The sequence below is a fragment of the Lotus japonicus genome, chromosome 5, assembly GCF_012489685.1.
Source record: "Lotus japonicus ecotype B-129 chromosome 5, LjGifu_v1.2".
NCBI classification, from domain to species: Eukaryota; Viridiplantae; Streptophyta; class Magnoliopsida; order Fabales; family Fabaceae; genus Lotus; species Lotus japonicus.
In genome coordinates this window covers 47,760,981-47,904,245 of record NC_080045.1, presented here as the reverse complement: position 1 = coordinate 47,904,245, position 143,265 = coordinate 47,760,981, and the positions used below count along the sequence as shown (strand labels likewise).

At 36.3% G+C, this 143,265-nt stretch overlaps 10 protein-coding genes and 2 long non-coding RNA genes across 13 annotated transcripts; 6 read left to right on the top strand and 6 right to left on the bottom strand.

The window, feature by feature from the left end:
- The first annotated feature begins 10,088 nt into the window (after window positions 1-10,088).
- LOC130721494 (COP1-interacting protein 7) lies at window positions 10,089-18,447 on the top strand. The gene is made up of 14 exons (XM_057572295.1): window positions 10,089-10,216; window positions 10,336-10,457; window positions 11,098-11,277; window positions 11,606-11,726; window positions 11,806-11,845; window positions 11,978-12,030; window positions 12,119-12,174; window positions 12,824-12,976; window positions 13,111-13,307; window positions 13,467-15,016; window positions 15,216-16,163; window positions 17,449-17,854; window positions 17,953-18,018; window positions 18,142-18,447. The coding sequence occupies exons 2-14, from the start codon at window positions 10,399-10,401 to the stop codon at window positions 18,210-18,212; spliced, it is 3,900 nt and encodes a 1,299-aa protein (XP_057428278.1). The 5' UTR covers window positions 10,089-10,216; window positions 10,336-10,398; the 3' UTR covers window positions 18,213-18,447.
- Window positions 18,448-19,046: 599 nt separating this feature from the next.
- Window positions 19,047-21,669, bottom strand: LOC130721555 (putative protein phosphatase 2C-like protein 44). Its single transcript, XM_057572357.1, has 5 exons — window positions 21,217-21,669; window positions 20,662-20,946; window positions 20,212-20,470; window positions 19,478-19,587; window positions 19,047-19,272 (listed from the first exon to the last, which is right to left on the bottom strand). The coding sequence occupies exons 1-5, from the start codon at window positions 21,247-21,249 to the stop codon at window positions 19,135-19,137; spliced, it is 825 nt and encodes a 274-aa protein (XP_057428340.1). The 5' UTR covers window positions 21,250-21,669; the 3' UTR covers window positions 19,047-19,134.
- A 3,806-nt stretch (window positions 21,670-25,475) lies between these two features.
- Window positions 25,476-27,245, bottom strand: LOC130720978 (probable 60S ribosomal protein L14). The gene is made up of 5 exons (XM_057571692.1): window positions 27,112-27,245; window positions 26,441-26,542; window positions 26,217-26,346; window positions 25,864-25,976; window positions 25,476-25,771 (listed from the first exon to the last, which is right to left on the bottom strand). The coding sequence occupies exons 1-5, from the start codon at window positions 27,112-27,114 to the stop codon at window positions 25,718-25,720; spliced, it is 402 nt and encodes a 133-aa protein (XP_057427675.1). The 5' UTR covers window positions 27,115-27,245; the 3' UTR covers window positions 25,476-25,717.
- A 4,639-nt stretch (window positions 27,246-31,884) lies between these two features.
- Window positions 31,885-37,283, bottom strand: LOC130716660 (uncharacterized). The gene is made up of 5 exons (XR_009012114.1): window positions 36,937-37,283; window positions 35,539-36,851; window positions 32,718-32,873; window positions 32,510-32,634; window positions 31,885-32,240 (listed from the first exon to the last, which is right to left on the bottom strand). It is a non-coding gene; the product is annotated as an uncharacterized LOC130716660 (long non-coding RNA).
- A 2,620-nt stretch (window positions 37,284-39,903) lies between these two features.
- Window positions 39,904-49,260, top strand: LOC130716913 (glycolipid transfer protein 1-like). The gene is made up of 7 exons (XM_057566952.1): window positions 39,904-40,064; window positions 40,570-40,699; window positions 41,242-41,297; window positions 41,591-41,721; window positions 42,375-42,510; window positions 48,261-48,392; window positions 48,944-49,260. The coding sequence occupies exons 2-7, from the start codon at window positions 40,582-40,584 to the stop codon at window positions 48,977-48,979; spliced, it is 609 nt and encodes a 202-aa protein (XP_057422935.1). The 5' UTR covers window positions 39,904-40,064; window positions 40,570-40,581; the 3' UTR covers window positions 48,980-49,260.
- A 7,475-nt stretch (window positions 49,261-56,735) lies between these two features.
- On the top strand, window positions 56,736-59,725 carry LOC130718438 (CRIB domain-containing protein RIC10). Its single transcript, XM_057569028.1, has 5 exons — window positions 56,736-57,020; window positions 57,299-57,433; window positions 58,213-58,316; window positions 58,457-58,529; window positions 59,036-59,725. The coding sequence occupies exons 2-5, from the start codon at window positions 57,361-57,363 to the stop codon at window positions 59,440-59,442; spliced, it is 657 nt and encodes a 218-aa protein (XP_057425011.1). The 5' UTR covers window positions 56,736-57,020; window positions 57,299-57,360; the 3' UTR covers window positions 59,443-59,725.
- A 1,147-nt stretch (window positions 59,726-60,872) lies between these two features.
- On the bottom strand, window positions 60,873-64,450 carry LOC130720335 (kinesin-like protein KIN-10A). The gene is made up of 5 exons (XM_057570963.1): window positions 63,638-64,450; window positions 62,826-62,981; window positions 62,638-62,745; window positions 62,443-62,553; window positions 60,873-62,331 (listed from the first exon to the last, which is right to left on the bottom strand). The coding sequence occupies exons 1-5, from the start codon at window positions 64,304-64,306 to the stop codon at window positions 61,066-61,068; spliced, it is 2,310 nt and encodes a 769-aa protein (XP_057426946.1). The 5' UTR covers window positions 64,307-64,450; the 3' UTR covers window positions 60,873-61,065.
- A 10,099-nt stretch (window positions 64,451-74,549) lies between these two features.
- LOC130720208 (plastid-lipid-associated protein 6, chloroplastic) lies at window positions 74,550-77,158 on the bottom strand. Its single transcript, XM_057570830.1, has 4 exons — window positions 76,725-77,158; window positions 75,749-75,988; window positions 75,111-75,237; window positions 74,550-74,957 (listed from the first exon to the last, which is right to left on the bottom strand). The coding sequence occupies exons 1-4, from the start codon at window positions 77,004-77,006 to the stop codon at window positions 74,743-74,745; spliced, it is 864 nt and encodes a 287-aa protein (XP_057426813.1). The 5' UTR covers window positions 77,007-77,158; the 3' UTR covers window positions 74,550-74,742.
- Window positions 77,159-84,495: 7,337 nt separating this feature from the next.
- LOC130718092 (uncharacterized) lies at window positions 84,496-85,475 on the top strand. Its single transcript, XR_009012521.1, has 2 exons — window positions 84,496-84,959; window positions 85,137-85,475. It is a non-coding gene; the product is annotated as an uncharacterized LOC130718092 (long non-coding RNA).
- A 13,007-nt stretch (window positions 85,476-98,482) lies between these two features.
- On the top strand, window positions 98,483-101,741 carry LOC130719674 (long-chain-alcohol oxidase FAO1-like). The gene is made up of 3 exons (XM_057570285.1): window positions 98,483-98,743; window positions 99,499-99,771; window positions 99,891-101,741. Exons 1-3 carry the CDS (start codon window positions 98,483-98,485, stop codon window positions 101,634-101,636), a joined length of 2,280 nt encoding a protein of 759 aa, XP_057426268.1. The 3' UTR covers window positions 101,637-101,741.
- A 202-nt stretch (window positions 101,742-101,943) lies between these two features.
- On the bottom strand, window positions 101,944-111,563 carry LOC130716831 (phosphate transporter PHO1). 2 transcript variants are annotated; one of them, XM_057566839.1, is made up of 15 exons: window positions 111,191-111,563; window positions 109,359-109,439; window positions 108,958-109,198; window positions 107,121-107,448; window positions 106,631-106,679; window positions 105,579-105,650; window positions 105,333-105,462; window positions 104,501-104,621; window positions 103,813-104,062; window positions 103,552-103,656; window positions 103,413-103,457; window positions 103,149-103,301; window positions 102,731-103,009; window positions 102,516-102,652; window positions 101,944-102,255 (listed from the first exon to the last, which is right to left on the bottom strand). In XM_057566839.1, exons 1-15 carry the CDS (start codon window positions 111,419-111,421, stop codon window positions 102,165-102,167), a joined length of 2,313 nt encoding a protein of 770 aa, XP_057422822.1. In that variant the 5' UTR covers window positions 111,422-111,563; the 3' UTR covers window positions 101,944-102,164. The 2 variants fall into 2 exon arrangements, with proteins under 2 accessions (XP_057422822.1, XP_057422823.1); XM_057566840.1 differs by having other exon boundaries at window positions 107,121-107,439.
- A 13,578-nt stretch (window positions 111,564-125,141) lies between these two features.
- On the top strand, window positions 125,142-125,642 carry LOC130719673 (uncharacterized). The gene has a single exon (XM_057570284.1). The coding sequence runs from the start codon at window positions 125,142-125,144 to the stop codon at window positions 125,640-125,642; it is 501 nt and encodes a 166-aa protein (XP_057426267.1).
- Window positions 125,643-143,265: the final 17,623 nt, after the last annotated feature.

The following is a 143,265-nucleotide window of genomic DNA, read 5'->3' as shown; positions in this document are numbered from 1 at the left end:
GATTAGTCTTTCCTCTTGTTCTGCTGTCAAACTACTGCCAATCTTTAGAAGCTTGTCCTTGACTTGCACCTGCTTGGTTTCTTCCAGAGGTTGTGGGCGAAAATCATCAGCATCGTCTCTTGGGTCCAAGCTAAATCCTTCTTGTGGGAAGATTTCTGTAATTCGATGGCTCTCCTTGGCCGCCTTTCGCCCATAGAGCGCCACGCTTCTCAAATAGCACTCCCTTGCTGCATTCTGGTCTACACGCAATATCCCGACCTTCCCGTTGCAGGCGGGATATTTAACAGTTAAATGAGCAGTTGAGATGACCGCGCAGACCTTGTTGAGGGTGTCTCGCCCCAAGAGTACATTGTAATTGGCTCTACACTTTACTTGAAATTTCTTGACAAACTCTCCTTCTCCAAAGGCAGTCGGAATTTCGACGTATCCCCGCACACTGACACGGTCCCCTGTGAATCCCACCAAAGTTCCCTTGTATGGTTTCAAATCTGATTCCTTTAGTCCCAAGCGATCAAAGGCGTCTCCATAGATAATATCCGCCGAAGATCCCTGGTCTAAGAATACTTTCTTTGTCACATAATTGTTAACCCTGATTGTCACCACAATTGGATCGTTGTCATGAGGAATTACATGCGCGAAATCCTGAGGGGTAAATATAATAGGGGAATGATTCACCCAACACTCGCCTTCGTACGACTCCTGTACTGAGTGTACTGCCGCCACGTAGCGTTTTCTAGCCTTACTTGAAATTGCACCCCCGCCAAATCCTCCAGCAATAGATGAGCATTCCCCAACAGGATCGCCCAACTCTTCAACTATCTCTTTACCTTTGCCTTTGTCCCCATGAGTGATCTTAGCTACCTCCGGCGTTGCTGTGTCTTTAACAAAGTTTGCCAAATGGCCAGCTTTAATCAAACGATCAATTTCCCGCCTTAAATTCCAACAATTATCTGTCGTATGCCCCAACGCCCTGTGGTACTCGCACCACCTATTGGTGTCCACGTTAGCTAGCGGCCGCCGTGGTGGTGGAGGATACTGCACAACGTTGGTCTGCCCAACTGCCCTTAAAATGGTACTTAAGGGTGCATTCAACTTAGTAAGTGGGACTGGCGTTGGCGAAGCACCAGGCTGACCAGCTGTGGCAGCAGTGGGACCTTGTGAATTTCTGTGCCATGTATTTTGAAAACCAGGTTTAGAGTTTTGGTATGGTCCCGGTCTTGGTACACGGGGGGTTTGCGCTACCCTGGTTTCCTTCCCCGCCTTGGATTTTTCCTGTGAAACACCGCCAGTCTGAGACTGTTTGCGTCCTTCCTCTCTTTCTTGTTTCTTCTGATCATCTTGCTCGATTAATATGAACTCTTGAACACGAGCGCGAAGATCCATCATATCCTTTGCCGGTCGCCTTGTTAAGTCTCTATTCAAATCTCCCGCCCGAAGGCCATTTTTGAATGACGCCAAACAGACATCTGGATTTTCATCCTCCAACTGCACCGCCATCTTGCTGAAGCGTGCCATGTAGGTTTTTAATTTCTCACCTGGTTGCTGATGTATGCTGATAAGATCAAACATTGTTGCCTTTGTGGTTTTATTGGCGGAGAATTGAGTCAGAAATTTCGTGGACAGATCAGTGAAATTATCAATGGAGAAGGGCGGTTGTCGAATGAACCACTGCATCGCCATGCCTTTGAACGTGGAGGGCAATAATCGACATTTTACCGCATCCGTCGCCCCGCCGATCACCATTTTGGTATTGAAATATCTAAGGTGCTCCATAGGATCAGATTCGCCCGAGAAGGCGTCTAATGTCATGGTTTGCAGGTGCTTTGGAATGTCCACCCTAGTTATGGCTGGAACAAAAGGTTGAAATTCAACTACATCCTCCGCCTCCAGCCGTTGTTCTTGCTTAAAATCCTGCCGCTGAGTAAGATACTCAACTTGGGCTTGCAACTGCTCGTTTTGGGACTGCACCTTCTGCAAGGTATCTAACATTTGTTGCAAAGCCGCAGGCGTGATACCTGTCACTGCCTCTTGCGCTCTCCGTGGAGTAGTGGTTTTAAGATCTTCCAAGTTTACATATTCAGGCGGCGTTGAACGCCGCCGAACACCTGGATCTGATTTAGCGATCAGATCTGAAGGTCTTCCCGGAGCTGCATGCACCAATGACGCTGGCGACGGCGCCACTGAGTGGACCCCCTCCGAGGAAGCTTCCTGCTCTTGCTCGTCCAGTACGGGACGGTTGTTGTTTCGTCCGCCGCCGCGACCGCCGTGTCGACCACCACCGCGCCGGCGATGATCGCGTCGACCCCCGCCGCATGAACGAGTCTCCATGGCTCGCAATTCCTCCTTTTGTCACCGGAAGAGCTAAGTCAGAGCCACAGACGGCGCCAATGTTCTGTACTAGGGCAAGCTTACGTAAAAGAGTGACAGAAAGTAAACCCTAGCAGAGCACTAAAATAGCAAAACTACCATAAAAGGAATATTCTCATTAATGCTGAAAAAGTTGGTTTCGTACAAGTGGATGACCTCCCCTTTTATAGAGGGGGTGGTCATGATATGGACCTTTCCTATATTTGGGCCTGACAATCAGGGCCCAAATCCCTGTACATATAAGACAAATCCAAAGGAGTCTTCCAGCTGGCTTGTGGGTCCATCATCTAAGGGGGGCAATGAAGCTCGTTGTGTCGCACTTCCCGCCATGGCTATCTTCAATCATTTATTGTTCATTTTGGGCGGGACATAATCTTCTTTATGTCCCGCCCAGTCCACTCACTGTCGCAGAAGATCCGTTAAATTTAACTTTTAAAGTTTCAAGTTCAGACTCAAAACTGACGCCCAACTCAGGATCAATGGCAGGGTTTGAACAATCCCAATTCAATTTCCTCCAATGGCCATGTACCGCAGATAATGGGACATAAGTTAACTCTGAAAGCTCACAGGCACACGGTAGTCCATGGGTTCTTCTAATCGCACAACCGCAATATAAACCATCAACACGAGGCCTACCGATTTGTCTCCTCTCTTGATCAATCATGTGCAATGCTGCTCTAGAAACAAAGCCTCGCAAATCCTGATAAAACACATCATTGAAAGTATGCTCGGTGACAAAAATGCTGAGCTGGTAGGATTCTTTAATCTTGTCATGTTGCATGATAAGAAGCTTGTTGACAGCAGTCCAACTTGTAACCAAGTCACCTTTGCTATCTGAAAGAAGCTTCTTCAACTTTGAATGCGCACCTTCAACTCTATCAATTACATAACATAACAATTAGCACATCAATTCACCAAAAAACAAAGATTATTGATGAAGGAAGCTATAATTAGTAACTACCTGTTTGTTGTTGTGCACCCCATATGCATGCAGGTATCAATCTCGAACTTCACAAATTTATGTCTCAACGGCAACCAATTGGTTTCAAGGTATGGCCATAAGTTACATGCATTCACCTGCATCCCTGCAACCGCGTAATTGTAGTCAGCCTCACTTTTAGCATGCATCAACTGATTCCAGATATCAGTAATAAATTCACGGGTTTCTATCGATTGAACAAGTGTCTTCAACTTCCCGGTCACGCTCTTTGAAACGTGAAATTGACACAACAAATGGCGAGCTGCGGGGAACACGTCTTCAAGGACTTTCATTAAAACAGTGTCCTTGTCAGTGACAATTACCTTAGGAAGATTTTCTTCCTTCACGATCAACCCTTTCAACCTATTTAATGCCCATAACACCTCATCTGTGCGCTCGTTCGCCATGTAAGCAAAGGCAATAGAGTATGTCAAATTAGTTGATGTCACCTCAACCATTTCAAGTAAAGGAATTCTGTACCTGTTGTTCTTGTATGTACTATCCATAAGCACCACAGTAGGAAATTCATTAAAAAGATGAATAGAATCAGGGTGAGCAAAGAAGAATGATTTAATCACATTAGAACAACCACCCTCAACCCTAGACCAATATGCGTATTTGTGACCTTCTAACAAATTCATCAAGTGTTGAATCTCTGAGAAAGGTCCCCTCTGAGTCCTATTGTAGGCTTGCTTCTCATTGTAGATTTGTTTGATTCGAGTCAGGTTGTTGGGGTTTTTTTTTCCCTTAGTGCAATCAACATGTCGCTTGGCTTAACCCTTTTCTCAATCATACTTCCCACCATGGCCTTTTCATCAGGATTTAGACGACCAACAAAAGAGTGACCTTGTAATGTTTCAGTTGTATCATGGTTGTGAATCCCAGAATGAACTATCACCTTCCATCGCCCATCAACCTTACTAGGCCTTGCTCTTAGCCTGAAAGGGCAATCAGACTTTTTCGTTCCAGTTTGACTGCGTTTTAATACTTCAGCCGCTGGTCTATACTTCCCACCACGTTCACATCCCAATGTTATCAAAGGCTTCCTTTTTGCAGATCCGTAGTCAGACCTAATCACAATAACAACATAACCATTCTCTTTACCTACACCGCGAGCCCAATCAATAAGATCAGCGGGGGATGCAAAAGCCTGCACATACAAAATTTATAAATCATTATCTCATCACGTAAACGTAACCATGTAAGATAAACAATTTTAATACTTACTTGATCAGTAGTAAAAGCCTTTGTGAGATCCACCCTAACAACAATTGTGCCATCATGTTCATTATTAACCTCAGCAGTTCCAGCTGCCATAATGCTCCTAATAGACAACAAACTTCACCAAGTCAAACACTAAAACCAGAAACTGCAACAAAAATCGTAATTTAAACTACAGTAACTTCCGCTATCTTTAATAGCGGAAGTTACAGCTACCTTGATAGCGGACGTTACAGCTATTTTAGTAGCGGTAACTACCGCTATCTTAATAGCGGTAGTTACCGCTACTAAGATAGCGGTAGTTACCGCAACTAAAATTGTAACACCCCGATTTCGGTGGCGTCACTTTAGTAACCAAAATAAACTTAATGCGGAAAAACGTGAATATTTTTTTTTCCGATAATAACTAAGACAAGACTGAATTAAATAAAACCCAACAATAACAAAAAATCAGAACTAATATACAATATATAAACAGCCCCTGCTGTAGTAGCAACCTCGTCACGAGTAAACCTCCAGTGACGGTAATAGAAGAGTAGCGCCCGTAGGCAATATATACAAACCAAATGAAAAGGGTGAAGTGCCCGCAACACCATCCCTCAAAACTGAGAATCAGCTGACCCAATGGCCTGAAAATAAGACCTCCTAAGTCCAACCAACTCTCTGTGATTCCCGTAAGGAAACCACACAAAAAGCTATAGGCGGATCTACCCTGTCCCCTAAGTAACAAATGAAGCAAGACTGTCAGAGCTAAAACTCTACTCCTACACTAATCCTAACTCGAGGAGCTCATTCCAACACTCAAAACTATGTGCTAGCATGATCGTCGTCTGAATCAGAATCCAGAACGACCAAGTCTACTAACCCTATCCGTCCTCCCCTCGCAACCGCAGTGCGCTCCGATGCTGGACTCACGGGCTTAGGGCCCGAACCCTGATCATCGATGATCGCAACGGAGGGTGCACTAGACCCTGCCGAAGGCACTCCCACTGGAATCTCCTCTGAGGGATCCTCCTCCTCTGAAGATGACGGTGGCGGCGGTGCTCCTCCGAATCCTGGTTCGCAGTGAACGCCCGGTGGCAAGTTGAAGCTGATAGAGCATCGCCTCAACACTCCTGACCTCAAGAGTCCTCCACTGTCCACGTGGTCCTCCATGATGCGCCCCGAATACGTCGCTCGGTGGCTCGCGGGGTCAACCACCCACGACCCGGGGTCGTCCTGATCTATCATCTCGTACCTAATCCCCCCCCGAAGGGTGGACCATGGTGAACCAGTCCGCAATATTCATCTGACAAAAGGCGTTGTCCGCCAAAACACACACAGAAGACGCGAGGGTCAACTCTAAAGAACTATGTAGATAATAAACCCAATAGGTACAAATAATAAATAGCCACTTAGGCTTATAACTAGAGATGTCATTCCTAGGGTTGCATGTTCCATATCGAATGTAAATGACAACAATAACAAATAGCATGTTCCAAATAGGATTGACAAATAACAATCACACTCGACAACTAAATTAGTATGTATGTTGCATGATATGCAATGCAGGTTAACCCAGTCAACCAATATGCATTCCGGAACGGATGGACATCATCGGATCAGCCCTTCACCAGCCACGGTGGTGCCATTTCGGCCCGTGATGCCTCTTACTCCAACATCATCATGTAGTCAGATCAGCATAAAACCCGAAGGCCTGCCATTTCGGTCTGCTACTAAGAGTCACCTAGCAGCGCTCTTACGCGGAAATCCTGGTCTTATAACCAATTTTGGAATCCGCCGTGGTCCGGTATATCGCCGTGTTTAAACCACTTAATGAGTGCATGCAATGCAGTGATTAGCCAAACAACGTCTCCGACCTCACTCGACACGTCGCCACGTGTTCTAGCTACATTAATGTCTCTAAAAGCTTACCCTAAGGTAAAGTCGATTCTGCGACAAAATACAATAATCATAAAACGAGTGCAACCACTCACGATGACTCTTCGGGTCATCAATACTCTCACGAAGTCTCTCGCTTCAGTGAAGTTTCATGCTCTCACAAGGTCTCACGCCTCAGTGGAGTTCCATGCTTTCCACAAGGTCTCACGCCTCAGTGGAGTATCCCGCATTCACAAGGTCTCACGCCTCAGTGAAGCTCCTCGGCTCATCCCTTGGATGGCTAACAAATTGCTCAACGAGCGAAGAAGTACCAACATACTCAGAACTTACCAAACTCCTCAACACTTGGATCCGACGACACTCCTCGCTTTTCCAAAACCATGATTTGACTTCCAATGCCTTCCTTCGAGGTTATTATCATTACTTAAAGATTTTGAGGTTATTTAAGGTCTTATGAATTTTCTTTATAAAATAGATTCCATTTTGTCTTATCGCAAGTCTTATACATTCGCAGGGTCTCCCAATCCCAAGTCGCTTCCAGAGGATGTCTCGATCCACTAAACAAAATTAAGGCCCGAACCTCGTTCGTCCTATCAAACTTTCTCAAAACTCTCAAAATAAAATCGGCATGACCTGCCCGCTATTCTCACCATTCAGAATCTCAGATTCCAGTACAGAGCATATTTAAATCATCACAATCAACAACATGTCATATATCAATAAATCGCATCATAAACACTTAGCACTTAGCATATAAAGCATGCACCACACATCCTAGATTACCCACATAGCACATAGCATGCAAGACAATCTCAAAAACATTCAGTAGATGAACCATCTACATTGTCAGCCGAAGCCTCAGAAAACATTTTCCAATCACACACAATCCAGTGCATAAACAGTAAACAATGTCGAAACATCGACCCTAAGCATTAACTAGAGATTCAGTGAGAAGCCCTCACCTGAAGGTTCTCCAGTATGATCGTCAAGCGCTTCCTCGCACTCAAAGTGTTGTTCCTCAGAGAAATCCTCAAAAGCACCTTTACAATGAAACCACAGAATACTATCAGAATCTATCGGAAACTAAGCTATCGATACTTACTAAGGTTACTCGAAGTAATCTATACTCTAAGGTACGATAAACTAGCGCGAAAGGACAAGTTTTCGGAAAAGGAAATTTCCTCCTCCCCCCTAAGTAGGTTCGGCCACTTTGGTTAATTGTGGGGTTCGATTTTTCTTCGATCAAACTTGGTTCCTATGCTATCATAAGCCGTAACTAAGGGTATTCTGAACTCGGAAAAATTATCGGATCAAAAACTGTCGCAGGGGTATTTTGGTCATGATTTTTAACTTAGGATTTTCAAAACTGAAATCCCAAAAATAAAATTTTGCAGGGACGTCACCAACGACGTTTATGACAACTAATCCTACTAGCACTAAGCTAAGGCGATAGTTTTCAGCCTAAAGGTTGAAGCTTTACACAAAAAACTCCAAAAATGGGTATTTTAGGTTCAAATTGATTCCGGCGGAATTCCGGCGACATAACGGAAAATCTAATCCGGTAGAAGTGATCTTGGGCACATATAGAAGAGGTTTAGAATCAGAAATGAAAGATTCAGGATAGTTTTGCAAAAACCCATAAACTATCCACTCAGAAAACTCTACAGAAAAGCTATGGAAAAAGCGATCAGAGGTAAGGATTAGCGACTATACCTCGAAACCTTGAAGCAGCAACTGATTAATCAACGATCAAGCAAGGATTGAACAAAATCTCTTCTCCTCCTCTCCTTAGCAAACTCGCGGCCTCCTTGGGAAGAAATGGGTAAGATATTTGTTTTTTTTTTCTCATTTCTTGGCTATATATAGAAAATGGTAATTCGCGGGAAAATGAAAGTTTCGCGAATCTGATTTTTCCGGCATCATTCTCCATGAATTCTAAGATAGGTTTTGGCAAAGGAATTCCTAAGCTAAGAAGATGTCTCCTTGTATTTTTGGCAACTAATGCATAGTCGGTATAAAACTATTTTACCCGATAAGTTGCTTTTTGCATCGAATGTCGGAATAGAAAACTTCCTTCGGAAGAAAGATTGAAATCATCAAGAGAAATGGGTGTACGCGTGTAGAATATTCATTTGAAGCTCTGAATAGATAAAGTCCCCATAGTCGGGTGATTCTAGGGTTTTGAAATACCAGGGATTCGGTTTCGGTAAACTTCCGATGATTGGAATCGGACGTTCGTAGATCCTAGAGTTTCGGCTCGAAACGATTGTGATATATGGAAAAAGAGAAGTTCTAACATTTCTCTGAAGATTTTTGGAATTAACTGCCATCGTGCCTAAAAGTGAAAATTAGCTATATACTAGGGTTTCTGACCTAGGTTTAAGCGTAAAACGTTCGTGCTATAACTTTTATCGATCATAATGCAATCCTTGAACTTTTCCTGAACTTTCTCCTTCATAAATATATTTCATTTAATAAACTTTCGTTCAGGTTTCCCTTCACATTACATCAACCCTAATCGTGAATAAGAAGTTTATTCACTTAGCATGAACTTAAAAACTCGGGCCTTACAAAAATAGCGGTAGCAATTAAACGTCCGCATTTTAAGCTGCGGAACGAACCAGAACCCACATATTCAACCCTGATTTACGCGAAAAACCCGTAAAAATCCCAAAATCTCACCTATTTTGAGCTTCTAATATTCTCTTGATCTCACCCACTTATCTTCTACACTAATTTGGAGCTTCAAAGTGTGTGATATATTGATTGGGAAGATGAAATAGGGATGGGGGAAGGTGAGAGTGGAAGAGGAAGAAGGAAGAAGGTGAGATAGTGAGAGTATTTTTTTTTTACTGTTTTGTATGTTTTCTATTTGGGGGGTATTTTTGGAATTATAAAAAAAGGGGATGGTGTGAATAGTAAAGAGGGGTAATAGTCTCTGCCCAAAATCTAAATGGAATTCAAATTTTTTGGTACGTTTTTTTTTTCAAGTCAAAGAAAACGTTTCTGGGTCCCTCATAATACATGCCACTACTGCAGAACTTGATAACTAATTAATCATTAAGCAGCTGATAAATAAACTGAGATCCAAACACACAAACAACTCAAATTATGATTGTATCCCAAAGAACTTCTTCTAGGATACATGAACCAAAAGCGATTTTAATCCATTCCATTTATCTTCGAGAATTCAAGAATGAATGAATTTAACTGTATAATGTGTAGTGTAATGATTAGCTCACTTCATCTTTTAATCATGATAAAATTTGATCGTAGCCCATGAAATAAAGCACATATTGTGGTCAGTTTATTAGTGCTAGCACACACAACGGATAAAATGTGAAGAATGATTACACATATTGTTGACGGTTAATACCCTGGAATCATCTAACAATGAAATAAATGATTACACGGTCAAACAGCTAACCAACTTGCCACTTACCAAAACCAAACAGAGCGTTATGGAGACAAAAAACAACCAACCCTCTCTGGGAATATGAAGAATAAAAAAAGGCACAAAGACAGCATCGTAATTTCACAGACAACCTTGAACCCCCAATAAGAGATCTATCTCGCTGACACTGTCACTGTCCAACTTCGGCGCCTCGATAGATAATGTCGTTTCTCAACGAAATCCCCATTATACCCTCAACCATTTCCCTTAATTCCACTCCATTGAAAAAAACCAAACAATCTTTGGATCCTTTTTCTCTGTCACACACTTCACCTCTCTCCCCTTCCCAATGTCCCTCTGCAACTTTTTGTTCTGTGAGTCGTCAAGTTGAAGCCTCGTTTTTTTTTTACATTGAAAAGCTTGTCTTTTTTCATCTTTTTCCAGTGATTGAATTTTTTGACACCCTTTTGTGAATGTTCATCTGATTTTCTAGAGAGAACCCTGTTGGTTGATTATTGAGTATCAAGTTGCTATCTTTGCTATTTCGTGATAAACTATGAACTCCTCAACAAGGTTGGATTCAGCTGTGTTTCAGCTCACACCCACTAGAACAAGGTAGGAGTTGAATCCCATTCATCAATGAGTTGAATGTTTTGTTGGGTTTCTTTGACTTTTTGCCATTTGGGATTAAAGTTTGAGCTATACTGTGGTGTATTTTTCTTCTGTGCTTCAGTTATTACTTGGTGTATTTGCACCTGAAGTGCATGATTTCATTTAAGGATGCTACTTGCTTTCTTTTATTAGACTGGCAAGTGGGTTGGTTTAGTTCAGTTTTGTTCTGATTCTGAAGTTTGATGATTTAATGGGAACCATCATGAAACCTTGTGTTTTTGCAACATGGGTTTTTATCTGCCAGTTTAATCATGAATCCTGTGGCTGATTTTGGAGCTTTCACCTGTTTAAATTTGGTGGAGGGTTTCTATAAGTGATAAAGTTTGAACTTTTAAGGTTATTTCAGTGCTGTTGGACCCCCGTTTGGGTAGGTGCTTATTGGAGCTTAACTACTAGAAAATGCACCGAATGAGCTCCAATAAGTGCTCTTTTGTTTGCATCCAAATGGGTACTTAGGCATTGCTTTTTTTTATTTGTATGTCACTAATTGGTCCATGTGAAAGGTCATTTAGCAGTTACATATATTTGAAGCCTGAGTTGTGGTTTTGATACTTCACTGCCCCTTTGCACTTCTGTAAATCAGGTTTGACTTGGTTATAACTGTGAAAGGAAAGAAGGAGAAACTTGCCTCAGGCTTGCTCAACCCATTTCTGTCCCACTTGAAGGCTGCTCAGGATCAAATGGACAAGGGTGGTTATTCAATTGTTCTTGAGCCTGAGGGTGTCAATGATGCCTCATGGTTTACAAAAGGAATTGTTGAAAGGTTTGACTTTTTATGTTTTGGTTTGTTGTTGTGTTTAGCATAGCTTCTTAAGCTTTCAATTGGTGTTGTTGCATCCAGTACTCAGCATGGATATGGAATGCCATTTATAAAATCCCTCTTTTCATTGTCGTTGTCTGTAATCTCTGTCAAATCTCTTTTGTTTTACTCTTTCCAGAGCTAAAGGATATAAAATGAAACATAATTTGTTGACTTAATGACTTTAACTGGATGGTTTGAGACAAAAAATTTCCCCTCTTATTATTGTTAGGTGATATTTTATTTTCAAAAATACTTTAGCCTGCTGCACTAATTTTACCTTATTATGTAGGTTTGTTCGTTTTGTGAGCACTCCTGAGATATTGGAACGTGTGTATACTTTAGAATCAGAAATCTTACAAATTGAAGAGGCTATTGCAATTCAAGGAAACAATTCTTTAGGGATTAGCACTGTAAGAAAAAGGCCTAGCATTATTATATGATTATTGACTGCTCTTAAAGGATTGTTTCAGTAATCATGTATTTCTACAGGTGGAAGAAAACCAAGTAAAGCATGTGGAAAGCACTGAAGGTACTTTCTAAAGAACAATTCTATTACACATTATCATTGTGTACAAATAACTTCTTTTGAATGAATATGGGCATAAAGCTCTGCTAAGATTTATAATTTTTTATGACTAACAAAACTTGCTCCTTTGTACAGGCAGAAAGAATCACCAGGATACTAATGAGGAGAAAGCAATTGTACTTTACAAGGTTAGCAGCTCCTTAATACTTAATTCAATACACTATTCATATAATTAATATTTTTATTTTCTTACTAATCTGTTTGACTATATGCCAGCCTGATGCACAGCCACTTGAAGCAAATGGAAGCACCACATCAGAAGGAAATTCAAAGTAAGTTCCATGTCTCCTCCCCTTATCTATGAATGAACATCATTCAGAGTAGAAAATTTTAACTTCTACTTACAGGCCATGTCTAAATGATAAAATACATTGACTGATCATTCCTCACCTTGCATGTCTAGAATATGCATTTAGCAAATAAAGCAAAGGTCTTAAAACCTGGATGGTTGCCTTTGTAATTACTTCAAAATTTCAATTAAAAATTCTGATAAACTTGCTTCCGATTTGGACACCATTTTTTACCTATCCCAGAGAATGAGAGAACTTCCCTGTCAAACAAGCTTTCCTGTTACTGGATATGTATTGACTATTGATGATAATCGGATACCCACCACTCTAATAAAAGCATCATGTTGGAAGGGCTATGGCATTTTTTTATTAAGGAGGATTGAACAAGTATGCAAGCGGAGATGGTTATTTAATGCACCAAGCTTTTTGGGACAAGTTTTTCTACATTGTATTAAATAAATTCTTAATTAAACCTCTGTTGGACTGTACTACTTGTTCCCCCCAATTGTACATAAACATGATAAATAAGCTGCTCATTTCATAATTAGTTATTAGTTTAAGCTTCTTTGCACAATGTGTAACAGCTTGTCAAAATATGTTTTATGTTCACTTCTGCTACATGTTTTTTTAGAGTTCATCTTCTGAAGGTCCTAGAGACGCGTAAATCAGTACTGCAGAAAGAGCAAGGCATGGCATTTGCACGTGCTGTTGCTGCTGGTTTTGACATTGACTACATACCAGCTTTGATGTCATTTGCTGAATGCTTTGGGGCATCTCGCTTGATGTAAGAGAACTTTCTTTCATTGAGCATTTTGACCTTAAATATTGATCGGTGAAATCTTAGAGTGCGTCACCCATTGACATGTAACACCCTTATGAGTTATGGACAATCTTGCTGATGCTTATGTCATTCATCAGGGATGCATCCACAAAATTTAGGGATCTTTGGAAAAGAAAACATGAAACGGGACAATGGCTTGAAATTGATACTGCTGAAATGATGTCCAATCGCTCAGACTTCATTGCATTAAATGGATCTGGCATTATACTTCCCAATATGGCCGCTACTTCCCACACTGAATTGGACTCAGAGAACAATATGAAAGCAAGTTCAGGTACCTGACAATTCCAGAACATTGTGACTTGTGAATTTATTGTCTGTTCACAACCTAATGTGCATTTATTATAATTTGGTATTCTTTTTAATATGCGCATAAACTGTCTTCTTTCTTACTTGGAAATATGTCTTGAGATTCTTGTTTACACATTTCCAGATGTGCCTCCAATGGACCGCCAACCATTTGTCGGCCAACAAGATAATGTTCAAGGTCAGTTTCCACATCATATGTTCCCTCCTTGGCCTGTTCATTCTCCCCCAGGTGCTGTACCAGTCTTTCAGCCATATCCAGTGCAAGGAATACCCTACTATCCCACATATCCAGGAAACAGCCCATTTATGCAGCCAAATTTTCCTCCTATGGAAGACCCAAGACTAATTGCTGGTCAAAATATGGGGCTCAGAAGGCATTCCATGGATAGTGGACACAGCAATGCTGAATCAAGGTTGCAGGATGAAGTGGATATGGAGAGAGGAGGTTCACAGACAGGAGATCGACGGAAGAAGGGTAGCCGATCAGGTAGACAGAAATCTGGCAAGGTGGTCATTCGGAATATCAATTACATAACGAAGACAGAGAACTCTTCTGGAAGTGGATCAGATTCATATTCTGCCTCAGAAATTGACGAAGATGAAGATAATCAGGAATCTGTGAAGGCATCAAAAAGAAGGGGACCCAGAAAAGAATCTTCGAAGAAGTTGAATTCATCTTGCGAGGAAGAAGCTTACCATGGGAAGGATGCAGATGGAGGAGCCTGGCAAGCATTTCAAACTTGTTTACTCAGAGATGTTGATGAAAACAGACATGCCATTGACCAAGACCAATTTAACACGGAAAAGGTAGATGGAACCAGAAGAAAAAAGCATGTTGTCGATGATCCTTTGGTTTTTAATGAGCGGGAAATGCATCAAGTTCAAGGCAGTCGTACTATCGATATGCATAGCATTAGCAATGGACTGATCCGCATGCCGAAGACATCCGATGATAATTTATTATTATCTGTAAGGGAAGGGCAGTCTGGTGGCGGTTGGTCTGCAGATAATGCACAATCTTTAGAAGTGAATGCAAAAGTTGGTGGTTATAAGAGGGCTGCCGGTGATGATTTCATCATTCCCAAACAAGAAAGTCAGTCTGGCAATTCACATCCTTTCTCAGATATAGAATCTACCAGTGGACTAGGTTATTCGAACAATAGTTTGCAAAGGAAGTTGTTTCATGAGATGAATGACGATTCCTACATTTTGGAGTATAGATCAGTCCATGTCAACGATGCTGGAAATATTGAGAGAAATGCTATTGACATAGACTCTGAGTTCCCAATGGTGCATCAGAAGGAAGAAAAACCTTCTAATGACATAAACAGTATCAATTATCAGCCAGATGTATTAAGCATGATGCCTGAACGAGGAGCTGAAAGCGGATCAATGAGTTATGACCCTGCTTTAGACTATGAAATGCAGGCGCAGGGTACTGGTGCTTTACAAAGTAAGAACAACGAGTTATCAGCTGACACTAAACCAGGATCTAAGAGGTTAGATAAGGAGCCAAAATCAAAACCTACTCCAAGTAGTTCTGATAAAAGAAAGACCACCGGACCAGTAAGGAGAGGGAAGAATTCTAAACCTAGTCCTTTGGATGAAGCACGGGCACGTGCTGAGAGATTACGGAACTACAAAGCTGATCTTCAGAAAATTAAGAAAGAGAAGGTACTCACATATATTCCCACAACTCCCTCCCACTTTCATTTCATACAATTATCTTAAATTGGTTTTGAATCATGGAGTCGATATCATTGACCTTAACTTAGTTTCATTTACATTGAGATTAAGTGCAAATTCTTGTCTTCAAGGTTATTCATCTGTTACTCAACACTGTTTATTTGCTTGTATTTATAATAATAACTAGGAAGAGGAAGACATAAAACGCCTAGAAGCTCTAAAGATGGAGAGGCAAAGGAGGATTGCTGCCAGGAATAGCTCAAGCACTACACAGTCGCCAGTCTCATCACAGCTAAACAAGAAACAATTTCCGTCAAAGCTTTCACCAAGCTCTTATAAAGGATCAAAATTTAGTGATTCACAGCCAGGACCATCCTCACCGCTTCAAAGATTCCCCACCAGAACTACTTCTGTTGGATCGAGTGATTCTTTAAAGGGCTCAAAAACCAGCAGACTCAATACCAGAAGAAGTGACTTGGACGAAAACAAATTAACCCGATCAGTGTCTTCTTTGCCTGAATCTAAGCCAGAGAAGGGTGATAACTCAACTGATACTAAGGCATCAATGGCACGGATTAGAAGATTGTCAGAACCCAAAGTGAGTACAACTCGTCAGACTTCCTCAGCTAAACCGACAATATCAAAGATTAAAGCAACTGATGTACCTGAGAGAAAAAAGATTTCTGCTATTGTGAGTCATGATAAAAGCAAGACAGCAGCCTTCCCAGAACTGAAAACCAGAACACCTAAAGCAAGTGACATTGTCCAAAACGTATCGTCAGTCAAAGAGAAGATTGAGAAGATGGATGATAACAAATCTTCTGTGAACTCAGAAGGCACTCTGCTCAAGACAAATGAAATGGGATTTTCATCCAATAATGATGGAGATGACAATCCTGTAGTTGAGAAGACTGTTGTGATGCTTGAGTTTGAGAAACCTTATGACCCTGCTATTCATAAGTCAGCAGAAAAAACTGAGATTCCGAAGGTACATTGTGATAATGGTAAATTTACAGAGAAAACTGACTCAGCATCCTATTATGTTGTTACTGCTCCCGATTCACCACCAAGCATGAATGTAATAGATAAAGAAACCTTGGAAAGCCAATCACACCTGCAACCCATATCTTCTGAGGTATGCATTCACAACTTACAGTAGCTTTGATGACATTTAATGACTTCTTAGCTCGTGCGCTTATCAAAATCTTTTTAGAGTATGTATGAGAACAAATATTCTGCTACCTGACATCCATAAATTACAGTATATATGGGTGCCACAATTGCCTTAGCCAGCCTAATGTTTTCATTGTTATTATATGTGACACTTTAAAACTATACAGGGTTAGATGTATGCAACCTTACTCGCACCAAGGTTCATCATGCAGTCCTACCGTTAACTTTCTACCATTTTATTTCTACATATTATATGTGGAAGATAAGTCTGTTCAATTCCCTGATAATTGAAAAGTTGCCAACATTTTGATTTATAAATTTCAGCAATGATGTGCTGAACCTTTAACCAATGTTAGCAAAATCTATAGCAAAATCGCAAAATCCTAAGATTTTGCGATTTTGCAGCACTGTTCCGATTCAAAACGCATGCAAAATATTTTTTTGGTGGAATCTCGTAGAATCTTAGATTTTAATCGTAAAATTGTAAAATCCTATTGAATCTTACGATTCTAGTATTTTTTTAATTTTTGAAGCTGATTCCTAAAATTGGGGAAACTAGAGAGTTTTTTTACTTTGTGGAAAAAACAACCCACCACCCAGCATTTAGGGGATTTCGAAATTGAAGCTCTAATTGGTTGTAGTTGCCAAATTTGAATGGTTAATTGACAAGAATTAATAACTGATTGTATATTTCGAAAAATCAACCTATGTGACCCAACCTTCATGCCTCTAATTGCCTATTTAATTCACTCATAGTAGAGTTAATTGAATCACGCATTCATGCTCTGTTTTCTGTAGTCTCTATCTAGGTCTCTTCCTCTTATGTTTTCTCTTCATTCTTCAACATCTTTGTTTTCCTTCATTCTTCAACGTCTCTGTTTCATCTTTTAATTTCATGTTCTAGTACTCTTATGATTTTGGATTGAGATTATGACTTGTATGGATGTTAATCTGATGAATTTTTATTCCAATTTTTGTTAAATGATGTGACTTACAAGATATCAATGCTATTTTTTTGTTTTTCTATTTATGGTAGAATCTTACGATTCAATTTACGATTATACGATTTTGAACCCCCTCTCCGATTCTACGTAGAATCTAGTTTTTCACAACATTGCCTTTAACTGTACAGACAAGATTTTGATTTTGATTTTAGATGTTCTTGTATTGTTTATACAAAATTTCCATGGGTTTGATAACTTATTAATGCACCAGCTGATTTGGAGTGTAATATCTTCCAAAATCAGGTCAAAATGGATAATACTGAAAATGAACTTTCAAAAGCATCCAATATTTGTACTGTTGAGGAGACATATCATGCCCCTTATGCTCGAGTTTCTTCTATGGAAGATCCTAGTACAAGAAACAGTGAGTATGGTAGAGCTGCCCCTGCAGGTTTAGAGACTGCAGCAGTTGATGTTGAGACTGTTAAAGCACATGTGTCCGACATTAGGAACTCAACACTTGAGAAGATTCCTGAAGCAGTTGAGAAGCCTCAGGTGAAGGAATCACCGAAAGGGTTCAGACGACTGTTGAAGTTTGGAAAAAAGAGTCATGGCTCGGCTACTGCTGGACACAACACCGAGTCAGATAATGTTAGCATCGATGGTTCTGAGGCAGATGAGATTGGAGTTAATGGTTCCAGTAACGAAGGTAATGTGCTCCTCATGGGCTTCAGCATATTAATTATTAATTATTAATTTAGTATCGTCAGAACACTGTCTGAAACATATTTTCGATCTCATCTTCAGTTCATACCTTGAAGAATTTGATCTCTCAAGATGAAATTCCTACTGCCAGCTCAACTCAACAAAAGTGTAAGCACTCTATGCATGCTCAATTTACTTTAACTGAACATTGAGTCAATTTTCATTTATCCCTACCCTCTTTGCTACATTATCATCTAGATTCCTATTCTGAATATGGACATGGTTATGCAGCTTCTCGCTCTTTCTCCTTGTTATCGCCATTTCGAAGCAAGAATAGTGAGAAAAAGATTATGATGGCTTGATAGAGTGGATGCTGTTATTGGTAAGGTTGATGCAGTGACAAGTTTGGGCACTTTATTTGATTCTTCTCATTCTCCCCTGGTGTCATGAGTTATTGTCAAGTTGGAAAAGATAATTGAGCAATGTATTGCTATGTAATTGGTCTTTTTGTATATTCTGTTTTCTTGTTGATCTGCCCAAGTGTTAAAGGATGATGGTTCAATTATTATATCCGATAAGATTTGAGCTTTGTTTTAATCTGACAATAAGTAGTTGTAAAACATAATTCCTCTCCCCCCCCCCCTCCCCACAATCTGATTGACTTAACACTTGTATGCTTTCATATCTTTAACAAACTTAATGAACTGAATTTTTTATGGGATTGGATCAGATTCCAGATTTTACTTTTGCAAATCAATACAATTCAATCAAAACTGAACATGTGTGAATATCAATAACTTCACTTATAAATATTGCATATTATTCATATTTACATATTTTTTTAAATGTATTATCCAATTTGGTTTATTTAATAAAAGTATATTTGAACAAAGAGTTTCAAGTAATCATTTGAATAAAAGTATATCTAAGTGAAAAATACTTTTACTAGTATTAATTATGTCATGATTTATGAATTACATATTTGATACTTTAAATTATCTTCCATAGTATTTTAAGACTTGGATACTATCTACCCATCATTGAAAATTAAAAAGTTAATCTAAAGATTAAATTGAGTTGGATTTGAATTTAGAAATAATTTGATTGGATGATAATATAAGAAAATTGAAGAGATTTGATTGTTAGTTTTCTTCAAAAACAATCCAATTCAATCTGTGAAATTTTTTGGATGAAGCTGGATCATGAAATCTCTGCAGATAGCTAGATTATGATCGGCAGTAATGTAATAAAGGGTCAATGCTGTAAGTAGCTTTGGTATACATTTTAGTCAAAACGAATGATTAAGCATGAAATGTTGCTTCTGCTCATTCTAATTAAAGCTTCCTTTGCTAAACAATCAGCTGCTTCTTGTGGATCCTCTATGTGACTGATCAGATTCACAGCCTCTTGGTTCTTCATTACCTGCCCAAATATGGAGATTCATTTGCTATTAGTTTTTTTATTAGAAATGACTATGGTTGAGCACTCCTTAAGCAAAAAATCTCACTAATAAGAAGCAAAACGATATTTACTTTTGTTTATATATATCTACATGTTTGAGAGGGTGATGACAACAAAAAGACAGGGTTTGTGAATATAACATGCAATAGTTTATATTACAGCTTACCTCCCATATGCCACTGCTTGCTAATATTAAAAACTCAGTATCTGAATCAATGCTTTCACCTCTGATAACAAGCTCTGGGCCTCTAAAATGCCTTGTATATGCTGTATTACCTGATTCACATACTAGTATGAGTTAAGTGAATAAAATTTATGAGCCCATTTATATGAACAGATTATGGGGTAACATGTTCATGAGTTAAGTGAAACAACTGGGGTAACATATTCTGATTTCTTTTCTTTATCAGTTAATAACATTCTCTAGTTAACATCATTTGAATAGGAATTTTTTTGGGTTCTTAGTTGGGTTTACAAACATGCTTGGTGAAGTTTTGGTGTGTTTGGGTAAAAGCTTATTTAAACGCTTATTGTCATAGACTCATAAGCGCTTTTCACTTAAGTGCTTATTCATAAGCTAATTTAAAAAAACTTATTGAAATAAGCTGAAGCTAAGTTATAGATAAGCATAAGCTCTTATTTATAAGCTAATTTGAATAGCTTGTGAAAATAAGCTGAAAACAACTTATAGATAGCCATAAGTTATTTGCATAAGCTCTCGCAAACACTTGCATAAGCGCTTATGCTATAAGATAAACTCAAATAAGTTCTTCCAAATTGGGCAAGTGCTAAGAAGTAAGAACTTCAACTTTGTGGTTTCAAAATCATTCCCATTAGCATTGCCTTACAAACTGAACATCTCATTCTAGTGATTCTACATAAATCTTTAGCATTAAATACCTGCAAAGAGCCTGCGAGACCAATGTGTTTTGGCTGATTGGTTGTATGTGCTGGTTGTCTCATAAGCTATGCCATCTCTACACACTACAGTTCTGTAATCTCCCATGGTGGCTATCACAAGTTTTTCTCCATTGATTACCATAGCAGATGCTGAACCCATTCTGGATGTCTCTTCTGATTTCTGTTCCTGTTTGATCTTTGCCCTTACACCCAGGTAAGCTCTCTTCAGAGTTTCTTTACCTTTTCTCCTTATATGAGCCTAACATATTAAATAGAACATTAGAAAGACAGAGATGCTAAAAAATACAAGAGACTAAAGGAAAATTCATGAATAAAGCAGCTCAATTTCAACCTCTCTTTGACAACACATTAAGCAAAATTAACAGTCACTTGAATTGATGCAGTATAAAAATTTAATTGGAGCGAATAAATGAATAACTCATCAACAACCTCTTGAAGCTTCTTGCCAAATAAATGGGATTGCATGTACTTGGTAACCCTGTCTCCAATCAGTGCATCAAATATTCCAAAATACCACAGTTCTGTGTGATCAATTTGCTCTCTTTGGACCACCACTGAATCAAGGTCTGAGTCATCAGAGCCATCTCTGATCACATGATGCTGCACCACACGATAACCATGTGTTACCGGCGTCATCCATGAAGGCTTCTTTGCTGGCAATAGCTTTCTCTTCCTGCCTGCAAGTCGTAGCAGAATCCGTTTTAGCCGGAAAACCTGTTCAAGTTCATCCATAGATTAGCTCTTGCTTTAAATCACCAATTCTTGCTAGGATATATAACATTTATACAGATGAAGGGAAAACAAAATAAAAATATTGAAAAGGATCAAGACAATTTTTTTGTCTTGAAGTTACTTTGTTTTGGCAATTAGTCTATCATGCAGAAAGCAAAACTATAACAGAACTCACATTCATTAATCTGTTTCTCATGGATTCATAGAACAATCTCAATGTAACAGGGAAATGGAAAAACAATACTGGCTTACCTTGAGCTTGAGACGAAGATATCTGAATCCCATGTTTTTCTCTATTGTTTGATCAGACTTTCAAGGGGAAAAATCTTATACTTGCAGGATGTGATGACAAGAAAAGATAGCAAATCAAGTTTTTTAGATAGAAAATAAGAAGGGCCTCATTCTTTTGGCTTGTGTCAATATATACTCAATATTGGTGTTGAGTAACAAATGGATTGGCCTTTTTTTCTCTTCTTTGGCACTGACCACAAAGTGATCCCTATGTGTTGGGAAACCGTGCTCAATACTCACATGGAGAAAGATTGTCCAAAAGAAAAACCTAGACCCAAAGATACTGCCTCTAGAGCATAGTGAAACTATAGCTTTTTGGTTCAGGAATTCTGAAGCTGCTCAATTGAGAAAACTAATTAGCTTTAATTGTCAATTAAAGACTTTGACTAACAATTAAAGGTTTATTAAATCTACTCTTTGGGAGCATGTAACTGACCACTTAGAGACGCTCTTTATTTTGCCTTTATTCTTAAATTGGTAACTGTAGTATCAACTATCAGTAAATGACATAGTTGACTTGCTTCTTAAAGACAATAGAGCATTCATTATTGTGATTTATATTGAACATAGTTGTTCCAAACAATACAAAACGTTCAACAAGGAGAAGAAGAATAATATCAATAAATATTTGAGAACGGCAATGGAGGAGAAAACTTTCATGGAGAAATGACACATGGCACATAGATATTCAATGATTCATGGTCGTTTGGTTGCTTGTGAAGGTGCTTCAAATTCAAAGTCTTATATGTGACGGATCTGATTTACATTATTTAAATCTAAATATGAGTTCGATGTCATCACAACTATTTACTACTTCTTAAGCATGATTATTTTTTGGTTTCAGGGGGAAGAGCTTAAGCGTAATTAATTGTTTGCATATTTCATACCAATAGGCCGTTTTATTTGAGACAACTTGATTATTTAAATGGGTACAACAAAAGCTACTAGTACTAGTACCAACAAGGTTGGTTAAGTGGTAAGTAAACTTCATTCTTGTAAGGATGAAAGTATAAGTTCGAATTTTAAAATATACATTTGTTAGAATGATTGTGAGTGTATATAAATTAAATATTATAAGTAAAGTGAATTAATTTAGGATAGTTTTTAATGTTCTTTTTTTTTTATTTCAATACATGACTATTTGTAGTTCAAAAAAATACATGACTATTTCAGCCGAAATAAATTTTGAGCATAAGCTTATTCTATTTTTACAAAAAAAATAATTTAAATCGGAATAGAAAATCCCATGATTTTGGTTTAGATGAGTGCGTTTGTTTCAGCTTTTTTTAAGAAAAAATCAATTGTTAAATTTTTAAGATCTTTGTTTCATTTTTTTAAAAAAATATTATATTTAAAAAAACTAAGTACAAGTTATTTTAAAAAAAATTACTTTTTTTTTACAGGAGGAAAAGAGAAAAAATTACTTTGATTAGCTTATTAGAAAAATCTATTATAATAGATGAAAAAGAAGATATTGTGATTTTTATGAGGGTAGACAAACATGAATCAGATTATGGTTTCTTAAACTCTCTAAACAATAATCTCTTCTTTGTTCCCGAGGGTTAGCTCAAGTGGTAAGAGTTAGGGGACATAAGGGTTGGGGAGGGGAAGGTCCAGGGTTCGAATCCTGGAAAAGAAATTTAAAGGGATTTTGTAACTTACTAACAACTAACCATTAACATTTGCCTATTAAAAAAAATAATATCTTCTTTTTAGATAGTTTTTTTTGGTATGTGGATTGGCTGGGGACGGGCAAGCTATGTGATCGCGTGCCCTTTGTTCATATCTCGGACACACAACTATCAGTGGCGAATCTATGGCACGGAGGGACATGGAGTTTTGAGGGTCTTAATACTGTTTTACCTCCTGATATTATTGATGAAATTACTGCTATTCCAATGCCACACAACAGCCCTCATATAGACTCTTTACGTTGGAAGCATAGCTCGGATGGACATTACTCACAATCTCTTTGGAGTAAATTTCGTCATGTTCTTCCCTCCCCTATAGTGACAACAGATTTCAATACCTGGTTTACCAACTTGCTAGCTCATCGTAACAGCATCCTTGGAGTGACGATTATGTGGTGGGCGTGGCGCTGGCGCAATTCCAAAATCTTCGAGCCACAAGCTCCCAGCTTGAATCAAATTATGCGCCGCGTTCTCAGGGATGAAATCTTGTGGCGGAAATCATGGCAGCAACCATTGCATGACACTGCAACCTCTGATCATGTGATGGTGAGCCACACGCAGCCAACACCATGCATCTCCGTCGACGGTAGCTGGAACCCACAATTTGGACGGATGGGGTGTGTAGCTGTAGTTTGAGATGGACATGGCAGATGGGTTGCTGGAATCTCTCAGAGCTTTCATCAGGGAGGGCCATTTCTTGCAGAGATCTTAGCGTTGGAACTAGGCCTTTTGCACACGAAAGACAGCAGAGATCTTAGCGTTGGAATTAGTTAGTTTTCCTCTCTTGTTAATTTTCCTCTTATAACAAAAAAAATAGTTTTTTTTGAAATAGTTTTTTTTTTGAAATGTTCTTTTTGGATAGTTTTTTTGAAAGGCTTTTTAGATAGTTAAAACCATTGTTTTTTAATTTAAAACAAACTCAACTCTCTAGATGTTTTAAATTCTTCTATGACTTTAATGGAAAATGCATGAATCTTTAATGGAAAATGCATAAATATTTAAGGGTTTTGACTCAATTTATTTTAATAAAATGGAGAGTGCCCTTTACGAAAACGGCTATTTGACTAGGGGCTATAAATGCAATCTTCAGATTTTATTCTTTTTGACAGTGCAATCTTCAGAAAAATTGATTCCATCATATTTGTCAAAGTTCTCAAACCAATGACCATATTTTACATTGATCGAACAAAAACAAAAGTAATTGAAGTTCATATATATTCAAGCTATTCAATTTTGACAAAAAAAAAAAGCTATTCAATCACCATAAATAATATCCTAAAAAAAACAGGACTGATTATGAAAAAAATTGGCCGATTCAATGAAAAATAAGAAAGTTTTCTAGTTCTCAAAAGTCAAAACACCCTACTTTTGTTTATTGTTTTGAACTATCTTTTTAAACGGTGCATTCAACTTATGAAAATGAATAAGTTCAGCAGATTTGCCAAAGAATTATCACGTTTTAAACTCTTAGAAAAGAAAAATAGACTAGAAAAGGTAGTCATACCTAGGAGAAAATTACAATTAAACGTGGTTTCTATCATGGTCCTAGACCACCATGGTCCCTAGTAGTAATACCTAACCTAGGAGAAAATTACAAATAAACATGGTTTTTATTATGGTCCTTAACCACCATGGTCCCTAGTGGTTCAAGACTGCGCCACAATGTAAGAAAAAATTAAGACAACTTTTCAAGATCTAAAAAAATACCAAAATACCTTCCAAACTGACTCCTTCATGATCTCATCTGAAAACCACCGCACCATGCGGCCATTACCAGAGTCACAGGCTTAAAATTAAAACAAAAAACACTAGAATTCATAATTTGAAGAGCAAAACTAAAATGAAAGAAACCCTAGCACACAAGTAGAGATTGGCCAGGAGAGTATGTATTGAATTATACTAGTAGCATTACTAGAACAAGAATCCACTGAAATAGGGGAAGATTCAGCATCCAACCTAGACGAGAAGAGCTACCCAACACAAGTAGTGAAACAAGTGGGGGCGATAATGAATTACAACAGCTAGGGGGGAGAAATAGTGGATGAAGCAAGGGAAGGTTCAGACTGTTTGACAGCACAATGGAGAACCAAATATAGAAGAAGTAATGGAATGGGCATGTTGTGGATGCGAAGTACAGGGTCAGAAAAGGTCTCAGCACCTAAGCTAATTAGCATTAGGGGTATGGTGAAAATGCTTAAATAAAATTCATATATTTTTCACAGGTACTTCTATCCTCATTTAATTTATAAATATCAATGGCTTAGTTGTGCCTTGGCGTCTAGGACTAATTGCAAAGTTCTCCACACAACACTAAATTAGGATGGGCAGACCAATCACAAGCTAAACCTAAGCTAAAGGCACACATGTTAAAGAGCAACTTGCATATAAGCAACCTAATAGAGGCACTAGACCAATTTGAAAGCTGAGCAAACTCATAGAACATCAAATAACAAGAGTCTATCATCCAAATTATATTACGTTAGGAATGAAGTTATCAATTGAAACAATCACACAGTAACTCAGAAGATAGACCCCAATAATCAAGCAAGTTATCAATTGAGAGAATTACTTTTATCTCAAGAACCAACACTCACAAATCTGCATGCAAACGCAAAAATGGGAGAACTGAGTACTGACACAAACCCCCTACATAATCTGAAGATGAAACATTCAAGTATCTCAAATGATAAAGAAAAGCTCGTAACAAACAAGGAGTGCTAGGTGGAAGATAATTCATTACAAAATTTGAACACTATAACAGAAAATATTGCCTAAGCTGCGGTCTTTTTCAGCTTTGCAAGCTCTGTCCTAACAGCACCGGCCCTCTGCACAAATCAAAACAATTAAAACTAATTAAATCATTTTCCCCACATTCAACAGGGGGCCAAGAACTATAATCAGATGAGAAAAAGATTACCTTGATCTTTGCCAACATGATCTTGAACCTATCAAAATCATTGAGGGAAGCCCTTCTCTTCCTGACAATGAGTTTCCTACCCCAGGAGCTTTTCTCCCACTTGTTCTTAACATCTATCCATCAACAAGCAAACAAAACTAATCATTACATCTAACAAATTGATTGGTGAAGTTACTTATTTCATCTTGTCACTCAGTTGATTGCATGGCTAAATACATCAAATTGTGTATCAGTCAAGAGTAAGAACTTAAATTTCAATTTTCTCTCTTTGAACTTATTCAACTAAATACTAATATACATGAGGAACTATTAAACATGATTAAGAATAACATAAGAAATCAAAATCACAATACCTGCAGCTTCCATGGCAGCAATCAGATCCTTCTTCTTGGGAACCCTTTTGATGTCAATCTTGATGTCAGTGAGGGAAAGCCTCTTGAGATTCATTTGAGACCTCTCCATGTCAGGGGCATCAATAAGAGCCTGCAAAAACCAAAACAGCAACCATTCCATAAAAAACCAAACAAATGGGCACCCATAAACCTAGAAAAAGTTGCAAACTTTGAAAATGGGTTACCCTGTTCTGGTCAATGATATCCACAATCACGACAAGCCTGCCATAATCCTTGCCATAGTTGACGAGAGCCACCCTCCCTACCTCAACGAACCTCTTGAACGGCTGAAAATAGAGCTCAATTACATCAGAATGCAACAGAGAAAGATAACAACAACAACAAGCATAGAAAACACAGAATGAAGAAAACACGATTCACCATTTTCAGCTATGGAGTGCAGAGATGCAGAGAAGGTGAGTGTAGCTAAAAATTAGGGTTTTGTCAAAACTCAATCTTCATTTTTAACCATGAATATTACAAATACTAGATGAACAGTGTGTAATTTTCGAAGGAATCAAACATCTCAAGCATAGAAAATACAGAATGAAGAAAACACGATTCCCAATTTTTTCAGCTATGGTGAGTGTAGTTAACAATTAGGGTTTTGTACAGATCAAAACTCAATCTTCATTGTTAACTATCAATATTACAATTACTACATGAACAGTGTGAAATTTTTGAAGGAATCAAGCATCTAAATCGATCAAAACACAATCAAACAGCATAATCAGATTTGAATCGAAGGGTGATTTTTTCAAATAGGAATCAGAATAGTGACTAGAAATGCATAGAAAAATGGGTTTATGCAGAAATTGAAGATGAAGCGATGAGCAAAATGGGATGAGAGACGCACCATTGTGGATTCTGAATGAGAGACTCAAGCAGCGGCTGAGGGAAGCAGAGGGAGAGCAAGGAAGAAATACCTGGTTGCCTTGTGTTGAAGGAGGGGTTTTTAGGGTTTCGTATGGGCTTGGACGATGGGCTTTGTCTTTGTTTCTATCGGTTTTGGTTTGGCCCAACAAAATAAAACACCTTTTTTGTTAATTTTTTGTTAAGTAAATAAAACACCTCCAAAAAAAAATGTCACGAATTGTCAACCAAGTATACACACGTCCCCAAGCGTTAGCTCAAGTGTTAAGAGTTATGAGACATAAGGATTTGGTGAGATGAAGGGCGAAGGGTCCATGAGTTAAACTTGAGAAGAGACTAATTTACACATTACTAACGATTAGCATTTGCCTAAAAAAACGAAGTATGCATACACATTCCATTGTTTGGTATCTTACCCCTTAATTTATTGACAGTGGAGCGATGAATTAGTCTAACCACTACTGGCTCATATCTTAGTTAACATTTGAAAATATAGTACATCACATTGTTAGTAACTTACATTAAAAATTAATATCTTTTATATAGGCTTAATTGAAATTTTGCTCCCTGATCTATGACCCTTGTGTGATTTGATTATTTTAGGTTTAAAATAAGCGATTTTGGTCTCCTCTCATTTGTGAAAATTGAGTCTCTCTGTTGAGTTGTCATCCAATTTCTAACGGAGTTGCTTATGTGGATTTAATTAATAATGTGATTCTAACAAATTTGCTATTAGGACGACAAGTCATTAAAAAACTAAAAGAATTTTTTTTTGTTTCATTTGCAAGATATGTTCAATGAATTAGATAAGCAAAGTAGAAAGGAGCTTCTGAATGCAAGAGGTGTGTTGGCTTACTTACGTAGTCTTAAAACTACTGATCCCGACATGTATTGGAGGCACATTCCTAATGAAAATGGTAGGCTTGCACATTTATTTTGGGCAGATGGGCATAGACAGAGGGATTATATATTATTTGGAGACGTCATAGCTTTTGTTGCAACTTATAAAAGGAACAAATATTGTTGTCCATTGGTGGTCTTCTGTGGCGTCAACCATCACAACATAACAATTATATTTGGTGCTGCCATAGTTTCTAATGAGAAGGAAGAATCATGCGTGTGGGTGCTTAATCAGTTTCTAGATGCAATGAAAGGTAAAATGTCATTGTCTTTGTGATCACTGATGGTGACAAAGCTATGAAGAATGCTATTAGAATAGTTTTTCCTAAGGCTCAACATAGGTTGTGTGGGTGGCATTTGATACAAAATGCAACTAGAAATGTTTCCAACCCTACGGTTTTGTTTAATAATTGCATGCTGGGTGACCATGAAATTGCAGAATTTGAGACACTGTGAGAGAAGATGGTTTCTGAGTGTCATGTTCAAGATAAGGAGTGGGTCAAAGAAACTTATGAGAAAAGGAAGATGTGGGCAGGCACACATGCGTGGGCTATTCTTTGCTGGTTTTAAGACAACTTCATGTGCTGAAGGCTTACATGTGCAAGTTGGAGATATGTGAATTTCAGGAATAATTTAAGGGATTTCTTAGAAAACTTTACCTGATGTTGCATCTACTTTAGATTCAAGGAGATTGAAGATGACCTCAAATCCATAAATGGCAAACAAATCTTGCTCAATTCATTAAGAAGACTTGAGAGCTCAGCATCAAAGATCTACATGAGGCATATATTTTTCATGTTTCACAAATTACTTGAAAGGGTGTCAACATTTAAGGTGCTGATGAAAGATTTTTTTTACCACTCTACGTTTGAATCTCTCAAGACTCAATTGTAGTATAGTAAAGGGTTTTGTCGTATCCACAAGGAGGTGTAATATTTATGCCGTTCAATAGCTAACAAACTCAAATGATGGTTAACAGAGATATTAGAGGTTTGTTTAAGAACATGAAAATATAAAGAAAGCAGATAAAGTAGTTGGATTCACCAAGGTAGATAGTTTTGCTGGGATTAGAGTTTCGTTGTTTGACCTCTATGTATTCTATTGATTCACATACAAATATTTTTCTATGCAATTGATTCCTCCCACAATTTCTTATCTTACTACCCAGTCCCCCGGTGTAAAAGATTATCAACTCCCTATATTAACTTTCAATCCCTTGATCGATTAACAATAGTGAGTAGCATTAAGCATAGATGTTTGAATAGACTAATGATCTAATCCTATCCCTAGACCTTAGAATCATTAGATGATTTTACCTAATTCAGATTTAAATAGTTAGTTCCCACCATCCTATTAAATCTAAATTCATGTTCTAGGTGATCAATCCAAAACAAGCATGAAGCATAAGGTAAAAATCATTGAATCATGGAAAAGAAACATATGGTTAACTCTAGTTCAGACTCAAGATCATGTGAGTTCCCTACACAAGTTTGAATCAATCAAAATACCCAAGGGGATCAACCTAAGATATAGCTTGAAGCATAAGAGAAAATCATTGATTCTTTAACATAGAAACATGAAATTTGCATGAAAGAAAATCAAATAGATTACATGAACATCAAAACAACTAGTTCCAATCCCAACAAATGAGAAATTAGCTATCCATTTCCATGGATAGCTTTACAATCATAAAAGAGAAGAAGAACAATGAAAGACCGAATCCATGACGGTTCCCCGGCGATGAAATCAGCTCCAAAGCCTTCTCCCAAGTCTCCTATACCTCCCTTGATGCTCTCCTTCGAGTTCTATCTTTCCCTAAGTGGTGGGTTTTAGTTCTGGTCCAAGAAGTTTCGTTTCTGATGGGATTTTGGCCTTTTTATATAAAATTCTGACACAGGGCGCTCAGCTCTTTTTCCCGCGTGCTGAGCTGAATTTGTTTACCTTCACTGATGGGTTTTGTCTCCAAACCGCCTCAGACCAGCTGAGCACTCTTAAAATCAGCTCAGCTCTTTTAAGTCAGAATCATTCCACCATAAATCAGCTGAGCACCTTTTGGAATAAGCTGAGCTCTTTTGGCACAAAATCTTCAAAATCCTTGGTTTCTTGCATTTGTTCCTTAAATCATCATTCCTACAACAAAAGTTGAGATTGGAATTAAATTTTAAACACTTTCTAGCTAGAATTCACTAATCTATAAATTCTTAGCAAAGGAGAGTAACATTGATAGAAATTTTCCATAAATCACATAGATAAGTGCCTTAATAACAATGGAAAACTACGTAAAATTGGCACTTATCAGGTGCGTGGGTTTAAGATGACAACAACTTGCTACATTTATTTTGTGTTCATGTATCTTAGGAGAAAAAAGGAATGACATGTCACCTTTTGCCCGTCTACTGAGGAAGTTAGATGCTCATGCCTAAGGATGGAGTCTGTAGGTATCCCATGTTGAAATAGATATGTCTGAAATTCCAGGAAGCTTGGTTTTGGGTAGATGGACCAAAAATATTAAGGATCTTGTTTCGAACCATGGTTAACCTCATGGTTAGGATTCAATGACAGTTTGTAGACTTGCGACCTTGAGTGTAAGTTGGAGACAAATGATGAAATTAGTATGTAGGAATGAAAAAGATTATGAAGAGACCAACACTATTGTGCTAGACTAGAAAAAAAAACTTGAAGAAAGAGGAGCAATTTAGGTTTGTAAAGGTGTTTGTGTGGAGGAAGACCAAGAGCGACATCTTCAAAATCCACTTGTTGTGAGAAGTAAAGGGTGTGAAGGCAAAAATTATTAAAATGGAAAAAAAAAACAGAAATGAAGTCTTCGCTGTAGTATTTGTGGCGTGCAGGGGCACAATCGCAAAACATGTACCAACCGCACACAACAGAACAATTTGACGCAACACATTGATGTTGGACTAAGTCAAGTGTTTATGGAAGATGACAACACAAAGCATGAATGATAAGGTAAAAGGCAGTGTTATTGGTTGTGAAATTAAGTGTAATTATGGCCTTTGTCATGATCTATGTTGATATACACTTTTGTGTTGATACAGGTTGCAGTGAGAACAAATGGGGGGTAGTATTGAAACACAAAACTGGACTTGGTCACTATGGAGTGTTCACCCTAATGACTAATTAATGTATTACTAGATGTTTTTAATTTAATGGTAGTTTAACCCTTAATTGCAATGTAGTTTATGACCATTGTATTTGTGATTGTCTTTGTAATATTTGAACCTATCAGTTATGTTTGGAGTTTTATGCAATATGACATTAAATCTAATGTCTGAAACTATTAGTGGAACACAAGAAAGTTTTGCATCTTCAACTTGCATAATTACTAGTGTGTTACTGAAATACAATAATGCAGTGTCAAACTAATGAACCTGAATCTTGGAAGAGCTGGGCTCTCTATGGGAAGCCACTAGAATTGGTTATAGATGTGTTCCCCATATTTTCTCTGCATTCCTCTCTGTATTTATGTGTTGGGGTTGTTTGAAGGCGACTTTAGTCCACTGAACCCTATTATTGCTTTAATGGCTTTGGGGTTGTTACTGTATGTTTTTTAGTATTGACGTTTCTTCCTTCATTCTTTGTTAGTGGCTGTTTCATTGATATTTATTTTTGTTTTTCTTCTTCTTTGTATTTGGGCATAGCGCTCGTTGTGCTATTTTGAATACAACTATTACAATTATTTGTCTTACCCAAAAATAAAACGAACATGAATCCCAATAGCTAAATATCTAAATCCATGTGCATTAATAGAGCTATTGGAAGAGAATGTTTTGCATAAATGAGCATTGTGTGAATGAATATAATGTTTTGCTAAATTCATATGCATTAAAAAGGGGAATAAAGAAGTCATGACACAATATTCAACTAGAAATACAAATAGTCAACCCCAAACAACCTTAACATAAATGACTTAAAGGCATGTGCAGTACGCGGTCTCTGTACACAACACCTACTAAAGTGAGATAAACACATCGTCTTACAAACATAATAAATACGGTCAGTTTGTTTAGAATTCCATCATAGACCTTATAAAAAAAAAACATTCAAAAGTCAAATTGCATCATTCATTCATTGCATGCCAATTGTACGCAAGTGCCAAAAGGCTTCAGACTTTTCCTCCATTTCTCCCCTCTCCTCATTGTAGGCTCCTGTTATTAAAGTGAGCATTGTGTGCATCCTCATGTCCTTCTTTATCTGCGTAAATTAAAGAGATGGCACATTGAGCACATTGTCTTGAGGATAACATATGACACAATTGATTATGAGTGATGTGTGTTGGTTTATGTATATTATAGCTATACAACATCATACATATTCTTGTGAAAACCATCCTCATGCATAAGTAAATCCAGCACCCACACCTCAGAGTCCTCACTAGAGAACGAGAAAAAAATAGTACTAATTGTAAAAATAAATTGCATATGAGCTATGTTATGTGAGTGTCAAGCATGAGTTTCACTCACCTTGTTCCACAATTAGGAATACTCATTGTCTCAACTATGGGCCGTGTTTTGAATTGTTCAACATTCTTAGACAACAATATGAGATAGGTTGCATCGGTCAACACCATATCTGATATTGTAGCACACTAAGAAAAAAAGAAAATGTTATAAAGCAAGACACATTAGTTGATACAATCTAATTGCAACTACAAAGAATGAGTCTATGTACCATAATGATGATGATTTCAGTCTTTTTTATAATATCCTCAGTATGCTCAAGGTAAGAGTCTAGCGGTACACCGCTTTATCAGTAAGTGAAATAACCATGAGAAACAAATGACCACGCTCATCACGTATTGGAACAAACACCTAGTGATAAATATTCCTGAAAATGTTTATGAGTTAGGGATAAGTATGAAATACAAATCAGGGATAAGATAAGTATAAACAGTGACGGATCCATGATTTTTAGGTCGTGGGGGCAAATAATACAAATAATATATTTTTTGGTCCCTCACTTATATACTTGAATCTAAAATGGTTCCTAATAATTTTTATTTCTTCCCCAACAAATTTTGTTTGATTTAAAATAGTGCACCTGATGTCATAATGTTTGTTTGACATTTTTATTTATTAATAACCGGTCTATATAAGCGCAAACGTGGACTTTTTACATCAAATTTAGTCCTTGATAAATTTCTTTCAGCAAATTTAGTCCTTCTCTCTTTCATAATCATCTTAAAATTCAGAAATTCATCACAAATCCCCCTTCAACCTTTTCCTTCTCCTTTTCCCACTCTCAACCAACAAAACTCCACACCCAACACCACCAAATCCCGCACCCAACAAAAAAACTGAGTGTTAAAAATTAAGGAGTTTTGAGTAGGAGAGAAAATTCTTTTTCTATAATAGAAAGAATAGTAAAGTTGGATAAATGTGTTCCAATCTATTATCTTTTGGATATTTGACTTGTTGAAAAAGTAAAGAAGTACAAAGAAGTGAGAGAAAACTTTGTTCAAGACTTCAAGAACGTGGGGTCAAATGCAAGAAGTACAAAGAAGTCAGATAAAAAAGTTGAAGAGATTTAATTTTTAGTGGCATTGGAAGTAAAATAGTGCAGCTATGAGGGCATTTAGTTTTTGGTGGGGGCAATTAAATATTTTATATTAAAATAGAGGGGTATTGGGAAGGATTTTGCTCAAGGACGTGGGGTCAAATGCCCCACACACTTAACACGTGGGTCAGTCACTGAGTATAAAGTACAAATTAAACAATTTATGAGTTCAGAATAAGTAAGAAGTACAAATTCCAGGTATTCATATGGTGACTGTCGCAACCGGGGTTGCGGCGGGACGACGCATTAAAACTAATCATGTATCAGAAGAGTCGCCACTAATGTTTTTAGGGAGAACATTAGAGAACCCAAATAATGAATGAAAACCAAATTTAGATTCGGGAGTCGGTTACGTATAGGGAATGTTAGCGCCCTACAACGTCCGTTCAAAACGGTTACCTATGGTCAATTATGCAAGATTTCTTAGCTTTCTAAATCATTTATTTTACCATTAAAAATGTCTTGTATTTTATTTTAAAGAAAAATAGTTACAAGTTGCTAGTGTAATGAGAAGATTATTCTACAAAGAAGAACAAAATTTAGATCTTTGTTTGGAGTGCCTGGTGGGAGTGACCTCGGGCCTACGCATTCTCTATTAACAGAGAAATCAAGGCTGTGTAATTCTTGGTAGAAAAACATGAGTTGGTTGTGATATTTTTTAGTTTTCTAAAAGATTAATCCTTTTTGAGAAAAGATTATTATTTTTTTTAAATTTTATTTGCAAAGAGGGTTTAACCTTAACATTTCATTATGAATTCTTGACATCATTGAAGAAAACATATTTTGGGATTTTTCTTAAGGAAATAATTAATTCGGAAATACAAAAAGCAAATACAGCCCCTAAGTATTCACATTTAAAAAGTTAATAGCAATCTGATCCATATATGGTACCAAAAGCCATGATTCAAACAAAATGAATCCATCAGATATAAGAAAATAATAATGCAATGCAGGGCTTAACTAAAAAAACGGTAGGCCCATAAAAGGGACTCAGGAAGGACAAGAAACAAAAAGAAAGAGAAGGAATTAGGAACAAAACAAAAAAACCCTGTAACAACAATCAGATAAGTTTAATATAAAAATTAAAAGAAAGGAAACATAAAAAGAAACAAACTCTACTTTCATTCCCAACCAGTTCATTTTCTTTCTCTTTCTGCGTTCTCTCTTTCTCGCTCAGGTTCTGTCTGTTTCTTTCTCTCTTTCTTTTCTTCTAGCCTCTGAAACCCTAGCGCCTCCGACCTCCTCTCAGTGTGCGGCTTTGACAGCCAGCATCAGAATGGACGATACCACAACACCCGTGGCTGCAGTCGTGGCGGGGGCTCGTCGGGATCGTGGGGAGCAGCCACAACGCCAAAAAAACGTTGCCTTTCGATGACGGTCTGATGGGGGCGACTCGGATCTACAGGGGAGGGACCACCATGCTTGAGTTTGTTACATGTTAAAGGCGATTCCGGCAGAGGCAGAGGAGATTCGGTGAGAAAGAGAGGGGTCAGAGTAGTAACACAACCACGACACCGAAACCGCCACCTTTCAACGATGTTCCGACGAGGGTTAGTGTGAGTGGCCCGAAAACACACCGCCACGATACTAAGCCACCATTCCGGCGGTGACCCAGTGAGGGCGTGGAGGATATGACCTCCACTCTTTCTGTGTATTTTGTGAATGTTACCCTGTTGTTATTTTCTTGTTGATTTAAATATTTAGTCTTTCCTTCTTTCAGTATTGGGTTTCCATGGGATATTCAAGAGATTCTAAGTTCTTCTCTGTACATGTGATTAATTCCATTTTTTTTTCCTTTTTTATTATTCTAGAATGGAAAAGGACAATAGATAAGAAATGAAAAGGAAAGAGTGCCAAAGAAACGACAAATGAGTTCCATAGTTATTCAGGTTTCATGAGAGAACATTGCATAGTATAGGGATGAGAAAAGAAATACCTCTAAGAAGGTCACAAGAAAATGAAACTAGCAAGACTCTGTTTTGTTCCCTTTTTCCAGACAAAGCTCAGTTTTCTTTTATGATTTTTGGTGTATTCAATTCTAGGTAGCTGGAGAAAAAGTTATGACTTTATATTTATAGGAGGACCACCTACCCCAAAAGGGAAGGTTCCATGGTCTCCATTTCTGACCTTATTTTTCCTATCCTCTTTCAAGTCTTTTTTTTGTTGAAAATGGGCTCAAAACCCACTAATGAAGCACACCTCTTCTTCTTTTTTTAAAGCTTTCGCAAAGCCTTTCTTTTATTGTTGTTACATGGTCAAATAATAACCCACGTGATCATCAACACTAAAGGTTTCATCTTAATTTTATATCCCTAATTAAGCTATTAACATCCTTCTTAATTCAAAAGATTAAGCCCGGACAAAAAGGGGTATCCACAGTAACATCCAAACTTTGGCATAGTTGTTTTTGAGTTCATTTATTTTTAATCCATGGAACACATCAGCCTGGAGAGATGATGGTGTAAAACGGTAATACAAATCAGCTACATTCAACGATAAGATAGGTTACGAAAAGGAAATCTAACATAGGGATAAGGGTTACATACAATGAAACTTGGAGGTAAAGACCATACTGTCAGAGTGCTAGCATCTCATTGAAGTTAAGTTGTCTTCATTTTCATCAACGTAATGATCTAGACAGTATTAACGTTAGTGTTCACCCAAGTTGTAAACTACTCTTAACAAGTAGAGTATAACATCCACACAAAATTTGTACTACCTCTTTGGATACTTGGTATTCGGGGCAAAGACATTTGAAATCTTTTATGATCACATTTGAAATCTTAATAAAGTTTTCTTTTTTAAATGTGTTATAGAGCCATTGATTACTACTCACTTGTTATCCATGTGTGGATTGTACACATATGCAGCTAGTTTCAGTTCAGACTTCAGTAGTAACATTTTTTTAGTTTGATCAAAGAGGTTTTCCACTGCCTATGTATAACAAGATAGAAAAGTTACCATATGTAGGAAAACATGAAATAAAAATTAATTCTTAGATATCCGCACCTCTAGTAGCACCAAACTCGCAAGGACGATTGACTTTTTCGTCGTTGGTGTTTCAGCCATTGTCTCTTTTCCAGTGCTAGTACATGTACGTTTTCCCTTGTAGGAAGAATTTCCAGCTTTTGAAGGAGTATTCCTTGGGTCTACGTCGGGCATCTTTGGAGTGATTTTAATTGTAGCTAGAGTATGGAACAAATTTCTGCCTTCACAAGTGTCGGCCTCACGAAACACACTGACAAGGCACTGTAGTGATAAATAAGATCCTCTAAGTCATTCATGGAACAAAGCACTGATAACAACAAACATTAAGAGTCAACTGACCAACTACCTGAATCCATAGACTTGAGCAACGGTTTAGGATAAATTGCACGAATTTTTTAGCGTGTGATGGGTGCTCTAGTACATATAATCTTTACCAAAGGTGACTATGCTGTTGTTACGTCACTGACAAATTGGAAGTCTACTTGAACTTAGTACCTGGTCCATGCGGAGTAGGCTTTTTCCCACGTGTCGTAAGAATCATGCAAATTGCTAGGACATCTGTTAACCTGATTGTAGCATTCCCCATAAATAGAGTATATCCCAAGCACACGGCCAATGTATACAACGTAACTCCTGCCTTTGGCTTTTCCTTTCCCTTTGCTTTTGTGTTGACGCTACATGATGAACAATGAAAATAAGTTTGTATGGTAGCAGAAAATGTGACATTCACATATGGCCTATAATGGTTTTATAACATGAAAAAGTCATTTAATAGATTAGGTGATTAATAAATATTGACATGACAAGTTGGTGTACCAAATTGAAGCGATGCCAGTTGGAGTGCATAGGGATGTTAAGATACCTTGGATATAGTTGATATTGTAAAGTAAATGAACAGCTGGTTCAGTACGAGGGACCCTCAGTTCAATCCGTATTTAATACATCACAAGTTCCAAGTTTGTAAATCATGGTGCGTATCAAATCTCATCCACTAGTCCCAAATGCATAGACTTGAGCAACGGTTAAGGATAAACTACACGAATTTTATAGTGTGTGATGGGTGCTCTAGTACATACAGTCTTTACCGAAGGTGACTGTGCTGCTGTTACGTTAGCACTTTTCTGTACCTACATTGGGGGTACTCTCACACGAAAGATTTTTGATTGTTAGGCGGAAAATTGTCCAGAAATTGTTTCCAATGAAAGGCTTCTTAGAGGAAAATGGACCATTGTATACCAATTAAAAAAAAGGTTAGCTGCCAACACATGTGAATTACTAGAATGATAATATATTTTACATATTAATTCCACTTACACCTCACCCCACCTCAGCTAGTTATCAAGTAAAGAGATAATGAGTGAAATGCTAGGAAGAAAAAAAAACTTAAAATTATATAGAAATTCACTTAGGTCCAAGAAATAGTCATCTCCTCTTATTCGAGTTATTGAGTCAAAGTGAGCGTAACTCCCCTTATTTAGGTTAACATGAGAGTCAACAACTCAATTTGAGAAAAAAGTCATATATAGCTAACACCTCTAAGTTAGCAGTTCTAAGCAAGCGCTAACTCGTGTCAACAATCAAGGTAGATAAGAGTCGCTCGACTTAATTAAGTCAAAGAAAAAGTCATCTTCTCTTATTATAATCAAAGTAAGTCAAATCCCCTTAATTGATAAGAATCTTGCCTCTCCCGTCACTAAACTTTATAGGGCAACATATAACGTGATAAACTGGAACGTCACCTCCTATTTTTTTACAATTTATCTCTCTTATGTTTCTATCATATCACTAATTTATCTTTCTTCTATTCCTATATTTATCTAAACGTGTAACGTGGAGAGGTGTGATCAAAACATAATTCATTACTTAACATTCACTTATTCATGAGTCACTAATTAAAGCTACCTACCCCTTAATTAGTGATCAATATTTAAGTGATCACGCTTTTTTGAATTCATTATATAAAAAATGTATGGGTAGTAGGTTTAGTGCCTCGGAGACGAAAATACACTAATCCATCATTATTGGAGCCCAATGGGTCCGGGTTTGTCCACTATTCTTATTCATATTCATCACCTGAAAAACATAGACTTGTTCATCTTCATCGTTCTTGGCTACTGGGTGCGTGCGACGCTACCGCTTTTCCTTTAACCGACATTGTCGCCCGCCACGAACACAAATTTCGCAGTTCAGATCGAAGACCTACATACCCTAATATACTGGAATTCATTGTTCGGGTTTCACTACCATCTTTCAAGATCCAAAAAAGCCCATTTACACACTCTCCATCTTGAACACCGTTGATTCCTTTACTGCAGGTGCATTTTCTTCATTGCTCAGATGTATATACTATAAGACTCTCACTGTAGTCACAAATGGAACAACCGAATTTCTGACGGTGGTGACCGGAACTGCCAACAACCGTCACAATACAGCCTTCACTCGCACAAGAAAAATTAACCACCGTCATAGTACAAACTTAAAATTATATTAAAATTCTTTACCCCTAGTAACTACTATATTACAATGTCAAATCAACATTATTTTGCACCCTACTGCGACCCACCTAATGTAGTATACTTAACTTAATCAAATCACTAATTTTAAACGATTAACCAGGAATAGCCGGTCAACAACCCCAAAACCCACTGGTGCAACCCTTCACATTCCCACCATTTCGCTACCGCCATGGTTGAGTTTGTGAACACCGCTTCTTCAACCTATGCTATTTCCTCCATCTTTTTATTCTCATTGAACCTAAATGGCCTCAAGGCTCACACCTTTCCTCTTTCATCTTGGCTCTTGATCTGGTTTTGTGGTTTTCTCTCGATTTAGACATGCGAAATATTAGCAGAGTCTCACTTCTAGGAGATTTTCCCAAGGAGGGTTTCCCACTAATTGAGATTTTATTGAACCTAAGAGGATTCAAACGCTCAACCCATCAGACACTGAGAGTTGAACCTGAAAATCTGTAATTAGTTGTGTTAATCCAAGTTGGCAAGAGACTTTGCCACAAACTTGCATGTCTAGAAATCCATCATACTCAGAGTTGATATTTAAAACTTGTACTAAACTTATCAGAAATATTTTGAGATTCTTGTATAAGTATAACAAACGCTCGACTTTGCCCCTCCCTCTAATTATTATTTTTAATGTAATAGGAGTATTAGATTAGATTAGATAACACCAAATTAAGATCAGTTTCAAAAAATAAAATTAAGATCACTTTTGCACGAGTGCACGTTACTAACTCAGATCGTGAAACCGAGTGAGAGAATGATTTTAAAAAACAGCTAGAATAATTATTTTTATTTATTGTACCTATTGAAATTAAATTTCCAACTCCCACGTCAGCTGGAATCTTATTATTTCCGAGTGGTCTCCATTCATATCCCAAATTGATCAGACCAGGAACAAAACATATACCTTTTCCGACGTTGTTGCCAGTCTCAGATCACCGTGGTCTTCCTCATTCATGTATGTCTTTCTTAATTATAATTCTTTCTCCCTGATCATGGATCCATGTTTATTTTCTTTGCTTCCCCAGAAAACTTCTCAGATTTTTGCAAAATCAGTTTCTGGTCATGCTTCTGAACTATATACAGTTGATGGGTTGCCTCTACTTTTGCATTTACTGGCTTGATTGATTCTCACCACTATTGAAAGAGATCTGATAGTAAAGTTTTGTTTTTTTAAAATTAACTCAGCAGTTTGGATTTTCCTTCATCTGTGTTCTGTGATCTGATCCCTGAACTTTCCCCCTCCAATTATCTAATCCCAGATGTTACTATTGGCTTTCATTTGCATTTGTTTGATGTGTTGCTATTGCTGTTTAAGTTAAATTTGTTTCATTTCTATCCCTTCCTAGAAAAAAAAGGAATATACTTTTATCCTTCAACAGTGATCTCTTGAATGTAGATTTCATCTTTTTTGTTAAACTTATACTTGCATATTTATTGGATTATGGTAATCCTATGTGCAGCAATACTAGAAAATGGAAGGGACCGTTTTCGCTCCTGCGCTGGAAGGAATTAAGCATGTAAAGTCTGAACAAGGAGAAATTCTATCCCAGCCTTTCTTGGATGTGTGCAAGCATATACTTCCTGTTATAGGTACATGCTTTTGACCCCTTGCTTTCATCATGGTATGGAATTTTATATGCATGATCACTTCATTTGCGATGACTGATGAGTGCCCCCTTTATATCCCATTTGTAGTAGAATGTGGAAATTTTCTAGGCTGCTTTTGACATGCCTCTTATAAGGAAATATTTCACTAATAGGAAAAGGAGTAGAAAACAGGAAGATCATGAACCCTTCTGGATCAAAAACACATATACATCTTTGAATACAATGGCCAAAACACAATTATAACTGTCTCATAAATCGTAACACTACTATACCAATAAAAATAAAATACATAACATCAAAATTATTGAAAATTTAATACTAAGTTCTATGTTTCTTAGAATAGACTTTCCAGATAATGAGTCTTTGTTCTGGGCCTGAATCTGAAGCCTTATCATAATTTGGGGATTTAATCCTATTTTCTACTGGTGTTCTATCAGAACCATTTTGATGTGGTTTAATCCACAAATGCACAATAACATTAACACCTTACTGTGGTTAAATGACCTAATGCTTTCTTGTGGCAGATAAGTTTGGAGCTGCTATGGCCCTTGTTAAAGCTGACATAGGTGGTAACATATCGGTATGTTTTTCTCACCTTTTCTTTACCTCATGTGCACTATTTATGGTGTATATTGTGCATATTTAGATGTAATATGTTTTCTTAAGGTGACATACTATGGTTATATGGCTTTACCATTCCTTGAAGTGTAAGTTGGGTTTTGATTCTTTCTCCAAATTCATGTGTGCTTGTATACATATGATTACGCTTCACTTTTCATACAACTTTTGGTACATAATATTTACCTAAACATATATAATATGGGACTCAATACTTCAGATTATGTTCTTACTCAATGTTGATTTTCAAAGCAGAGATTGGAATCTAAATATACCTCCAATTCAACCAGATTCAACTACCTCTACAGTTTGGTACAAGTAGAGGTTGAAACTAAAACTGCCAAGTCATCATCCAGTTGTACCAATGGACTTCTTTGGCTTACAAGGTAAGGAACGCCAAGCAATTACTGTTTAACTTGTAATTGATACCAGTATGGCATTCTCAAATCCGCTACTATGGATAACTTTTCCTTTTATAAGCAATTAATGGACATGTGCTACTGCTTTCCAAATTTTAGGACTCTACTTTGGTCATGTCTTTATAAGAAATTAGACTTTATAAGCTCTACTTTGGGCATGTCTCTCGTCAATGTGAGATCTCAACATCTAGTAACTCTAATTGTGGACCAGGAAAATCCAAACCCAGTTCATTCTTCTAAACAAACAAAAGCCTGCATTGCTGAACTTATTTTCGTCTGTTTTTGTTGAGTCAGTTTTTCAAGGTGATGTGGATTGTGGAGGATTCATATTGTATTTATTATCTTTCAGCTCAATGGTAGATCCTTTCACTAGCTTCAATTATAAAACTTCTTGTTTTCCTTTAATTTTGAGCTTTTGAAGCTATTGCTAGTGCCTAGTTGAGCTAACCTTTATCAAGATGTCAGCAAATATGTTATGATAATTTTAGTAGTAGTTTACTACTGTATTATCTAGTTAGAAACCTCAGAAAAATGCAAATGTTTACTAGTTGCCATTTATATACTTCCTTTCATGTATTTTACTTTACGACACATTTATTTCTGACTTGTAAAATCTTCAGAGCAATGGATTTCTTGGTGGCTTTGTTCCAAAACTTACTTGACCATGAGGATTGGTCAATGTCACAAGCCTGTACAGATGCTTATACCAAGACTCTAAAGAAGTGGCATGGCTGGCTTGCTAGTTCTAGCTTCACTGTAATGTTCTTCTGATGCTTCTCCCCTTCTTATAATCTCTAAATTTCTTGATCGAAACAGAACCTTTTGATTGGAAAATCTGTCTTCATATAGACCTAAGCTGTTTTAGGAAATGCATTTTTGCATCATTATGTTGTTCATTTGCTACAATCTTTGCTCTCTATCCTATGAATATATTGGAGTATAGTGCTGATAGAAATCTGAATGAAGAGGTGGGCTTAGTGGTAAATGCTTCAGTGGGCCAAGAAGAGAACAGGCCCAAGGTTTGGCAAGTCTATAGGAGGAAACGGGGCAAGGCTGCTGAGGTGGCATTGGCTCAACAGAATTAGGTGTTAGTATAAAGTAACCAAGGAAAAGGGAATAAGATTATGCTGGATTGATAATTCTGTTATAGAGAGAGAGTAGCATCTCCCTCGGAGAGAACGCTCTAGAGCTTCTCTGGGTTGTTAGAGTTTTTCTAACAGCACACCTTATCACAATATCTTCTGTAATTGTCCACTTCAATCAATACAATTGCATTTCTATTCCTTCATTTCATCTTCATTACTTGTTAGCTTCCAAATATCCATCAAATTGGTCCGACCTGCCGGATCAACACCGTGGAAGGAGTCTCAACAAGCTGGTAGATGCCACCGAAAATGACCGATCGAATGGAAGCTCTGGAAAACCAGATGGGAAGCGTTACGACGGCGCTGCAAGAGCTCGCTCTCCAACTGCAGCAGCAGAGCTTGACTCTCACTGAACTGAGCAAGCAAATGGGTCGAAAGGAAACGGGTCACGAAGGAGATACCCCGATAGCGGATTCACACCCCGGTGAGTCTCGCTTGGCCGGAAAGAAGGTGAAGTTGCCGGTGTTCGAAGGAGAGGATCCTGTGGCTTGGATCACGAGAGCGGAGATCTACTTCGACGTGCAGAATACGCCGGATGAGATGCGGGTGAAGTTAACGCGATTAAGTATGGAAGGATCGACGATCCATTGGTTCAATCTGTTGATGGAGACTGAGGATAATCTATCCTGGGAGAAGCTGAAACGTGCGTTGATTGCACGCTACGGAGGAAGAAGATTGGAGAACCCTTTCGAAGAGCTATCGACATTACGACAGAAAGGAAGTGTAGACGAATTCGTCGAATCCTTTGAGTTGTTGTCATCGCAGGTAGGGAGGCTACCGGAGGACCAATACCTAGGATACTTCATGAGTGGGCTGAAGCCTGCGATCAGACGCCGAGTGCGCACACTTAATCCAGGAACTCGAATGGAGATGATGCGAATCGCGAAAGACGTGGAAGAGGAACTAAAGGAAGAAGACGAAGACGATGGCAAGAAAATGGTAAAGAGGAGCGGGTTCGATCGCTCGGGTCAAAGCAATTGGGCCGGGTCATCCGCCAATCGGGTTGGGCTTTTTAGTAGGGATGTGACCCGGTTCTCTAAACCAGGCGGGTCAATTCCAAGTCGCTCCATGAGTTCAGTAGGATCGACGACGAATTCAGCCGCGTCTCTGGGTTCCTCAACTCGAAAAGGAGAAAATGATCTCCGTACAGGATCATCGGAGAAGTGGAAAGGGGTCCGCAGCTTCCAGGTGGATGAAATCGCTGAGCGGAGAGCCAAGGGCTTGTGCTTCAAGTGTGGGGGAAAGTATCATCCTACCCTGCACAAGTGCCCCGAGAGATCCCTGCGTGTTCTAATCCTTGGAGACGGGGAAACCGTTGATGAAGAAGGTGAGATTGTGATGTTGGAGGGAGAACCGGAAGTGAGTGAAGAGGACGAGGCAGTGGTTGAGTACAAATTAATGGGGGTTCTGGGTCGTATGGAGGAGCATCATACGATGAAGATTGAAGGGCAGGTTGACAATGTGAACTTACTGGTGCTTATTGACAGTGGAGCTAGCCACAACTTCATCTCCCCAGCAGTCACCAATGCTCTGGGTTTGGTTATCACCCCTATAGCTTCCCGACACATCAGGTTAGGGGATGGACACAGGGTGGTTACACAGGGAGTGTGTAAGGGAATTAAGGCCAGGCTGGGGAAGATTGAGGTGGTGATTGATGCCTTGGTGTTGGAACTAGGAGGTTTGGACATGGTATTGGGGGTGTCCTGGCTGAGCACACTTGGAAAAGTGGTAATGGACTGGAAACTACTCACTATGCAATTTGTCCATGGAAATCAGGTAGTCAAGTTGCAAGGGCTAGGAGGAAAAGGGAGTAATCACAGTTTTCTACACTCATTCCTCATGGACAAGCAGTACAGAGGTGGTATGGAGTGGTGGTGGTCTCATCTGAATTCCGCAGAAGTCACCAATACTGAGGTAGAAACACCAAGAGAGCTTATGGAGACACTGGAAGAGTTTCAAGAGGTATTTAGGAGCAAGATTCAACTGCCACCAGAGAGGTCTAAGGTGCATCAGATAAAGCTTTTCCCTGAGCATGAGACCATCAATGTGAGGCCTTATAGGTATCCTCACCATCAAAAAGAAGAGATTGAGAGGCAAGTGGCAGAGTTAATGGAGGCAGGAATCATCAGACCTAGCATGAGTGCTTATTCAAGTCCTGTGATCTTGGTAAAGAAGAAAGACAAGAGCTGGAGGATGTGTGTTGACTACAGAGCTTTAAATAAGGCCACCATTCCAGATAAGTATCCAATTCCGATAGTTGATGAGCTGCTGGATGAATTAAATGGAGCTTCAATTTTCTCTAAAATAGACCTGAAATCTGGCTATCATCAAATCAGGGTGCATGAGGATGACATAGAAAAAACTGCATTTAGAACCCATAATGGACATTATGAATACTTAGTGATGCCATTTGGGCTGATGAATGCTCCAGCTACATTTCAAGCGGTAATGAATGATATTTTCAGACCTTACTTACGGAAATTCGTGTTGGTCTTTTTTGATGATATACTAATTTATAGTAAAGACTTACCTGAACACCTCACTCATTTGAAGTTGGTACTATCTGTCTTGTTAGCTAATTGTTTTGTGGCTAATCAGACCAAATGCAAATTTGGATGTGCTTCAATTGATTATTTGGGTCATATCATCTCGGGAGCTGGCGTGGCAGTAGATCCAGAGAAAGTAAAATGCATTATGGATTGGCCTGTGCCCAAGAATGTTAAGGGAGTGAGGGGATTCTTGGGGCTGACCGGATACTATAGGAAATTCATCAAAGATTATGGGAAAATGGCTAATCCTCTCACTGAGTTGACTAAGAAGGACAGTTTTTCTTGGGGACCAGAGGCAGATAGGGCTTTTCTTCAATTAAAGAGGGTAATGACATCTCCTCCTGTCTTGATACTACCCAATTTCACTCTTCCCTTTGAAGTAGAGTGTGATGCTGCAGGGAGAGGGATTGGAGCTGTCTTAATGCAACAAAGACAACCTCTAGCTTTCTTTAGTAAAGCTTTATCAGCTGGAAACTTGGCTAAGTCAGTGTATGAAAAAGAATTAATGGCCTTGGTTTTAAGCATTCAACATTGGAGGCACTACCTATTGGGGAAAGAGTTCATAGTCTATACTGATCACAAAAGCCTTAAGCATTTCCTGCAGCAGAAAGTTTCTTCACCAGACCAACAGTGTTGGTTAGCAAAATTACTGGGTTACCAATTTCAAGTCAAATACAAACCCGGCTTGGAAAATAAGGCTGCTGATGCCTTGTCCAGGCGCTATGATGAGGTGGAGCTGCATTCTATGATCTCATTTCCTCTCTGGAATGACCGAAAGAGACTCTTGGAGGAGATTACCCAAGATCCCTACATCCAGGACTTGCAATCTGCAGTACAGAAAGATCCTGCAAGCAAACCTGGATTTGCAGTACAACATGGAGTTTTACTATATCATGGAAGGCTAGTCTTATCTCCTACCTCTCCTTCCATCCCATGGCTACTTGAGGAGTTTCATGGCTCACCTTCTGGGGGTCACTCTGGCTTCCTGAGGACCTATAGACGCTTGGCAACAACATTGTATTGGGTAGGAATGCAAAAGAGGGTCAGAGACTATGTCAGAGCTTGTGATGTTTGTCAAAGACACAAATACAGCGCCTTAAGCCCTGGAGGCTTGTTACAACCTCTTCCAATCCCTAATGCTGTGTGGGAAGACTTGTCTCTTGACTTCATTACAGGTCTACCCAAATCCAAGGGCTTTGAAGCAGTACTGGTGGTTGTGGACAGGCTGTCAAAATACAGTCATTTTATTCTGCTCAAGCATCCCTATACAGCCAAGTCTATTGCAGAAGTGTTTGTAAGAGAGGTGGTGCGCCTCCATGGGATTCCTAATTCAGTCATAAGTGATAGGGATCCTATTTTTGTTAGCCATTTCTGGTCTGAACTCTTTAAGCTGCAGGGGACCAAACTGAAAATGAGCTCGGCTTACCATCCGAAAACTGATGGACAAACAGAGGTCATAAACAGGTGTTTGGAAAGCTACCTGAGGTGTTTTGCTTCTGATCATCCCAAGTCTTGGTCACATTGGATTTCCTGGGCAGAATTTTGGTACAATACTACTTTTCATAGCTCAATTGGACAGACACCCTTTGAGGTAGTCTATGGAAGACAAGCACCCCCTATTGTCAAGTTCTTATCCAATGAGACTAAGGTAGCCGCTGTGGCCCTAGAGCTAAGTGAAAGAGATGAAGCCCTGCGACAGCTAAGGGGTCATTTACAGAAGGCTCAAGAACAAATGGCTATTTATGCAAATAAGAAGCGGAGGGATTTGTCCTTTGCAGTAGGAGAGTGAGTATTTCTCAAACTGAGACCCCACAGGCAGCATTCTGTGGTGAAGAGGATCAATCAGAAGCTTGCTGCCAGGTTTTATGGACCTTTTCAGATAGAGGCCAAGGTAGGAGCAGTTGCTTATAGGCTGAAGTTGCCTGCAGAGTCCAAAATCCACCCAGTTTTTCACATTTCTCTGTTAAAGAAGGCTGTGGGAAACTATCAAGTGCAGGGTCAGTTGCCAGCGGATTTGGGGGTTGATGACACCACTGATATTTACCCTGAAGTCATAGTGGGCACTAGGACTGTCAGGCTCGGGGACAGTGAAGTGCATCAGAGCTTAGTCAAGTGGAAGCATAAGTCAATGGAGGAAGTCACCTGGGAAGACAATGTCGTTCTAGCTGGTCAGTTTCCTGAATTCTGCCTTGAGGACAAGGCTGTTCCAATGGAGGGAGGAATTGATAGAAATCTGAATGAAGAGGTGGGCTTAGTGGTAAATGCTTCAGTGGGCCAAGAAGAGAACAGGCCCAAGGTTTGGCAAGTCTATAGGAGGAAACGGGGCAAGGCTGCTGAGGTGGCATTGGCTCAACAGAATTAGGTGTTAGTATAAAGTAACCAAGGAAAAGGGAATAAGATTATGCTGGATTGATAATTCTGTTATAGAGAGAGAGTAGCATCTCCCTCGGAGAGAACGCTCTAGAGCTTCTCTGGGTTGTTAGAGTTTTTCTAACAGCACACCTTATCACAATATCTTCTGTAATTGTCCACTTCAATCAATACAATTGCATTTCTATTCCTTCATTTCATCTTCATTACTTGTTAGCTTCCAAATATCCATCAAGTGCAGTCAGAAATGCATTCATTTATTGAAGTTACTATTTTACTATCCAAATTTCTGTAATTTAGTGATGTAGCATATAAAGGTGCAAGGTTACTATCCAATCTTTGCCTTTTTCCCTGTTTGGGCAATTGAACTTTATCTACGTTACTTAGTGGATTATAATTATATGGTAACGAGCTCGTGACATATTAATTACTGAACTTATAGGTAGCGATGAAGCTTGCTCCTGACAGGAAAAAGTTCATGGAGGTGTTGCAAGGCGGTGGTGATATCAAAACTGACATTCAGCAATTTTGTACCACCTTTTCTCCTCTCCTTGAAGAGAATCACAAGTTTCTGGTAAAATGTCTTGGATAATTTTTTAGCTTATTGATGATCGTTACTGGCATTGATCTAAATGACCTGAAAATGGAAACTGAACTATCTGCATCATCATGTTCTTGGTTAAGCCATATTCTGCTAGCAGTGTATATTTTATAAAATTAAAAACAAATCCCATATATATAGAGTGCATTTGGATAAACAACTTAGTTAAATGGTTATGACTATTAGTGTTAATGTGAGAAGCATTTATTCATAAACTAATTTGAGAAGCTTATTGAAATAAGCTCGAAATAGCTTATATGTATGTATAAGCGTTTACTCATAAGCTAATCTGAGCAGCTTATGAAAATAAGCTCAAAACAACATATAGGTAGGTCATAAACTATTTTCATAAGCTCAGCAGAACACTTGTATAAGCACTTATTGTATAAGAATACTTAAATAAGCTCTTCAGTCTAATTACCGTAGCATTCCATTAATAGACATTAGCAGTTACATATAAAGATATTACTTCATTACAGTTTTAAAAAGATGTCGGAACTTAAAGGCTTACACTTTTGGCACAGGCTCGTTTTGGCTTGGATGATATGAAGGCATCATGAAGCATGGATTTTGATCAGAAGTCTCCTGATGAATGGCTCTTGCATTCTCACTCTAATTTAGTGTGGAGTCTTTAAACTCCTCCACCTTTCTCTTCTGGCATCCAGACTAATTGACATCATAAAAAAATCATTGACTTTAGTCATGTACCTCAAATTACTTGTTTTTCTGCTTGGTGGTATAGATTCTTGGGATAAATAAACTTTGGTTTGGTTAGAACAAATATTTATTGAACTCTGGTTTTGCTTGTGGTTATAAAAAGTGATTGTTCAGTTTTATAGAAGTATATTACTGTTCTTGGCAACAGAGAGGTAATAAACTAACATAATACTAGTGTTTTTGCCCGTGCGCTGCACGGCGAAGTTTATTATTATATTTGACACATCAATAAATTTTTTATTTTGATTATAAACAATTTAAGATATAAAAAATGAAAGAACAATTATAATAAAGATGTAAATATTTAAAAAACATAAATTCGGACACATATAATATTTATACTCATATACCGATTTAAATAATATAAAAATTTTGGAAAAAAAAAAGAAATTAGTCAAAATCACCAATTCTGCACATGTGACATATAAATATAAATGAATTTTGCCTTGAAGATTAAAATACATATATTTCAATTTATTAGATTCTGGACTTACAAAGTGAATCCAAAATACATAGATATATATAATTACTCCTAAATTTCTCTTAGAATTATTAACAGTGCACTTAAATTATTTAAAAATAAATTTTCCATGCAGCAAAAAAATTATTCGAAAATGAACCTTTAACATGAAAGTGATTTCAAGTAGAATGTTCTTACCCGTGCACGGTAGATTTTACTCTTATTATTAGGCATGTACCAATACAACGATTCAAAACAAAATAGATATACTAAAATCAATATTTGTAAATGTTTTAGCTGCTATAATAAGAGACTAAAAAAAATGAGCATTCAACAAACCAAAACCACAACGAATATCATTCAACCCGCAAAATTTCGCACAACTTTTATATATATTTACTCCTAAAACTATTTAAAAAATTATGAAAATTATATATATTAATTTTTATGTCAAAGTATTTTCTTTCAAAATGTGTGACATAATTTTACATTCACATTAGTTAAAATTGTATATACTTATTCATAAAATTATTTAATTTATTTTTATATTTTATTTAACATTAGTTATAATCTTATATTTTTATTAATGTCAGTTTACCAATTTTAAACAATCAATAAAAAAATATTATTACTGAAATTTATTAGAAAATTAATTCTAATATTAGGAAATTTTCTATTATTAAAAAATAATAGCTTTGAAGTGTGAATTTATCCTAAGAATAAAAAATTTAATGTAGTTGATTGTAAAATGTTCATTCCCGTGCGCTGCACGACGAAGTTTGATATTGTATTAGACACATCAACTAACGGAGTCCTTATAAAGGGAAAAATGAATTTGATAGAAAGTCATGAGATTGAGATAAATTATAAAGCGACATAATGAAGCTCAAAGGATAATTTACATATATTCGTTTAAAGTAGTCATTGTACAATGGATTTAGCTCTTATTATTTAGGCATGTATCAATACAATGATCCATAACAAAATTGATATACTAAAACCAATATTTGTTAATTTTTTAACTGATAAAATAAAAATACTAAATAAAGATGAGCATTCAACAAAATAAAACCAAAATGAATTTCATATAACCTGCAAAGTTTCGCACAACTTCTATAGAAAATCATTTAAAAATTATGAAAAATATACTTAAATCAAGTGAAAATTTATTCTTTTATATGATTTAAAATATTTTATTTTTGTCAACAAAAAAATTAATTTCTTCTTAAAAAGTTTTCATTATCTGCTAAAACCAAATATTTTCAAGTTTGCATTATCTGCTCAAATTATAGGCAGAGGAAACGATAGACAGGTTTAGTTATTTTAAAATATTAAATTAAATTAAATTTTTTAATCAACTCATTTTATAAAATAATTTTCAGGAACAATAAAAATAAGTCTTTTTTTTTCCGAAAGAAATCTAACTCTAATATAAAATTTAAATAACGAATCAACCTTTAATTGAGAACTACTTAAGCTAAATCAATTAAATTAAACCATGTGGGAATTCCAAACGTATACTAATGGATAACCACCCCCATTGAAATACATTTATGTAGTCGAAGATTAAAGGGTAGTGAAAAATTCAATGGAAAAATTCAATAGAGAAGTTATTGGAAACCCAAAAGATATGAGTAAAGATTCAATAGAAAAATTAAATTGTTTGTAAAGAAAGATACATAGTGGGACAGTTCGAAATTTTATAATAGCAACAGAATCATATTGTTATGATTTGCTTCTATTTTTCGAAAAAAATAACACAATGTCATATCAAATAGATATGATAAGCTTTGGAAAGAAGTTATAATTTTTTTTTTGAAAGTGAAAGAAGTTATAAATTGAAAATAAAGAAACATAAATATTTTAATTAACGAATAAATAGAAGCAGGAAAAAAAAGAACAATTACTACTCATTTATATTAAAAAAAAAACAATATCTAATCAAATAACAAAAAACTTAAATTTCATAAACAAAACTTCTTTAGAAACAAAAAAAATTGTTATGATTTTCTCCAATTATTAGGGAACTTAAAAAAACATGTCATTGCAAATCATATAATAAATAATAATTTTGTTTTATAAAACATGGCAAAGAGAAATTGAAAATACACAAAAAGAACTTTTTGTTTATTAATTTCAAAAAAAAAAAAGATAACCTACATGTTACCGTAAAAATAGGAAAAAATTGAAAGATAGAACGGAGGAAAAATATCAAATAAACAACATTTTGTAAAAAGTTTATTCAAGAACAGATTTGGAAATATAACTCTAAAACATATCTAATGAATTAAAAAAAAAACATATCTAATGAATTAAAAAAAAACATATCTAATGAATTTAAAGAAAAAATATATCTAATGAAAATAATACTGATTGACAACTGTAACCATTGCATCAAACAAAAGGATGAACATAATATCAGTTGAAACATTCATTACATCCAGGTACACAGCTCATAGAGCAACTTGAAATAGAAAAAAAAGAAAAGAAGAAAAACTAAATCAAGGATCTTAAAAGGGTAACCACGACTCAAAGAACCAACAAAATACATCAAAAAATAAAAGCAATATCAATAACAATACATTTTCTGCTTGACAATCTTCAATGACTTCTTGCTTGCTAAATCAGTTGCAATGGCTTCAGCGTCAATAGGGATGGGAAATTTAGAAGGTGGAGAATCATAATCCTCGGCTTGAAGGGAGTCCTGAGAGTTGCCATTGACTGGGACAACAACTTTCATATTTCCATCAACTTCAACTTCCTTTTCCTGAGTCTGAAAACATTAGGGAAAAAATTTAATAAGTATATAATGTCTAGCAAAAATTAAGTAATTTGAAAACAAAAGTAATCATAGGACCTGCTCATTTTCGGATTTTGAGATGAACATCCCTGCTATTTTAATCTGATTAAAAGCAAGAGGGTAAAACACAAAATCTAATTAGTAAAAATAGAACACACATGAACAACACTTTCAAAAAAAAACTCATCTTTTGTGACATTGTTTCCCAACAAAACAAATATGAAACTAATATACATCAATCCTTATAAGAGATGGAATGAAGGAACTTCTGCAGTAAAAAAAAAAAAAACACTACAGTAAAGAAATGAGAATAGAAAATAAGAAACGTCAAAATTGAATACCTATAAGAAATCACTCACGCGTATTCCGTTGGAAGGATAGGATGTGTCAATTGTTGAGTCATCATCCACTTTGAAAGCCATTGCAAAATTTCAAACAACAGAGATTAGGAAAAGGAAGACGGGGTGGCAAGAAGACAGATGAGCAGATGAGAACTAATAAGGGTCTTATATAGAATTATCCAACCAGTGCAACATTTGGACTTCTTCAGGGTTTAAGAAAATGTAAATATAATTTGGGGTTTTTAATAATTGGGCAGTAGGGTCTGTTAGTGGGAATGAACATCGTTTATTGGATAATAAGGGGGGCAGATCCAATTGAAAGAAAAGGAATACAAACAGTCTAGGAAAAAAATTGAAACATGGGAATAAAGGGAAATCCATTATGTATTTTAGGAATTTGGCAACAGGAACTGGTAGTGGGAATGAACAAATGTTACTGGACAGTGAGGGCGACAAATTAAATTAAATTGAAAAAATAAGAACACAAACCGTATGGGAGTATTATTGAAACAATGGGGTAGAGGGAAATAAATAGATTGGGGATGAGAGCCGCATGTTTAAATCAAATGGAGGAAAAAGGTTGTTTAAATCGATTGGAAATTGGGAGAAATTAAATGGGAAGGTTGATGGGAGAGAGAAAACAGAGAAATAGAAATTGTGCAGTTAGAGAATGAAAAAGGAGAAGCAACGAATTTAATGGGAAGGATCATGAGAGAGAGAAACCCGAGGAGGAGAAATTGAATTCAGTTGCTACATAAAGGGATCTATTTGATTTTTTTTTATGAAAAATCTAAATGAATTCGGTTGCTACATAAAGAGTTATATTTTGTAACAAAAAAAAAGAGTTATATTTGATTTTTTTTGTGAAAAAATGAATTCGGTTGCTACCTATTATTATTTTATTTGAAAAAAGTTATATTAAAAAGAGATCACATATGATGAAAGTTAAATTTTTTGAATTCGGTTGTTATTATATCTCCGTAAGATTTGATTGAAAAAAATGATTTAAAAATTGGGTAATTGAGATGTCTATTTGAAGGGAGAAGAGAAAGGAATTAATGAGGGGAGATAGTGGGAAAAAAAATTGAATTGGGGAAAGGGATGATGGGAATGGAGCTACGTTTAATGCTGAGTGTGTTGTTAGCCTTGGAGATAGAGAAACGTACTGAATGAGGGAGTGGTTTATTTATCATGTGAAAATATAAAGAATACTGAAAGGTTTGGAGAGAAAGAGAAAATCACTTCTTGATTTTTTTTTTAATTTGAAAAAGTATTTGTTTATCTGAATTTCAATTACTAATTCAAAGTTTCCAAGAAATCTATAACAAACTATTAAGTGTATGATATCTGGAAAGATGATGGAAATTTATTAATAAAAAATAACCTAAATTTATTTAAACCCATAATTTTTAAAGGAAAAAAGATCCAAATATATTATTATAGGAAACTATATAATATGAATTTATTTATTATCATTTTTTTTTGGTACAAACTTATTATCATTCATTATAATTAAAGTACAGATAAATATTTATTAGTAAAAAATAGCCATATGAAAGGCTTCATCGTGAATGGGGGAGCAATTAAGAAAAAACAAATAGTGGGATTAAATGTGAAGATAATCACACGCATAAAATAATAGAGGAGGGATAGTGGGAGAGAGAAATGGATAAATGAATGAATAAAAACTAACAAAATAATAGGGGAGAGATAGTGGGAGGTTGGGAGGAGAAAAATTTAATGATGATAGAGGGGATGAGAGAGGTTGTATGGAATAAAATATAATAAAATAATGAGTGAGTGAATAAAATATTACAGTTTATTCAGGTGGGGGGAATAAAATATTGCCAAAAATTTGTGGAGCTGACACATCAGCTAACAACTTCTTACAATGATTCTGTTTTAATATATGTATTGATGCGTGTAGATTAGGCGGAATAAAATTTTGTGTAGAATTTTACATAGCTGAAATTATTTGCCACAAGTTTGACTGAACTTTGTGAATGTGAAGTCATTGGTAGGTATTTGGTTTGTCAAACTATTGTATTTGTACTTAACTACTTTGTAATTATAGTAACTGTTTAATCCCTAACCTATTCTAAGCAATTGGTCTTTTCATCCAACCTTCATTAGCTTGTTAACAAAACAATAACTTACACCTTTTATCTGTTCCCAACCCTAGTTTTAATGTCCTCCACCACCACCACAACCATCATAGCACTAGTGAAATTCCTGAACTTGATTAAGCCTTTATGTTACAATTTAATACTGTGTTTGGAATTTTGTCTAGGCGTAGACTATCAATTACTATCAAGACTCGGTTGATGGCTAAGATAAGATGATGTGTTTGTTAAGTCAATACGATATGTTAATCTTATTTCGTTGGTTTATGTAAATTTTATTCTGAGGGGAATATAAGTTAAAAATAAATATGATAGTATGTACATTTTTGTTCTTTTTCAACCTCACCCTTTATCATCAGTCATTGCGTGACACCTTCCTTCATTGCCCAACCATTCTCGACACCATTTACTGTTGCCCTTGTTTTTCATCCTCCAACATTGATTGAAACTTGTTGCCACCACCTAACACCTTTTATCATTGTCACAACCACTTAATATCCTCCACCACTGCCTCCTGACACCGCCGCTATAGCCATAGTAGTCGAGTACCATCCACTCTTATTGCCATCAAGCACCCTCCATGATCACCGCATTGCTAAGCCACCACTATTGTCGCTGCTTGGCTTCCTCCACTAATGTTGGGAATCTCCAATAGCTCTTAACATTGTTTACTACAATTGCTCAACATCCTTCACTACCACTACCACTTGACAACCATACCACTATCACCGCTATTGAACACCCTTCATCGTCATTGCTACTTGCTACCCTCCACCTCCACCATCACTACTACCATTAGGCACCATCCACCACAGCCAAAAGTTCTCCATCACCATTGCCCAACATTATTTGTTTCATTGTCACCTTACATCCTTCACCTTTATCATCACTGTCACCTGACATCCTTCACCTCCACCATTTTACTGCTTGAGAGTTTCCACCACCATACAACATCCCCCATAATTGTTCGACAACCTCATTTTTTTTTCTTCTGATTCGGCACACACCGTCACCGCAACTTGATGCCCTCCATGGCAGACACCACTTGACACTCACCACTTCTTTTGCCACATATAGTCCACCACCACTGTCTTTTCAGTCCTCTACCACTATCACATAACACCCTTTACTTCCACCCGCAATCTCACTTCTCTCTCAAATTTTCTTTCACTACCACCAAAGATAGGGGTAATTTTGTCATTTATATTTTATTTATATCATATAAATCAAGCGCTGATGAAATGTTTGACAAATAAGAGCTAATCATGTTCGTATATATCATACTCGTATCTAGGTTTAAAAAAATATCATACTCGTAGACGAATAGTCTCATTGTTGTCAACACTTGGGGTAGACTTGGGGGGAGTCGCTCCTACCTGACTTCTATTGTTGAAGACTGTTTATTGTTTTTTCGTTATTTTGATGCTTTTAAGTTATTACATGTTTGTCGTACGACGAATTTAGGAATACCCATTGGGTTTGGATGATATTCTATGTTTTTTTTAACGAACTTGTATCTAATGTTGGTGCTTTACACCATGAATAAAAACAAGGATTTTAGCTTAAAAAAAAGTTGACACATACTCCTACTCCATGTACCAAAAGAAAATTATGACACATACTCTTAACATGCATATAAAAATATAGGCCGCTGCTATCATTTTAATTAAAAAAAGTTGTAAATTTCTAATGATTTTCTCTTTTTGTATATTATAAGTTGTTATTTTTTTTTCTTTTTAATTTATTATTCCCAAAATTTACAAATGCCATGAAATTATACTTTCCAAACCGTTTTTCTCGCATGTTTACTAAAAATAGGTTCATAATTATCATTCATCCCAAATTTAGCCTATGCAAATGAAAATTACATTGCAACATCTCTGGATTTCCAAAAAAGAAAAGAATTTGTTGAGTTACTAGTTTTGATTTGCCTGCCACCGATAGGGGGCGGTGGATCAAAATTCAGTGCTTTGAACGTTGAAATTTTGAGTATTTCCAACCTGAACTCTCTCTCTTTTTCTCCCATCTTGTCATCAACATTTTTTCTTCATTGGTATATGCTTGAGGAGGGCTTGTGATTTCAACCCTAATTGGAAAGCCAACAAAGTCATCATCATCACATGGTTGATTCAAACATTTCCTAGCGCTAGAGATAGCTAGGTATTCTTTTCATCACATGGTTGTTTTTCTGTTTTGTTCTTATTTCTTTTTTGTGAAAAGGCCACAATTTTATATGTTTTTCACCAAATGGTATAAATTTTTAGATAGTTGATTCATGACATTTGCAAAGAACATCATGTAGCATTTGGTTATTTTGAGAAATGCCTCAAATGAAATGTTTTAAGATGAGATGATTTGGCTTGTGACGAAAATGATGCCAAATGATTAATTGATATAATGAAGATTATATTGTATGATCCCTTCTTTTCTTTTTGAAGTACCAACACTTCTGAAGTGAAAGGTTAGAGGGTGCCAAAATTCAGAGGGTTTCATCTACAAAATGACGTCAGCTGCGGTGAAAGGCCAGATGAAAGGCCTCCTTAAAGGCCTTAGATACATATCTCAAATATTTGGTGAGTGCAATCTTCTATCAGCACAAAGAAATTGAACAAGAAACAGATTTTCTTAACCTTGTACGAGTGAATTTTCATTAGATATCATTGCATTTCTTTTCCATTGATTAAGAAAAAAACATGCACAAGGTCGTGAAGAGATAGGAGAAAAGCATCATTCCTTTAGGATTTTGATGGCGGAATCTACTATGAACCCTGGACCATGATAGTCCTAGGTGGTTCATGGGTGAGTCTCATAAAAATGTTCTCTTTCAAGTAAGAGAAAGTGAAGGAAATTTAGTTGGTGGCGGAATGGCCTGTGGTGCTGGTAGCGGCATGATACGGTGATTCCTGATGAGAGATTGATGGATGTAATTTGAGTTGAAGAAAGGGATAATATAGTAAAGTAGAGTTATTTAAATGGTCCATCATGAATTCATGATTCTAAATTTTACAAAACTATTAAGTTTACATAAGGCGTCCATGATAAACCTTTATTTGATCCACCATAGATGCGACCGGTTTTGATTAGTTAAGAGTTTAGGCATCCTCTAGGCTTCAATGAAACATAAACTAATTAGTTGTTATGCATACATTTCTAAAGTTCTTATAAATTTGTAAATAAAAAAAAAAACTTAAATGATTGGTTGTGTACTTGTGTTGAACAATCTTTCAAAATTACTATGGTTCTGTAAGAGCTATAACTTGTCTTTGGTGGTTTTGAGGATCCAAATGCAAAATCAAAACATGTACATAAATTGCTAATTTATGCAAAATAATCTATGATAACAATTTTGCAGATGAGGAGGAAGAACACCAGGAGATAGAAATTGGGTTCCCAACTGATGTAAAGCATGTGGCACATATAGGATGTGAAAATTCATCAACAACTGCACCAAGCTGGGTACAATTTTGATATTCTCCTTTCATTCCTTCAATTCATCGGTCAACAACACTCTCACATGATCTGAGTATTTTTTTTCTCTTCTTCTGGGTCCAAATTTGATCACATGTTTTAAATGTGCAATTGGTGAAATGGTGCAGATGACTGAGTTCAAAGAACCATCGGAACTTCAACCTGGAGCAACAGAAGAAAACTCCAATAAGATGCCTGAAGGTATGATTTAATTATATATCCTTTTCAAAGGCTTAAATATATTTTTGGTACCTGCAAAAATAACACATGTTTGTTTTAGTCCCTCAAAAACATTTTATTAGTTTTTAATCCCTGATAATATACATTGTTAGTCATTGCCTTTAAGTTTTACCTTTCAGTAACCCTTCCTACTTGATGTTATTATTTCATTTGGCACCATGAGACCCATCAATTTAGACAACTCAATGTCACCTAGACTCTACACATAACAAACATTTGCGAGTCACGTAAGTAAAACTAAACGATAATGATTGAGCTGTGTAAATGAGTGGGTCCCACAATATCAAACCAAATAACAATGTATATTTACGGGACTTAACATTAAAAACAAAAATTCAAGGATTAAAACAAACATTTGCTATATTTTCAAAATAAAAAACATATTTAAGTCATTTTCAAATTATCATTCTCATCTTAAAATCTATACAAATCAAATTCATGAACCCTGGTTTTTTTTGTTGTTGCAGAGAATAGTGATACCAACAATAATAGTAGCAAAGGTGAAGGGAAGCGAAGCCACCACCTTCGAAAGCCGAGGCAACGTTCTGCATCAACAGACCAATCCTCTTCAACCAACTCTCCACCAAGAGAGGGTTCTTCCTCCGTCGAAGGATCGTCGTTGAATCCCAACAAGCCCTCTCGACGACACCATTCCTCCGAATCTGCTAGAAGGCACCACCGTCACTCGACGGAGGAGGAAGAAAACAACAACAAGCCCAAACACTCTCATCGGAGAAAGTCCAAAACATCCTCTGACGACAAGGAAGGTTCCGCTAGGCCCAGAAGCCGAAGGTCCTCCAAGAATGATTCCTTGTCTGATATCTCTTGTACAGATCTTGGGCCTGGGCCTGGGCCTGGGTCTGCGGCCCAGTAGATTTTCTATCTTGAGGAATAATAGTATATTTTATTCAGTTTCAGACAAAAACAAAAACATTTTTTTATTATATTTTAATTTTTTTTGGGTACTATGGAGGGCCAAAGCTCAGGGATTACACTAAAGTCCTTCTAGGAAAGGATTACAAAAAGCATATCGACCATTAGAGAGAGATTTCAGGGGCATGGATTTAATCTTGCTTTGTTAATTATTTATACAACATGATCTTGTTGCTTGATGTTTTGACATCAACTCTTTAAATGCCACTGTTCTTTTATGTTTCTTTTTTACATTGATTTGATCTTAGTTTCATTTATATACCCCCATGAAACCAAGAAGATTAAGTTGCAGTGTGAATGGAAAAAAATTATTGATTATTCCCTTACCGCATAGTGGGTTGACTGAGAGTCGATGAATGAGTCTAACGACTACTAGTTATGGAGATATATTGGTCAAGACCAAAATATATGCATCAACAACATAAAAGACTTTAATACTATCAACAGTAATATGAGTAAAACATTTTTTTAACTAAACTTAAATTAAATTATTTTATACATTCAAATTGGTAAAATTTTGAATAATAGTTTGTTGAGAGGGTAAAAGTCATGTACATCACCAGTGCATATGTATTATTCTCATTCAGCATAATATTATTTTTAGTATATTATCATTTTTTGTATTATTTTCTGTTAATGCGGTTGTGCTAAATACATTAAAGGAAGTGCTCATAGAGATACTATCCGACTCGAATATGATTGTCTCAGTGAAGGATACGCATTTTTTTTTAAAAATTGTTGTCTTTATAGTGGACTTCTAAAGGTTGGTTACAAGAATATAAAAATTAAAAAGTGAAATTAGTTTTATTACTCTCTCCTGTTTCTCATTATAAAACCCCTTAAAGAAATTTTGGTGTCTCTTTATGTATAAGACTCCCTACTATACTCTTCCATATATTAAACTTTTTGTAATTTTAAAGTTGTGATTATCACAAGTAATTAACTCTCTTCAACAATACTACCTAATACATTAATTAAGAGTAGATGTGGAAGATTGTATAGACTTTTTGAAACCGATACATTAATTACCTTTATTACATGTTTTCTTAGTATATGTGATTGTCAAAGGATATAGTTAAGAATGGAGGGAGTAATTTACTATATTGGAAATATAAAGTGCAATAAATTTTTAAAATGATTGATTGATATAATAGGCAAGTTTAGAAGTGTAAAAACAACTTGATAGTCCTTTTTGGTTTTGCATTCTTGCAAGTGGATCCCTCCAAATTGTAAAAGTTAACTGGCACTGAATCAATGTATAGTACTGCTTTGCTTATTTTGTTTTAATTGGTATGAATCCTATTGATAAAAGTGAAGTGCAGATATACACAGTTAAATACGAACGGAGGTAGTAAGCAATAAGGGCACACAAACAATTAATCTGATGTCTTTATACACATCCATAAGGTAAACCTCAAAAAGACATAGTATCAATATTGAGGTTTGAGATAGTGTACTCAATAAAACATATTTCCAGAAGGAAACTCAACACATTTCCAGAAGGAAACACATGCTCATCACATATTGTACAACTTTTTTCAAATTTCAATACAAACAGTTGTGACTAATTTCCCACAACATTATGAGGTCCCATGTTCTCCTTGTTGGAGACTTTCAAAACAGAATCCTTCACAGGAGAAAACTTGAGATCAAGAGTTTCATCAGACCTCTTTTTTGAAGGTACTGGGGTTCCAATGTGCTGGGACAGCTCTCTTTGGTTCCCACAAAGAGTGAATATATTTTGAATTCTCAGTAGTCTAGATCCATTTTCCTTGTCATCCACTGAATTTCCCTTGAAACTATGATCCTCTCTCTTTGGACTTCTGCTATGAATTGCAAAAGGGCTAGCAGCACTAGGCTTGTCAACAGAACATACCCTCTTTTCCTCTATGACTTCTTTCTCCACTTCCTCATCTTCTTCTCCTTTGTCTTCTTGATCCTGTTCTTCTTCTACTTCCTCCTCTTCTTCATACACTGTACTGAGACCTGCTCTTTGACCAAAGTTTGGTGCAGAAGCATAAGTATCTTCTTGTGCACCATTCAGAATGTTTGGACAAAGTTGATTTGAGAAGTCTTGCACAACATTGTAACCACTCCTGCACATAACTCCACCCACAATGTTCACCTCACGCGCAACAGGTTCTTGATCATCCATGTCCAAATCCATTGATTTCACCATTCCAGGATCCTCCTCACTTTTGTAAATACGCATCAGCCTTCTTGCGAACCCACTTGACTCCACATCTTTTGGTTCGTTTTCCTCGGTACGCCTTGAAGAACTACATAGCTGCAACTCGATTTCTTCCAGCCTCTTCCTCAGAATTTCAACTTCCTCCTGCTGCTGCAATATCCTTTCTTCCATTCTCTTCCTCTCATATTCAACAAACTCATTAGTCATTCTTTGGCACTCTTCCAACTTCTTTTCCAACTCTTGTCTCAGAAGCCGGGTTCGTTCATTTACCTTGAGGTTAATCTCCTCCTCACTTGGAGGAATTCCTTTGCCTACAGTCACTTCCAGTTTAGCTCTTAGCGCAGCAACTTCTTCCTCTTTCTTCATAAGCTTTTTGTGCGCTTCATTCCGCTCTTTCTCTCTTAGCTTGTTTTCCATTTGAAGCTTCATGATAAATTCATCCATTGCAGCAATTCTTGACCCCATGATAACAGCAGAAGAAGAATCCTCATCCTTGACTGGGGGTGTATGAGGGCCACGAACTATACATTTTGCTTTGGCTCCATATTCAAGTGTAGAGATTGTCTTATGTATCTCCTTAGGATCGGGACTTGCACACAATATCATTAGAATTTTTGACTTGTCATCTTCAAAGGAATCCTAAAAGGGGAAAATAACAAAAGCATGGTAAGTAAGCTTACACATCAATAAAACTTGCAATTACATGGAACAGGAATCCAAGAATTCACTCAATTATGAAACTGTAATTACCTGCAGAAGCATGGTAAGTTTGCTGTCCCTAAAAGGTACATGTGAATCACCATTTGCAATGGACTCGACCACTCTCTTCAGTGCTGTATTTCCTTGATTGATTTTTGCAGTCTGTAATTTTATTAACAGTAAAATATCAGCATAGAGAGCCCTGCATGATTCAAGAATTAAAATCAACCATGACAAACAAGTTACCTGCATTTTGGCCTCAAATCCACTTTGACCAGCTTGTTCAATATTTTCTGAACCTGCCATGTCTACAAGCATTAGCCTCCCTCCCACAGTTGGAACATCAAGGATAACCTGATCACAACAGAAGACATGTCATCAGATACCAATCAAAGAATAAATTTTATCAGAACCACCTTCCAGAGTAACCATACCATGCAGTGACTTCTAGAACTCCTGTCATTACAAAGCGTGCTTTTAACAATCCTTCGTTTCTCCACTTTCTGAATTTCTTTTGAGATCTTCCCGGCTTCATTTCCAGATATATAGGTTGCATTCTTTGCCTTTTTCCCCATCACTTCAAGTTTCACCTAAAAGTAAAAAGCAATTGCTCAATTTTTTTACTTCTGAACAAGCATCTGTATGTACTTTTTCAATAATTGATTTGTAAAACTAGTACGCATAAACATCTGAAAAAATCTATATGTTTCAAGATGCTGATTGCTGATGGTAATAAGAGAAACATGGCCAATCTATACTTATGGTCTTCGAAAAGTATCTTGCAAAATGAACTCCAAAAAATATTCCTATAAAAGTTTAAAGCAGCATTTACTAAAATTATATTTTTCCTGTAAAGACTCGCCTTATTGTTGTGAATAAAAGCATACCAACAGGGGGGATTATTTTCTGAAGTAAGAAATATCATATTAGGACTAGTCCTCCTTCAGAAAGTACATAAATATAATCATACAGCCCAGCAAAAATGTAAAGCAAAGTGAGCAACAAATTAAATAAAATTTGGCAGCTAAATTTGTACAAGTTATGAAAATAAGTAACTACTAACAAGTACAAATTTCATGAGCATGGACAATCAGTACTAAGCCAAATGAAAAATAATAATCATAATGCAAAACCTAAGGTCAAATCCGAAACACAAGATCCTACAAAATACAGACACAAAACAATTGATGGAAAAATGAAAACACAGATAAAATTGCCAACCAACATGTATGTATGATTCAATTACCTTTGAACCACTGCCTTTAGGCCACCCGAATCCAAATCCTCCACCGCCACCACCTCCATTGGTAGACAAAAGATCATAAATCTCCTCATTATAAATCTCCAAAACAGTAACCTGAACAAAAGTCCCCACACCAAGACTAAACCCTTTAGACTCACCATCTCCATCACCATCCGAATCCCCGTCTCCAAGAATATCCCTCAACGACCGATACACAATCCCCGCCTGCTTCGAACACCCGAACATAGTATGACTCTTCCCAGACCCAGTTGGCCCATACATCATGATAGTACATTTCTCCCCCAGCTTAACCCCACTGATCCTTGACTCCACAAATTTCTTATAAAACGAATCTAAATCCTCTTCCTCCGACACTGAAACCCCATCAAGAGTAAAATCCCGATACCCAAAATCCGCACGAACCCTAATCGACCTCGATTGGGAATTCGTCTGAAGAACCGGTAATGGCTTATCTTTCCGATCTGGGTAGTCACGGATTCTCGCAATAACCTCAATGGGGTGTTCATGAGGACCAGAATTAGGGTTAGGGTTGTGATTGGGAGATGGGTGTGAAAGTGGAGCTTTGACGCCATTGAAGTTCAACCGATGCTTGGACTGTGGAGTCTTCAACATGGTGAAATGGTTTGATTTGGAAGATGGTGTTGGAGCCATGGATTTGTGACGAGACCCAGAATCAAGAGACGGTGGAGGTTGAATCTTTGTGAGTTGAATCGGTGACTCGGTTGAGAAAATTGAGAGAGAAAATGCAAGAAAATGAAGAGAGAGTGAGAGTGGAACTTGGGTTTTGTCGTTTTGAAATTCCAAGAGAAAAAGTAGCCGTTACAGATTCTAACGTCTATAAGTCCATTTATCTTTTCCGGTCTTTATTCCAAAAGTGAGGAATGCATGCCTAGTGCGGTGTGGAGTTATTATTAGATGAAAATCAGTGTATAAATTTTGTAACTTGATAAATTTATTTAAACATTTATAATTATAATTCTGTATTCTACTTTTTGAAATTCATTTAGGTGAGTGAATGTCCCGAAGGTTAGCTCAAGTGGTAAGAGTTATGAACATAAGAGGTTGGGAGGGTGAATGGTCGAAGGTTCAAACTCTGAAGATGACTAATTTTCTAACATTACTAACAACTACTCCCTCCGTTCCAAAATATAGGTTGTTTTAGGTTGTGCACATTGTTTAAGAGCTTATTAATTGATAATTTTTTTTTATTAAAATACCCTTATTTAAAGTTGTGTTATATTAAGGAGAGAGAAATGTTATTATTGGTTAAGTGGATAGTGAGAGTTGTGATAGGTGAAAATTGAAGTTGGTAATTAAGATATATAATATTAAATGAGGGTATATAAGGAAGAAAGAGAGAAAAAGTGCATTAGTTTTGCAAAACAACTTATCTATATATATTAGAAAAGAACAACTTCTAGCATGACGTGTCGCTTTCACAGGCCAAGTTAGTGACGTGTCGCTCCGAGATTAATTCTCACTTAATTATTTACACGTCAGCTTTTCCACCTATTTAATTATTTACACGTCAGCTTTTCCACCTATTAATTTTCGGATTTTTAATTAATTCAGGATTTTATGAGTTTTTATTGTGATTTGCTAGATTTTGATAGTTTTTATCTATATTTATTCAGTACCTTTTTAAAATTTAGATTTGATTAGGATTTAGGTTGTTTATTTCTTGATTTTATCTTAATTTATCTTATTATTTATTTTTAGAGTATTAATTAATTTTTATGGTATTTTTGTTGAATTGTTGGATTTTTAATTAACTCAGGATTTTATTACATATTTAATTTAAAAAAAAACAAGTGATTATGTTAAATATTAAAATAAATAAAATCCAACATGATCATGTTCCATTTATAAGAGATTCATGTGAAGGAAAAAACAAAAAGATATTCAATGGGTAAATATTTTATATCTTCTTTTATTTTAACCTTAAAATTTCCTAAAAAAACTGTCATTTTAAACAAAAATAAAATCTTATAAGTGATTTAAATCAATAATACATCCCATTAGCAAAAACCCTCTTAAAACCCTGTCTACCTCCACCATCTCCTCCATGGAATTCTCATCCCACAACCTCTCCTACCTCGCCCAGCTCCACCACTTCCGGTTCACAATCTCTAAAAAAAAGAGGAGGACTCCATTTACTCCATGAGTAACTTAAAAAACTTACTCCAAATCTTAGCCATTGATTTTATTAAAAATCAAAGGTTGGGATTAATACTTATGCTACATCACGTGAGACTCTCCCTGTTTCTTCTTCCTTCTTTTCGTGAAATAGTAGCAGCAAATATCAAACCCTATTTCCTAATTCTTCTCAACCTGTAGGCCGTAAAAACCTAACCAATTCCTACCTTTTCACCCTCACCCAACCTAACAAACACAGATTGCATCTGATGCCTCACCAAGTCACATATCTCACCACCCACAAGCCATTGAATTCTTGATATAGTATTGCAACACACTTAATTATATTGGCCAGCCAAAGTGAAACTTGAATCGTGACAATTGTTTATTGTGGTCCAATGCAATTGCTATTTTAAAACTTAACAATTATTAAGTCATGGTGCAGAAAAATTTCAATACAGCTACATAGCAATGGCGGTGGCAAACAACTTTTTCCTATTTCAATTCCTTCATTCAATTTAGTGAGAGATCTTATTAATAATATATTGTATTACATAGTGGCGTCGTTATCTTATTGCTGCTCCTTGAGGTGTGGTTGTTGGTCACTTGCTGCTGCCCGACGAGTAGCCATGGAGGCAAAGAAAGAAGAATAGATGGAGGAGGGGAAAGAGTACTATGTGATGGAGGAAGAAATGGGGGAAGGTATCATGTGATGTATTATGAGTGTTAATCCTAGCCTTTGCAAATTTGGATTATTCTTTTTGCCTAGAGTATTTAGCTTTTATCTCTTTAATGTGATGATTAATGAACATTTGCAAGAAATTGTATTTTCTTTTTCCAAAAAAAATGTTTTGAAACGTATGGATTCCCCAATTTTCTGCAATCATAATGTTTATGACTGTATTTTTTTTAATCATGACGCTCAGAAGAACTCTCTTCTTTAGAGCAAAGGAAAATGAAGAGCATTTGCACCTTGAACGAATCAAGGATAAGTCAAAGTTTTTTCTTTTGGAGGATGGTGCTAGAAAAGATAGAAAACACAATGTAATGTTAAAAGCTATTGAAGCTATTGCTGGAGTCAGAGAAGAGGTGGCAAACTGTTTGAGATGGTGAAACATTCTTCCCATTTTATTGTTGGTAAAAAGATTGGAGAACATGTAAGGTTTTCTGCCCCTTTCATACTTTCTGATATACTTTGCACCTAAATTTTTGGTTTCAAGTGTGAAAATGAAGAGCATTCTAATGTTTCTCTCTTTTCAGAATCCTAAGTTTTGTTGTTAATCCTATTTAGAAATCCATTTACTCCATCTTGGTCTAATGCCCATGGCTGCCGTAGCCAAGCCTCAGTATTAAGATACCTTTGGTGGATGTATGAGTATTTAATTGTTGCAAATTTGAACATTGACCTACTTATCTTACCTCTTTCATACAACTCTTTACATATCTATTTGCTACTTTAATTGTTAGGAGAGATTTTTAACATCCGAACAATTTTGACAATTGGTATCTAAAGAAAGCTCTATTAGTATGACCTTTTTATCTTCTTTTTGTCTTCTTCACAAGTTAACCAGATAGAGAGGATGATGCAGAAACAATATTACACAAACGAAAATCAGTGACTTAGATAGATAAGTGGCTTAGTTAGTTTAACTTTAGTCCCTCTGTAATTAAGTGATTAGGTTAGTTATCATTTATGCTCACTATCTATCTGATTCATTTATGAGGTAGTTAGTATTATAAAAACCTGTAGCATTTCAGCAATTGAGAACCTGTGTTTTGGTTTTCTTTCATTTTTTAATCTTATTGTTTTGAAGAGTGAAACACCGAAATGGTATGGCAGTGATACTGTTAATGTGCTTAGGGGACGACATTGAGAAAAAGTTTTATGATTCTGACTTCCATAAGCTTAGGGGATGGCAGTGGTCACTATAGATTAAATTAGCTATTGGTTATTAGCCATCATTGATTTTATTCCCTGATTATGTCTCTGATAGTAATTGAAAAGTCAAATTACTATAAATGTTTTATGACCTACATTACTCCATACTTACACCACCCCCTGATTTCTCCTTTTGGTCCTTCTCATGATCTATCCCCCTGATTTCTCCTTCTCATAATTGCACATAACCTTAGTTAACTCCTTAATACAATTTAAAAATGGCAAGGTAGATGTCCAGATAGGTTTCTCTTGGTGAACTTCTATGCCACAAGATGATGGTTTCAAGGAACTGTGATAATCTTGCTTCTGTTTTTTATAAATACTTATCTACATGTATTTGGTCAAGTCATTGGACAATGCAGAGTGTGTAAAATTGCAGCATGGTTTGTTTTTTTTTATTAGGGCAAGTGCATAATGGTTGGTGAAAGTCATGTAGAGATTACCATTTCTGTTCCAAAAACCCAAAGCTGTCGGAGCAACTTTTTATGGTTGGAGGAGCTTACTAAGGTGACTTATACTGAACAAACATGGGAGGAGAAGGATGTTTATGGTATTCCTTGAGAGAGCTTGAACATAAAAGAGATATGAGAAGCAAGCCATTGAGAGCATGGTCCCTGCAAATTCCCACTTTTTTTTGTATTTATTTGTCTGCAGACTGCTATTAATGCAAGGCAGGCCTTCCTCTTTTTACTAACCTGAATGATCTCAGTCATAGATGCTTGCAGATACTCCACCATTCCTTCTGTTTCATTCTCATTTATTTTGATCTCTAATTTGTTGTGTTTGGTCATTGAAAAGAAGTAAGAATTTTTAATTTCTTTAGTTTGTCTTTCATGAAACTACTATACATCATATCAATGACTATATTAGTTAAATTTTCTCTTTTAGAATGTTAACTCCATATGCCTTATTGCTTGATTAGTTTATATAGTTAAAGGAGCTATATAATAAAATAGGTTAAAGAAATTATAAGGTTATTTAATTTCTTAAACTTATGCTCCTCTGTTATTGATACTATGCCTTTTTACTTAATTTATTGATTGATAATTATAAGGTTAAAGGTAACATCTACATGTTGTGGTATGATTTTTTCTTCTAAATAATGCTAATTATGTACACTGGAGTTTAGTTTCTCTTTGTTTTGCCATTTAGACTGCATTTTTGTTTATTTTTTGCTGTTGTTTTTTGTTAATTTTTTAATTTGCTTTTCTCTTTCTCTAACAATGTGGTTTAAGGCAACAGAGCTTCATTTTTTACTTCTTTTATGTCCTTTGTTTATGTAGCTATGTGTCAAGATTTTCACTTTGAGGCCAACCTTTTAACTGCAACAGTGAAGCATTCACTTTGAGGCTAACCTTTTAGCTGCTGTTTATGTCCTGTAATAACTTTTAGAAGAATAAAATCAAATCATTGAAGCATATATTTTACGCCAATAAAATACACAGATGATTTAAACTGATTGATTATTTCTATTCCCTTTGGACTTGGGAGCAAAGCTCCAACTATATAAGTAGGGTTCAAGAATTTGACTATTGAAGTTGCGGCAAAGCTTTACCAACCCTACCAAGTTCTTCATTGAACATTGTAGAATCAGTCCTTGGTGCATGTGGGATTAGTACTTTAAAGAGAACAAATCTCATAATTGTGAATAATGTCTCTGACATTGTTAAAGCAGGATGGTACTACAAACAGGTTATCCATAGACTGGATGGAATGGAACAACATTTAGCAATAGTTTTTTATAGGTATTTGACTATTCTATGCAGCTTTTCATTTTATAGCCCTTTTGGTTTTGGGCAGGATGACCCTTTAGGGTGGTACATAAACTTCAACTAGATATCGTGTAAATTAATGTCAATGGATGCTACAGGGGTGCTGCTCATGTTGGATGGAATGGAACAACATTTAGCAATAGTTTTTTATAGGTTATTTGAGTATTCTATGCAGCTTTTCATTTTATAGCCCTTTTGGTTTTGTGCAGGATGGCTCTTTAGGGTGGTACATATTTTTATATAGGACGAATAACATAAAGTTCAGCTAGATATCGTGTAAATTAATGTCAATGGATGCTACAGGGGTGCTGCTCATGTGTTTCATGTTCACAACAATTACTGCTTTGGAGCTTGCTTAAAATATGATTGGCCTAAAATAATCATTTTATGTTTCCCTTCCTCTTCATTTTTGCTAAGAAAAGTCCCTCTCAAGTCACAATAAAAGAAAGTGAAATTCATCAATTTTAGACTGCCTTTTATTTGCTCTTTTTGTTTCAGGGGATTTGACAGCTTATGGTAATTGATTGGAATAATTGCTCTCTCGGACTATTACTAAAAGAGAAATGTACCATGCTCTAACTCTTTCTGTCTGGCATCTTTTACTATATATTAATCACTCACTATCTTACCTGATATATAATGTTAACAGCGCGTCCTCTTTCAATTCTTAATTTGTTTAATAACTTCTTTTGTTCAATCCATGGAGTATGTAGACGTGTTCCCTTGCTATGTTGAATATGTATTTATATAGTGACATGCCAATCTATTGATTTATTTCAAAAACTGTCCATAGAGGTGGATGCTGAGTTAGTTTCTTTATTGCAAGAAATCAGGATTAGAATGTGCTAGCAGCAGGTTACCTATTTAATCAGGATTTAGAGATCCTATATTTTCTGTTTTCTTCAAAATATCTGAATTTTTTACATATGCCTAAGTTTTGGCTTCTTTACACTATTCGTTGATATTATGTGGTGATTTTTCAGCAAAAGTATATTCTGATTGGTTTTAAATAATCATTTTATGTTTCCCTTTCTATGATTCTGGGAATGTCTTCCTCTTATTGAATAAAGAGATTTCAGAGCATGAATATTTGAAAATAGTATAGAGTTCATCGCTGAGACTTTTCTATTGGTAACTTTGGTAACTCTTGCTTTTAAATTTTGGTAAATTTGCCCACACTTCATATTTTCAAAATTGGATTTGTGTGTCACTTATTACAGATTTCAAATTTATTTATAAATCCCGATAAATGCAGTATTTTATATGCTTTGTGTTATACCCTTTTAAGTTTTTGTGTAAATGATGGGTTGCTTGATCCAAATCTGGTGCCAAAAGATGTCAAACTAGAAATTCAATCGAATTATATTTTTATGTCTTTAAAACCTTTTGTTTGTGCTACATCTTTTTATGCTATATGTTTTTGGTTTTTCTTGCACTGATAAAACTAAGGTTATAAAAATAGTAATTACTAATCTGGTGTGAATATTTGATTCAAGCTTTGATTGAGATTTAAGGCTTTGTTTTATAACAGCTTTTGATAAATGATTTAATTGAGGCCATGCCCTGTGAAATGTGATATTTTACTTTTTTCAAATATCAAACTCTAGGTTTGCTTTTGGGTGATATTTAAGCTTAACTAACCACCTTATTTCAAACTCTAGGAGGTATGGCTCAATCTTTGTAGCATTGGGGAAAATTGGTCTGACAATAAGTGTTTGGTGGATTTTTCACCCAAGAGGAAGCTTTGCCAGTCTTCAAGATTGACCAAGGGAGCTTCTTTAAACGGTCTTGAAGGTCTCCTCCTTGAGCCACCAAGAGAGGCTCTTAACAATTCAAACAAGAACTTGAAGATCAAGTACCTGCAGGTACTACTGAGCGCGACATGCATATGTTGGCTTAAAAGGGCTCTTACCATAAGAGTAGTTGAGATAAACATGACTCATTTCTTTTAGATATGGCAAAGAACTTAGGATTGAGCAATCATATATGAATATTATAATTTGAGATTTGTAGGACGAGATGTTTGAAGGTTCTATATTTTATTATATTGTTACCTGAAATCACATTAGAAGGTTTGACTTGCGTTGGGTTTCACTCGAAGTAAAGCATAGAAAAAAGAATGTCAGGTAAGCATACAGAGTAAAATGCTAGATACGAAGAGCATACTCTATGTTGTTGAATTTCGTAGTTCTTGGACATGGTGTTGGAAGGAGTAAACGTCTTCCACGAAGGGATATTTTATATGAAAATGATTGTGTTAAAATTAATAGAAAAAAATTAATATAATTAATTTTAGTATTTTTAAAAAAATTTAAGAGGGTATATTTATATATGTATATAACTATAATAGTTTGATAGTTAAAATAGTATGAGGAATAAAAAATATGAATACATATGTACTATAGATTTATGACCTAAATTTATTAGTGCTAACATATTCGAGTTATGAGATCTCTCGGGAAGGAACATTTTACATGATAAATGAAAAATGTGTACTCATAGTTAAAAAAAACATTTTTATATAACTTAAGTGTATTTTTAATAATGTAAACAATAATTATATATTTATGTATTGTTACATATCTAAAACACAAAAGCAATACCCTTTATGCAACACAAGTATACATCTTCGCAACCAAAATTCAGTTTTTTATTTATTGTAAATCATGTCAAACAAAGCATCAAAGGTTGTTGGCATCACTTCCTTGCGGATAAACTGGGGATCATGGCTTACATGAGCACAGAGCACATCAAAGTAGATTGGACACCACATTTGTCACTCAAAACCTTAAGGCAAACAAAATTCAGTTATACCTCATATATGCAAAACTTAAATATTTTGGCCTAATAACTTTTGTGTTTTTCAAAATCTTTATATTAGTCTATTCAGTGTATGCTTACAAAATACTAGAATTGAGTGTCTAAATTTGTGCTCTTTAAATATCTACATCTTTATTATGATTGTTCTTACATTCTTAGCATTTTAAATATTTTATAATTTAAAATATTAATCGATGTATCAAATACAATAGACAAATTTCCCGTGCAACGCGCGGGTAAAAAACACTAGTATTTTGGAATATAGTAAAAACTCTAAAACAACTTACATTTTGGAACGGAGGGAGTAACATTTACCTATAAAAATAATAATTAAAAAATTTATTTAACTCCTTACAAATTAGTGCACTGACTCTGAGGTAAATGATTAATCTCATAGCCATTAGATGTGAAAAAACCTTAAAAGAACATTATTTATGTTTCAATTAATAATTTTTCAGCGACAATAACTTAAAAAAATATAAACAAAAGATAAAGAATTTTTTTAAGGAAAAGATAAAGAAATTTGCATAACATCGTCATATAGTCTTTAATTTTTTTTTTTGCTATATTTTGATTATTTCAATATACTATAAAATCATTTTATTATTAGTCCAAATTTAATTTTGGTTCAAGTGGTACATATTTGGTTTCCTTGGGTAAAGTCTCATATTAGAATTTTATGTATGGAAAGAAACTTCGAATTACCTCATCAAAGTAGTCTTGAATCTTGCAAATGTCTAGAACATATTTTCTTAGAGACAAGAAAATATCTTTTTTGGAATTAGAGGGCATTAAAAAAATTTCAAATCTCCAAGGTCTTTTTTTTTTTGAGTAAAAATCTCCAAGGTCTTTGAACAAAAGCAATTGAGAAGAAACTCTTTGAGAGTTAAGACACTTCATTTATTCAAGACCATTTTTTTGTAAGAAGAATGTCACATTATAAGTAAGGACAATAGTAAGCGATGTATCTTGAGATTTAATGAAAAGAGAGTAGTCAATTTATGCTTGTTTGAGTTCATAAAGTGACTTTGTTGAGTCGATATACAATGTTCTCCCCCAGTCAATGAAGGTCAGGTGGAGGCTCCATGTACACTAACCTTGTGCAAGTCACTATGAAAAAATGTATTTTGCAGATCTAGTAGAAAATGTTTCTTGATAATCAATGCCTTCAACTATGTTGTATCTCTTAGCAAAAAGACATGCCTTATAACACTCAATTGGTGCCATCAAATTTATATTTTATACTATATGGAGTACTCATTTACAACGAATGAGCTTATGACCAACAGATACAGGAGCCAAACTCCATGTTTGATTCTGGTGCAATGCTTCTCCTGAATGTGTGGGGACTTTGAGAGGTCCCATACACGACAATGAAACACATCAAAAGAATCGTGAGTTAATATAAAATTTGGAGAGTAAGGAAGCCTAGTTTGTTTAGCCATGGGATAAATCTTACAATTATCAGCAAAAGGTTAATTATTGAAAGGCAATAGTGGAGAAACTAATTTAAGATGAGCTGGTCAAAGATGTCCTAGATGCATATATCATAAATTTGAGGGTTGAGAAAGCATATGTTGTTTGTAAGGGAGACATGTAATAGAGACCTTCATGTTGTTTACCTAAGCCAATCATCTACCAAGTGGTCAAGTCTTACAAGACATAGAAAGTAGGGAATAAAATGACACAACAACTAAGAGCATTGTTGATTTTACTCATCAAGTTCAAATTAAAAGAAGGAACACATAAAACATTATTCCAAGTGATATCTGAGTTGAATGGTATAGCCCCAATAGATGTGAATGGAGCAGAAGACCATGTGGGTACCTATGAGGATTCTGATTGGGTAAATAATCTGAAATCAGCAGTGATATGATCAGTCGCTCTGCTATCCAAAATCCAAGGTTCAGTGAACACAAAGTTAATTGAAACATTAAAAATAAATGTCAGACCTTTTGTATTAGAATTGTAATTACCAAAAGTATCGTTTGAGGACATCATAGGTAATGCTTGAGTAAGTTGCTAAAGCCGCTCTACAGAAAATCCATGTATAGATTGGAAAGATTAGCGGCAGGAAAGATTTGGGTGCAGAACCTCAAGACCCATGTTGTCATTTTGAGAGGTACAGAAATATTTGTGCCATGGAAAACATCAGAGGAAAAACAACTTATATCAAAGAAAACCGTTTCTAAAACTGAAAAGCAGTTCTCTCAACACCCGTATCGAATGATCAGTAAGAATTTATTCTTTAAAGTTGAAGTATATATGTTACATTTAAACAAAAAGTATCATGTTCACTTGGAGCTACAAAGTGTGGTTTTACATAGTATACATGTTACAACAGAGAAAAGAAAAGAAAATAAACAAACAGAAAGATGATAGACACTGGTGTTGGGAGATTTTTAAGTCCAATAGAGAACTCATGCAATTACAAAGACCCTTAGCTCGCCTTTGTCTCCCCTCGTGATGCGTGTATCCGAGTCAAGAAATGTAACTTCAAATTCACCACTTCCTCTGTTAGATGAAGGCCTTAATGCGTCTGGGATTCGAGGTAACTCTAAGGGTGGCAACTGTGAGAAATTCCCCAATGTCTTCACAGTGGTTTTCTCAAATTTTATCTTGATCTTGGAGGATCCTGAAACATTACACACCCACATACAGATAAAAAAGCAGCCACAAGACAGTACTATACTACAATTCTAATTTCTGTCAAATAGAAGCAATCTGCAATCATGCAAAGTTACTATGCATATACAGATAATAGAAAAGCACAAAACATAAAACCAACCTATTAGCTCAAATTTGTGAGCTAATGTGGCAGTTGCTTCGAGGGGCGGTAGAGGCCATGGAGCACCCAATTGAAGCTCCACTATATTATCAAAATCTTTGCTTAAGACGTCAATTCGTTGAAAAACCTATCAGCAAAACAAAGCATAAACTCAATGAAGACTAAACATTTGGGTCAAATTATTATTCAGACAAATGCACATGCATAGGACCCAAATCAAAATCTATTGTAAGTTGTACTAATATTCTAACATGTAGCTCAGCCCAGATACCAGTCAAAATTGATATATTTCTTCCAATTCCAGGTAAAAGAAAGTAAAAGAGATCATTAAATGGCAGATGACAATAAAAATCGGAGGGTCACAGGCTTGTAGCATGTATGAATCAACTTTTTCCTCAGAACCAATTGTGGCACCCAGAAGCTACTCACAGAAGCTTCTCCCAGAACTTATTTTACCTTAAAATCAATTGTAAAAGGATTTTTAAACATGCACAAAGTGAGAATACACTGCTATATGAGAATCCTCAACTTGCTAAACCAATATGCATCATTTTTAACTTGAAGTTTTCCTACTAGAAAACATACAATCAAACAAAAATAAATTACCATAATATCATTACATGTAGTCAGTACCAGACCTGTCCAAGAGTTATAGGAAGAAGCCTTCCTGTGGGAGGGCCAGGACGGCTCCCACCTAGTGTACGGGACGAGAATGCGCTGCTATATATCAGTTTCCATCTTCCTTGCAATTTATCAATATTTTCAACTGAGAGGTCTACTACTCCTCCAGCAGCTTCAAGTGCCTTAGCCGCAGTATCTGCCTTTTGTAAATCATCTTCATTTGCAGCAAGACCTCTATTTAGCCCGGAAACAGCACTCTGCATTAATAACTCAAACATAAGAAACAAGTTTTGCAATCCCCCCAAAAATATCAACAATAAAAATTTATCAAAAATTACAAGTTCATGGGCATTCTAAACCAACATGTGGCTATTGTCATAGGTATAGCATGTTTGGATCGACTTCTCTTTCATCAGAATCAATTCTAAAACCTAGAAGCTAATCACAGACACTTCACCCTAGAATTGATTCTGCTTTAGAATCAACTGCAGAATGATTTCAAACATAAACCTAGTTGTGTACAATATTTTTACAGACAATCTTTTATAAAGGTTAGATACCGTCCACAAACCTGAAACAAGAGATATCATGATGCTCTCTACTCTATAGGGGAGAAACAATTGTGTACATCAACTAACTTTTTGCTAAGCCTACAACTATCTATAACCGAATATATAGACCACAAGTGATTGTCCTAAAAAAACTCAACCTTTTAGGCATTTGACCATCTGTCGAATCAAGAATAAATATTTTAGCATGGAAATCAAATAGATAAAATTCAAACTATAATCACTTGCCCCATCACTTTCCCTTTTCTAAGTTTTGAATAATCAAACACTCAGCATGAAAACATTTCCAGCCACTCATAAAATTCATCATTTTATTTGTCAAAAAACAATCAAGAAGGCAGTTTCAGACAACTCACAACCCCATCAGCAAACAAGATATATATTGTCAATCACTGCAAAATTGCAAAGAAAAGCAAAAACCCACCAGAAGATTGAACTTCAAAGTCGATTTAGAAGGGGCGTCCCATGGGAAGTCAGGTGTAGATGGAGGAGGGTCAACAACAGAGGCCTCACGGCCCTCACCCACAGCAGATTTCACAACAAGGAGAGAACGCCTGCTTTGAGAGGTTTGAAGGTGACCCTTTAGCTTGAGAGCATGGATGTTGTAGCATGGAACAAAACCCTTTGGAATGGAACAAGAAGTAGAAGAAGAGTGAGTGAGAGAAGGTGGAGGGTGAAGAGGAAAATTGAGAGAAGCCATGGACATGCAGTAATTTTCAAAGGGGTGAGTTTGGGAATTGAAAAGGATGAAACTATGAAGAGAGATTAGAGGAGAAAGAATCAAATTGCGTTTTGTGATTGAGATTTGTGTGTAAATAAACACTGTGAATGAGAGAAGAAGACAAGTAGAACAAGAACAGTGAGTTCGTGTGGAACCTTGTATTGGTTACCACTTACTTATTTGCCACGTAATGCTTTCTGCACCTTACCTATCTCTCCGACTAGGATTTTTTGGTTTTCAGCATATTTTCATGTCGACAGTACTTCAAGACTAATTCTTAAGTGAATAATATGTATCTCCAAATAAATTTTTGAATTAATGATGAAATTAGTCCATAAATTTCTTAGTGAATTTAATTTTAGTCCATCCGACAAGAAGCGGCACTCAGCACTCACTGAGGTGACAATCTCATAAAGGAAGGTATGCATGTGTTAAGCACCGTGCATTTAAGAGAAGCTAGCGTATGATTTCATGCTTCCCCATGCTTGTGGAAGATCTCTTACTATTGCAATTAGTAAACGTCATTTTTCTCCAGAGGATTAAAATCAAACTCGCTAATAAATTTAGGGACTAATTTAATCATTAGCTCTAAATTTTTCTTTGTGCTCTGGACTAAATGTCAGTTACCTACTAGGTGTACTACAAGTGAACAACTTGTTTTTTTTCTTGCTTACATAAAGAGGTATAAAATGAAGGATCTTATTTGTAACTGGTATATCCTGAATGCAAATTTATTACATAAAAATGTGAATTTAATTAGTATGTATTATGATACTTTCATTATATCTAGTTTTTTATGTTTTGATTTTTAATTTAATTTTATTATTATGTAATAAGATGGTGAAACGTAAATTGATATATCTGTAAAACTTACTTACATAGTTCAAAATATTTAATCCATATTTATATTTATCAGAATAGAAATTCATGGCTTATAAATATTCATCATTTAAAATGATGAAACATTTTACATGGATATGATGGTTTACGCATTATTTTAGTATTTCAGAAAAAATACCAGCCATAAGATTTAATTAGGCCCAAAACCATTTTCACTTTTTTTTTTGAAGCATGGTACTGATCGAGATTATATTGTTTTGTTTTCTTGGCAAAGCCCAAAGGGGCTAGACGCCCAAAACAACATAACCTAGGCACTCTTGACAAAAATAACATAACCTAGGCACTTAAAAAGAGGGTATTACATTGAACAAAAAAAGAGAGAGGGTATTACGTTGACAAAAAGAGAGAGGTTATTACAAGAGACAAACATAAAAGACACTCTACAAAAAGAAGGGATTCACTCATAAATCTTCAAAGGCATGAGGAGGGATATCTCATTCTTGAAGAAAGCATCAATAACCGAGTTTCCCTATAGATATATTTAGCATGAATTTGAGAGAAGCAACAAAAATGCTTTTAATCTAGCTCATTAATCAATTGAGTTAGACCTCATCACCCCTTTATCAAGTAAATTCACTGTTAGATGAGAGCCAATTTTCACAATGATCTTGGAAAACCCTCTAACCAGGGCTATACTTATTCCATGGAGGATCCCCAAACATCTGCATGAATAACATATCAATGACCTAATTGGCTGAATAAACCAAACATGAATTTCCTTCATGATCTCTAAGAACCCCACAATGCAACATGCTTTGTCGTAGAAGATAATGACCCATCTAAGTTCAATTTTACCCGGTTCGGATGGCTCCATCTAAGAAAAATGAGACCTTTAGCTCTAACAACTAAAGATGACTGAACGTCTGAACTGGATTCAAGGCAACAAACTTCATGTCCTCCACCAGCCCTTTTGCAAACAATAGTGGGGGAGAGACCCACCCTATCTAATACAAGTTTGTTTTGAGATCTCCGCAAAACATCCAGAACAACCCCAGACGTCACACTCCACAATATTCCTTGATCAAATTGTTTCTTGTTTCTGGTTATATAGGGAAAACCCGGCACAAACCTATAACTCATAAAATTATATGGGAAGATATATGATGAAGGAGTTATCATATTGGTCTAGGAGAGTGAAATAATTTTTGGAACTCGGTATGACTGGATTTGGTCGGAGAGAAAAAAAGTATGAATTTTGAATTAAATAAAAATGAAGTTACACAAATGCCCCTAACTTAAATCATTTTAAAGAAGAGAAAGTTGGAGCTTTTTATTCAAACAAAAATGTATTGTATACTATAATACCCCTTCATAAAGAGTGAGGTTGAACATGTTAAACTCGATCCGTTTTATTTAAAGCTATATTTGTGATATATGTTATGGAGTACGGGCCGCACTTTTAGCTTCAGTGAAGCCAACACAACATTACTACAACCTATATATACTCATGATTCTCTAAAATGTGCCTTTTTTTTTGAAAAACAAGGATTTATTATTATAAAAGAGCTTGAGACCATCCCACTACTAAAAAAACGTGATTTAGCGAGGGATTTTAGCGAGGGACAAAAATCCCTCGCTGTTAGCGACGGAATGCAATGGATTTAGCGACCGATTCACGGTTTTGAATTCAAAATGATGTTTTAAAGTTTAGCGACGAAATTAGCGACAGATTAGTAACCTCGCTGTCGTTTCGTCGCTGATTCCCTCGCTAATATTATTTAAATACTTTATCTTGGAATTTAGCGAAGGATAATAACTGTCGTCGATGCCCTCCCGTCGGTAATTCCGTCGGTAATTTAGCGACGGGTATTAAATGTTTTAATTCCGTCGCTAATTCAAGGAGGAAAAAGAGCTGCTATAGAAAGATAGAGAACTACAGTTAGATAGGTACAAGTAAGTTCCACAAAGAGTGTGCTCTACCACAACCCTCCTTTGCTAAGTGATCAGCTATGGCATTTTCTTCTCTAAATACATGAACAACACCCGCACAAGATATCTCTATAAGAAGCACATCAATCAGTCTTAACTCGGGTAGAAGCTTTAAAGGTCTGTTGGTTTTGCACCCAACACATCCTATCGCTAGGGTGGAATCACTTTCGATAATTACAGAGCTCAAGGAGTACTAGTTATTTTCAGAATTTCAGCTTTGATAGAGTAGCTCTGACTTCCGCTTCGTAAGCCCAGGCAAAGCCAACATGTAGAGAAAAAAGCACAAATTCCTTGCCGTGATTTTGAACCACACCACCAACACCGCTGGGCCCTGAATTTTCTTTGGATGATCCATCGACGTTAAACTTGAGAAAACCCGCTGGTGGCGGTTCCCAAACACTGAGACACACCTTTGATGAGCGAGGTTTGATCCGAATTTCCCCAAAATGCTGCCCGAAATCATGGGCCGAGAAGGGCAATCCTTCCACCAACCTCCTATGAAATGTGCTTAACTGATGCTAATTAATGTTGGTCTATAACTAAATTATATGAATAATTATTTTTAGTCTTATGCATCCGCTATGGCGGCCGATGTTATTGGACCATAGCAATTAAGTTGTTTCTTGTTGTGAGACCCTTTATCTTGAAACTGTAAACAGACATCGTCTCTAGCTATATATCACTACAAATAATCACATATTTATATTTAGTAGCCTCCTTTGATGAGCAATATAATTAGTGTTGGGGCTGAAGTAATCAAACTTTAGTTTTTTCATTCAGTTAATAATTCCTATTATTTAGGACACGTTAGGCATTTATCATGTAAACGTGGGTTGTTCTGTTTCAGTTTTTATCTCCTTGTTAGTTTTCAATTTCTATCTGATGTAAGGCTTATATAAGCCAATTGCTCTTTTCCATAAAATAACTTTCATTCCATATACTCTTGTTCACAACAATCTGGTATCAAGAGCTTGATGATAATGAAGAAATGTTATTGATGTCATATGTGGAGCTTAATAATTTAAGGAGAGAAGATGTATGGTTTCTAGACTCAGGGTGTAGCAATCATATGTGTGCAGATAAACAATGGTTCTCGGTTCTTAACGAGGATTTCCGACAATCTGTGAAGCTCGGGAACAATTCCAAGATGGCTGTGTTGGGAAAGGGTGAAATTAGGCTGCAAATTGATGGAGTTACTCAGGTAATCACTGATGTTTTCTTTGTACCTGAGTTGAAAAATAACTTATTAAGTATTGGGCAGTTGCAAGAAAAGGGTGCAGCTATTTTGATACAGCATGGAGAATGTAGAGTCTATCATCCCAAGAAAGGGCTTATTTTGCAAACAGCAATGTCAGCAAATAGAATGTTTACATTGCTTGCACGAGTTTTATCGAAAGCTCCCACTTGCTTCCAAACAACTCTTGAAGACAACACTCATCTTTGGCACTGTAGATATGGGCATCTAAGTTTCAAGGGACTTAGAACATTGCAATATAGGCAAATGGTGAGAGGTTTACCACAATTGAAGCCACCATCCAAAATATGCACTGACTGCATGGTGGGAAAGCAACACAGGGATCCAATTCCAAAGAGAAGTTTATGGAGAGCATCACAAAGATTGCAACTGGTACATTTTGACATTTGTGGACCCATCAAACCAATTACCAACAGTAATAAAAGCTATCTCATAAGCTTCATTGATGATTACAGTCGTAAGGTGTGAATATACTTTCTTGCTGAAAAATCTGAAGCTTTTACCATCTTCAAGAATTATAAAAACCTTGTTGAGAAAGAGACAGGAGGTTCCATCCGCTGTTTGCGGACAGATAGAGGTGGAGAGTTCAAGTCTCTTGAGTTCAATGCCTTTTGCAAAGCTAGTGGTATTAGTCGGCAACTCACTGCAGCCTATACTCCACAACAAAATGGTGTGGCCGAACGTAAAAACAGGACAATCATGAACATGGTTAGAAGTATGTTATCGGAGAAGCAAGTTCCAAAGAATTTCTGGCCGGAAACAGTAAATTGGACAGCGCATGTGCTCAATAGAAGTCCTACATTGGCAGTAAAAAATATGACTCCGGAAGAGGCTTGGAGTGGTGTCAAACCCAATGTTGATTATTTTCGGGTTTTTGGATGCATTGGCCATGTTCATGTGTCAGACAATAAGAGAAAGAAGTTGGATGATAAGAGTTTTCAATGTGTGCTGCTAGGGATGAGCGAAGAGTCCAAAGCATACAGACTTTATGATCCAATGTCCAAGAAGATAGTCATAAGCAGAGATGTGGTTTTTGAAGAAGAGAAGTGCTGGAATTGGGGGAAAAGCAATGAAGAAACAAGGGTTGATATCCTTGAGTGGGAAGATTATAACGAAGAAAGTGTACATGACCAAAATGAAGAAGAATTAGAAGAAGAAGAAGAAGCGGTGGCAGCAGAAGAAGAAATCAGAGAGGCTAGTTTATCTTCTAGTGGGTCTTTTGGAGAAGATTCTTCAAGCTCTTCAAACAGCCCACCAGAAAAGAGGAACAAAAGAGCACCCTTTTGGATGGAAGATTATGTGAGTGGGGGAGAATTTTCAGAAGAAGATCTGCACAACAATTTGGTTCTGTTTTCTCTAACTGCAGATCCTACTACGTTTGAAGAAGCTGTTCAGAGTTCCAAGTGGAGAGCTGCAATGGACTTAGAGATAGAAGCTATCAAAAGAAATGACACTTGGGAGTTGACAAATTTGCCTAAAGGAATGAAAAAGATTGGATTAAAATGGGTTTTCAAAACCAAACTCAATGAAAATGGTGAGGTTGACAAGCATAAGGCGCGATTGGTGGCAAAAGGGTATGCACAACAACATGGCATCGATTACACTGAGGTTTTTGCGCCTGTGGCTAGATGGGATACTATCAGAATAGTAATTGCTTTAGCAGCTCGAAATGGCTGGAGTGTGTACCAGTTTGATGTTAAAAGCGCCTTTTTGCATGGAGAGCTGAATGAAGCAGTGTTCGTTGAACAGCCACAAGGTTATGAGAAAAAAGGTGAAGAGTACAAGGTGTATAAATTGAAGAAGGCATTGTATGGTCTCAAGCAAGCCCCCCGTGCATGGTATAGCCGGATTGAAGCATACTTTGTAAAAGAAGGATTTGAGAGGTGCAGCTGTGAACACACCTTATTCATAAAGGCTGGAGATGGAGGTAAAATTTTGATTGTCAGCTTATATGTTGATGATTTAATTTTCACTGGTAATGATGAGAGCATGTTTGTTAAGTTCAAAAGTTCTATGAAACTTGAGTTTGATATGACTGATTTGGGAAAGATGAAGTATTTTCTTGGTGTGGAGGTTTTACAAAATCCTGAAGGCATTTATATTAGTCAAAGAAAGTATGCACAAGAAGTTTTGAAGAGGTTTAACATGGAGAACAGTAATAGTGTGAAGAATCCCATCGTTCCTGGTGTTAGATTAATGAAGGATGGAGGAGCCAAAGTGAATGCTACCATGTACAAACAACTGATTGGAAGTCTTATGTATCTAACTGCAACAAGGCCAGATTTGATGTATGTGGTGTGTCTCCTTAGCAGATTTATGGCAAGTCCCACTGAGTTGCATTTGCAAGCAGCAAAAAGGGTGTTAAGATACTTGAAAGGCACTTTGAATTTGGGAGTCTTTTATCAAAAGAAGGGTAATGGAGAGTTGCTGGCATATACAGACAGTGATTATGCAGGGGATACAGATGACAGAAAAAGCACTTCTAGCTATGTCTTTCTACTTAGTGAAGGAGCTGTGTCATGGTCTTCAAAAAAACAGCCTGTAGTCGCTCTGTCTACTACTGAAGCAGAGTTTGTCGCGGCTGCCTCTTGTGCTTGCCAAGGAGTGTGGATGAGGAGAGTTTTGGAGAAGCTTGGCCATTCTCAAGGCAACTGTACCACTGTTATGTGTGATAACAGTTCTACCATTAAATTATCCAAGAATCCAGTTATGCATGGACGCAGCAAACATATTGATGTAAGGTTTCATTTCTTGCGTGAATTGACCAGAGATGGAGTTGTTGAGCTGAAGCATTGTGTCTCACAAGAACAAGTTGCTGACATTATGACAAAACCACTTAAGCTGGATGTGTTCTCAAAGCTGCGTGAGTTAATGGGTGTATGTGAGGTTCCAAGAGTAAACTGATTGCAGTAGTGCTTTCAGTTTATGGGAGAAATTGTTGGGGCTGAAGTAGTCAAACTTTAGTTTTTTCATTCAGTTAATAATTCCTATTATTTAGGACACGTTAGGCATTTATCATGTAAACGTGGGTTGTTCTGTTTCAGTTTTTATCTCCTTGTTAGTTTTCAATTTCTATTTGATGTAAGGCTTATATAAGCCAATTGCTCTTTTCAATAAAATAACTTTCAGTCCATATACTCTTGTTCACAACAATTAGCATGAAAGTGGAACAAATGAATATAATTAATAATGTCTATGTTCTTTAAACAAATGATGGTAGGACATTTTTCAACTTGTCCAATGTCCACTATATAGCTAGACTTACATGTTGACCATCTACCTTGCAAGAAAATACGGTGTCCAAATGTTAAACGGTGATTGACAAATCATGTTATAATGGTTACTTTTAATATATCACTTTTGTGGCAGTTTTTTTTACAAAATGGAAAGTAGTGAAAAAAAAAATTAACTTTTCAATTTGTGTCTGTAAAAAACGACTACTAATTAGACGTCAAAAGAGTATGGGTTGGTACTTGGTATTGTAGCGTGGTTGTGGTGTTAGAGCCACTCATTCACAAATGACAACCATGCAAGCAGGGGCGGACCCACATTAGGTTGACGGGGTTCAGATGCACCCCCTGAAAAAAGAGAAAACTCCACATACCCCCCTGTATTATTATTTTTTTGAACCCCTTGAAAATTTCAATTTGCACCAAAGACCCTTTCTCTCTCACTAACACACACACTTCTTACTCGGGCCCTCATCCTCTTGCTCTCGCTAGGTCAAGCGCGCACACACACCAGCCACCACCACGGCACCACGTCGCTCAGCCACCAGTGCACCACCGACCACCACCACAGCACCACCAGTGGGTTACCAGTCCAGTGAGTCCACCACGCACCCTTGATTTTTGGTGAGTACCTATTTACCATTTTCCCCAAATTTGGAATCCGTTGTTTGATTCTCATAGCACAATTAGTTTCATCAAGCTTTTCTCATGTCATGATCTGTACCTCTATCTGAATTCCTCCCCCTGCTTTGGACATGGTTCATGGACGTTGTTGTGTTGTTTGCTTTGGCTTTGGGGTAGCGCTACAGTAGCATTTCAGCCCAGCCGTGAATTGGGGTTTGTTTCTTTTCCTCTGGTAGCAAGGATCCTGGCTCGTTAATACTCTCCTGTTGTAGCTACAAGTGTCTGCTTTTGCTCCTTGCCCGCAACTGCTATGTTTCTTTTCTTATTCTTTTTTTTGAGTTTGTAGTAGTTGTAGTTGTCTGTAGTAGCTTTTTTCTCTTTTCTCTATTGTTCTGTGTTTGCTTTTCTATGCAAGGGGCCTCTTGAAATTTAGTGGCCTTTTGCTTTGATTGTATCTTTCTCTTTTGTTGAAATAAACTCAGCTTTCTAAAAAAAACTAGTGAATTAGAAGTTTCATCAATTTGTTTGATTTTGATTTGGTGTTAAGATCGGAGGGAAATTGCAATTTCTGTTTTGTGCTTGGTGTTCACTTTCAATGGGAAATTGTTAAATAACTTGTGCTTAGTGTTCACTTTCAATTTCATAATTGGGGCTCTAAAAGCTAAAGTTCTCTCTGAAACTTTGGCTCTCCTACTCTTGATATTGGCCTTGTTTCGCTGCTGATGTACCTCAGAGGATTGCTAGAGACATGATTTTGATAGCAGCTAGTTGGATCAATTCTGATTACAAGGTTATTGGGTTTTGTAGTGACATAGGAAGTTAAAGGCTATAGGAAGTTAAAGGCTGGTAGGCTCATAAGTAGGCGTTCCTAAGCCTTGCATTTTCTTGTCTGTTCTTGCCTTTGTCTTTGTACTGTGTCCCATGGACCTCTCTTTTCTTTTTCTTGTTCATGTTCCTTGTAATTACCATAGGTTGAGGTATCCGTAGTACCTCTATAGTACCAATTTACTTACCAAAAAAAAACTTTCAATTTCATTTGAAAAATGTGAATCCCCTGACCTCGGGGTCCAGGATCCGCCACTGCATGCAAGTGGTCCTTCTTCATTGATATTCAATACAAATATATATACATGAAGACCTAATTCATCAGTGTAGTAAAATTCTCGCGACGTGTCTTAAGAATCATCCTCACGAACTGATCAAGATGTTAAATGTTAAATGCATATCTTTTTACCTAACCCACATTAAGTTATTACACTAGCTAGCTATAGCTCTCGTGTTAGTTTTACAATAAGTTAAAGAGTGTGGACAAATTGTAAAGGCAACAATATTTGTTGGAAGAGAAAGGTACCTGATCAATCTTAATTAGTTGAGGCCCATGAGGGATCCCCACATGGTATATTGGCATGGGCGAAATTTTTTGGGGCAAGCAATTTGTGGGCTGTAGATATAGTTCGGTTTGGCCGGTGTTTCATTAATGAATGCTTTATAAAGAAGAGTTTTGTCAAGGCCAAACACAAGTCATCACAGTTAACTTATTAATTAGAGTAAAATACACCCAACCCCTCAAGGTTTGTTAGAATTACACTCCACCCCATTCTTATCTAAAATCTATACCCCACCCCATTTTATATAGAGGCAAATTTAGTGACGAAAAATATTCTTCATTAATAATTAGTTATTATTTAAATTGTTAATCAATAATTTCAAAAAATATTTTCAATATAATCCAATAAATTTAAAAATGAAAACATCACAGTCCTCTCATTCTCTCAATCGCATTCTTCATCTGTAAATTCACAATGCAAATTTTGCAATAGCACACCTGACCGGTTGACAAACCATATCTCGAACATAGTGAAACATGCTTGTATTTTCATATTTGGTAATAATTTAATTTTAATCAAAATAATCTCTTTATACCTCAAATTTTCAAAATTGGATTGTAGACCCAAAAAGCAACACAAATGTGTGAAGAAAATAGAGAAACAAAATTAAGAAATATGAAGTGGATTGGAGGTTATTAGAACCCAACGATGCGGTGGAACACTGTTTTTAACAAAATCCAACAACATCTTAAACCAACAGAGCGTTCGCTCACAACTTAAAGGGGTAAAGTTCACAAGAAGTAGTTGAACAAGTAGCTTTGGGGAAGTGCGATTCACGTTCTGGGGTTCAGGTCGCAACAAAACTTTGAGGCATGGTGGTGCCATGGGGTTTCACATTCTGGGAAGGTGGCCGCCGTGTTAAAGGGAGCAAAGGCTTGGTGGTAACCGTTTGTCGTGAGAAATATGATTTGGAGATAGATGGGACTTAACAGACAAAGTCGATGGTTTTTTTAAATTTAATTCAGTAAAGTTATTTTCATAAATTAATGTATGATATTGTATATGCATTACATTTATTTAAATTTTAACTAATTAGTAATTATTTTTTATTAGTGACGAATTTGTTTTCGTCACTAAAGTTTGCCTTTATAAAAATGGGGTGGAGTGTAGATTTTAAAAAAGAATGGGGTGAAGTGTCATTCTTACAAACCTTGAGGGGGGTGAGTGCATTTTACTCTATTAATTAAGAAGCATAATTGAAATAAAACTAGTATTTGTTGTAATGCACATTTAATTTAATCTTATGAGTAAATTTAAGAAAAATGCTAGCAGTACTCTCTCTAGTACTCTCAATTTTATTAGTTAAAAATCGTACGAGGTGGGCCACTAAAATGTAAGTATCACTGCTTCCAATTTAAAAATGTGCTTTTAAATTTGGAAAATTCTAAAACTTGCCGGTGGGAAGTGTAGTGGGAGGTGGGAAGGGGAGGTAAGATGAGGGAGGGTGGATATGGTGTTTAGAGGAAGGTGAAGAGTTCAGCCATTCAGGGTGGTGGGATGAGTGGGAGAAGAAGGAAGAGGAAGAGACATGTGGTGGTTATGGGGAAACTGATTTGGTGATCATGGAGGGGTTTGGTGTGGTGGCCGAGATGAGTTTGTCGTGGTTGAAATGAGTTAGTGGTCGGAATCTATCATGTGGTCGTTATGAAGGGAGTAGATAGAGGAAGGGGAAGAGTAAAAAGACTAGCTTAAAAAAATTAGAGGAATCCATGATGCGAAAAATACACGTGGTCAACCCTCAATTGACTAGACTCACTACATGAATTGATGACGGTAAAATTGATGACACGTAGGCAGAAAAATATCAATTAGCTAGATCTATTGCAAATATTTTTTTTCCAATGAATCTATTGCAAATGTTTTTTTTTATTATAAGCTATCCCACGTAGTTTAAAAAAAGAAGAAGTTAAGGTACATAAATAATTAGTTAATTTGTCAAACACATTTGAAGAACTTATTAAACTAATTAATTTTTTAACTAATCAAATAAATTTTAAACTGGCTTAAAAGTATTAGCAAACACTGAAACACATTCCTTAAAAAAAAAACACTGAAAAATAATTATAAATTTATAATACCGAACATTGATATTACTCCAAGCTATTTGAAATAAAATAACTAATCATGTTTTGAGTTAAATCCAAGTAGCTTTTTCTTAACTTTTAGACAGCTTCTATTGGCTTCTATTTTCCGCATTTATTAGTTGCAATACAATTATTATCCTAAATTTTTAAAATAAACTATTGAGAGATTGTGATCGAGCTTGTGTTTATATTTACATGTATTCTTCATCAAAGATAATATTATTCGACATGAGCTAGAATATCCCTGCATCATATAGTAGAGTTGACTCTCTTATATTGTAGAGTCTTTTTAATTTACAAAATACAACCCTCGAATCCGAAATCTTATTTTAAAAAAACAATAATACCATCATATGTGATTGTGATGAGCTTGTTTGATTGTTTAATTTCAAATTGAATAAAAGATATGCTTACACTGTAAATTAATAAATTAGTTACCTGCATGTGCTTATTTCATAGAACTGAAAATCAATGTAAGTAAACAATGCAGTCACCATTATAGAAAAGGTTGTTGATATTTAGGTGACATAACATCATATATCCATATAACTTTTCTGGAATAAAGTGGAGCGAGAGGTTTGTTGGCATGTAGGTGTAGATATTAGAAGCGTATAAAAACTTTTCATTAGCTTTTAATAAAAATATAAAAAATAAGGTGTAGATATTAGAAGCGTATAAAAACTTTTCATTAGCTTTTAATAAAAATATAAAAAATAATAATTAAGTTTAAATCTTAACACTACATGCTCATTTTTTTTTGAAAGACATGCACTACATGCTCATTTTATTATAATATAATATAAAATTATTCATGCAATAAATGTACATATCCACTTATCATGCGCTTAAGCGAAATCTAGATCGCTAAGTCATAGAGGCTATGATACTTTGTCAATCAACCAATTACCCAAAAAATTTAAGTTGTTGGGTAAGAACTACATGAATGATTTTATATTATATTCTAATACATTTTACTAGCGTCAAATATTAGCATTGGTCCCAACGTCAACGTAAATTAGCAAAATCGTTGCAAAACCAACGTAAAATGTACAAAAAACTGAACTGCACATATATAATGGTAGCGTCGGAACGACCGCTATGTTGTTGCGTAAGCTAAACCGCTGAAGCGTCGGTTGTAAGACACACTAAAACCACTGACCACTTAGCGTATGCCCAACGTCAATTAGTGAAGATTCAGAGTCAATACTAATTTCCCCGATCAACTTAGTGTCAGAATTGACCGACGCTAAGTTGAACTCTGATGGACCCATCTAAAAACTTGTCGTCCTTGGCTTCTCTGCCTCATTGACCTTATAAGCCCCCTCTTCCCTCAAACCCCATCCACACACTTCTCCCTAACCCTCATCACCGACCGGGCCCCTACTTCCCGTCATGCTGCCTTGCCGCACCCCTCCTTTGCACGCCTCCTCTCCCCCTCACCTCACCTCTCTGTTACAGCCCACAGTTTCATATATTCATAATTGATGTAGACATATATATTCATAATTGATGTATACATATCTTAATTGAAACCATGTGGTAATCGTTGGACAACTTCGAGTTCCAAATATTTTGTTTGTAGAAATATACTCACGCGATATGGAAATTGTTCACCTCTATCATATGTTTAATATATAATGAGGTCGGCAGATGAAAAACCAATAATGATGAGATTCTATGAAATGTGACGATGTTGAAATAGAGAACTCTCATGTTTTGATTTCGAACACTTATAAATTGTATAAAAAAGTGAGACGTACAATATACGAATTATAAGAAAGATATGATTATGCATTATTTTGTCCTACAAATTCATCTTTTTGTATGAAAGTGTGATATAAAATACAGTTAAAATGTTTTAAGCTTATTGTTGATTATAAGATGATTATTAATCTATGGTGTGCTTGAACTAATATGACTTCTAAAAAAGTCAAATAACTGTATCATGTAATGTGAAACTAATGAATTGAAAAATTGACCGAAGTGATCTATATATATGTATGACAATAGAGAAAAGACTAGTTAAAATTGTCTCAAATGCATTTGTATAGAACACAAAGCTTAACGACCATTGCTTGTACATAATCATTATTTAACTATATTTTTTAATTCAATAATGGGATCTCTTAAATTCATAAATCCTAAAGGCTATTATAGTTAGGTTTTACTTCTAGTTGTTGATAATACTGAGAGTTTGAAAAAACATTTCAGAGACACGAATATAGCCCTTATTTTTTATTTTTGTTTGGAAAATGTAATGTTTTAAAGAAAAAGAAAAGTAATACAATTTAATAACCTACCTAGAATTGAAAACATGCAAAAGAGTTTACATACACTCTCACGGTTTGCACACCTGTCTTTGATTATCCATACAAGAAAAACATGCAAGTCTCTATAAGTACACCCCCATTGTCAAGTCAAGTAATTAACTACTATAGGACAAAGACCTTCCAAAACCAATTTTGTATCTTCTGGCGAGAGAGAGAAAGAGAGATGGGGAGAGAGTACTGTCATCCTTTGCTAAGAGGTGGAAGAAGAGGAAGCAAGTACACACATGCATTTTCTTCAGCTCAGATGGAATCACTTGCAAGCATTTGCGAGACAGTGTTGCCTCCTCTGCAGTTAGAATGTTTGAAAAGTGAACCAAAAAGCAAGGCAGTGCAGTTCTTCTGGAAAGCTTCTGGCTCTGAATTCTCTGTCCCTGATGAGGTACTAATACCACTCTGTTTTTCTCTGTATCACAAACTGTATAGCTTCATTTTTGGAAACCTTTCTATAATTGATTTTTAACCAATATCAATTATTTATTGGAAAAAAAACTTCTGTGAATGGTTATTTAGTGTCAAAACTGGTTCTGAGGAAAGGGAATATGATCAAAACATGCTATATGTTTTTTTTAATTGCTTCTAATTTGCTTGATGCTTAAAATTAGTCACAGGAAGATATACAATCCACTGAAGATTATTAGTACAAGATAGGGATAAGGAGGGGTTTCCTGCAAATTAATGATTGGGATTTAATATTCAGAAAAAAAAGTGTCATTGGATTAAAGAGCACAATATTACCAACAAAATGTCAGTCTAGTAGTAAAAAAGCTATATCATCTTATGAATGAGAACACAAATTTGAATATAAAAAAAGACATTTGTTAAAGGACATACGACCGCTTTCGGAATGAGTAGTAACATACGTCAAATTAACAAAAGGATATATGGTCTGGACATGGAGGAAGAGATCCTCTGCAAGTTTGAGGTAATGTCCTTAGGATAAAATTTGGGACATATTCGTGTGGGGAAAGAGAACAGAAGAGAAGCGATCGGAAATGTTTGTCACCATGTGCACTTGTTTATGCTTTTCGGTGGAGTCATCATTAGAAATAATATGAAACTAATAAATAAGGTAGAAAATTGTATTAACTTTGATTCAACATTCCTGACACATCCTTTTTGTAAAAAAAAAAAACGATTATTTTCGGAAATTTGAAGTTGTTACTAATCTGCATTCTTGATTGATATAATCATATAATCACTAGTGTTTTTTACCCGCGCGTTGCATGAGAAATATTTCTATTGTATTTAATACATTAATTAATACTTTGATTATTAAAAATATATTAAACAACGAATGAAATAGAAAAGTCAGAATTGATGAGTAAAGTGGAGATAAAGACTTCTCTTCTAAGCCCGATTGAGACCAAGAGGAACTCGTTTCACATTCTTCGTAAATATGAAGACGATAACACAAATCATAGATATAAGGAATTATCAACATATTAATCTTAAAAAAAATTAATGTGATAGTAGCACAAATCAGGATTGTGTAAGATATATCATAAAGTATAACATTATTGTGTTTATTCCAACTAAGTAGGGATGACAATGGGTAGGTACTATAGTACCATCTTCATACCCGCGTTTTTAAAAATTACATGTACTCGTCTCCATACTCACGTGTGTAGCAACTCGAAGCTCCCCACCTTTAGACAATTCAATGTCATTACAGGAAGCTATCCATCTTTGCCAAAATCTAAATCTATGGATGACAATGGGTCTCAAAATCATAGGGTACCCGCAAAAAATACCCACTATGGGTATGATAAAAAACCGTTAAATGGGTATGAGGTTGAGTATAGATAATTACCCGCAAAAAATAGTGGGTATGGGTGCGGGTATGGGCACTATAGTACCCAACCGGCCCATATCCGCACACATATATTATTATTATTATTATTATTATTATTATTATTATTATAATTATTATTTGGGAATATATTAAAAAATTAACTTAAGCTATAGCTTTCAAACTCACTCTTTTTAAAAAAAGTTTGGGATATATTAATTAATACTCTAAAAATAAATAATAAATAAATTAAGATAAAATTAAGAAATAAACCACCTAAATCCTAATCAAATCTAAAATTTAAAATTGTATTTGTTTTACTCTAAAAATAAATAAAAAATAAATTAAGATAAAATCAAGAAATATACAATATAAATCCTAATCAAATCTAAAATTTTAAAATGTATTTTTTTATGAGAATTAATCTGAGAATGACACGCGTTATTTTTTTTCCAATTAGTGAATATTCTGCACCCTAGAAGATTTTCTTTTCCTCAATCCTTTTGCTTTTGATTAAGAAGAGAAAAGCAGGAATCCTTGAAGCATATGACATCTTACAATTAGTTGAAGAACAAAATCAATTCATGAAGAAGATTGAAACAGAAACCCAAAATGAAGTCTTGAAGAATAAAATACCCTCCTTCACCAATTTGAAAGGACTGTGGTGAAAGAATTGTATTTAGTGTATTTGTGAATCTTGGGGTGGAACCCTTGTGAAACAAAAAATCAAAGGCACATTTCAGTCAAGAGAAACAAAAAATAGTGTATTGCCCCATATGTGCGCACCCCAACAAATTATTTATATGTGAGAAAAAAACAAAATAATTCTCCCACCCAAAATAATTGTGGTTACTTCACCAATAAACTTATACTAACAATCAATTTAAATTTAAATATATAGATCAAAGTAAGATAAGTCACCCAATTGACATACTAAAACTTGAGTATATGCAAAACTAATGAGTTTGAGGAAAACATGAACCAACCTTAAGAATGGGCTAAACATACTCATGAAGATTAAATGTGAGCTCTTCATATGCTTTCATCAATTTGACTGACATGTGCATCATTAAAAAAAATAATAGTAAGTTGTGCATCATTCACATACAGTGCAAATAGTATGCTTATACACACAACTCAAACATGAAGAATAAAAACGGGCAAAATTTGAGAAATGAATATAAATTCAGGCTATCGTAAGTTTCGTAAATTTCTATAAATTATACCAAAATCTGGTTTAGAATGGTTTCACACGCATGAATTTCTACAAACTATACTAAAATCTGGTTTAAAAAAATACAAAAGCGGAAGAAGAACAATAGAAAAAACATTACATCAGAATCAAAACATTACGTCTTCAACAATGATTCGTCAAAGGGTCTATGCAAAAATTTGTAAACTTTTGGATCAAAACACACAAAATATGTGAAATTTAAGAATCCAGGATTGAATTACGAATAAAGGATAAACTGAAATGGCACAAACCATCAATCACAACATGATAAACTCTTCTTCACGTAACATCATCTTACGGCATATCTCTGTCCTGATCACGACATGTGGCAGAGGTAGAAATAGCAGCTATCAAAACTCTGCGTGTCCATGGTAGCTTTGTGGACCCTCAGCACCAAATTAACTCACTTTTCTTAGAATTAACATTAAATAAATAATAAGATTAATTAAGATAAAATCAAGAAATAAACAACCTAAATCCTAATCAAATCTAAACTTTAAAAATGTACTAAATAAAGATAGATAAAAACTACCAAAATTTAGCAAATCACAATAAAAAACTCATAAAATCCTGAATTAAATAAAAATATGAAAAATCAATAAAAATACCATAAAAATTCATTTATACTCTAAAAGTAACTCAAAAATAAAATAAAATATTTATTGAAATTAAAATTAAAAATAAACAATAAATAAGAATAGATAAAAACTATCAAAATCTAGCAAATCACAATAAAAACTCATAAAATCCGAAAATTAAATAAAAATTAATTATTATACTCTATAAATAAATTAAAATAAAATAAAATATTTCCTGAAAGTAAAATTAAATAAATAATAAGATAAAATTAAAAAATAAACAACCTAAATCCTAATCAAATCTAAAATTTAAAAAAGGTACTAAATAAAGATAGATAAAAACTACCAAGTCTAGCAAATCACAATAAAAACTCATAAAATCATGAATTAATTAAAAATCCGAAAATTTAAGAAAATTTAATTAATATACTCTAAAAGTAAATCTAAAATAAAATAAAGTATTTCCTGGATTTAAAATAAAATAAATAATAAGATAAATTAAAATAAAATTAAGAAATAAACAACCTAAATCCCAATCAAATCTAATATTAAAAAAAGTATTAAATAAAGATACATAAAAACTAATAAAATCTAGCAAATGACAATAAAAACTCATAAAATCCCGAATTAATAAAAAATTCGAAAATTCAATAAAAATTAATCATTATATACTAAAATTAAATTTAAAATAAATTAAAAGACCAAATCTTATCTTTTAAAATAATATCAATCAATTATTTTAGAATATATAAAATTAAAACATATATCAATTGAAAATTATATCTTCTAAAATAATATCAATTAATTAGGTTAGAATATATAAAATTAAAACATATATCAATTGAAAATTATATCCTTTAACAAATTGACACGTGGAATAGTTTTTATGAGAATTAATCTGGTGCTGACACGTCACTAAGAATTAATCTGGTGCTGACACGTCACTATGAAAGTTCTTCTTTTCTAATATATATTGATATTGATATTGATATTGATATTGATTGATTGCTATAATCTCACTTTTCTGGATGAATGGTATTTTTATCCATCTATTACTAATAAAATTGTGCTATATAAATATGAATATACATCACTGCTTTTAAATGATATGGCAAAATTTAATCATAAAGGAGAACAATCACACTTTCCCAACTCAATTCTATGTGAATAAAATTTTATCATCATTACAGTTCTCTAAAATGGTTTTCAAACTTTTAAAGTTGATAACTTTGATTTTGTGTGTGTTAAATAATAAAAATAATAAAAATTAATGGTTAGCTGGTGATTAATTTAAGAGGATTGATTCCCATTCAACTGAGCTTCAAAACTAAATTTATGAATATACGAATAATTAATATTACTCTTTCAGAGTTAAATTAGATAAATAATTTCTGATCAAAAAGTTTATAACGTATAATTTCTATATATTTTTGAGCAAAAATGATTTATTCAAATTCAAAGGAGAAGTACTATTTCACATAGGGAGGAAAGAAAAAAGAAAAACGCAAAACCAACCCAAAAGAACAACGAAAACCCAACAGAGAGAAAACAAGATAAAATCAAGCCAAAAACCTAAACCACCCCAAGCACCCACAAGAGCCCCAAAAGCAAAACAAAACCCAAGAGACTGGCACGAAACACCTACATGCCAACCGACCAATTCTCTCTAAGATCCTCCGCCAAACCACAAATAGCCTCCGAAACACCATACCCCCAGATTTTTCCAAATATTAGGCATTCGTAGCACGAGTGAAAAAGCCGCCAGAAGAAGGAGCAAGATCGACAGGAGGAGGGATGCATGAAATTTCCAAGTTGTCTGATTTTCTAGGACGCCCTCAAGGCCTACGAGGAGGTCCATTAGAACACTTTTCACATAATGTTTTTTCCTAGGACGACCTCTACGTCGCGGCTTCAGAGGAAAGAACTCGAGAACTAGATCATCCTCCTCCAAAATGATACCCTCTTCAGCCAAAGAAGAAGAAGCCTGAACTAGAGCCTCACCCTCATCTCTTAGCAGACCTGCCAATTCGTGGTTCATAGAGTCAACCCCAGAAAGAAGAACATGGCCACCCAAATCCCAATCCTCCTTCGGCAAGGCCACATCAAAACCGCAGAAAGAACCAGTGGGAGCACGACCCAAAATAAAACCCGACGATGTCGAAGAACCCAAAAAAAGTGCGTTGGAAGAACATACTCCTGAGGTAGACAAAGGAATACTTGAAAGAGAACCAGCTTGGGTTCTGGTCAAGATATACTAATATTTTAAAAATTGGACTAATAATTAAATCAATCAACGCATTGGTTCATGATTCACTAGTTCAACTGTGGTCAATCATAATTGAACTGATGATAATTAAATATTTAATATTATATAATATATTAAATAATTTATTAACATAAAATGTTAAGAATTAAGTCAATTTAAATTTTATATTGATATAAATCAGTATAATGCATAACTTGTAAGATAAAAATGAATAATATAATAGAAAATGAGAGGTGCACTGATAGTGTAAACTTGTTTTACACATGCTTCCAATTGATTTCCGCCACATCAACGATTTATTAATGTACTTTTTTTTGATAAGCCAAAATTAAAAAAATTTATAACCACTTAGTCCTATGTGGCATAATGTGATTGAATGTCAGTGCAAAACTTTTTTACACTGACGGTGTATATCCATTAATCTCATAATATAAAGATAAAATACAAAAAGCCATGTATGTGAGATGTTAAACTAAACACGAGACATTTTTTTGGGGTACAATTTAGCTTAAAGAAAAACAAAAGACAACACACTAGCGCCTCATAAACAAGGTGCCACGATAGTCATCCGCAATAAGAGGAACAACAACCAACGGAGGAGCATCCAAGCACTGCATCCCGCAATCCCCACGAGCACCCTCCTTAGCTAAAAGATCCGCAACCGAGTTGCCCTCACGGAGAATGTGCTCAAACTTAACCACCCAACTCTGATCAATCAACCAAGCAAACCACCGCAGCATAGACATGAAATACGAGACATTTAGTGAAATAAAATATATTTTGATTGAATTTAAAATAAAACAAATTGTTTTGTGAAAATTCTTAGGATATTTTAGATTTTTTAAAATATTATAGGTTTAAATTTGCTCGGGCCGATTTAATAGCACCAGTTTTGATCTGTTCGACTATTTATTGATCGCTTTTCACCGTTTGTGAGGTTTGCTTGTTTTTCCCTTCAAATGGATTAGTAACTTGACCAATTTCCGGTTTAACTAGTCAGACCGGCCGATTCGGTCTTGTTTCTTAACAATGGATAAGATAATACATGATAGGACAAGATAATTGGATAATGACATTATAGGATAAGAGCATGATAGACTCTTATCATATCTTATGCTTGAGGTGGATAAAATAATAATAGAATATAATATAAACAATGAGAAATGTATGAAATTTCCCATCGAATAGAAAGTACAATATGTTTTTTAAAATTTAATTTTTCTAAATTAATTTTTTAAAAACTTAATTATTCAATTAAAATTAGTTTTATAAATTTACAAATGAGATTATTTTTTAAGGTAAATGCTATTTTAAAATTAACAAAAATTAAAATTTTAATTAACTAGCAATCTAAATTAAAATTAGATAGGTAACCAATTGGTTTTAACTTAGTAGTACGGAGTTCCAAATAATAAAATCTAATTAAAATAAAAAATATTATTAAAAGTATTAATTTTCAAATAAGTCTGTATTTAAAACTATAAAATATTCTATAAGTACCAAAAAAGGATTATGTTGGGATCGATTCCTGACGGGTGTAGTTTATGTTTTCGATGTACTAAAAAAGGATTGTGTTGTCTACATATTAGGTTTTAAATTTTGATAGTGTGTTTTTAAAAAGCATATTTTTTACCTGCCAATTTTAAAATTGGATGTAGTGTATTTTGAATTAGCACAAAACTAGTTGGAACTTAGGGTGAGAAGGAAAAAGATGAAGGTGATAGGTGAGATTGAGGGAAGAAGAAGATGGAATGGGGTATTTTAGGATTTTGGAAGAAAAATGTGTGGTTTGAGGTGCTGAAATAACTTTCCATAACTTTAACTTAGCGAGCCCAGTTGATGCTGCCCTCGATGATGACGCAGGCTATAGTGGTTGCTCCCACGTCTTTTCTTCCTAGCACTTGGTCTCTCCCGGATGGGGACTTTGTGAAGGTCAGTTTTGATGCTCCACTCTCTTCTTTAGGGATGATAGGTCTAGCTTATGTTGCTCGTGACAAATATGGTTTGGTGTTGGTTTCAGCAACCTCTTCCCCAATGAAGGCTTTCTCTCTAGTGGTGGCGGGGGCTTTGGGTTTGCCAGGGGCTTTGGGTTTGCCATGGGCTTTTGTCCACAAAGTTAGGTTTTTGTCTATGCATTTGTTTTGGAGGTGGAAGCAAGCAACTATGGGAGCATCCTACCTTGACTATATTATTAGCGATTACCGCAATTTAGTGTCTTATTTTAATGTTGTTGTTTTTTTTTTGTTTGTGCGTCGTACTGATAATGTTGTTGTCTTGTTGTCGATAGTTTGGAAAAACTATCTTTTACCACTGGTTTTAGGGTCTAGATTGAAGAGGTCCCATATGAGATCTTTCGTTAATTCATTATGATGTAATAGTTTTGTGCCATATTTCCTATTCTTCTTAATATATGGAGCTTGTTTTTTTTTTTTAAATATATAGCGGTTCCAACTATTATTTAATTGATATATTTTCAAGGGTCTCTCTAATATGCACCACTTTTAGAGTGGTGCAATTTTACACCACTTACTTTGATCAGTTATACCAGGTCAACACATTATTTTTTTTTTTAAAAAAGTATCATTAAAAATTTGTTATATATTAAATTTCTTTAAAAAAATATGTTTTGACCTATTATAGCAGGTTAAAAAAAGAGGTGTAAAATTGTACCACTCTAAAAAGTGGTGCATTAGAGGTCACCTATTTTCAAAACTAATATTTTTACATTTATAAATTAATATTCTTTATGCAAGGGAAAGTTTGTAAGAATGTTTCAAAGTTTGTTGGAGAGTAAACCTGTAAAAGCACCATTACTTTATGCCTTTATCCCAAGTGAGTAATTACAATCTATTGATCTGAAATGTGCTCAGGTTGCAGAGATACTAGTGAAAAGAGCTCTATCAGAAGCATTGATACTACTGAGAGTGATTCTGTGGTTGTTGTCAACAAGGTTGGGCACTTTGCTGCTATGTGGGTCTCTCTGTCTGAGCAAAAGTTGGCCCTTCATCACCAACTTCTCAAACATTCCTTTGGACAAAAGACAAAAAGTTGTTCAGAAATGGCACAAGCATCGGTTCCTCACACCCATCAGACTTGCATTTGTTTACATCAAAACCCTTTGTCTCTTTGTTTTCTTCTCTCAGGCAAAACAACTTCCTTTATTCACAAATTCCATAGAGCACTGTTTTATTATTCTGCCTCCTAGTCCTATGTGTTTATGATAATGTGTGTGTGATGGAATATTCACTTTACTTGTGTGCAGTGTAATGACAAAGGTGAGAATCCAGCATGGGAAGCTATTGGATATCAGGTTGACACTGCTGATGAGATAACAAGCAATGTGAACAAAGAGAGGCCTCTTGAGAAGGGAATTGTAGAAGCTATGACTGAGAATAACTCGAGTTTGCCTCGGTCGCTTGCGCAGAAAGGTCTTGAAATCGATATAGATGCTGAAAACAACATCCTCAAAGTCAAATGTGATGTGGTAATTGTTGGGTCTGGTTGTGGTGGAGGAGTTGCAGCTGCTGTTCTTGCAAGCTTAGGCCTGAAAGTGCTGGTTCTTGAGAAGGGAAACTACTTTACTCCCAGTGATTACTCTTCTCTAGAAGGTCCTTCTTTTAATGAGCTTTACGAATTAGGAGGAACTTTAGCATCATCTGATGGTAAAGTGGCAATTCTGGCTGGTTCAATTGTGGGTGGAGGCTCTGCTGTTAATTGGGCAGCATGTATTAGAACACCAGATCATGTGCTTAAGGAATGGGCAGAGGATCACAAGTTATCACTCTTTTCAAGCCATGAGTACCTTTCTGCCATGGACATGGTGTGTAAAAGGATCGGCGTAACGGATCAATGTGCTGAGGAAGGGCTCCAGAATCAAGTTCTCCGAAAAGGTTGTAAGAAACTCGGTCTTCAAGTTGATTACGTGCCGAGAAATTCATCAGAGCATCATTACTGCGGGTCTTGCAACTTTGGTTGTAGAAGAGGAGATAAACAAGGGACTGAGGTTACATGGCTTGTGGATGCTGTGGATCATGGTGCAGTGATACTAACAAGATGCAAAGCTGAAAAGTTCATATTGGGAGATAACAAGGAAGGACGCGTGAGACGAAAGAAATGCTTAGGAGTGATGGCAAATGTCTTAACAGATAACATCACATGGAGACTGCAAATTGAGGCCAAAGTAACAATCTCGGCATGCGGGGCTCTTTCAACACCCCCTTTGATGATCTCAAGTGCATTGAAGAATAAGAACATTGGTAAAAACCTTCACCTGCATCCAGTGCTAATGACATGGGGATATTTCCCAGACTCAATTCCTGATCTCAAGGGTAAAAACTATGAGGGAGGAATAATTACTTCTATCCACAAGGTGCTATCTGAGGACTACTCCAAAGTAAAAGCTATAACTGAAACTTCAGCAGTGGGACCGGGATCTCTTTCCGTGCTGATTCCTTGGGTGTCTGGACTTGACTTCAAAGAAAGAATGCTCAGATATTCTAGGACTGTTCATTTCATCACAATTATAAGGGACAAGGGTTCCGGAGAAGTTAAGACTGAGGGTCGGATAAAGTACGAGTTAGACGAATCTGACAAAGAGAACATCAACGAAGGAGTGCAGCAGGCACTGAGAATTCTAGCAGCAGCCGGAGCAGTTGAAATAGGTACTCACAGAAGTGATGGCCAGAGAATTGAGTGTAGTGGGAATAATGAGAAGGAATTGAAGAAATTTTTGGAATCAGTGTCTGCAAAAGGAGGGCCAATGTCTCATGAAGAAATTTGGAGTTTGTATGCCTCTGCACACCAGATGGGGAGCTGCAGGATGGGCGTGACCGAAAAGGAAGGTGCAGTCGATAAGAACGGGCAGAGTTGGGAAGCAGAAGGCCTGTTTGTGTGTGATGCCAGTCTGTTTCCAACTGCAATTGGTGTTAATCCCATGATCACAATCCAGTCTACTGCATATTGTATCGCGAAGAGAATCCCAGAACTTTTGAGAATGGAAAAGAAGTAGCAGGTATTTTGTTCTTTCTTTCTTTCAAGCAAGTATACCATGCCAGTGTAGATCAATAAATTATGGCTCCCCAGCATCCTTTTATAGTTCCTATGGTCTCTCAATTCCTGCAAAGCTTTGTATAATGCCCTCAAAGAACTAGTTTGATACTATTATTCTCATTATGCAGTAAAACACTATTCTGTATTCATTGCAACCAGTTAAATTGATACTACTTCTATTCTTGATTACAGTTTAAATTAGATTAAACAGAAACAAGCCTCTAATTGCTTAAACCAAGGAGAAATTGATGATAAACAAAAGGAAAGAAATCAGAAGTTTTTTCTCCTTATGTTGATATAGAATGGGAAATCATAATTTTGAGAGCCAATTTACAGGATAAATGTCATTTGAGATGCACATTTTGCATTGCATAGGGAGTGATCTCACAAGTTTTAGGGATGACTCCCTTTCTGTTGCTCACAAACTCTCTGCCTCTTGTTGGTTACCACCCCTGTTGGACTTCTTTACTTGTATGAAAATTTGACCTCAGTAGTCAGAGTCATTCTCTCGAAATGGTAACGGAACTGTCTTCACTGCCCGGTAATGACCAACGTTATTTAGATGCTCATTTTCCAACCTGTTCAGAGAAGTTATGAAGTTCATCAGTGATTCTATGAATCTGTTCACTATTGACAACTGTTAATTCTGTCATTTCCACCCTATTTTTTTAATAACATCATTGTTCTAGCACAAAGTAGGTCTAAATACCTAACAGGTTGTGGTTTTAAGAGGACTTGTTTATTGACAAGCATTAATAGGATGTGTTACTTTAGCTGAAATAGGAAATTTAAAGTCTGCTTAAATCAATTTAATGGGATAAAATGTGAGAAATTGCACCTGTAGAAATTCCAATGCCCTCTTCGAATAACCTCAAGTGCAGCTAACAAAAACTCTAGCAATCTTGATTGAACATGCCCCACTTTGAAATGCATGAAAGTCTGAATCCATGTCACTCTTAGGACAACATTTAAGGCCTGCAATCCAATATCATTTTCTGACATTAAAAAACTTATGATTGTGATATTCAGATCAGAAAATGGTAGATAACTTACAATAGACATGTAGTATATGTTTTTGTTCTTTAGAACTAGATCATCTCTGAGCCATGGATTTCTGGATTTGGGATTCAGAAATCCCCAGTCCTTGATAAAATCCCAGTACAATTGATAAGCTGTGGCCACCACAGAACTGATTAAAAACATAGCTAACCACAGATTGTCATGCTGCCTGCTGTATGTTACTCTAGCCACTGCTGCCACCATTGCGGAAACATATTTACCCATGTTAGCCAAATGGTTCACATCACTGTCATCAAACCACCGTCTCGCGCACTGGTAAGAGCATGTACAATGGCAAAGAAAAAGTTCAATTAGAAATGTAACAAGTTCCAAATTCCTGAAGTAGTTGTTAGTTTTCTAGGTTACAATGTCAAACAGAAATATACAACTACTAATTGAATCCAAGTCTTACCTGCATAGCACGCCAATAATACGGCAAAAATGAGATGATATAAGTGATTTCCATGTATAGCCTTCCAGAATGGCAGGCCTCAGAATGGTGTGTTTTGAGAACTCTAGCAAAAAGATGACAACCTGTAGTTTGCAGATGCCTTAGCAATGGAATCTGTATCCAAAACAATAACATGCAAAATTTAATGTTAACTAGGATGCATAATAGGAAGATGTGAACTTAGGAAAAAAAATATTAAAAACTTGCTTGCTACAATAAGATCACCTGGCTAGTTAGTTGGTCAGCCATAAAAAAGTCTACTAGCAAAACCTGAAAAAATGATAAATCAGAATGAAATAATGTCATGTTCAGTTTTCTACATGTATGATATTACAAATGTATATTCCAATTGAGGGAAGCTTACCTTATAAATTGGAGAGCAGACTATGTTGCGAATAACACGGATGAAGCAGTACCGGGTCGGGCGATAGAAAATGTCCAACGGGCAAATGAGCAGCGCTATGTAAAACTGAAAATTGAAGTTCACAGTCAGCACAAAAGTTTAACTGAGTTAAATACCAGACATGACAATGACATTATAAATCACTTTTTTTCTGGTTTTCAAGCTAACTAAGCTAGTTGGTTTTCAAAAATAAGGAAAAGCAACAATGCTCGTTAGACGAACCAGAAGAAGAATTCCAGGAAGAGCATCAATTTGGCCTGGAGAAAAGCCTGCAGCTCTTAAAAGCAGGTGTAGGACCATTGCCCCAACCACAGTTGTCATCAAGGAAGCGCTTATCAGAAATGCATCTCTGTGCTTGAGTGCTGTGCTGGGTGAGAATTCAAATATGAAATTGTAGTTGATTCTTGTACTCCTCCACATGTACAAGTTGCATCCATACATAAACATGTGCAGGCTTAACAATGCAAACACACTGCACAATATCATTCTAACCATTAGTGCACTTATAATGTAGGCACTTTTGTGTAAATTCAGCAAATTAAATATTCAAGGCAAGTTTTTACAAACTGCTTGGCTTAAGTATGCTCAATTTCATTGTTTATATTTATAAAGATGAGTTGGATTAGACAGGATTTTATAATCTGCTTAGGAAAAGTTTTTCTCTCATTTTTACCATTATCAAGAACTTGGCACATTGGCAATCATTTCAGGGCATTTAACAAATATTATCTGATAGTTAAATGAGAGTTTATTTGAAGCTGGTTTCTCTACTTAGTGCATGTTTGAAAACCCTTTTACAGTCAATTCTAAAGCTAGAATCAGTTCTGGGGAGAATATTTTGTGAGTAGCTTCGGAGTTTCAAAATTTATTCTGATGAATCAAAAGCTGATCCAAGTATGACATATAGTACCTGAAAACAGGATAGACACTATCCATATAAGCAGGTTCATTACTGGCGGAGAAAATACCGCACAAATGGGCCAAGATTGCATATACACAAAACAAGGATACAAAACAACCTGTGGACAACCCTGCAGAGATAGTAAATAGGAAATTAAGGATCATAAGTAAGGTGTTAAGATGAATAGCACATGTAACTTGTGTCTATTTTCTATGAGAACTTTTTCCCACAACAATTTAGCACTTATGTAATATTCACTTGGTTTGAGTACGTATACTCCACTTGAGGAAATCATAATCAAGCTGGAAACATCGACATTCTAGTGGGGCTAGCTCTCCAAGGGTTTTTTTTAGGACACAAGACTTTGAACTCAAAATCTTGTTTAAATAAAATTAAACATGTACAACTTGAACTAACCATTCATTGCTAGCATTTATGTTGTATTCAAATTAAATTATCTAAGTACAACTGTTTTTGTACAAAATTTGCAAAATAGTGGGAGAGAAGTGTATTATTGTTGATGTGATAGAGAGATAGGTAGTAAAATGATTTTCTAAATAATGTTGTACAAAATCAATGTATGAATAGTATAACTCATTCAAATTTGACCCATCAACTAAGTGCATCCACACAATGCACAAATTAGTGGCTACAGGGCCATTGGTTAGTAGCATTGCATCATTATATTATTTGGCTTGTGTCTTAGTGCACTAAGTGTTAACCTCAGATATTGCACTGCAATTTGAAGTGGCAGTGTTGCCATTATGCAAAAAATATGTTACTAGTGTTACTGAATGTATGGTGCAGAAATGGACAGACAGAGAAAGAAACATTATATTACCGACAAGGAAGGTGACCATATGTGAATCTTTATGTTGTTGTGGTCTTAAAAACTTCATTGCCTTTTTCCTATCATTGTTGGCGAAGTGCTTTGTGAATATGGTTTCCACTTCGTCCATTAGTCTAACAACCTTAAAAACCAAATATTTTAATCATAATAACTTTGATTAGAATACCATATAACCCAATCTCCACACCAAGATCAAAAGGTACTTAATTAAAAGGAGTGGCTTTCCTCAACATGTACCTGATCAGAACTAACAAAATGTGATCTCTTCACTTCTTTTAAATAGTTTCCAGAAGCTTTTTGACAAGACACCTGCTAGATCATAGGAATGTTGTTAGATTTGAACTTCAAAGATCTTAGAGATTAGAGAAGCTAAGTTAATTGAAGTTATTAGTTGCAGAAATAAATTATCAATGCCAAGGAAGTTCATTTCAATATAATATATATGGCTTATCAAAATAAATCAATGCCAAGGAAGTGAATTAAGTCACAATCGTGTATTGCAATTCGACATTATTGTTAAGATGTCCCACACAATTAACTAAAGATATAGCTACATATGTCCACAGTCTCTTAGATAGGTAAATGTTTAAGTACACATTAAAAGTTGAAGTGGTTATGTAATGGTCCTAAATACTTTTATTTAAATACATACTTTTCTTATGCACTCAGACTTGCACAAAGAAAATTAAATTATTTTAAGCTAATCACATACTTTGTCAAACAACTTTAATCTCCACTATCAATTAAAGTTCAATAGATGCACTATGAAGCTTATTTATTTATTTTTTGACGGTAAACTATGAAGCTTAATTTAAATTCAAAGAAATATGACTCCATCACTCAAAAGGGGACATTGAAAAGAGAAAATTGTGGTTCTGCCACTATCTTTATCCCACGTGTAGTGTCAGTCAAATATAGTGGGGTCGAAAATCAGGTATTCAGGTTGATTTTCTCAATCATGGAGATGGTTGGTCTGGTTGCTAAAACTCTCACAAGCTTTATGTGAGAAGTGTAGTCTTCAAGGGCAAGTTAGGTTGAAGTATGAAGAATAATATGACAACAAATGACTAATTAATTATTGATCAGAAAATTGGCTAAAATTCCTCTTCATTTTTGTCTTTACTTTAGCAAAATATGTGATATGAATGTGACCCAAGAGAACTTTATTCCTACATATATAGCAAATTTGTAAGTAACTAGCTAATGAACAAAAAGAATAATATCTCATCGAATCCCTCTGTATATACTAGGGTGACAAAAGAAAAGATGAGAATAATTTTAAACCTTACCTTGTCAAACTTCTTAAGGATTTTTGAAAATGCTACCATATTCAGTGAGCTGCCAAAATAAAGATTATTTGATTTAGAAAAATTGCACAATAATGAAAGATGCTTATAGTAAGAGCATAAAACTTACTCAATTTGATCTCATCACTCATCAGGCACCATTTGAAAATTAGGTAGGTTTCTCACGTAACGCAACAAAAAATAATGTTACTTAGATACACATTTTTGGAATGAAAATACTTCGATGAAATGTGTTTAAAATTGGTTCGCCGATGAACTATATTCTTACCTCTAATATTTAGTGACTTCCAAGTTAGAACTCTAATTGTTAACTCTAGTATTCAAATTATTTTAATCCGGTTCCAATTTCTTTAAATAAATTGACTGTAACTTTATACTCATACCATATTATTTATTTATGTACCAAAAAAAATTTATTTATTTAGATTTTCTTGCCATTCTGACATCAGTTGCGATGGATGGCTCAAATTACCTGTATGTTTTGAGCAGGCCAAGGCCTCTATAGAGCTCCACAAAGGCACTTCTAATCATTTTCTCAGCACATTGAATCTTCCTCTTGTGAATGAAGTCACCGGTTGGATTGTTCACTAAATCCTCCCAAAGCATGCTTGTGATAGCCGTAATCGCCCGAGTTGGGTCAATTCTCATTGCCATTTTAGGCTTCAATCCTTTCTTCGCTTTTGACATCGTTGTTGAATTCACAAAACTCACTCCATTTCTCTCTAGTGTTGATATTACCTCATCCGTTTGTGAAATTTCTGAGTTTGTTTCGTCTGAGTCTCCAAAATTTTCTGCACCAACTAATATAATCATGCAACTTATTAATGATATCTATGTGGAGAATATAGAAATAAGAGCTCACAACTTTACTCTCTCTCCGTTCCTAAATAACTGACACTATTTTTACCTAAATTTTGTTCCTAATTATCTGTCATTTTACAAAGTTCAAGAGAGCATTAATTATACTTTACCAATTGTACCCTTCATTTATTGGTGGTAGGAAAAATGAAAAGTTAGAATTAATAAGAGAAATAAAGGGTATAGTAGGAAGTTAGATTGCAATTTTAATAAAACAAAAACATTAATTGCTATTTCTTAATACTTGTGCAACAACCTTAAAGTGTAAGTTATATAGTAACGGAGGGCGTATTGCATATGAATGAAAGTAAGAAAATGCTTACAAATGTTCTCAAATAAAAATTATAGTTTATATAATAAACAAAGTCTAATTTTCCTATGTAGCAAAAAAAAAAAAACAAAGTTTAGTCGGAGATGTAAAAACGTTTTCCACATAGATATATAATATATTCAATGTTAATTCATTAATTTACATTGTCATAATTCAATTGTTATTTAAAATGGATAATTGAGAGTTTTAATTGAATGTATTAGTAAAACTCTACGCTTTCGGTGTATATAAGTTAAATCCAAAAAACTCATTAAAAACTTTAAAATGTTTAAATAATTATTTAACTGTTTAAAGAAAAGTATTTATCTTACTAAAAATAAATAATTATTTAATATTTTATCATAAAATGTAAATGATTAAAGTCTTTGGAGCACTTTTAAAAATAATTTAAATTTTCAATATTAAAATAAACATAGTTATTTTAGTTCTTAATATATTAATACTATATTTTTATTATGTGAAAAATACTATATTTCTATTTTTTTATAAACATTCTTCGATATTCATCAATAAACATTTTTTTGTGTGATTGTTTCTTCTTCCAATAAATGACTTTCTAATGGTTTAAAAAATGATTTTCTTTCCAAGAAAAATAAAAATAAAAATGTCTTATATCAAATATTTATAATTAATGTCATTAAGACACTCCTGGACAAAACATTGAAGTTGACTTCTTGTTGGGACTACGTTCCACATAGTCATCCAAGTTCCATATGTTGCATGGTGTCAGCAAGCACTAATAGGAAAAAAAAAAAAAGGAATTGACAGCAGGAATTTCTTGAGTACAAATCTAGCTAACCGGGATGTTTGATTGATTTTATTACTGAAAAATTCAACAATATTAACAAAACCAACTTTTATACGTTCACGCCTAATTTCCCTCTTACATTTTATTTTCATCTCATTTTTCTTTTGAGATCTATTTTTTATATTCAAATCACTCGATTCATCATATCAATCACTTGTTTATCTACTGTCGATCTCTCTCTATTAAATTTTTAAATTCATGACGTGAAAATGTTAGCTGAAATATTGTGTTTATTCATTTTCATAAATATTTAAAGAACTAATCACACCTATTTATACAATATAAAGAGAAATTCCCACAGAGATAACTCACCCGATGAGTAATCAGAATCCCGGGTTGGGGAAGGGAAACTCCCTGTATTACTGTGATTACTTCCCTTTGACGACGGAGAATTTTTCCGCCGCCGATCACTGATAATTTGCTTGAGCTCAAGCAGAATCTGAAGCTGCTTGTTCAGTGTTTCTCCTTTCTCCACAAACTCACCCTCTTGTCTCGTGTAGAATTGGTTCACTTTGTTTAGCTCTTCATCCAGCCTCGCAAAAAACACACGCACCTGAAACAACAACAATTACTCTCTCATAAACAAACACCACCTAGCTGGCTAGCTCATTTAATTTAATAACTACACAATAAAAGAAAAAACAAAAGTACAATATTTCACAAGTTTATTGACGCAATTAAGTCCAAGAATAGAAAACAATGACATACTATACCTCATCCTCTTCTGAGAATAGCTGTGCAAGCTCGGTTTCGTAGATTTCTTCCCCGCTACCCTTTATGGTTTTCTTCCTCACCTGCACGCATTACATCACAATAATATTAATGTTACTTTTAATTATCTTTCTATATTTTATATATCGCATTGGTTTAACTATACATGGCTTTATATATGGGTGATCATTGACTATTGATACTAGCGGTGTATAAGATCCGGCCATGTTCATGGACTCATCTTGACCATGTGTCTTAACCCCACATTCCATTAGATTTCTTCGAGTTTAGAATGAGTTCAGGTTAAAAAATGGTCCGATCAATATTTTAAACCTAGTAAAAATTAAGTTAAACTCGTTCCAACTCCTCCCACAAACACCTAATTATAACCTTCCGTTCATGTCACATGGTCAAAGTTTAATTTTATCTTTTATCTCACATATATGGAAAATAATTTAATTTTGATGCACAAATTTTGTCAACCAATCAATTTTCAAATATTATCACATCAATCAATTATTTTTTTAAAGAATCAATTAAATTAAACAAAAAATATTTTAACCACATTTTAGAAATATGATTAATAAAAAAAAATCCTTACTTTAGTGCAATACATATTTACCTTTTTCTCTATGAAGATTGAAGAATGGTAGAAGTACAAATTTCGATATATTAATATTATGTGAATATTATTTTTTGGTTTTTCAAGGTATGCTCATCGTCGACGGTTATAATATTAATTTTATTGAGACTCAAAGATGTCATTAAGTGGATATGATCTCTTCCAATAATATTAAGTGAATATGATCTCTTCTAACAAGTACCTCTTGCTTTCGTGAGAGAATGAGAAACTCCAAAAAGAAAGTAGAAAAAGGTTCTCTAATAAAAGAGGCCACTAATACCCCCTTTAATTTGAGTCCTATATTTATATATATCCCCACACCATCATCTCGCTACAATAGTTCTGAGATACACTACTGTCGCTTTCCTCTCAACTTTTCAAAAATCTTGTTTTTTTCCTTTCTCACAACCATTCATTGTATTTACTCTATTATCACCAACCTCTTTAAAAAGAAAAAAACAAAGAAAATCAATTCCATTAATGTCTAGATATTAAAGAAGGAAATTAGCATTCACACAATCATTAAACTATTTAAATCTTTAAGGATTATTGACTGTGGTATAAAAAAAACTAGATGATTCTAGGATTATGTATCTGGACATCCATTTAAAAAAAAAGGATTATGTATCTGGACATATATATCATTGGAATTACAAAATTGTTACTTTAATTTTAACCATTTCCAAAACTGTTAAAACTTCTAATTAACCACAATGCCACTGTAAAGTCAGCCATATTTACACAAGTCCTTAATTTGTAACTTAAAAGGAACTCATTTCCTAAATTATTGAAAGCAATTAGTTGTCAGAAAATGATGTCACCTTTTTTATTTTTGTGCTTATCTTTTATTAAAGTTAAATGCATGCACTAATAGTCATTAAATGATGAAACACTACTAGACAAAGAGACATGCGCAAAACTCGCACCGAGTTTCTATAATTTTGGACATGCCATAATCTCACACTTCATCACCGGAAAACACCAGAACATACTGAAAATTAAATCTCTTGAAAGATTCATATGATTACCAGAACTTAGTAGAGGCGAAGCTCTGATACCATGTAGAAACTGTATCAGATTTTCACTAATTTGAATCATAATTATGCAATGCTATTTTAATGACGGATTACGGTCTTAATATAGATTATAATTTGAAATTCAAATACTCAATAAGTATAATGATACAGAATATTAATGACGAAGATCATTTACCTTAATGATATTGGTGATGTTATCTTCACTGCAGGCGAATTTCTTGAGAAAAAAGCCAAGAGAATCGAAAATGGAGAAACCAAAGTCCCCTCCAGCTGCTTGATGGGTTTGCTTTGGGACTTTGGAGAGCTTGATCCTCTTTATCTGCTTCTTGAGGTCCCAGTAATTAACAAAAGCCTCCTTCCATTCTGGTATGAGTTTAGCTTCTAGCTCCTTTGAGAACTTCACCATTTTATTTCCCCCTTTTTGTGTGTGGTGAAGAGAGGAAATAAACTAAAGGAGGAGGTGAAGAGGGTTGGGTAATTGTGTTGAAGAAAGGTGCATGGGAAAGAGGCTAATCTGAAGTGGGTGTGTGATGGTAGAAGCTGGACAGAGAGATTCTATGTATATATATAGGGAGAAGAGCCGTATGGAGAACATTCAGTTGAGTTTTTTTATTATTTTTTAAACCATTTAGTTGAGTATTATAGACACATGGTCTAAAGTTTTTTTTTTCAATTTATTAATACTAACTTGGAGTTATTTTGATAACTTGAATTATTAAATTTTAGAAAAGAAAATAATAAAAGATAATTTTAGCCAAAAATTAAATTATAAATTTTTTTCTAAAGGCATATGTAGCAACTTGTGCACTGAAATGATGTTTGTTGATGAATATGATGAGGGTATATTCATGCCTGTAAATCTTATCTACTCATTTGCATGGGAAGTTTGTTAAAAGATATTAACTCTAATTTTATTTTAATTATATTATATATTATAATTACCAATTTCTGAATGTATTCATTGTATAAAAGTAAAAATAATCATTTTTAAAAAATTAATAAAAAAAGCATTACTTACAAAATTATAAAAAAAAAAGCTTTTTGTTTGTTGCACAAGGAAAGTTGAGTAACATTTTTTACTTTTTACTAATTGCATAACATTTTTTTTTGTAGCGTGGGCTAGCCCGTCAACCCGCTTGTCTACCAAAATGTGGATTGAGTTGAGACTTTCAACCTAAATATGAAAAGTGGGTTAGCCCAACTCAGCCCGTATTTAGGCGAACTGATGGCGGGTCAGGCTTAGCCCGCCCTGCCAACCTTTATTGCCACCCGTAGTAGAGTATATGATCCTTAATACATGTGACTCTAGATGGGGCTCCTTGTCCTTCAATGATGAATGTCATTCTAGATATCTTTTTTCTCTGTGTAATGCGGTGATGGTGGACGTCAAAAGTAGATATCTATAAGACATAATGATACTCAAGTCAGTAAGTAAGGCTAAGAGGAGGAGAGTGTTATGCAAATTAACATGGTGGAATTAGGGTAGAGATATGAGTAGGCGGATGAAAAAACCAATTGATAGGAACCAAATTACTACCAAGATTAGAGTGTTAATTGTGGAAAGAGGAAAAAATGATGTACTAAGAGTATCTCCAATGCTAGGTTCTTAGTTCTTAGTTCTTTGCACTATTCATGTGGACCCGTGCCGCCACATGTGTTTAATCAACTCTTTGCACTATTCTTAGGGTCTGTTTGGTGGACAGGATAAGGAAGGACATGATATGATAGTAGGATATGATAGTAATCATTTCCTGTTGTTATCTGGTGTTTGTTGCGTCAGCAGGATATGATAACACTATCATGTCTCTTATCATATCATGTCCATCATATGTAAAAGTTATCCTGAGGGGGAGCTATGATAGAACTTATCCTGACAGGATATGATAATAGTTATATACTCTCTTTCGGTATCAGAACCTCAAATTAATTTATTTCAATATATAATGATATTAAATAATAAATAAATAAATACTATTTTTAATCAAATTAAAAATAAATAAATAAATAATTATTCATTAATAGTAAAATAGACTACTCACTTAAAAACATTAATTTATTAATAGTAATAGACGAATTTTCCATTATCATCAATTATTAAAATCATTTGTCTACTTATATAATAATTTAAACATATAGTACTTTGGAGAAATTAATATTTTAATAATATTTATTTAATTTAGTTAACCTCTATTTTTTTATCACTTATCACAACTAAGTTAAAAATAATTGATTAACTACATAATTTTAATCAAAATAGGCTCCCTTAAAAAATAAGCTATTCAATAAAATTAATTTACTAATAGTTATTGTAAAACATATATATGCTCATTTACGAAAATATTAAAAAATTAAATTAATAGAATAATCACTTTTTAAAATGATAATTTAAAGAATCAATTTTTAAATATATTTTTTATTCAAAGGAAAATTTGATACATTTTTCCAATTATATATATCATTTCTTGTTATTATCTTGTGCACCCCAAACACATGATATTATAAGAGTCTATTATGCTTTTATCATATCTTGTCCTTATCCAACTCTCTATCATATCCTGATCACCAAACAGATCCTTAGTTCTTAGCATTTTTCATCTGGTCCCACAATAACACTATAATAGTAATATTTTTTATTTTCATATAATTTTGATTTAAATTTAAATGTTAATTCAATACTTAAATTTAAATCAATTGTTGGATGAGAGGAAAAAATTAATTTTTTATGTTGAGAACTCAAAAAGTAAAACTCCTTATATAAGAACTAGTTTTTATTTTTAAGAACAAAGAACTCCACGTCAGCCTCCTCCAACGGTTAAGAACTCAATTCTTAGCTTAGAAATAAGAACTAAGAACCTTGCATTGGAGATGCCCTAACAGTGTGAAGTTTTTTTTACACCATCAACCAACCAAGCAGATTGTTAAATTGAGTTATGTTAATTAATGAAATTAAATAAAAAACTTTACACCGTTAGTGCATAGTAACAAATCAAATTAAATGAGAGCATATTCAATTTTCTGAGTGTCAGTATCAATATCGGAAAATGCTGTGGGGCACGAGGTGGGGTCTCGTGCACCACGCACGAGGCAGTTTCTGGCGGTTTTAAACTGCCAGAAATGTGTAACGCATGCGGTTATTAAAGCACCGCATTTTAGTGGCGGTTTTAAACCGCCAGAAATGCATGAAATTTTGATTTTTTCCTGCACTACAAGTTAATGGCGGTTTAAAACCGCCACTAATTGCTCCTCGTGCACTCTCGTGCCTTAGACCTTCGTACCAAATAGCACTGCTCATATATATTAGAAAAGAAGAACTTCTATCAGATTGATGACGTGTCATTTTTAGGTTAATTCTCATAAAAAAATTCTACGTGTCATTCTCAGGTTAATTCTCATAAAAAAATTTCACGTGTCATTGCATTAGATAACTTCTCTTCTGTTGTGCTATTTTATCTTGAAACCGAATTTTAAATGATTTGCCATAATTATATAAGATTTACCTAGATTACTCCTTACTAAATTTATTTCCAAAACAATCTTGAAACAATTTTCATTATCTCTTTAAATTAGGAAAAGTCTCAAGCCTAATTTACAGGAATCCCTTCATGATTTATCATTTTATTCTTTCTCATGATCTATAATATAAAAATAAAATATGTAGTGCCGAGATTGTAATTCATTAAAATTTTAATAGGTTTTCCCTAATTAGTTTGTTGACACGTGTTCCCTGAACACATATTGAGAACAACTTAAAAAAAGTTAAAACATAAATAACTTAAATTTTAAAAATAATAACTGAAAACAAACTTGCATAATCACGTTCATGATATTAATGTATCAAATACAGTAGATACATTCCTCGTGCATCGCACGGGAAAAAAAACAATAGTGTCTCACGAATAAAAAGGAAATACAAAAAAGAGTTGTATTACTAGAAGAGATTGAGAAGTGCTACACAGGCCGAAACGAATTTCACGAGCTAGTGTTACATATGACAATTAATCACCCTTCAAATGGTTATTATTTTGGTACTTCGGAAAGTTTCAAATGGTTATTATTAATAAATAGAGATTTTATGTACTTCGTTTTACATTTGGTTTCGTACTGAACATCATTTCTCTTACTAGAATTAAAGTGGGCCCAACATAAAGTAAATATTGTGCATCTATATTTTCTTTTTCGTTGTTTTTCCCTTGGGCCCTTTTGCAATTAGGAGAACTGGCCCAGTAGTCTATCAGAAGCATTTATTTTTCATTCTCTTAACTTTATTTTACCATTTGGATAAATAAATCTATATCTATATACTTTAGAAAAGAGGAAGGTTGTGAGCCCCACTTTCATGATTTGGTACTCCAAGAATGACTCTCACCCACCCCCCTTCTTTGCATGACAAGTGTCACCTTCTGATTATTTTGGACCAAAATAGTATAAGCCCATTTTAATTTCAATTTTTTTATGGAGGCCCATTATTCAAATGATGATTTTGTTTTTATTGTTTTATAACTCCTAATTAATTGTTAACATAAAAGTTGTATACATATACCATTATACCATTGATTATCATTTTTCAAAAAAATTTTGAATTTTTGGTAGGCATGAAAAAGGTAATTTAGTAAGGCTAAAACATTCTCAAATTCAACGTTTAGTCTGCGGAAACTTTTTTGTTTTTGAATCTGAATCTTCAAACTATTTTTAAAACGGATATTCACAGCCTTGAATTTGAGATTCAGCACCTACACTGAATGAAGAATTAATGGTGTTAATTCTATTAAGGAAAAGAAGCCAAGAATTAAAATGGTGTTAATTCCGCTGCATGTTAATTCAAGCATTCACACCATGTTAATGCTGCTTTACCAATCAAACCTTAAAAACTTAATTTTGAGAACCATATTAATGACCCGTTCTTGAAAGAAATACTCACTGTTTGTTTTTTGTGCGAAAATAAAGAAATCTATATATATTAGAAAAGAACAACTTCTAGCATGACGTGTCGCTCTCACAGGCCAAGTTAGTGACGTGTCGCTCCGAGATTAATTCTCACTTAATTATTTACACGTCAGCTTTTCCACCTATTTAATTATTTACACGTCAGCTTTTCCACCTATTAATTTTCGGATTTTTAATTAATTCAGGATTTTATGAGTTTTTATTGTGATTTGCTAGATTTTGATAGTTTTTATCTATATTTATTTAGTACATTTTTAAAATTTAGATTTGATTAAAATTTAGGTTGTTTATTTCTTGATTTTATCTTAATTTATCTTATTATTTATTTTTAGAATATTAATTAATTTTTATGGTATTTTTGTTGAATTTTTGGATTTTTAATTAACTCAGGATTTTATTACATATTTAACTTAAAAAAACAAGTGATTATGTTAAATATTAAAATAAATAAAATCCAACATGATCATGTTCCATTTATAAGAGATTCATGTGAAGGAAAAAAAAAAGATATTCAATGGGTAAATATTTTATATTTTCTTTTATTTTAACCTTAAAATTTCCTAAAAAACTGTCATTTTAAACAAAAATAAAATCTTATAAGTGATTTAAATCAATAATACATCCCATTAGCAAAAACCCTCTTAAAACCCTGTCTACCTCCACCGTCTCCTCCATGGAATTCTCATCCCACAACCTCTCCTACCTCGCCCAGCTCCACCACTTCCGGTTCACAATCTTTCTTTAACACATTCCATTCCACACACACAATGTCTCTTGACTCCGTACATTAGTCTTATTTCATACCATAAGAAACCTTTTCTCAACTTCCTCTGTCGACTCACCATGTCCACCACGGCGCCACCGCACTCCCTTAGACCTCCGTCGTTACCCCAGGTGCACCAACTCCTCCATGCAATTCTCATCCCATCTTTCCACCGACCGGAACCACCCCACAGAATCGTCTCATCTCTCCAGGGAACCACTTTGCCATCGACTTGCAATCCCCATTCCTCTGCCACATCTTTGCCATCGACTTGCAATCCCCATCCATCCGATTCGCTGTCGCGTCGCCACTCAAGCCACCCATTGGATACATGAGTGCAATAACATCATAAGGAGGAGGTAATCGAAGACGATTAAGGGCGATTTTTTGTGCTTTTGTTTTTTGGTTGGCTTTTGTCTTGCTGCCTTGGACTGATTGTGAATGTTGCAGATGGAGGTAATTTCAAATTATTTTCTTCCATTGCTTGAATAGCTAATTGTACTCTGTTTGGCTACGGTTCGCTGATGTGCTTCTAAGCATATTATGTTATGGTTTTTTCATTTTGTGGTGTTTCAGGGTCATACCAAGGATTCAGGAGCCAAGGGTGGAGATTCATCTGCCAAGAAAGATGTTAGCCGAGTCCTAATGCTCAGGTGAAACACGTGAAGGTATGAAAAACGGTAGAAAGGGGGGGTTTGAATAACGTTTTCAGAACAAAACTTCCACCTTAAAGATTTTGACAAATCTTTCGAGAACTTAAGTGCTAAAGATAAGAGATAGAAAAGCACACAAGGATTTTATCCTGGTTCACTTGATAAATCACTCAAGCTACTCCAGTCCACCCGTTAAGGTGATTTCTTCCTTCTTAGAATGAAGGCAATCCACTAATCAGGTAAGAGTTACAACTGCACTTGAAACCTACAAGTGACTAACAATTACACTGACTTAGCTCACACTAAGATTCACTCTCTTAGTCTTCTCTAGGATCCGATCAACCTTGATCTCCTAAAGGAACTAAACAAACTGTTTATCAAAGAATTGTTTACAAGAGATTTGCTTCTAAAAAGCTAATAGTAAACACAATGAATTTCAGATGAAAGAAAGCTTAGAATATTTTGAATATGTCTTGCGCGTGTGTATTGCTTCTAGCCGCTTCTTTCAATCTTCAGCCTCTATATATACTCCAAGGATTAGGGTTGAGCGTTGCATGGGAAATGCTACCGTTGGAGGGCAGTTCTGGAAAATCCAGCTTCTGCTGTGGATGAGAACGTTAGGTAGGTCGTCAGGAAGGTACACTTGCTTTTGTACTTGGATAGCGACTTGACCTTTTAACCTAGGAGACTTCTGATCAGGGGAATACTTCATATTGGAACTTGTGAAGCCGGTTGATCAGAGTCAGAGGGAAAGCACAGATCCTCTGACCATTGTATCTTCTGATTCTGAACTCAGAGGGAAGAACATGGCCTTCAGAGTTTCTTGCTTCTGGACTTCAGAGTTTCCACTATTCAGATTCTGGATCTTCAGAGTCTTCTACACCATCAGAACATCTGAACCTTCAGTGTTTCTTGGTTATCAGAACTTCTGGATCTTCAGAGCTTCTAGCGACTGAGTCCACATCAGAGTTTGTATAGCTTCAGAACTTCTGAAGCTTTTCCACTGTTCATACTGAACATGGTGAATGCGAAAGCGTTGCTTGGGTTACCCTTTATACACAGTGCTTCTGATTTGTGTGAGATTGAGTTGAGGTCAGAGCCTGTAAATAGCACACTCAGAAAAACACGTTAGAGTACCACAATTGTTCATATCAAAAGGTTAACTTGTAATCATCAAAACATAGAGTTGTACTACTAGATCAAAACTTGATCTTACAATCTCCCCCTTTTTGATGATGACAAAACTAAGATTTTTGATGAACAATTCTTAAACATTAAACTGAATTCACTCAGAGTTTAGAGATATAGAATAATACTTATCCTGATGTGAATAGTTTATCTTGCTCATTCTGAATTCAAGTCACTGCTTGATTCTGAGCTTAGCTCCCCCTGAATCTAATACTTGATGAAAACGTTAGTAAAGTCTAGATTCTGAGCTAAATGATGTAAGAGTTCAGAGTGAAAAACTTATGACATAGATGAAAAACGAATAATCAGAGCGCATAAGTGATCAGAGTCATGGACAAGGTATCAGAGTCTTGGGTATCAGAGTCAACTTATAATCACTTCAGAAGAAGTGAAATGTATTCCTTGTATTTGCCCAGTGACACATCTATGGTCATGAAGGTGGAACTCTTAAATTCTCCAAAAGAAAAATAAATCACACTAACACATCAAAAACTGGGTTTACTCCCCCTTTTTGTCATAAGCAAAAAGCTTGGGGTGTGAAAAACTTAGCTTGAAGTACAAGGTACTCCCCCTTAGAGAAGGTCTAAGTTTAAAGAAAATGAAAATGATGTAAGAATCAGAGTCAGGTGAGATAAAAAAAAGAGTTAATGCAAGGGATGAACGTTTACCACCGGTCAAGTGAGTAAATAGAAGGGTCAGTTACCAAGAACGTAACCTCGAGAAACCGTAAGAGCATTAACTTTCAGAGAGAAAGTGAAGCCTATATAAAGCGTTGGAGAGAAAGGTAAGCTTCACACCTCGAACAAGTTTCATTAAAAAAGAATGGCATCATACAACGTAGCACTAGAAGAGCTGAGGAAGAAGGCCTTTGAAGAGGACTTGTTCCTGAACATCAGGCATCCAGAGGGTGAAACTACCATCGCGGAGCTGACACGGACACTGCTGGAAGAGGACCTGCGTCCAGAGTTGGAGAGAGACCTAAAGGAATTTCTTGCCTTCGTGGAGGAGGTGCAAGAACTCAGCCGGCTTGAACTCAAGCTGCTGGAAGAAAAAGAAATCTTGGAAGAGAAGCTCAGGACTTCAGAAGAGATTCTGGAGAAAGATGAGCTAAAGGTCAGACTCAACAACATCCAGCATGTACTGGAGCGTCTGGAGAAGAATAGGTCAGAGCAGCGCCAGGAGTGCAGAAGAATGAGGAGGGATCCTCCATTCTAGATTATATGATGTAAAGAAATATGATGTAAACATAGAATTATGAATAAAAAAGACTTTTGCAAACATATGTGACATAAGTATATAGATATATATGCATATATAATCACAAACGAACAAAAGAGAATAAATAAATAAAAAGAAACAGAGTTTAAATGAAACAACGTTAGATAAAAAGAAAGAAAAAGAAGAGATCCTAAAAACTAAGGTTTGTCAGTGCGTCTCAGAAGTTCCATCATCATTTGCTTCATCTCAATCAGCATGGATTCATGAGTGTCAAGACGTTGTTCCATGATGTCGAGTCTGGATGAGCTAGTCTGAGTAGAACTGGAAGGAACATTCTGAGCAGCTTGAGGATCTGGAATGGAAGCAGAAGCAGCAGGAGTAAACACAACTGGTGCAAGTCGCTCTGCCTCAGCCTCAGCTTCAAGACGCTCTGCCTCAAGTCTGGCTTGTTCAGCCTGAGCTGCTGCTTGACGTGCAGCTTCTTCTGCTTGTTCTTTCTTTCTCTTGGCTTCTTCAATAGCTTCAAGAAGCTTATTTCTCTGTTCTAGTTCGTGAAGAGCCACCCTCCTAGCAAGCCTTTGCTTTGCAGCCTCAATGCTCTGACTGCCCTCTGCATGCAGGAGCTGCATCATAATTGGAACTTGAGCCACTAGCCAAGTGCTCAGATTGTTCCACTCATCAGCCACATTTTCAGCATTCTCACTGAGATCAGTCTGACCGTGCACATTGCGGAGCCTCAAAGAGGCTTCATGATAGAAGATATTGATGCACTCAGAGAGAGATGTTGGTTGAAGGTGAGTATAGGGAATTATGGAGAGGTTGGGTTCAGGAGAGGCTGGGTGATTGCTGCTATGAGCTTCAGAGGCACCTTGTGGAGAACCAATGTTAATCATGGGAGCATTGGGTTCAGAGGTTCCAAGGTGAGGGTCTGAAGTTTCAACCAGAGGGTGAGGTGATCTAACCGAGGATTGGTTAGACACTGATTGGTTAACAGCGCGTCCTCTTTCAATTCTTAATTTGTTTAATAACTTCTTTTGTTCAATCCATGGAGTATGTAGACGTGTTCCCTTGCTATGTTGAATATGTATTTATATAGTGACATGTCAATCTATTGATTTATTTCAAAAACTGTCCATAGAGGTGGATGCTGAGTTAGTTTCTTTATTGCAAGAAATCAGGATTAGAATGTACTAGCAGCAGGTTACCTATTTAATCAGGATTTAGAGATCCTATATTTTCTGTTTTCTTCAAAATATCTGAATTTTTTACATATGCCTAAGTTTTGGCTTCTTTACACTATTCGTTGATATTCTGTGGTGATTTTTCAGCAAAAGTATATTCTGATTGGTTTTAAATAATCATTTTATGTTTCCCTTTCTCTTCATTTTAGATCAAATATGTAAGCGGCTCATATGATTCTGGGAATGTCTTTCTCTTATTGAATAAAGAGATTTCAGAGCATGAATATTTGAAAATACTATAGAGTTCATCGCTGAGACTTTTCTATTGGTAACTTTGGTAACTCTTGCTTTTAAGTTTTGGTAAATTTGCCCACACTTCATATTTTCAAAATTGGATTAGTGAATATTGTTGGATTTGTCACTTATTACAGATTTCAAATTTATTTATAAATCCCGATAAATGCAGTATTTTATATGCTTTGTGTTGTACCCTTTTAAGTTTTTGTGTAAATGATGGGTTGCTTGATCCAAATCTGGTGCCAAAAGATGTCAAACTAGAAATTCTATCGAATTATATTTTTATGTCTTTAAAACCTTTTGTTTGTGCTACATCTTTTTATGCTATATGTTTTTGGTTTTTCTTGCACCGATAAAACTAAGGTTATAAAAATAGTAATTACTAATCTGGTGTGAATATTTGATTCAAGCTTTGATTGAGATTTAAGGCTTTGTTTTATAACAGCTTTTGAGAAATGATTTAATTGAGGCCATGCCCTGTGAAATGTGATATTTTACTTTTTTCAAATATCAAACTCTAGGTTTGCTTTTGGGTGATATTTAAGCTTAACTAACCACCTTATTTCAAACTCTAGGAGGTATGGCTCAATCTTTGTAGCATTGGGGAAAATTGGTCTGACAATAAGTGTTTGGTGGATTTTTCACCCAAGAGGAAGCTTTGCCAGTTTTCAAGATTGACCAAGGGAGCTTCTTTAAACGGTCTTGAAGGTCTCCTCCTTGAGCCACCAAGAGAGGCTCTTAACAATTCAAACAAGAACTTAAAGATCAAGTACCTGCAGGTACTACTGAGCGCGACATGCATATGTTGGCTTAAAAGGGCTCTTACCATAAGAGTAGTTGAGATAAACATGACTCATTTCTTTTAGATATGGCCAAGAACTTAGGATTGAGCAAGCATATATGAATATTACAATTTGAGATTTGTAGGACGAGATGTTTGAAGGTTCTATATTTTATTATATTGTTACCTGAAATCACATTAGAAGGTTTGACTTGCGTTGGGTTTCACTCGAAGTAAAGCATAGAAAAAAGAATGTCAGGTAAGCATACAGAGTAAAATGCTAGATACGAAGAGCATACTCTATGTTGTTGAATTTCGTAGTTCTTGGACATGGTGTTGGAAGGAGTAAACGTCTTCCACGAAGGGATATTTTATATGAAAATGATTGTGTTAAAATTAATAGAAAAAAATTAATATAATTAATTTTAGTATTTTAAAAAAAATTTAAGAGGGTGTATTTATATATGTATATAACTATAATAGTTTGATAGTTAAAATAGTATGAGGAATAAAAAATATGAATACATATGTACTATAGATTTATGACCTAAATTTATTAGTGCTAACATATTCGAGTTATGAGATCTCACGGGAAGGAACATTTTACATGATAAATGAAAAATGTGTACACATAGTTAAAAAAAACATTTTTATATAACTTAAGTGTATTTTTAATAATGTAAACAATAATTATATATTTATGTATTGTTACATATCTAAAACACATAAGCAATACCCTTTATGCAACACAAGTATACATCTTCGCAACCAAAATTCAGTTTTATTTTATTTTTTGTAAATCATGTCAAACAAAGCATCAAAGGTTGTTGGCATCACTTCCTTGCGGATAAACTGGGGATCATGGCTTACATGAGCACAGAGCACACCAAAGTGGATTGAACACCACATTTGTCATTCAAAACCTTAAGGCAAACAAAATTCAGTTATACCTCATATATGCAAAACTTAAATATTTTGGCCTAATAACTTTTGTGTTTTTCAAAATCTTTATATTAGTCTATTCAGTGTATGCTTACAAAATACTAGAATTGAGTGTCTAAATTTGTGCTCTTTAAATATCTACATCTTTATTATGATTGTTCTTACATTCTTAGCTTTTTAAATATTTTATAATTTAAAATATTAATCGATGTATCAAATACAATAGACAAATTTCCCGTGCAATGCGCGGGTAAAAAACACTAGTTAATTCTTGAAAGAAATTATATGATTTGCCATAAAAGTCATTATAAATCATTTTTAAAATAAAAAAAATACAAAATTATGGTAAAATTGGTTGCTTTAAATTGATTATTACAAAATAGTTGTATAGTCTGTTTAGTAAATTGGGTTGCTTTAAATTGATTATGGTAAAATTGGTTGCTTTAAATTGATTATTACAAAATAGTTGTATAGTCTGTTTAGTAAATTGGGCTGTTTTTTTACTGTACTATTTTTCAGTACAACCAAACAAAAATTAAGAAAACCATATTAATTTGATGATTAATGTGCAGCCAAATTTAAGGAGTCAATTATTAAGGAGTCAATTTATTTTCACTTTATTATCATAAAATCATTCCATTTATTGTATTTTCACTACATGCGTGTTTTATTAACTAGGCAAAAAGGTTGTGACAGTTTTAAAAGCATAAGAACTGTAAAGGGTGTTGTTTATCCCACATTCTGCGATGCATGCGAAGCGATGGGATTAATGGAGGATGACCGAGAGTATGTTGATGGAATTTCAATTGCAAGTGAACTTGGTTCCGGATCTCAGCTAAGGAAATTATTTACCAGAATGCTGATAACAAACTTGATTTCCAGGCCACAATAAATTTGGAGAAAGTCTTGGACTCTTTTAAGTGATGGAATTTTATATGATAGAAGAAAAGCACTCAACATTTCAGGTATTTCATCAATTTTAATTTTTTGACCACAATTAGTAAGATTTTCTTTTTTATCCCTTAAGAATTAGTATGCGTTTATTTTTTCACATATATAATTGTCCATGGCTATTATTATTTCTTTCCATATGTTAATTGAACCAAACAGTATTTACCGTATTTTAAAAATTATGCAGCAACCTAAGCGATGTACTATCATAATTTTTTGGACAACTACTATATCATAATTACATACCATATCTATTTTCTAATTTTTTATGGAGATATTTTTTTCTTATACTCAAATTAACCTATAATTAGTTTTCCCAATAAAAAAAACAAAGATTCACCTACCAAACTCACTATTATTTGTTGCATGTTAAAAAAATATCAAAAAAAATCTATACCAGAGCTTCTATTGTCTAAATAAATGTGTCAAGTTTTTTTAAAAAATATTTTTATACATGAGTATCACGTTAAAACTACTACCATTTTTTTAAAATATTCCTAATTTGACATTATCAAAATACGGTGAGTCTGATTAGAAGGAAAAATTTAAGTTGTGTAAATGCATTTTCTTTCTCAACATGAAAAAATAAAAATTCAATATTTCTCATTTAATTTAATTTTCTTATTTAATTTATTTGCCTTATTTCATTTAATTTCCTTCAGATCTTCGTATAGAGGATGAAGAATTACATAACTTATGTATGATTGAGATTGAAAAAATATTGCAAGGCAATGGAAGGTCACTCAAGGAATTTCCATGTTTACCATACCCTAAATTTTCAGAAATTCATAATTTTGAAAATAGATTCGTTGTAGATGAGTTGAATTATAATAGGGATGAAATGATAAATTTCCATGATGAATTGGTCAGTTCTCTTACTTCAGAGCAAGAGATTGTTTATAAGAATGTTTTGGATGTTGTTTTGTCTGATAATGGTGTATTCTTTTTTCTATATGGTTTTGGAGGAACTAGAAAAACATTTGTTTGGAATACATTATCTGTTGCTTTGCGTTCAAGGGGCCTTATCGTCTTAAATGTCGCATTTAGCGGAATTACATCGCTATTGTTACCTGGAGGTAGAACTCCTCATTCAAGATTTTCTATTCCTATTTCAATAAATGAGATATCAACCAGCAATCTTCGTCACGGTTCCCCAAAAGCTGATTTATTGAAAAAAAGCAAGCCTAATTATTTGGGATGAGACACCTATGTTAAACAAACATTGCTTTGAAGCTTTAGACAGATCTCTTAATGACATTATAAAGACTCAGTCTACTCATGGTTATGACATTCCATTCGGAGGTAAAGTTGTGGTACTAGGAGGCGACTTTAGACAAATACTTCCAGTTATTTCCAAAGGAAGTCGTTCTGAAATTGTCGGTTCAGCTATCATTTCTTCATATTTGTGGAAGCATTGCAAGGTAATGAAGTTGACTGTTAATATGATATTGCAAAATGCTACATCGACTTCTTCACCAGCAGAAATAAAAGAATTTGCAGATTGGTTGCTTCAAGTGGGAGATGGTACAGTTAAAACGATTGATGAGGAAGAAACACTTATTGAGATTCCTCCAAATCTTCTTATTGAACAGTGTAAGGAACCGTTGCTTGAATTAGTTAATTTTGCATATCGAAACTTGCGCATAATTTGCAAAAAAATTCATTCTTTCAAGAAAGAGCGATTCTTGCACCAACACTTGAAAGTGTAGAGGAAATCAACAACTTTATGTTAGCAATGATTCCTAGTGATGAAACAGAATATTTGAGTTATGATACTCTGTGCAAGTCAGACGAAGATTCGGGTGTCAATGTAGAATGGTTTACATCTGAATTCTTAAATGATTTCAAATGCTCTGAAATTCCAAACCATGCAATTAAACTGAAAGTTGGTGTCCCTATCATGCTCATTCGAAACATAGACCAAGCTGCAGGGCTGTGTAATGACACTCGAATGATAGTCAATGCTTTGACTAAATATATAACTGTTGCTACTATTTTAAATGGAAACAAGATGGGTGAAACAACATTTATTCCAAGGATGAGCTTAACTCCATCTAATTCTGACATTCCATTCAAATTTCAGCGCAGACAATTCCCTGTTACTTTATGTTTTGCAATGACTATAAATAAAAGTCAGGGACAATCTTTATCTCATGTTAGACTGTATTTGCCAAGACCTGTCTTTACTCACGGGCAGCTATATGTAGCACTTTCTAGAGTTAAATCTAGAAAAGGGTTGAAGATGCTCATCATAGATGACGAAGGAGTTGTATCTAACACTACACGCAACGTAATGTATCAAGAAGTCTTCGATAATATTTGACATGTAAGTGTTTATTTATCTTACAAGTAATTTCAATTTCAATTTTAAAAATAGGAAAATTGATATGGTTATTCTCTTTATTATTGACAACATAAAAAGATATCAAGCATTTTATTGATCATCTTTTTTTTTGATACGCAAATGTTAGTGGTTAGAAATGTTAGTAAATTAGTCTCTCCTCCGGGTTCGAACCCGGGACCCTTCGCCCTTCACCCCTCCCAACCCTTATGTCCCTAACTCTTACCACTTGAGCTATCATTCAGGGACATTTTATTGATCATCTAATTTGAAGGTGTATTGACGTTTCTATAAGGTTAGTTTAACACTTTCAAATTATACACAGTTTATATTTGTATTGGTTACTGATTATTACACTGATAATTTTTTTTCCTTTCTAGGTTATATAACTCAAATGTGCTTGATTGACAACAAGCTCGATTATGAAGTCTTTATCATTAATCATAGACTACAATTTCGAATAAGTGTTCATTTGCTGTCATTGTTATGTTTATCTTATTTCAATTTCAATGTAATGTATTACTTAAAAACTTGGTTTTTATTACTATTCAAGTGTTGACACTGTATGATATCTACAACCTCATCAAATTAATATATTTATTGTGGTTTATTCATCTACATGTTTGTAACATATGTTCGGTTCCATATTTTTTATACTTACTGAAAAGAGCCTAAACTAAGTTAAAACACATTACTACTGATTCATCTTTACAATAAATTTAATCGTCGTGCAACGCACGGGTAAAGAACACTAGTAAAAACTTATTTTACCATGTTTATGTGTAGCATGAAATTAAAATTCTTTTTTTTTTTGAAATTCTGTATGAAATTAAGATTCGTTCCCACATGTGCTGGAGATTCATTTAATCCGTTAGTATCCAGGAGATTCATTTATTCTTGCCCCTAGTATCAGTTACATTCAGAAAAATTCCATTGTCAATCTTCTTCATTTTAAAATGTCCAATATTAGTAGGGTTCTGCAAGTTGCTGTCATAATGTATGCACTGCAGAAGAAAAAATAATGAAATAATTTGGAACATTGCACAACACCCATGATTCCTCTGCAAGTTGCAGATTTAAATGATTCATTAAACAGAAGCAAGCACAATAGCTTCGACTTCGACATAGGTCCAAATGTGGAAGCTTAACAAATACTACTAAAAGTTAATTTCTGGTTCGAATCCAGCATCTTTTTTCCTTACATTATTTTCCTCATGGTGTGGGGGCTAAATGGGGTTATGCTTTTGGCACTTCTATGGTGCACCATGTTAAAAAATATAAACTGATCTACAAAAGAACAATATTTTTACAATTAACATTTATTACATATTGTTTACGTTATACTCTTTTTGCGCTAATATTAATTTATAAAGAAGTTATTTTAACTTGTCAAATCAGTAAGACATGTCTGGTCTAATTTTTTTTAAGATTGGTAACAATAGTGATGTGGCATGGGATCTTCGAAAATGTTACCGGGTCAATTAAACACTACTCGTCATCGTCTTCTCTTGTGTCATAAGCCGCTATAGCACCACTTACTACCACCTCAACCCTTGTCATCCTCAGTTTGAGATCCTCGCCTCCAATACTGTTAACGGTATAGTTTGAGATTCGTGGTGAAAGTCAGCGGTTCTGCCAATTTTTTTGTTTATTTTTTTATTTTTTTAGGTATATGTGTAATTTGCCTTACCACCACATGAAATTTGGGTCATTCAATTTTTTTACTAATATATATCCATGGTTGAAAATGACATCTCATGGTGGACAACATGTTTCACTGACCTACCCTAGCACACCCTCTCATCCCACATCTTCATTTTTTTTTCTCTTCCTATTTTCCCTTTATTAAATTTCCATACAACTATTTTGTGAGATACCAAACTCATGGCCTTAAGCGAACATTTCCAACTTTCAAGAGTGCCTATATAAACTTTGGTGTGCAAAACCAGACATCAGAATATTGCACCATTGATCTAACATAGTCCAACTACTTTATGCAGTGATTCATCAATGACACAACCATAAATCCTTACATCTATTTACTATTCTTTCTAGCACGTCCTTGCACATGAGAGCAGGTAATTCCAATTTCTTTTGCATATGGGTAGGGACTAGTAGTGAAAGAGATCATGAACCTAAGGCATTATACATTTGGGGGGCAAATATTTACTATTGTTATATTAACAAATGAATATACATATAAACCTATCATGGTAAGCCAAGCCACTAGTAGTGGTGGCTCTCCACGTGTAAAGATTCGTTGCCAGAGTATGCACCCAGGTAAGTTGATGATGCAACTATGGAATTTAGGTACTTCTCTAGAAGTAGAAGAGGATCTTGAACTATTGGAGAGTTGTTTTGTACAGTGCAAAGGGAGGAGAAAGGAACTGGATTTAGTAGTGGGATTGTAATCGTGGGGGCAATTAGTCCAATAATAGATTAGTTTTTCAGTGTGGGTGACGTTGGAATTAGGATACAAAATTATGTTGCTCCCACTAAGACAGTATCTCACTGATCGATGCTGCATTATTTCTATAGGTTAATGGGGATATGGTGCTATGTGACTTTTGATGAATGCCAAATTTGAAGACCAAAATTTGCAAAAATCATACCTGGGGGCTGAATAGCACTATAGTGGGTGGGTGGGATACTGCTGGCTAGTGATCCTTTTAGTTTTGGATGAAGGACATTCGTTGTACTACTACGGCGTTTTACTTTTTTGGGCAGACCTAAAAACTACAGGGACACATGCATGATCGGTGGCGTGCTGGGAGGATGTTGTCTGGAATATTATTATACATGGTATTTGACTTCTTTAATTTATCTTAATCAAACGAATCTAACCAAATCACCTAGAAGGGTGTTGATTGAGGAGGAAGGGCGAAACACCGGTGTGAAGGGGTGGCGAGATGAAGATCTTCACGGTGCTTCATTGTCCGTCATGTCCAGGAAGGGTCCTTATGATGATACTCCGACGCTCAGGTTAGATTGTGGGTATAAGGGACTAAGAAATGAGATAGATTATGGTGTACCTAATGTTCTCTAAACCTTAGATTTTATAGATTTTGGGATTTGCACGGTTCGAGGCGGTTATGAGTGCTTAGTACTTTCTCGATCTTCGTGCCTTTGTCTTGTTCCCTGGTCCATAGCTTCGGTTGGGCGGGGTTGACTGTCCTTATACACTACAAGAAAACAGGACATTTGCGGCGGACATCTTGCGGCGGTTATAAGCCAACCTCCGTTAAATATAATTTTGCGGCGGTTATTGTGGCGGTTTATGAAGCCGACGCTGTTTCTCAATGTTTGCGGCGGTTGATGAACAGGCAGCGGCGGTTTCTAGCTTATTATTTCAGTTTTTTATATTGTGTGTATTTTGCGGCGATTGTATCAAGCAACCGCCGCAGCTGTCCCTTACGTTGCGGCGGTTGATTTGCTTTTAGTGGCGGTTTGGGGCTTTATTTTTATTTTAAAATCAATCCTAATTTTATCTCCGGCGGTTTCTCTTACCAACCGCCGCTGAATGCCCTAATTTTGGCTTCCCCCCTCTCGCTTTTCACTTTCCCTCTCGCTCATTCTCTTTCCCTCTCACTTGTTTTCTCAATTGAATCCCAAAAACCATCAAAGCCCTAATTTCTAACTTCTGGACTCACTGCGTTTCATCTCTGCTCAGGTTCGTTCCTCTCTTCTCTTCTCTTCTCTTCTCTTCTCTCCTCTTCTCTGATTTAGGTTTTGCTTTTCAGAGTCGGTGGCCGTCTCGCACTCCAAGCTCCGATTCGTTCTTCCAGGCTCTGGTTCGTCCCTCTCTTTCTCTTCTGTTCTCTTTTCTTCCCTTCCCTTCCCCTCCCTTCCCTTCCCTTCTTTGATTTGCGTTTTCTCTTTCAGATTTGGTGTGTTGGTGGTGGTTGTCTCGCACTCAACATCATTGTTCCTCTTCCAGGCTCTGGTTCGTGTCTCTCTTTCTCTTCTTTTTTCTTCCCTTCCCCTCCCTTCCCTTCCCTTCTTTGATTTTCGTTTTTTCTTTCAGATTTGGTGTTGGTGGTGGCCCTCTCGCACTCAACATCATTGTTTGGACGCCAGGTACAACCCTCCCTCCTATTCTCTTCTTTGATTTCATTAATATAGTGCTTTCTTTCAAGTTATGTTCTTGGATAAACTACAATCAGCTTCTTTTTTTCATATGATTATCTTGATTTGTACATTAGGTTTTGGCAAGAACTGAATTGAAAAACTGGTTCGCCGAACTGAACTGAACTGGAAAATTGGTTCTCAATTTATAAAATTCACAAGACAAACCTACCTCAATAAATAAAAATTAATTCTATATATCTTTGCCATTATACATGGATTGGACATAATGGTAGTCTAACAGGATCACAAATTATGGGGAGGAGGGAGATGAGATAAACACGTCAAGAAGTGGTTTGAAGTTACTTCCTCCAAACTTCTAGACCAAAGTGATTTTTTCTTTAAATGTTTAATTCGGTGAATTGTTTTGCAGTTCGGTGAACCAGTTCTAATTTTGCAATTTAATTTAAAGATATGCTTGCTTATAAGTTATGTATCATATAGCTCTAATTTTTGCATCTGCAATGCATGTGATGGTTGCTGGTTATGGCGTGGATTGTGGGATTTTGTTTCCTAATTTTAAGGGGATGCTGGTGGATTTTAAGGCCTCGAAACTAATTTGGTTTTGGCTTATTACGATGTGGTTTTTGGCTAGTAAATAAGTTGTGCGTCCTTGGGCTTGGTTGAAGGACGTAAATTTGGTTTAAGCTAGCTGATGTTGAATTTGGTTGCAGATGAGAGGGCGCATGGTGTGGTGTTTTGGTTGGTATAAGATAGGGAAGCAAGGGAAATTTGGAGTGCTTTGGTTATTTATTTGGGCTTAGTGTGTTTATTTATTATCTTTATAAGTGTTGTGCTTGTATTGGTTGGTGGAAAGATAAAGCACAAATAATCTGAATTATATCCTTTGCTTTTTCAGTGTTAAGTTTCTCATTGTGTTTGTGACCTGTGTTCGTGACACTCTCTATTGTGGTTCAGGTACCTCACTTCTCCTTTTGATTCCTCTCTTCTTTAATTTGCTCTGATTATGGTATGTTTGTGTCTTATAATGTCCTTTTGCTAGTTGCCTTGTTCTGAGTTGAGTTGAATAGGGCATTTGTATTATTGATGTCAGAACTTCTGTACTGCCAAATTGCTTTCTAGTGTTGCATGTTTGGATTTGGTAATTTAACAAAGTGAAACTGAATGCTTTTGATTTAGTGAATAATTTAATTGGCGGTTAATACTTATTAGGAAGCCCAAATGGTTTTTTATGTTGATGATGAGAAAGAAAAGGGCTGGAGTATACCCATACATTTGAATCCAAGGGACTTATATGACATGGGTGAAGTTATTGAAGAGGTAACTGTATCTGATGAGGCATTTCCATCACAAAACTTGGAGGAAATTTTTCCGGATACTACCGAACATGTACAATTGGCAAGAGTTGCTACAGATGATGATCCTCTAGATTATGTCTGTTCTTGGAATGAACATTGAAGAGAGGTATAGTACCTAGAGGTAGAGGATTGTGCTAAGAGAGAATGTGAATGAGAGAGAGAGTGCTAAATTTCATGTGTCAGTTTCTCAAATGAGCCAAAAGTCTCTTACACTTGATAACTACCTCCTATATATAGAGCTTGGGTACTACCTATTGGGCCAATTGGGCCTCCGAGGTCAAGGCCCATCTGAAGGCCAGGGCCCCGCCTCAGGGCGGGATACATGCTGGGCGTTTCCCCTCTAGGGGCTCGCCCAGTCCACTAGTCCACAAGACACCGAGCTCGAGGTACGAGAGCTAAGTGTGTCTTTTAAATGCTTTTACATATGTCTTACAGTACACCGGAATCTGCACTGCCAACATGGCTTGAGAAAAGAGAAGTAAACTATATCGCCAACATGGCGTGAGCAAAAGGAAACTAGCATTTTCTGTTACCCAGTCCACTGACTTGACGAGCAACCCGAGCTGGCAAGTCCACAAGTCCACAAGCGGCGAGAACGATTACTTCGTATTGGCGATAAGTTGGAGCAGGTGTATGATCGTTCGCCGGCGGGAAAGGTGGCAGGCATGGGTCATGTGCTGATCATTCAATCATTGACTGGCGGTAACCCCGGCGAGCGACTGAACTTTGTTGTTGGTGTCACCTGTCAGGCGATGGTGTTTGATCTTTTATAGTGGCGAGGCTTTTCGCGCTTTCCCTTATTTTAAAACCCTTTCAAATCCCTATCTGCCCCACGTGACTGCCCCACGTGACGCGTCGGTTACATCAATTTCCCTCTTTCTCCGGAACCGTCACCTCACCTTTCATAACCGTCCCATCGTGCGCAGTAACTCCCCATTGCACGCGACCCACCTCCCCAAAACCATCATGACTTCCAACCTTCCACACGCGTCCAACACGCGTCACCCTTCCAGCTTCCCCCCTTCTCCTATAAAAACCCTTCTTCCCCACAGTCATCCCTTTCCGAGACCCCTCTTTACTTCCCTAATCGCTTACCAAACTCCCTCTGCCCACTTCCGCTCCGGAGCCGTCGCTTATCACCCTTTCCGTTACCCACTCTTCACATCCTACTCCGGTGAGTCCCACTGTCCTTATCTTTGCATCATACACATACTCATCTTTTCCTTTCTTTCACTTTACTGTCTTCTAAAAATGGCTTCAAGCCCTACCTCCCCTAACCACTCCTCTTCTTCTTCCGGAAGCGACCCTGATGCCACCGCCGCCGGCGGCCTCCGTTTAGAGGTCCCGGAGATCCCACCTTACCGACTAAAAACCTATGCCACTCTGCCCCTTCTAGTCCAAATAGCCCCCACTCACGAGGCTATAGACCAACCTTCTATTTTCCAGAATAGCGATCTCATCGTGCAGTTCGTGAACTCCCTGGGTGGTTTGTCTAATGACGATGAGTTTAACGCCAAACTCAGGATCTGGATCTGCAGTCCTGAGGACCGCCCCTGGCTTCATAAGCCAGACGGCGACGTAAAGAGATCCCATTTTTTCTTTGCGTATGAATACATGTTTAGCGAGCTTGGAATCAGGCTTCCTTTCTCGCCCTTTGTCCAAACCGTCCTCCGCGACATCAACGCGGCTCCCTGTCAACTCCACCCTAACGCCTGGGCCTTCATTCGGTGTTTTGAAATCTTAAGCGCCGCTGTCGGCATCGCCCCATCCCCCACCAGTTTCTTCTACCTCTACGACGTCGACCCCAAGTCCATCAAAAACAAAGGATGGATTTCCTTGAAGGCCCGAGCCGGTCGGAAGTGCTTGCATCCTCACAAAAGTAACGCGAAGTCCTCCTTCGCACGGAAGTACTTCCGTGTGGCGGTTCATCCCGCCTACCCAGAGGCATTCACCCTCAGAGACGGGACCGCCCTTTTTCCTCTTTACTGGACGGAGAAGCCCAATGGGATCACCGATCCTTCAGAGGAATCTTTGTCCGCCAACGACAAAGCCTTTCTTAATCTCCTTGCCCCACTTCCCATCCTTGACTGCACAACAGTCCTTGAGGGCGCTGACCTCTCAAGAACTCCCAAATACTTAGGTTGCCCATAGCTCACTTTTATTATTGACATTTCCTTTCTCGACCCCTATGTTGTCACTGATCGTATTTTTTTATTGTTACAGAAGATATGAATTTCACGAACGCCGAGCTCCTGAAGGCCCGCGAGAGGAGAATGGCTCGCTTTTCCCCAAAATTCAACACTGAGGGCGACGTGAAAAAACGGGGCGGTGCTGAGAACCAAGCCGAGAGCACCAAAGCTCCCAAGAGGAGAAGATTGGTCAAAGCCTCCTCCGGCGCCGGCACATCCAACCCTGGCGCTCAGCCCACCACTGCTGCTGCGCCTAAAGGAAAAAATGTCCCTGAAGCCTCCGTCGCCGCGGCTATCGAGCCAACCACCGTACCAGCTTCTACTCCTGCCACCGCCGGTGCGACCGCTGCTGTTGCCGCTGAGTCCTCTGCTGGCGCCACAGCCGCCTCCGTCGGTGCCACAACCACCAACATTTCTCAATCCTCAGCTGCCGAGAAACTCGCCGGCGTCAACGCCACAAAAGCTGCTGCGTCTTCCGACACTCCTGTTGGAGAGAAGGAAAAAGAAAATGAAACCCCGAAGTCTCCCTCTCGCCAAGATGCGCCTCCTAGCCCGCCCTCAACACATGATGCGGGCTCCATGCCTTCCCCGCCTCATCAAGGGGAAAAATCCTGTCCTGGCGCTGCCACTACCTCTGAAGCGGCTCAAATTGAACAAGCCCCTGCTCCCGAGGTCGGTTCTTCAAGCTATTATAATATGCTCCCCCACGCCATTGAACCCTCAGAATTCTTACTTGCTGGTCTTAACCGTGACGCCATAGAAAAAGAAGTTTTGAGTCGGGGCCTTAATGACACCAAGGAGGAGACTCTTGCTTGCCTCCTACGCGCTGGGTGCATCTTTGCCCACGCGTTTGAGAAGTTCAATGCCGCCACCGTTGAAGCCGAGCGGTTGAAGGCCGAAAGTGCTAAGCATCAAGAAGCCGCCGCTGCTTGGGAAAAGCGTTTCGACAAACTGGCGACGCAGGCAGGAAAAGACAAAGTCTATGCCGACAAGATGATTGGCACGGCGGGGATTAAAATCGGCGAGCTGGAGGATCAGCTGGCGCTGATGAAGGAAGAAGCAGATGAGCTTGATGCAAGCCTTCAAGCTTGCAAAAAGGAAAAAGAGCAAGCTGAGAAGGACTTGATCGCCCGAGGCGAGGCGCTGATTGCTAAGGAGTTGGAGCTTGCCATACTGTGCGCTGAGCTGGAGTTAGTGAAGAAGGCGTTGGGGGAGCAAGAGAAAAAGTCTGCGGAGTCCTTGGCCTTGGTGAGGTCTGACATGGAGGCGGTGATGCAGGCTACGTCCGAGGAGATCAAGAAAGCGACCGAAACTCATGCCGAGGCCCTCGCCACGAAAGATGCTGAGACTGCTTCCCAACTGGCAAAGATCAAAAGACTAGAGGACGAGCTGGCGATGGAGAAAGCCAAATCCACTGAGGCGAGGGAACAAGCCGCTGACATCGCCCTTGACAACCGCGAGCGCGGTTTCTACCTCGCCAAAGATCAGGCCCAACATTTGTACCCGAACTTTGACTTTAGCGCCATGGGAGTAATGAAAGAGATAACCGCCGCAGGACTGGTTGGTCCCGACGATCCTCCCCTGATTGACCAACACCTCTGGACAGCGACTGAAGAAGAAGAGGAAGAAGAAGAACAGGAGAAAGAAAACAATGAATAATGTAATTTTAACATTACTTTATCTTTTACTGTCACCTTGTAGTGTACTTTTCCGCCATTCGTCTATGTTTAAGCAACCCTTCGCCATAGCTTTTTATATCGCCGTTGGATATTTTGTAAATCATGTTGGAATGCTTCCGCCGTACACTTTTTAGTCGTCGCCTTCTTATGGCTTAAAAAATTTAAGAATAAGTTTCATAGTTCAACCCCTCAACACGCCAGAGTAGTAAAATACTCAACATCCTGAGTGACCAAGCACTCGCATTCCACCTTATTCCTTCGCCGACCTTATATCTTGCGCTATTTTTCACGCGTCATATGATTGAATTACGCCTAACGATTTCGTGCCTTAATTTTAACTAGGACTTGTTGCTTGGTATTCCACCACCAAGACTTTAGACGTTTTCCCCAATAGGAAGAAACGACCTCCATTTTCAAGGACTTCGCCCGGGGCTTTGCCCGCTCGGGGCTTACAATGCTTGGATCCCAATGGCCATTTGGGGGTCCCAAGACTTTTGCCTAGCTAACGGCGCTCGTCGTATTCTGGCGAGACTTACCCAGCACATCGTTTACGGGACCGGCGATCACGTCAGACTTTCAGGAGGGTGATTCCCAGGCGTCAAAGGCCATTTGTGGAATCGCCACAACCTTCAGGGTTCCAGCAAGCCCTTTTGGGGATCAAGCTTGTCCCACCTAGTGATCGCCGTAATTCTTTATGTCGATCGCCAATTCCAATCGTCAGGGAATCCCTGGAATTTTTGGACACGAATTTCGTGAATTTTCGTTTTATTTTATTGATGGAGCGCCTCATAAAAAACTCCTTTCGGAGAAAAAGAGCACGCCTTGTTATTGCAATACATTGGAGAATTTGAAAACACTTCGGAAAATCTTAAAGATATCTGACTCCGGCGATTCCGCCTTGTTCACTTTCTCGCCTGCGATCAACTATAAAAGTAGCGCAAGCTCAAACCATTGAACGATCGAGGTAACCGCCTTCCATCAAGCTCTTCTAAGTGATAGGCCCCATTACGAAGAACTTTAATAATGCGGTAGGGCCCTTCCTAGTTAGGAGTAAGCTTGTTCCCCGGGGCTCCCGATCGCCACTTGAGGACCAGGTCGCCGACCTGCATATCTCGGACGCGAACCCTGCTGTTGAACTTTGCCGCCGCGCGCTGCTTCATCGCTGTTTCCCGAATGTGCGCCTCGTCGCGCGTTTCCGACAAAAGGTCCAGCTCCATCGCCATGTTGGCCTGATTTTCCCCTTCAAAACCTGGTCGAGTCCGCCATGTAAAGTTGTCAATCTCCACCGGCAACATGGCATCTACCCCATAGGTCATTCTAAAGGGGGTTTCCCTTGTAGTAGATTGCTCGGTGGTGTTGTACGACCACAGCACCGCCGGAAGTTCATCCAACCAAGCTCCCTTAGCCTCCGCAAGCCGTCGTCTTAGTCCTCGTAGGATTACCCTGTTTGCAGATTCCACCTGCCCGTTCGTCTGCGGATGCTCAACAGAGGCAAACCTCATCTGTATGCCCATTTCCCTGCAGAACTCCCTTGTTTGGCTGCTTGAAAACTGGGTCCCGTTGTCAGATACGATCGCCCTTGGGATCCCGAACCTGCAAACAATACGCTTCCAGTAGAAATTGACTATCTTTGCAGAAGTAATCTTGGCCAGGGGTTCAGCCTCAATCCACTTAGTGAAGTAGTCCACCGCCACCAATATAAACTTCATTTGTGCCCTGGCGATCGGAAAAGGTCCGACTAAGTCCACACCCCACATGGCGAAAGGCCACGGGGCGCTCATCGTTACCAACTCTTTTGGCGGTGCCTTAGACAAATCCGCGAACACTTGACATTTCTTGCACTGCTTCACGAAGTCCATACAATCTTTCCTGAGGGTGGGCCAGTAAAAACCCGCCCTCAACACCTTGCAAGCCAAAGACCTTCCCCCGATGTGGCTCGCGCACACTCCTTCATGTACCTCAGACATTATCGCTTCGTACTTCTCTGGCGGTACGCATTTCAACAATGGCGTTGAGAAACCACGACGATACAAGTGTCCGTCAATGAGAGTATAGTGACTCGCCTCCCGCCGTTGTTCCTTCGTGCATTGCTCCACTTCTGCCGGGTCTCCCGCCAAGATAGATATTATGGGACCCATCCATGTTCCCCCTCTGTTCACGCAAGCCATGAGCTCGCCTTCGATGCTTGGGTACGCCAGCGTTTCTTGAATCACACTTTTGTTATTGCCGGGCTTCCGCGTGCTCGCCAATTTGGCCAGCGCGTCCGCCCGCTGATTTTCTGCCCGAGGAACGTACTCCACCACGACCTCTTGAAAAAGTGTCATCAAATACCGTACCCGCTCAAGGTACTTGATCAGATTAGGATCTTTGACCTGGAAAGTTCCCTTCACTTGATTCTCCACCAATTGTGAGTCCGTTCTTATCAACAAACTCCCGATCTTCACTTCCCGCGCCAACTTCAATCCGGCGATGAGAGCTTCATATTCTGCTTGGTTGTTCGTTGCTTTGAACTCGAATTTCACCAACACTAGTTCCCCCGGCCCTTCTAACGTTACTCCCGCGCCGCTGCCACTACTATTGGAGGATCCATCCACGAAGAGAGTCCACTGAGTGTCCACTCTTTCAAACCGATCTGGAGTCAACTCGACCACAAAGTCAGCTAGTGACTGCGCACCAACCGCGCCCCGCTTATCGTATTGCAAACCATACTCTGACAATTCAACCGACCAGGCGACCAATCTACCTGATAAATCCGGTTTTTGTAATACTTGTCTCAAGGGCAAATCCGTCCGCACCTTCACGGGAAAACTCTGAAAATAAGGTCTCAACCGCCGGGCGGTGACGAGGACCGCCAGCGCCGCCTTCTCAATTTTCTGATATCTGACCTCCGCGCCCTGGAGTGTGTGACTAACAAAATAAACGATTCGATGCTCGCCATCTATCTCCTGCAACATCACAGAACTCAGAGCACTATCGCTCATAGCAAAATACAAATGCAGCGGGTGTCCCTGTATTGGTTTCGACAAGATTGGCGGTGACGATAGGAGTTCCTTGAGGCGAACAAAAGCTTCCTCACACTCCGCCGTCCACTCAAATGCGACATTCTTGCGAAGACACTTGAAAAAAGGGAAAGATCTGTCACCAGACTTGGGAAGAAACCGAGATAAAGCTGCTATTCGCCCCGTCAAACGTTGGACCTCTTTCACATTAGAAGGGCTTTTCATCTGCTGAATCGCCTTGCATTTTTCTGGGTTTATCTCGATTCCTCTAGATGTGATCATGAATCCCAAAAACTTGCCCCCCTGAACACCAAAAGAGCATTTCTCCGGGTTGAGGCGCATATTGTGCTTCCTTATTTCGCCAAATGCTTCCTCCAGATCTTGATGATGGTCTAAACCACGTACTGATTTAACAATCATGTCATCAACGTAAACCTCCATGTTTCTTCCCACCTGCCCAGCAAAAACCCTATCCATCAATCTTTGGTAGGTCGCCCCAGCGTTCTTTAGTCCAAACGGCATGGTGCGATAGCAATAATTGACTCTGGCGGTCATAAAAGCCGTTTTGTCCTCGTCCGCCGGGTGCATGCGGATTTGATGATAGCCAGAATAAGCATCCATCAAGCTAAGCAGTTCGTTGCCCGAGGCACCATCAACAAGGCTATCGATGCTGGGAAGGGGATACGAATCTTTTGGACATGCTTTGTTTAAGTCTGTGTAATCTACACACATTCGCCATTTCCCGTTCACCATTGTTGAAAATATTGATGGTGACGATATTCAAGATTATATAGTTACATGACAAACATGGGTAAAATTCTCCTTTTTTTAACATTTTATCATAATTTTTCTATACATTAGCTTAATTTGTGTTGTTCTTTTGATTTTATGCATCCTCGTATATACTTCTATTGTCTATTATTTACTTTCTGGTTAAATAGTGCTAACATTTTGTTTTTAAAAGTATGGTTAGATCAAAGAGAAGTTGTCTAAACTTTGTATTGTATCTTTGGAGTTTGGTTTTGACCTACGATGATTGTTGCTTGTGAATTTGTTGGAGGTACCTTACGGATGACTTTGGTACTTGTAGGTTAGCGATGTAGGCTCCCCGAATGAAGTAAGGCGATCTTCATCCGCCAGTCATCAACCTGTAAACAATGGACCATCTACTTAGTTTTATGTAAGGTTTGTGAAATGATTTAAAATGTTGAAACTTAATTGGTTCATTGTATTGAATATGTCACTTTATCATTTTGGTGGAAAGTGATGAACTATGTTCCTTACAGTTTTGATTAATGTCATTGTACCTATGTTTTGATTTAAGTTAATTTAGTTTGTTTTCAATGAATGAATTTTCACCAGGTGAACATGTTCTAATGGGAGGGAGCAGCTTGTGTTTTGATGTTGTCTTGATTTTTTGGTACCTGATTGAGTCTCAAGGCTTGGTGCGTGGTTTGTTGCATCTGGTACTGTCCTTGGAGGCCATGCTTCTTGGAGTCTCAAGTCATGCTTTGTTTTGTTATTTTTGTTCAGTCATGGATTTTGTGTTAGGATCGCATTATGTTACTTCCAGACTTTGACGGGTTGTTGTTGCTTTTGTTATAAAACTTGTATTGACTAGTACTGATGTTTAGCATTGTATGTGTTGGCTGTTTAGCCTTGGACCCTCAATTGGGAGAGTTTGTTCCCATTAGCAATATTATTTTGATATGGTTATCTATTTTGTTGTCATGAAAAATCAATGATTGAAATTTATTTAGAAAGCAGGGTTATTTTAAAATATAATTACAGCAAAAAAAAATTAAAAAGAAAATAAAATAAAACTTATTGCGGCGGTTCAAACCGCCGCTAATGGCTAAAATCCTAATTCCCATACGTTCAATGTGCGGCGGTTCAAACCGCCGCTGAATACAAAATCATAGAATCCTAGGTGTATGTATCTGAGGCGGTTGCAACCGCCGCTAAAGTCAAAATGGTAACTTGCAGCAGTTGTTCCAGCGGTTTGGAAAACCGCCGCAAGAAGCGCTACGACGCCTGTAAAGGAGGCGCTTTGACAACCGCCGCAAGATGCTTTTAGCGGCGGTTAGAACCGCCGCAAAATGGCCATTACAACCGCCGCAATTTGCACAGTTTGGTGTAGTGATAATTGATCAGGTGAGGAGATAGCGTGATCGGTCGGGGGGGGGGGGGTGATTGGCTGGAGCGTCTCCTGGAATAATAGTCCCCTAACTCTGGTCCACAAGAATTGTGGAGCTTGAGTTTTTTTATTTTTTTGGAAAGCCAAAATGGTAATAGAGTTTGAGTTGTAAGTTGGAAGTTGTGTTTGACCGGGCGAGAAGATAGCGCGATCGGCTCGGCGGGTGATTGACTACAGCGTCTCTTGGAACAATAGTCCCCTAACTCTAATCCACAAGAATTGTGAAGCTTGAGGTAATAGAGTTTGGGTTGTAAGTCGGAAGTTGTGTTTGATCGGGTAAGGGGACAACACGATCGACCGAGGGGATGATCAGCTAGAGCGTCTCTTAGAACAATCTCCTTTTTAAGAAAAAAGTAAGATATTTAATTATTAGATTGATGGAAAAAATTAACTTATCTAAACTATTTGGACAAAAGTTCAGTTTGTTCTCTCGTGGCAGTAGTAATTTTGGTGGCAGGGCACGACAGAGGTGTACATGTAACTTGACGCTTAATTCGATTTCTAGATTAGAGAGTCTCAAAGTAAGCAAAACACAAAACACATGTAGTTAAGTAAATATTATGTTCGGTATAGATTCTATCTCAACTATGGTTCTAATTCTTAATTTTAAGCTAGAAGGATGTAGAAGAGAGGTAAGAAGTTCCTAATCAAGGAAAATATAAACATGTGAAGGAATCTATTTTGTAGGAGTGGAGCTCACTTGGAGTGCAGTGGTTCGTCGGAAAAAGTGGTGGGAGGAAGAAAATGAAGAGGAAGAAGTGGAAATTGAAGGACTAAATTTGATAAGAGAGAAAATTGAAGGACTAAATTTTATAAAAGAGAATTTTTTGATAAAAGAAAATTTTGAAAAGACAAAAGCTAATGTGAAAATTACACGTGAACACCTATATGTGATTATGATTGCCACGTGGGATGGTGATTGAGTAAAAATATATCAAAAATATTTTTTGACGTCATAATGACTATTTCTAATAAAAAAAAATTTAGAGACTAAAAACTGCGATTTTTTTATTGGGATCATTTTTAATTATGGTGTAGAAGTCAAGAATCAAAAACATATTTGAACCTAAAATCTATTATTCACAACATAAATCTTGTTGGGGTGACAAGGAGAGCCATGTCAAGGAAACAAGCCACCAAGAGATATCGACACAACATCTTTACCTAAAACTTTAAGACATTAAGTTTATGGGTCTCATCTCTTATAAATCTTCAGCTCACTCATTCTTAATCAATGTGGGGCTCCAACTCACACTTGAATTCTCAACATTCTACCTCTCAAGTGTGAGTCACCCGCCACATTACCATACTCCCCCTTCGCAGAAGCTTTCCACACTTGCACCACCGTTCACTTCACCGCGTCAATGAGATACACCGTCTGACCTCACCCCAAAAAGTCTTTTAACACAAGGAGCCGTCACCATGAGTACACAAACCATTGGCTCTTATACCACTTATTGGGGAGAAAGGGAGAGCCCATGGGCCAAGGAAACAAGACACCAAGAGACATAGACGATACATCTTTACTAGAAACCTTAAGGCATTGAGCTTATAGGTAACATCTCTTGTAAAATCTTCTCCATTATGTAATATTCCATTATCTACATATATGGGCATTGACTAGTACTCCCTCCATTCTTGATCTTTTGTTGTTTAAGATTATGCACATTGTTTAAGAATGCAATCATTGATATATTTGTTGACATATACACCTTTATTTAATGTTGAGTTAGAGTAAAGAGAGAGAATGATAATTATTGGTTTAGAAACTTGTTATGATTTTGATTGGTGAAAATAATAAGTGGTAGGTGAGAGATATAATATTAAATGAGGGTATACATGAAATAAAATAATGCATTGGGTTTGTAAATAACCAAAAGTTTTGGAATTTATACCAAAAGTTAAAACAACAAAAGATTAAGAACAGAGGTAGTACATTTTAAGGCTTAAATATGTTTTTGGTCCCTCTAATATTAGGGTCTTTTAGTTTAGGCCTCTCTAAATTGTTTTTTGGTATACACCCTTATTTTGAAAATAATATGGAGGGATAAACCCATGTTGCTACCTTTACCTTTACCTTAATTTTTTTGATTGGCAAATGTTAGTTGTTAGAAATGTTAGTAAATTAGCCCTCCTCAGGATTCGAACCCTGGACCCTTCACCCTTCATCTCAACCAACCCTTATGTCCCTAGCTCTTACCACTTGAGCTATCATTCGGGGTACCTAACGGACATGACGTGACATATTTTAGAGGGACCTAAACTAAGGAACCATGATTTTAGAGGGACCTAAACCAAATAACCATAATTTTAGAGGGACCTAAAACTCAATTTTTATCATGTCTTAGGTCTCTCTAAAATCATGGTTCTATGGTTTAGGCTACTCTAAGGGCTCGTTTGGCACGCCGTATTAGGCATGATAGTATAAGCTTATACAATACATTATGAGTTTATCCATTGTTTGGTGATGACATTGTATTGTA

What these genes read in the sequence shown, in the direction of transcription:
- LOC130720978 (XM_057571692.1), bottom strand. An exon ending in ATATCATTGACCAGAACAGG is followed by an intron (nt 26,347 to 26,440) that starts GTAACCCATTTT and finishes TGGTTTTTGCAG; the next exon opens with GCTCTTATTGATGCCCCTGA. An exon ending in TGCTGCCATGGAAGCTGCAG is followed by an intron (nt 25,977 to 26,216) that starts GTATTGTGATTT and finishes GTTGATGGATAG; the next exon opens with ATGTTAAGAACAAGTGGGAG.
- LOC130721555 (XM_057572357.1), bottom strand. Translation starts at nt 21,249, where the DNA reads ATGGGATTCAGATATCTTCGTCTCAAGCTCAAG. An exon ending in ATCTTCGTCTCAAGCTCAAG is followed by an intron (nt 20,947 to 21,216) that starts GTAAGCCAGTAT and finishes GAACTTGAACAG; the next exon opens with GTTTTCCGGCTAAAACGGAT. An exon ending in GTCTCGCAGGCTCTTTGCAG is followed by an intron (nt 19,588 to 20,211) that starts GTATTTAATGCT and finishes TATGTGAATCAG; the next exon opens with GTAATACAGCATATACAAGG.
- LOC130721494 (XM_057572295.1), top strand. Translation starts at nt 10,399, where the DNA reads ATGAACTCCTCAACAAGGTTGGATTCAGCTGTGTTTCAGCTCACACCC. An exon ending in ACAAAAGGAATTGTTGAAAG is followed by an intron (nt 11,278 to 11,605) that starts GTTTGACTTTTT and finishes CTTATTATGTAG; the next exon opens with GTTTGTTCGTTTTGTGAGCA. An exon ending in TGCAACCCATATCTTCTGAG is followed by an intron (nt 16,164 to 17,448) that starts GTATGCATTCAC and finishes TTCCAAAATCAG; the next exon opens with GTCAAAATGGATAATACTGA.
- LOC130719673 (XM_057570284.1), top strand. Translation starts at nt 125,142, where the DNA reads ATGTTAAACAAACATTGCTTTGAAGCTTTAGACAGATCTCTTAATGAC.
- LOC130719674 (XM_057570285.1), top strand. Translation starts at nt 98,483, where the DNA reads ATGACGCAGGCTATAGTGGTTGCTCCCACGTCTTTTCTTCCTAGCACT. An exon ending in CATGGGCTTTTGTCCACAAA is followed by an intron (nt 98,744 to 99,498) that starts GTTAGGTTTTTG and finishes AAATGTGCTCAG; the next exon opens with GTTGCAGAGATACTAGTGAA. An exon ending in TCTTTGTTTTCTTCTCTCAG is followed by an intron (nt 99,772 to 99,890) that starts GCAAAACAACTT and finishes ACTTGTGTGCAG; the next exon opens with TGTAATGACAAAGGTGAGAA.
- LOC130720208 (XM_057570830.1), bottom strand. Translation starts at nt 77,006, where the DNA reads ATGTCCATGGCTTCTCTCAATTTTCCTCTTCACCCTCCACCTTCTCTC. An exon ending in CTTTGAAGTTCAATCTTCTG is followed by an intron (nt 75,989 to 76,724) that starts GTGGGTTTTTGC and finishes TTATTAATGCAG; the next exon opens with AGTGCTGTTTCCGGGCTAAA. An exon ending in TCACAAATTTGAGCTAATAG is followed by an intron (nt 74,958 to 75,110) that starts GTTGGTTTTATG and finishes GTAATGTTTCAG; the next exon opens with GATCCTCCAAGATCAAGATA.
- LOC130720335 (XM_057570963.1), bottom strand. Translation starts at nt 64,306, where the DNA reads ATGGCTCCAACACCATCTTCCAAATCAAACCATTTCACCATGTTGAAG. An exon ending in GATTTGAGGCCAAAATGCAG is followed by an intron (nt 62,554 to 62,637) that starts GTAACTTGTTTG and finishes ATAAAATTACAG; the next exon opens with ACTGCAAAAATCAATCAAGG. An exon ending in AACTTACCATGCTTCTGCAG is followed by an intron (nt 62,332 to 62,442) that starts GTAATTACAGTT and finishes TTCCCCTTTTAG; the next exon opens with GATTCCTTTGAAGATGACAA.
- LOC130716913 (XM_057566952.1), top strand. Translation starts at nt 40,582, where the DNA reads ATGGAAGGGACCGTTTTCGCTCCTGCGCTGGAAGGAATTAAGCATGTA. An exon ending in GCATATACTTCCTGTTATAG is followed by an intron (nt 40,700 to 41,241) that starts GTACATGCTTTT and finishes TTCTTGTGGCAG; the next exon opens with ATAAGTTTGGAGCTGCTATG. An exon ending in AAGAGAATCACAAGTTTCTG is followed by an intron (nt 48,393 to 48,943) that starts GTAAAATGTCTT and finishes CTTTTGGCACAG; the next exon opens with GCTCGTTTTGGCTTGGATGA.
- LOC130716831 (XM_057566839.1), bottom strand. Translation starts at nt 111,421, where the DNA reads ATGGTGAAGTTCTCAAAGGAGCTAGAAGCTAAACTCATACCAGAATGG. An exon ending in CTGACCAACTAACTAGCCAG is followed by an intron (nt 103,302 to 103,412) that starts GTGATCTTATTG and finishes TTTTGGATACAG; the next exon opens with ATTCCATTGCTAAGGCATCT. An exon ending in ACATATACTACATGTCTATT is followed by an intron (nt 102,653 to 102,730) that starts GTAAGTTATCTA and finishes ATTGGATTGCAG; the next exon opens with GCCTTAAATGTTGTCCTAAG.
- LOC130718438 (XM_057569028.1), top strand. Translation starts at nt 57,361, where the DNA reads ATGACGTCAGCTGCGGTGAAAGGCCAGATGAAAGGCCTCCTTAAAGGC. An exon ending in CAACAACTGCACCAAGCTGG is followed by an intron (nt 58,317 to 58,456) that starts GTACAATTTTGA and finishes GAAATGGTGCAG; the next exon opens with ATGACTGAGTTCAAAGAACC. An exon ending in CTCCAATAAGATGCCTGAAG is followed by an intron (nt 58,530 to 59,035) that starts GTATGATTTAAT and finishes TTGTTGTTGCAG; the next exon opens with AGAATAGTGATACCAACAAT.